This window comes from Coptis chinensis, chromosome 2, assembly GCF_015680905.1.
Source record: "Coptis chinensis isolate HL-2020 chromosome 2, ASM1568090v1, whole genome shotgun sequence".
In the NCBI taxonomy this organism is placed as follows: domain Eukaryota; kingdom Viridiplantae; phylum Streptophyta; class Magnoliopsida; order Ranunculales; family Ranunculaceae; genus Coptis; species Coptis chinensis.
Window position 1 is genome coordinate 13,066,477 of NC_141457.1, and position 144,179 is coordinate 13,210,655.

Consider the following 144,179-nt stretch of genomic DNA (forward strand, 5'->3'; position numbering starts at 1 on the left):
TATAATAATATTAGTAATAATAATATATATATACATATATATTTTAGATGTCACACTTAACGACAAATTTTACCATAAACTAATGTTTTACAAAAAGGTCAGAAAACGGTCATGAAAACGCACCAAAAACAGTCAGAAAACGGTCATGAAATCGCATCTAAAAACGGTCAGAAAACTACTCAATTTTATTCTATAAATAAGTTCAACACATTCTTCACATTTCACTCCTTTCAACTTCTCCCCTCTCCACTTCTTATTCTAAAAATCGTTTTTAGATCGCTCCAAGTTTCAAGATTCATGGATGCACTAGAAAAGTTTGAGCAGCAGCCGATTGAATATGCTACTCAAGTCTTCATGCTCGGTTGTTTTATTATAGTAATGTTGTTAATATGTCATATAGTTCTATCTAATATTTAGGTTTGTATTTTATTTCCCGTATCATTATGATGTGTCTCCACACCTCTGTACGTTCTTACATCTTATTGTAATATTATATTTACATCTTCCTTTGCCTTCTACTTACGATATTTATTTACGTCAACAAAAAAAAAAAAAAAGGGCACTCCTTGTCACATGCCCCATTCTTCTCATCCACACTACATCAACGTTTGCGCCATATTTTAGAAGATACACGTGGTCTAACTACCCTGTGACACCTCGATCTGTATTTTCTACATCTTCGGATTGGTGCCTATTTATAATAAGGATAGACACCTCTAAACACCAACTTCCCTTTTTCCGCTGAATTTTCTTCACTACTCCATCTTTAATGGCCCTCACTCGAATTTTCGTGCCCGAGCAAAATTTTATAGAAAATTTTCAAAACAGTCTTTTTCATCTATTTTTTGACACAGAAATTTTACGTCGAGGATGGTACCCTCTTTTACATCATAAGTGATAATAGTAAAATTGATAGTTTTACTAATGAATAAAGCGATGAAACTCTAAACGCAAGTAAAACTAAAACTCGACTATACTCGTGATTATCAAAGATTTCTATTCTCAATACTATTGAAGTAGAGTTGGAATAGAAGATTCGTTCCACTCCTAGTTCTTTAGCATTTAAGTTTCCTATGACTATCAATCCTACCAAATTCAATAAGAGAATTATGAATTATACTACGAAATGCTACGAAATACTAAGGTTTGAATCTAAAATAAGAATTAGGGAGGAATTGAATCCACCTTGAATCCAACTTAAGAACTAGCATAGATTGTTGTAATCCAATTCTTACGTAACGTAATAATTGGTCGTTCTAATCCCTAATTATACATGACATCTCTACCAATTCATAACTAGCATGTGAGGAAGTCCATCCATTCTCATGGCGAATCAACTCCCTTCAAGAGTGGAATAGACTCTTACAACAATTCTACACTACATAATCAAGTTTTCATCAAGGCTTCATCAAACTATCATTTCCAATTGAATTAAAACTAGACATCATATAAAGATTCTAACTTTACTAAATTCAACTAAACAATAATTGAAATATAAATTAACAACTAAGAATTCATTGAATAACAAGAATTGAAATTAGATCTAAACAATTTTAAATAACAAAATCAAATTTAATAAGAACTAACTATTTTATTTATCTAATCAATGATAAACAATTATTCAAATACTTAATCTAAAACAAGGAATGGAAACTAATTAATTAACTAATTCAAAACTAAAAAAACTAGATCTAGAAGCTATTCTTTAATGGCTACTTTCTAACCTAAACTAATTATTTCTTCAGAGCTAAGTCTTGTGTGTGGAAATGGAGGAGACCAGATCCACATTTTTATGCATGGGATGAGGGTCCATGTTTTGGGTCGGAAAATCGAGCCCAAAGCCCAATTTCTTCAGTCCACAGGCCCCTTTTCAGCTGGCTTTGACTTCAATAGGCTTTTTGCCCACTTCTGCTCCTCTGATTGGGTCAAGGTTTGGACCATTGGAAAGCTCTTTCCGAGTTGGTCAATTTGACATAATATACGCCCAATTCCAAGGCCTGAGTCTAAAGATACGATTTTTGGAAGTTTTGCTAACTTTTGTGTGTTGTTTCTGCCCGTCTTGGGCTTTAATCCCAGAACTTCTTAGCAACCAACCCTTTGCTCCTTTATATCGCCAAAGTGGCACATTTCTGCGCATAATTGACTTCAATGCCTGAAATACATAAAAGCACGTAATTAGTATTAACTCTTATTTATTACTCGCATAATTGGTCTAAAAGTATTATTGTTAAGGGGTTAAAACTACAGTTTTGGGCTCTTATCAAACCACCCCCAAACAACATTTTGCTTGTCCTCAAGCAAATATGAGAAATTAGCATAAGTGACCAAAAATGGAGTTCTAACTAATCTCGTTTAGAAAAATTGCAGATTGACCATATACAACAAGGCCTTAAACCACTAGGAATTCTCCAGTGGACGAGTTATAGCCTCGTGAGAGTTTTCTAGTGAAGGTACTCACAAACTTCATCTATACTACAACGACTCAAAAATAAAACTATTGTTTTCTTATCTATGTCTCAATTATCTATACATCTCACTAGCAATGAATACAGAATAATCAAGTCGAAACCTAAGCTAATATATGCATAATAATCAATCATCTACGAATAAACATATATACAATGTGTAATACTATAAGATGAACTAGTAGGTCCGTTTCTGAAAACTCGGAATAACGTCCTTAAGTAGGTCCTTACATAAATGTTAAGACAAAAACCACTCTGATTTTTCCGCTCAAGTTTCGCTACTCCAGTATGCAGTGGGCATATTTTACCTTACAATCTCAATGACACACAAGGAAGCCGGAGTCGATCAAACACATCTGCCACTTACTGTCACACTAACTTATTCCTAATTGGGCTAGAGGTCTTTATTAGGTGTTGCGGGGATTAGGAGATGGTTTAAGAAGGAAGGAAATGGATATTCAAAGAGGACAAGTCTGAGATAATAGAGTTTTCATATTATGTAACTAGAGAAAACCTTATTCTTTACTTTTGCTTCTACATTTTGTTTCCATCCTTAGCCATATTTTTTTTTTCTTTGGCTTTTGACTCCTTGATTCTATTTTTGGAGTTCTAACTCTTTATTTTCTTTTATTATTATTAATTTTTTTATTTGGATGGAAACTTACTTTTCTCATCTGAAGCGACTAACGAATTCTTGATTTCAAAGGTTCTTCTCTTTTCTATTCTTCATCTCTATTCTCAGACTTATTCAAAGAATTGGGTAGGTTGATTTGATTTGATTTTTTATTTTTTATTTTTTAGTTTTGTTTTGTAATAGGGTAAAGGATTTGTGGTTTATGAAAGGCTAAATAAAGGCTCAGAGGGGCGACTAGTAGAAAATAATTCATAGGTTTGAATTTCTAGCTATATCAATCCAAAGAGGGCCTAAATTCTCGCTTGAGATATGGTATAGTGATCAAACAAGTGGACGTGTGATTTTTCTATCCTGATTTTACTTCTCCCTTGTGTCATTTCTCACATATTTCACTCATATAAGGCTTTAGGCTATATTCTCAGAGGATTTGTAGAATAAGTACTCTAGCCTAGATTTCAGAAACTTACTGCCAACTATCATAGATACTCATGTAATATATTTATAGATAGATGCAAGGATTACTACCTACATATTAGCCTAAGTTTCTAAAAACTATTCTAATGCAAAAGCTACGTGAGATTTCTAGATTATCAAGGGCCTAGAAAAGGAAAATAATACCAATATTCCTAAGTGTACAGCATAAACCTTTTATTAATTTTTTTTAACTAGAAAACAAGTGCATATTGTACATATCTATATCCTAATAGATGCCTTAATTACACGTATTTCTATGCCCCCCCCCCTCCCCCCCAAACAAGAAGCATGTTTTGTCCTCAAAGTATTTAAGTAAATAGGGTAGAGAAATATCATGGAAACGCGTGAAATTCTGGAATATCTGCAAAACAAGGTTAAACATACTAATATAGAAAATAAAAACTGACGCAACTCTATAAGAGTTCCACCCGTTATGGGGTTAATAAGAAATTAATTGCTTGGGACATAAGCAGACACTAACTGAAACTAAAAACTTACCTTATCTCCCGCTTAATCGTCCTCCTCATCCTCTCCTTCTATAAAGAATTGAGGTTCATTTGCGTCCTGCCATGCCATGATAATTTGCCAGGTTTCACGCCATTTATCATCTACAATCACTAACCATTAGCGGTTCCCAGCCTACTTGTATGATCACCTCGCGAAACCACGCACCATAGGTGTCACTTTGGAACAAGTATTCAAAAGACTGCTCTGGTATGATACGAGGGGATGTCATTGCAAAACTATCATCTAGAACAGCTGCAAATGATCCTAGAACAACCCACAAAAAATCGGAATTTTTCGTGCCCACAGGAGTCAGGGCACGGGGTGCGCTCAACTGAAGCCTTGTATGGGCGCGGATCGCGCTCTAGAGAATTTGGATTTACCGTGTTTTGGGCGTGGGTCGCGTTCAACCTATGCCTGGGTAGGGCGCGGGTCGCGCTCAGGTGAATTTAGACTTATAGTGTTTTGGGCGCGGGTCGCGCTTAGGGCAAACTGGACTGGCAGTGCTATGGGCGCAAGTGGCGCTCCACTGAGGCGCAGACGCGCTCTGAGGTGCCGAAATGTTGAAGTGAGAAGGAAAAAGAAGGAAAACTTGGGAGAGAAAGGTAAGAGAAGAATATGAGAGATGTGAGTTTTGTGTGGAGAATGAATGAAGTTTATATAGGTTTGAGTTTCCAAAACGAATCGGGAAGTTTCCAAAAAGTTTTAAGGCAATTGCCGAAAACAAAAACTTCCAAAACCGGAAACAGAAACAACCCATATTCTTGATTCTAATACAAACCTAATATCTCTTAGACTGAATTTAGAATAGTAACTTCTAACTTTTATAGATTTCATCCTACCACCACATCTAAACATAGGCATGCCAATATCGGCAATATTCTCAACAATCACTCCAAAACAACTTCGAAAAATGAGGATTATATAAAAATCATGCTAGAATAAATAATACCACCCCCAAACAATTCGGGATGGTGGGATTAACAATAAAACAACACACAATTTGGAAAGAACTACATTATATTAAAATTGAAATTCAAACAACATTTAACTACCAAATTCAAATTTAACTACTGAATTTAACAACTTAACATCCAATCTACTAAAAAAAAATAATAAATAAATAAATAAATAAAAACAACATCAAAACAACAAACAACAAGAAATCTAGCACCGAGATGAGGAAGGGATAAGAATAGGAAGTTGAGTGATCAAGAATGGAAAAACCAAACACCCCACCCCCAAACAAATTTTATAGAACAGAGTTTAGAAAATTTGTTTTAAACGTGGGTCTTTTAAAGTCAGATTCTCCTAGACTTAATATGGGGTCATTTTAAGTCAGATTCCCTTAGACTGTGCACACCCCTAAACAAGCAAGAAACTAGGGTGGCACAAAATAGATGATGCGTGGTCAACTATAAACTAATAGCTGAAAGAGTTGGGGGTCTAGCCATAAAAACATGATACTAAATGCACCTCCAAACATAATGAAGTTGTATAATTGGAAGCAATCATGTAGAAGAATGAAAGAAAACTTATGAAACCCATCAAAGAACATATGCAAACCATCATGTTGTAGCTGCGTTAAAAAGTTTGAATGGCCCAAAAGATGAATTAGCGATACTTTAGGTGAGAAAGTAATGAAGTATTGATCCTGATGTCTTTCATGAGGCTCAGATGAGAAAAAATAAGACAAAGTAGGTTTCTCTCTACACTCGGTCAAAGCTTGGCTATCAACTACAGGAATAGTGTACTCATGGGATTATGTGCTAGGCAAACACTCTTCACCGTGAGGGTTGAAAAAATTATAGAGTGTCTCTGAGGCAATAGGCTCAAGTGCAAATTCGAGGTTCCTCTGAAATGGTGGGTGAATTGATGGTTTAGTTGTGATAGATGGTTGGTTTTTAGGAGGTGGTAACTCAGGTGGATGGTGGGTGATTGGTGGTTCATCAGTTGGTGGATCCTCACACGCTCTTAAGAAATCATTGAAGTCTTCATCTAGATTAGTTGAATCTATAAAGTTGTGGTTTGTGGCTTTATCTTTAAGAATTTCATCTATGTTTTCCATTGTTATTTCCTCAGTTGCCAAACTAAATTTAGATTCACATTGCTCTAAAGATGTTACTTCCTTTAATTCCTGCACATTACCTTGTTCATGCCTTAGATTAGAATTGTTGATTTATATTTCCTCACTCTCGTCCTCTAAAACAATATAAGTTTCCTCAATGGCATCATGGTCATCCGAAACAAGTCCTACAGAGTCGTCTTCAAGAATTTCGTCATCCAGGTTGTGTGTAGAGTTAATATAATGGTTAATGGGAGGGTCATGGGATGGTAATAGTTCATATTGTGTGTCGATCTCTAGCAAGGTTGAAAGTTCTGTGTTAGGTGAGATTAGCATCAATCTTGTCCGTTCTAGGTTCTAAAGTATTATTTTGTTTTGATCCATTATTTTATCAAATGTTGTTAGCGGAGGGGAAGCTTGGTGGTGTGGTTCTGGTTGGTACGGAGTTTGATAGTCATAGTTATTGGCATTTGAGTAACTCTGGTTGATTTCATACTGTGCTGGGTTAGGTTGACTCCATGTATAGTTTGGATGACTAGAAAACTCTTGATTGTATTGGTTACTATGAAAATTTGAAAATTGAGGCTCATAATTATTATTATATTCTATAGTAGGTCCAAACTCTTGGTATGATGGGCAATGAGAAGCCCAATGGTAAGGATTACCATAGCATGAACATGGTGAATGGTTTACATAATAATCACATGATTGTTCGTCTACATATTGATATGCCATATTGGGTTTAAAAATATATTCTAAGACAATTAATATGCAAACAAAACTCTAACTATAAATTTCTAGATAGGCATGTGCGTTGACGTTTACGAAAAAGAAGCCTGATTATACTAGAATTAAACTCCTCTGACAGAAGAGGCGAGGAGTGGAAGAAGGAGTACTTGAATGCCTCCTTGCTACTCATTTGAATAGCGTCTTGTATACGCGATCTCAGTGTTTGTATAATCATAGAAACACTGAATAACTTTGAAGAAATGGGAATTTGAAACAAACCTGTGGAAATCGGGCAGTTTCAGCAGAGGGCGCAGGTCGCGCTCAGAATAGGCCTAGGTAAGGCGCAGATAGCGCTCAGGTTCAAGCTGGAGTTCCAGGCGTTTGGGCGCAGGTCGTGCTCCAATTTAGCCTTGGTAGGGCGCGGGTCGCGCTCAAGGAAAACCTCGAGGTCTAGGTGCTTCAGCGCGGGGGGCGCTCGTGTTTTGCCTTGGCAAGGCGTGGGTCGCGCTCAGCCAAAAAGTAGAGTTCCAGGCGCTTTGGCGTGGGTCGCGCTCCATGTAATTCTTCGAGGAAAATTTTCAGTGCTGAAACAGACAACCACAGTGAGAATCAAACAAGGGTGGGTGTTATGGGACTTTGGAAAATTGACTATTCTAAAGAAAACAATACTGAAGGGAACTAAAATGGCAGCGTCGCCATTTGTTAATAGTAAAATTGATAGTTTTACTAATGAATAAAGCGATGAAACTCTAAACGCAAGTAAAACTAAAACTCGACTATACTCGTGATTATCAAAGATTTCTACTCTCGATACTATTGAAGTAGAGTTGGAATAGAAGATTCGTTCCACTCCTAGTTCTTTAGCACTCAAGTTTCCTACGACTATCAATCCTACCAAAGTCAATGAGAGAATTATGAATTATACTACGAAATGCTACGAAATACTAAGGTTTGAATCTAGAATAAGAATTAGGGAGGAATTGAATCCACCTTGAATTCAACTTAAGAATTAGCATAGATTGTTGTAATCCAATTCTTACGTTCTTACGGTAAGAATTGGTTGTTATGATCCCTAATTATACATGGCATCTCTACCAATTCATTACTAGCATGTGAGGAAGTCCACCCATTCTCATGGCGAATCAACTCCCTTCTAGAGTGGAATAGACTCTTACAGCGATTCTACACTACACAATCAAGTTTCATCAAGGCTTCATCAAACCCCTCTAATAGAGGTTTAGCCTTGATTCATCAAACTATCATTTCCAATTGAATTAAAACTAGACATCATATAAAGATTCTAACTTTACTAAATTCAACTAAACAATAATTGAAATCTAAATTAACAACTAAGAATTCATTGAATAACAAGAATTGAAATTAGATCTAAACAATTTTAAATAACAAAATCAAATTTAACAAGAACTAACTATTTTATTTATCTAATCAATGATAAACAATTATTCAAATACTTAATCTAAAACAAGGAATGGAAACTAATTAATTAACTAATTCAAAACTAAAAAAACTAGATCTAGAAGCTATTCTTTAATGGCTACTTTCTAACCTAAACTAATTATTTCTTCAGAGCTAAGTCTTGTGTGTGGAAATGGAGAAGACCAGATCCACATTTTCGTACATGGGCTGAGGGTCCATGTTTTGGGCCGGAAAATTGAGCCCAAAGCCCAATTTCTTTTGTTCACAGGCCCTTTTTCAGCTGGCTTTGACTTCAATAGGCTTTTCGTCCACTTTTACTCCTCTTATTGGGTCAACGTTTGGACCATTGGAAAGCTCTTTCCGAGATGGTCGTTTTGACATAAGGTACGCCCAATTCCGAGGCTTGAATCCAAAGATACGATTTTCAGAAGTTCTGCTGACTTTTGTGTGTTGTTTCTGCCTGTCTTGGGCTTTAATCCCAGAACTTCTTAGCAACCAACCCTTTACTCCTTTATATCGCCAAAGTGGCACATTTCTGCAAATAATTGACTTCAATATCTGAAATACATTAAATCACGTAATTAGCATTAACTCTTATTTATTACTCGCATAATTGGTATAAAAGTATTATTGTTAAGGGGTTAAAACTACAGTTTTGGGCTCTTATCAATAAGCAGGCATTTTTTCCAGAGAATTGGTCCTTTTGTTCTATAAACACGGTTAATTCCAAAATGGGCAATTCTTTGTACGTGCAAACGGATGCGCGCATGAATTGACTATGGAAATTATCACCAAGATACTTCAAATTCCCATTACAAACCAAGGGGTACACCTTCAGGATTCACCATTCGATAATATAAGGCATCTGATGTTTGCAACTATCTTTCATGGCGAATACAACTGAAAAAACCATGTTGCTTATCAGCGATCCTTGTAAAAGAACCAATTATATGTGATCCAATGGCTAGCTCATAATGTGCTCGACACATCTAAAACTTCTGAAATAACAAAACCCCTCCTCCATCTACTCTGGGTCTTGTAGACTAACTGCAATGATTTTTGCATTATTAAATTTCTCTGGAACGTTATCGCACGTGCCAGGAAAAAGGCAGCTCCTTTGCCAACTATTGTGACACTTATCATGATGCGTTGGGGTTTTTCTAGTACTTCTCCTAATACATCTCTCAGAACAGCTAATATTCTTACCATTCACTCAGTTTCTAGGAACGGTTTTTGGAATCTCGACGTTGCAAAGAACCATGTCAGTACAAAAACTGAAGAAGCTTGTTTCGCTGACAACTTCTTCACTGAAAATGCATTAAGTAATGTATTTAATCCTATGGAAGGCCTTCGTTTAATTCAACAAGGACTGATGACATTATACAAACGTCAGAACATTATCATCACCAGTCTCCTTGAATTTCACAACTTGCGGACAATACAGGAAGAGGAACAAGCACAATTCTTGCACAATCACAACCTGTTCTCGGCAAATCACACTCTCATAATGGAGAACCACACCTAGATTTACCAGACACAGAGTGAAATTATGCAACGAGTTGTTGCCAGGATTGACAGCATCGAAGATCTTATAAATGGATTCCTTTCACAAAAGGATCCTCGCCGTTACTTGGGCCCATGACACAATTTAAATTTTGCAATTTTATGTTCTTTGTCATTTTCTTTTTAGTTTTTAAATATAGTGCAATTTCCCTATAGTAATTTGTTTTTACTTAATCATTCTCATCATATTCTAATATTTGTTTATCTTTGTCTAACATGTAGCATCTTTCTTCACACATCTTCTACAATGACAGCTCCAAAGATGATTCCATAACAATCATTCCATTCGTTGTTGAATTCTCCTGCATATGGACATCTTTTCAGAGACTTCATCACTCAAGTCGGTTGGAACTCCCTTATTCTACACCCAGAGCAAACATACTCCCCAGTTTTAGAAATCTCACCCTAGCATTAGAATTAGGACTTGTTCTTAGAAACTTAATTTAATACGTATGCAATAGTTTTTACATCTTTTCATGAGCATTCATGCACTGACTATCATTAAATATACACAGCAGTAAGTTTATGGGACCCACGGTTAGACAACTTAGTTTCCATATCCTGTAAAAATCTAACTAAAAAGCCTCAAAATGTGTGATATGTGAGTAATGACACAAAGGAGTAGTTTTTCCAAATAGAGAAGTTCACACGTCTACTTACTTGATCACTACCCAAATCCTATGCGAGAATTTAGGCCTTCTTTGGATCGATATAGCCAAAAATTCACACCTGTAAAAAAACTTTACCGCTAGTCGCCCCACTCAACCTTTCATTAACCCTTTCTATTTCACCAAAAATTCATTACCCATCTATTAACCACAAATAAATAAGGCTACCTAGATGATGAGTATGAGAAATAGGATGAAGTGCGGGAAAATGAAGAGAAAAACTTGTCACAAATCAAAATCAGTTACCTGTCTCAGAAGAAAAGAAAAAGAAAAATAGAAATATATTTCCAAAAATCAAAAGAAATATCAAAGTTAGAATTCCCCCCAAAATCAAATCAAAAGGGAATACAAAAGCTTGAAAAAGCCAAGTATGGAAACCCATGTTAGAAGCAGGAAAGAAAATAAGGATTTCTCTAATATAAATATCTCGAAGACCTTATTCTCTTATACTTATCATTTTTTGAATTTTCTATTCCATTTTCTTCTACACTACCTCCTAATCCCCATAACACCTAATAAAAACCTCTAGCTCAATTAGGAGTAGGATAGTGTGATAATAAGTAGTAGTTGTGATTTCTCAACCTCAGCTCCTCTGATTGTCATTGAGTATGTGAGGAAACGTGTGCCCACTGCACACTGGAGATAGCAAAACTTGAGTGGAAAAATAAGAGAAAAATTGTGTTTCGACACATACCGGTGAGAACCTACTTAAAGACGCTATCAAAAGGATCCAGAAACGGCCCTGCTCGTACATTTCATTATAAATTTATTGCATGCATGCTCTTACATAGATGTTTTGATTATTGTATGTTTATTAACTTGAATTTTGAAAGAATTAAATTTTTGTTTCCCCCGCTAGTGAGATGTCTAGATATCTGAGATTAATTAAGGAAACAGGCCTTTGTTACTCAGTCGTTGTAATATAAATGAAGTTTGTGAGTATCTTCTCTGGAAAACTCTCACAAGGCTATAACTTGTCTACTAGGGAATTCCTAGTGGTTCAAGGCCTTGTTGCATACGGTCAATGCAACTGCACTCTGCGAAATGAAATTTAGCTTAGGACAACACATTTTTGACCACTTATCATTTTAATGTCTCTTTTTTGCTTGAGGACAAGCAAAGTGCTGTTTGAGGGTGGTGTGATAAGCACCCAAAATTGTAATATTAAACCCCGAGAGACATAGCATTTTGGTCGATTATATGTTTAATAATCATGTAATAATTATATTTTCGTACTTTTGTAGGTTTCCGCAGTTAACATGAATATAATGATAAAACATGCATCGAAGTATGGGAATACTAGAATATCTGAAGTCTTCCCACTCAGCCCAGTGAAGCCCAACAAAGCCTGACTAGAGCCGAAGTTTCCAAAATAACAAAACCAATGCTGAACTGGTCCACATATAAAGAAGCAACAAACTTCCGAAGCTCACATCTTATAAATCTGGATGCCGACGTTGGCTAGTGAACTGCCAGAGCGACAAAATCTACGCAAGGACAGAAAGTTGTAAAAACGCCAAAATCGGCGCCACCACTGGACACACCACATGGACCCACTCTGCGAGCCCAAAAGGCATGACGAGTCAGCATAGACAGGTGGCAAGTGATGGTCACAATTTTGTGCCACCTCGCAATATGGAAGACACGTAGCAATTCAAAGCAGGTGGTTTGAATTGAATTTGGCTAAAGACAAAACCTTAATAAGGAAAAGACAAGGCAAATTAAACTAGGTAAAGAGAAAACTTTGCTATTCAAAGTTTTGAACGTCTAAATTCAATAAAAGACAAAACCCAATTAATCTTTCACAAGGGTCTCTAGCCTATGTATATGAGGGGGGGGGGGGGGTCTTCATTATTCGGCCTTCAACATTTTATGCTTTAGCATATACATTAGCTAGTTAATTATCGTCTGTATTTTTCATTTCAGCACTTTTCATTCCAGCAGCTTAAATACTGTAAGTCATTTCTTTTCAAGTTTTAATTCTTGTCCTGCAATTATTTATTTAATGTATACAACAAGTTTAATTATTCCTTCAATGACCATTAGCTAATCCCCCCCCTCAGGGGGAGGGTTATGCTGCTCGTGTGAGAATCCGAATTAACTCGTTAATATTCTAGAATCACTGCTTAGGAATTAGGTGTAGATTAGACATCCGGTCCCAAAATGACTGAGACTGTACAAATTTGAGATATCGATGCTCGAATCAGTCTCACGAGACCCCCAAAATGTCTCGCGACGACTCTCGGTGTCGATGACTCTCTAATTTGTACAGCTGATGTAAAATCAAACCAAGAGCTAAAATGATATTCCAGAGATGAAATATTAGTTCAACTCCTTATGCTAGTGTGATGCGACTCAGAGATGTGCGTGTTTCGCTAGGGATCAATACTCGACGTTGTCTCGGATTTGTCTATGAACTCGAGACGAATTAGAGCTATAGTGATGTGGTAATATAAACTGTTAAAAAAATGATTCTTGCATGAGTATGATTAACCCTCTTCCTGTTTCTCTATCTTTGTTTATTTACATCAAAATTACTGTTAGTAATTTACATTATTTACATTACCGTTAATTTAATTAAACCAACTAAAAATCCTAAAATCCTACTCACTAAAAGTTGTAATTCCTGTTGTGAACCTTGTCGAGACCTAAGGTTTGGACGATCCCTTACTCTACCTATCCTACCAAACCCACGTGAGTAAGGTAACTTGACTAAACGGATGACTATACAGACTTTGGACTTTGGACTTCGGTCTTTGTACTGTGGACCTCGGACTTAAGTATAAAACCAAAATGTACAATTTAACATTTTATCAGCGTTGCTGCTCTAACTTCGAGGTGGACGATGAGAGAAGGGTAAGAGAACTATCAAGTCGATTTCTTTGCATCGTCCAATCGAACCAAGTTAGTTATTCTAGGGGGTTTTTTTTTTTTTTGCCCTTTTAATTTGCTAGCTTTAATTCAAGTTTTTTTCCCCATTATATTGAGCTTTTGCTTTTGACCGGATTCCGTTTCTAATCCTTCGTTCAATTGCAGTCAACACAAATTCCAACTCTCGCTCTTTCTTCATTTCTTCTTCAAATTTCAAGCAAGGTAGGTGAGAATTAGGGTAGTTTAAAAGCATAACACTGTGATTGTACCATGAGCCCTATTAAATGTTAATATGACTTTCAATTTTAGTAGTACTGTATGTTGGATTAGGAAATAAATTCTGTAACTTCAATTTTAATTAGACATCTTTGTTTATGTCGTGAATTTTTTAGTGTTGGTTGATTTATATTGTTTGCTTTAAGATTTTTCTCACACTTAATATATTTGCAAGTACTATACTTTACTCGTATTATAAGTGGTCAAATCATCGTAAGCTAATGGAGCCTTGTTGTGTCTTTGGAGAATTTTGTTTTAGATTTTACAAAAGACATGGAAATTTGTGAGTTAAATTCCACCAATTGACTACTTTGAGGGCCCTTTTTTGTATTTCAGCTGATAGAGCTTAGCACTCACTTCTTGAGTGTTTTAGCCTCGTGGAACTTGCTTTAGCAGCCAGCCGGCCACAGGTGATAACTTGAACCTCTTTTCAATTACCTCCTATCAAAATTTTCTTGTTGGCTACTCACTATTGAATAGTCTTTTAAATTGGTTGCAGTGTTACAGTGAGGTAGTGCTATTGCTATATATACATGTTGTGGTGTCTGTGTTTGCCCTCAAGGTGTTGTAGTGTGAGTCTGTCTGCCTGTTGTTACAATGTTGTGCCTCTTTTTCCCTATTAAATTATTGGAACTCCTTTCCCTGTTAAAATGTTGGAACTCAATCCTTTCTATATCACAATCTGCATGGTTGAGTTTGTCTCAGGTTTGAAATTTTTTTGTCTGAATTTACTTGTAGCAATGTCAAATTGAAGTGCTTCTCTTTTCCTCCTTACATCTTGTATTTTCTTCATATAATGATTAACTTGCATTGACATGTGTTTGAGGATATTTCTACCTATTGGCTTAATTAGTTATTTCTTATTGAATTTGTGAGGTAATATATAGTTTTGCTTGTCGTCTATCTTGGTGAGCAATTGTTTGCGTGGATGTTTGGAAATCTCAATTGCCTCCGACAGTCATGGCCTGCAATTTTTACTCATTTTGTTTAGGTACTATTGTTTTCTTTCTCCTATATAATTAAAGAGCTTTTACTGTTAGTATGGGCTTGGTGTTTTGTTTCTTTGTCATGGCTTGGTGTTTTGTTTCTTCATCATGGCTTGGTCTTTTTTTCAAGAGGGCATTTTTCACAATTCAATTAGCCATATTGCAGGATTTGCAGCAAGTCTTGGCAAGCATGAAGTGCGTGAAGTATATAAAAAGTTAGACTTGGATTAACGGTATCGTGAAGGCTGGATGATGAAGATGGGCGTGTTCAAGTCCATGTTCTTATTTTAGAAGTCAAACATAACTTATGCTTTCCTTGTAATGACTTGTATTTCCCAATTATTAAGTTGTTCGTGTTTACTTTTTCATTTGTTATGTTTGTTTTGTATTTGCACTTAGAATTCTATCTTTTGATAATTGTGTAATGAAAATTTTGTATAAAGTTTTGCGGATATGATTGGAGGTTGTGTAATTGGAAAGAATGTGTAGAAACAGGTTGATATTAAAAATAGTGAGCTATTTTTTTTTTAATAGAAAAAAGAGTTTTGCCACGGTCCAAAGCCGTGGCTAATATAGTATAACCCACAGTCAAAGTCTGTAGGAAAAACTTATCTTATCCCATGCATTATGACCCGTAGGAAAATTTGACTTTTTGCCACAGACTATTCCACGGTTTTTGTCGTGGCTATACCGACGGCAATAACTGACGTAAAGACCATAGCTATTAGTAGGCTTTACCGACAGTCATGACTGTAGGCATACCATTTCTGACGCACAAAAAGCCCACGGTTCAGCGACAGTCCAAGGCTTTTTCCCACGGTTTTGGACCGTGGGCAAAAACCTAATTTTTTGTAGTGGGGTCTCTTTCATTGATGTCCCACTGCATACTAAAATCCAAACTGACTGTTTGTCTTAATCTTTGATATTGGCTTGAACTAAAGATTCCCTACTGAAAATACACTTCAAATTTATTTACTCAGTTGTTCACATTTAGCCTTTTTTTTTTATCAATGAGTTGACATTAATGGGCTTGTTACTTTGAGGTTTCTTCTGTGATCAAAATACTTATTGGTGATTTGGTGTTTGATTACAAGAAGGAATCAAATGCATGCAAGGAGTGAGTCTTTGGATAGGTTGTCTAGCGCTAGCCACAAGGATTGAAGAGAACCAGCCTTACATCTGGTAATTTTATTTTTTTTCTCACATTAATTAGTAGAGTAGATAAAACGTTAATTGTTTAAGTGCTTTCCAATTATTGATGAAATGGAGTTGTAGGAATGAGATGGAATGGAATTGACTTGGTCCAAGCTAATCAGTAACCCAATTAGACTCATTAAATGATGAATCAGCTTATTACATATGTAATATATGAGTTTCCACTATCCAGTGGCTTGTTAAGAATAGAATCTACACTACCCCTATACATTGATGGTTGAGATAGATGGAACCTCCTATGATCTATAGTATGTATGCACTATTTATATGTGTTATGACCAAGAAATTTGATTGTTTGGTCCGTTTTGTGAAGAGACATGTATATACATATACTTCATTAGCTTTTAGACTCCCTCCCATAATGTGATAGTTCAAACAGGATTCGACCATAGAGTGTAGGATTATATTGATTAAGACACATTTACCTTGTGGTCCTTATGCAAGTTGAAAGTACAACTAGTTCAATAAATGTGGACTAGTTTTCCCGCTTTGAAGCCATCTGCTTGGTCAAATACTTATGCAACTTCTTGCTGGTATAAGGATTAGACAACTAAACTATTGCAAGCTGTCAAAACTTTCTATGAGTCTCTTGACTTTCGTATGCTCACTTTCGACTTTGTCTCACACCTATTTTTTTGCTTTTAACATACATTCTTTAACATATAGCGTATTACGCTAACTCCATTAGTAAGCACAGGTATGACACAGTTTAAAAAAGCAACTATGTCAATTAGTCGAATATTAACTATGTTGTTTTTTGTACAATGCCAGGAAGAATCTTTCAAATTGAGATTGTACAAGTATGAATTTTGTTGAACTTCCACCAAGATTCATCATGGGCGGCAGAAAATACATGTGGCTATATCTCACACGTCTTTTTGCTATTGAATTTAAATGTTTTTTCTTTTTTTGTCTATGTACAGAGAGATTGAGATGTTCAAGTGGAATTAGTGTTTGTAACGAAATATGTTTTGGAATATAACGAATTATATGAGTTTATGAAGTTATATCAAGCTTATGTATTTAGCTGCTTATGAGTGAGAAATTAGTGTAGAATGAGAATTTTGTTTTATAAAATAGAATGATTTTTATGACAGTTTTAAGAAAACTGATGTAAATAACAGTTCTGTTGTGACGGTTTACAATTCAATTTGCAACTGTTTCACCAAAATAGTCACGGAAACCATGTTTTTTAGTGACTGTTTTTTACTATTTGTCACAGTGTTAAGTGTTATTGGAAGGCTACTATTGAAGGAATATTTGTGACGGTTTTGGGAAAAAAAATTACCCCCACTCTGTCATGGTTTTGGAAAAAAAAAATAGTGACAAAAGACTTTTTGTCATTGTTTTTAACAGTGATATAAAGCCTTTTTTGTTGTAGTGAAAGTGTGTGTTTCTTGGATATGTTGATTTTAAAAAGGGTTATCGTTGTTATGATCCTATGGAGGGGAAGGTGTATATCTCTTTGGATGTTTCGTTTCGAGAATTGGAGGCGTATTTTGTGGGATCTTCACTTCAGGGGGAGAAACATAATGATGGTGAAGGAAAGTTCCCTATTATTGGGGATATGTTTTACGAACTAGAGGATTTGACGAGTAATTTGAACAGGCGTAGTAACCTAACTGATAATGAAAAGGAAAGTGAAGCAGAGCTGATGACAGGGGGAGATCAGGGTATTGAAGATGAACTTCATATGAATGGAGAGGATCAGACGACAGGGGGAGATCAAGTTGGAGTAGTAGAAGTTGCCCGTGACTCTAACATTCTAACACCATCTACCGAAGCATTGCCGCAGAATGTCGAACCTTAGGTATTACCTAATCCTAACACTATTAATGATATTCAACCTAGACGTTCAAAAAGGCCTACTAAAGGTATTCCAAAATCTACTTATGAACCAGATATCAATTCTAAAGCCAAATACCCAATTTCTGATTATGTGTCCACCCATAGATTGGCTAAGTCGTTTACATGCACTATTAATCAATTATCCTCTGTCTCTATTCCTAGTAATTTACAGGAAGCACTATCAGATCCACGATGGAAGAAAACCATAAATGAAGAGATGAATGCATTACTGAAGAATTCCACTTAGGAACTTGTTGATAAACCCCACAAATATCGTATTGTTGGGTGTCATTGGATCTTTACTGGAAAGATGAATTCGGATGGAAGTATTGATCGATAGGCATAAAGCCAAACTAGTGGCCAAAGGGTATACGCAGACGTATGGTGTGGATTACGAGGAGACCTTTGCCCCAGTGGCAAAGATAAACACTATTCATGTACTCATTTCTCTTGCAACCAATCAAGGTTGGCCATTACAACAGTTTGACGTGAAGAATGCATTTCTCAATGGAGACTTAGAAGAAGAAGTATACATGGAGTTACCACCGGGAGTTACAAATTCTAAAGGAGGAAAAGTATGCAAATTAAAGAAGGCATTGTACGGGTTAAAACAGTCGCCACGAGCTTGGTTTGGATGGTTTTCGAAGAGCTTGAAGGCATTTGGATATAGACAAAGTAATTCTGATCATACCTTGTTTATAAAACAGAAGTCAGACAAGCTTACCGCTCTTATTGTTTATGTTATGATATGCTTGTTACTAGAAATGACTCAGTAGATATGGAGGCACTAAAGAACTAGTTGTCACGGGAATTTGAGATGAAGGATTTGGGATAGTTAAAATACTCCCTAATTAGGCATTAAAGTTGCAAGATCAAGTCAAGGTATTTTCATGTCTCAACAAAAGTATATATTAGACCTTCTTGCAGAAACTGGGATGTTTGATTGCAAACCGGTAGATACACCGATTGAAACAAATCATTACTTGGGAATGTTTCCCGACCAAGTTCCATGTGACCAAAGGAAGGTACCAACGCTTAGTGGGAAGATTAATTTATCTCTCCCATACTTGACCGGATATTGCATATGCCATTAGCGTCGTAAGTCAATTCAAGCATAATCCAAGTGAAGAACATATGAAGGCGGTCTTTCAAATACTAAGGTACTTGAAGAAATCTCCGGGAAAAGGTCTCTTATTCCGAAAAGGTGGTGATATGGAAGTAATGGGATACACCGATGCAGATTGGGCAGGAGATATGACGAACAGGAGGTCAACCTCAGGCTATTTTACATTTGTATGTGGGAATTTGGTAACATTTAGAGCTAAGAAGCAAAAGGTTGTTGCTAGATCAAGTGCAGAATCTGAGTTTCGGGGTATGGCTCATGGAGTATGTGAACAACTATGGATATGGAATATATTGAAGGATGTTGAATTTAAACTCATGAAAGCAATGGATCTACACTGTGACAATAAAGTAGTGATTATGATTGCACACAATCTAATTCAACATGACCGTATGAAACACGTTGAAGTGGATTGGTTCTTTATCAGAGAAAATATTGACAAAGGGTGTATATGTTTTCCATTCGTGAAGTCAGAAGATTAACTTGCAGATATTCTTACGAAAGGAGTTTGTGGACGAATATTTAACGAAGTGATTGACAAGCTAGGCATGATTGACATCTGAAGCCTTAGTATTGGTGGAAATATACTTCAAAAGAGTTTAGATAGAAGTTGAGGTTCGTTCATCCTAAATTGTTTAGAGTTTGAGTGAGGGAGATAGAAGAAGAAAGGTAGACTCTTGAATCTTAGAAAGGTTCTAAGCTAATGAACTTGAAAGCTTTGATTGTAGATTAAAATGACTTTAAAACATGAAAGGAAGATTGATTAAAATATTGAAATGAATATTGATTAAAACATTGAAATGAAGCAAGCAAACAAGATGAAGAATGAAACAAAGAACAAGTAACAAGTTGATTGAAATAAAAGAAATAAAATAACAAGTTGATTAAAATAAAGGAAATGAAATAACAAGAAATTAAAAACAAGACAAGAAAATAAACAAACCAAATGGTTTTGAGCCTAAGATAATTGATGAGTTCTCTCTCCTTTGTTTTTTGTTTATATAGCCCTACTTTTGCTATTTACAAATTTGCCCTCATCCATTCTAAATAAGACACCTCACCCCTTTCACTTTTGCTTTTTCTTTATAGGTGCCTTCTTGACCAAGATAGGTTTAGGGATAAGTCTTCATAATTTGAGATAAGGGCCTCCATCTTTGGTCCTCTGATTTGAGTCCTTTGACTGTTGACTTTGACTGGTTGACTTTGACTTTTTCAGCACTTTTCCACAACAGCTACTAATCTTCATAATAAGCATGATTAAGGCTCCTTTTGGTGCTAAGACGCAGCTTTTATGGTAAGTGGTCTGAAATACTCATTAACCTAAAAAAAGCAGTAAAAACTATGAGTTGTATTTTCGTTAAGCATAAAAGGGATTGTAATGCAGCAATATACAGGTAATAAAACGCACATTTGGGAGCTGATCACCACCCCCAAATAGCATCCTGCTTATCCTCAAGCAAGGGTAAGAGAGAAAACTAAGATCACAAATGAGTAATTTATTATACGTTATATTAATCTCGTTTCACAGAGTGCAACTGCATTGACCATATGCAATAAGGCCTTAAACCACTAGGAATTCCCTAGTGGATGAGCTTTAAGCCTCGTGAGAGTTTTCCAGTGAAGCTACTCACAAACTTCTTCTATTTAGTACAAAGGGTCTTGTTTTCTTATTTATTCTCAGAAGTTCATACATCTCATTTAGCGGTGAATAAGGACAAGCTCCTTTGAACTCAGAATAACATTTGTACAGTAATTTAAGCATGTAAAGATAGTTGTATGTACAAAATATGAGCAATGAAATGCAAAAGCAGCGTTGTTTACGAGGCTTTTGGAGAGCTTCCTTAAGTTGGGTTCTCACAGGGGCGTGTTGCAATCACAACTCTCTGATAGATTCACTCAAGGTTCGTTCTCTCAAGTGCAGCAGGCACTTATATTCCTCGCATACTCAAATGGCATCAAAAGAAACCGGGGTCGATTGATCACGCTTGCCACTTACTATCACACCATCCTATTCCTAATCGAGATAGAGATCTTTTATTATGAGTTACGGGGCAAGGGTGATGGTTTAGAAAGAAAAAGGAAGAGAAAAACAAAATCTGATAAGATGAAAAACTGGGTCTTCATGATACTTGTAACCAGAGAAGAACCTCGTTTTGTTCTTTTGCTTCCGAATTGTGATACATTCTTTTAGCTCTTTGGCTTTGTGACTCCATATGATTTGGAATTTTGGGAGTTCTAACTTTGCTTTTGATTCTTTTTGTTTTTGATAAAGTCTCCTTTTGAATTTAAACTTTTGGGAGATTCGATTTTTGACTCCTTTGGATTTTTAGAGTTTTGGTTTTTGATAGGTCTTTCTTTTCTTTTCTTTTCTTTTTCTTTTTGAAGCACTAATTATTATGTTTTTGTACAAGGTCTTCTCTTCTCTTGTTTAGATAACCATCCAGTTCTCAACTCATCAGTTGGGTAAGTTTTTTATTGTGTGTTGTGATGGGTTAGGAATTTTTGGTGAATAATAAAAAGGCTTTTAGAAAAGGTGAAGGCTCAAGAGGGGTAACTAGAGGAAAACTATCTTTTTGGGTTTTTAACACTTATTTGGCTATATAGATCCAAAAAGGGCCTAAATTCCCTCATAGGATATGGCGTGGTGATCAAGCAAGTGAACGTGTGGTCTTTCTATCCGAACATCCTTTGTGTTATCACTCAATAATCATTCAGATGAGACTTTTGGCTAGATTCTCACACGATATGGAACTTAATTGTTCCAACCTTGGCTTCATTAACTCACTGCTATATACAAACAAATGCTGATGCATGCCGTTCATGAAAAGATGCAGAAACTATTGTTCGTATATTAGTCTAAGTACGAAGAACAAGTCCATACTTTATTGCTATAATGAGATTTCTAAATTTTTTATTCATCATAGAAAAAGGAAACAATACTTTTTAATACTAAACAGAAAAATATTTTTGGTCTTTTTTGAAAAAAAATTTAGAAAAGAAGAAATATACTATTATATATACTATAAGAAAAATGTCTAGTTTTTGCAAAATGTTGTTATACCAACTCTATGATAGAACTATGTTTGTCCTCAAAGTATGAAGATATAAGGAAAGATATTACCATAGAAACATGAGCAAAAATGACGATAGACCTGTATTATGTTCTTCATGATGAAAATACGCCACCCCCAAATAAATTTGGGGCATGGGTTGTTTGATATAGAATGAGAAATACATGGTTTATTATACTAGGGATATTTATTCTACTATAAAATCTTTTTGGGTTTTATATTTTTGAAAACATGCATGAAAGAAAAAAATGGAAAATTTTGGCATGATGTATCTATTTTACCTTCTACTCATAAACCAAATTCCATAAGAAAAACAAGATAAAACAAGCAGATAATATTAAACATAAAGTTAAACTTATACTATGTTATACACGTGAAAAAAAACATAAAAATAAATAGATCCAACTATACGGACACTAGGAATCCTAGTCAGAATTCGTGTGTGACTCGTCTCGTCGTCTAGAAGATCCTACTCCTTGCTGACGTCAAGGCCTGGCATGTCTATCACTACGTAGGAGCGCGTCTCTGCTGTTCTGTAGTGTTCTAGTGATACTGTGCTAAAAACGCCGCTGCTCCTGCTGGAAGGTCGGCTACTCCTCTCTAAGAGTATGTTGTTCCGCTCTGATGTTCCGCTGTTCCGCTATGATTGTTACCTTGAGTTTCCCTGAGTTGGTGGAGATATGAGTGCAGAATCCTGTGGCCTCCATGGAGGAAGTGAATTCCGTCCATGGGCTGAGTGAACTGTTGAGTAACATCTTCAGTGAAGTAATCCACCTTCTTAGTCGGGCGTGCTTGCTCAGTGGCTATGGCTTCAGGTGGAAGGCATGACTTCTAGATGCAGTAGGCATAGATAGGACCTGTGGTAGGGTCTTTGACCTCCGCTAGGGCGTCTGGTGCTTGGAACCCCCAATGTTGCATGATCTTGGTGCTTGGAACCAACCAGTGTTGTCGGGGAAGTTCTATTATAAGAGCCCAAAACCGTAGTTTTAACCTCTTAATAATATTACATTTAGACCAATTATGCTTATAATAAATAAGAGTTAGTACTGTTTACATACGTTTGTGTATTTCAGGTATTGGAGTTAAATATGTGAAGAAATATATCAGTTTTGTAAGAGAAAGGAGCAAAGATTGGTTGCTAAGAAATTCTATGGTTAAATCCCAAGTTTCAAGGAGAAAAAACTTTTTTAAAGCCCAATCAAAGCTGAAAAGTCAAATTCAATGCGGGCAAAAATAGAGCAGAAAAGTCAACAGAACTTCCGTAGGCCATATCTTTGGACTCAGATCTCGGAATTGGGTCTACTATATGTCAAAACAACCGGCTCAGAATGAGCTTTCTAATGGTTTAGACCTTGATCTAATCAAAGGAGTAAAAGTGGACAAAATTGCTATTTCAGTCATTTCCAGCAGAGAAACCCTCTTTGGACTTAAGTAATTAGGTTTTGGGTTTGATTTAATGGCCCAAAACATAGCTCCAAATCCCATGTACAAAATTGTAAACCTAACCCTCTCCCCGTAGATAATAAATTAGTTTTCTTCTTTAGTTTTAAAACCTAGTTATTGTTTTATTAGCCTAGCCACCATTAATTCAATCCAAGTTATTTTCAATACAAATGTTCTTTAATTATGTCTTCTTCTCCTTATTATTATGTCTATGATAGTCTAATGAATCATAGCTAAACTTCCATTAGAGGGGTTTGATTAAAGCTTTGATGAAGACTTGATGTGTTAGTATAGAATAATTGTAGTAAGATATTCTACTCTAGAAGGTAGTTAATTCACCATGAGAATGGGTTTCAATTGCCTCACATGCTAATTATTAGTTGGTAGAGATGCCATGAATAATTAGGGATAAAAAAAACTTAATCTTTATATGAAAACATTAAGATTAGGGTTGCAACAACTCTGTACTAGCATATTAGGGATACATCAAGGTGGAATCAAATCCCCCTAATCTCTTCTTCTCATTCACATCTTCTCGTTAAATTGCCATAGTATAATTTAGAATATCTTAATTAGTTATTTTTGTCATATTAGTATAATTAAACTATTGCTCTTATTGATATTGTAGAATTGTTTAAGTTAGTGAATCTATTACATTCTAAACAACTAGGAGTGGAACGAAATCTTTAATCAAAGTTTATTACACGATAATTGATAGTAGAATCTTTTTTTATTAAACATTGAAAATAACTAGCTTTCTTATTCCTAGCATAAATCATTATTCGTTAGGATAGAAAAACTTTATTTTATTATTATCAAATGATGTCGCTGCCATCTTAGTTGTTTTAGAATTAAATTCCCTTAGTTTTTCACGTCTACAATATCCCAATTCACCCACCCACCCTTTGGTTCGAATCTGACCGTGTGTGCTATTTCTTGAAAAAACAAGATTTTTGCTCCTGGAAGTCGACTTTCGACACAGTACTCGGAGCTCGCCTGCACCCTTGTGTACTCTATTTCTAAGCGCGCACGCCCTCTTATTACTAGAAATAAATTTTTTGAAACAATACCTTGAGCGCACCCGCGCCCTTGTTTACTCTATATTTAAGCGCGCTTGCGCCCCTTTTGAAGAAAGCCTGACTAACAGGTTAGTTACAGGTTCTCTTTTTGTTCAAGTTATTTTTTTTTATTCAGTGTTCCGAACTTCTTCAATACACTTAGATTGCGTATTAAAGATACTATTCGTACACGTAGCAAGGACGCCTTTAGGTACTCCTTTTTCCATTCCTCGCCGCTTCTGTCAGAGGAGTTTTAATTCTAGTATATCAGGTTGTTGTTTGACTGCTGTTAGTGTTTCTTTCATATTGGACTTAACCTTGCATGAGATTAAGGTCTGGTAAGAGAAAACCATCTAACGTGCTCTATCGTAAACGTCAATACACATGCCTATTTAGAATACCACACACTACACCTGCATCAATAGCTGAAGAAGCAGAGACTCCTCTATCTGATTTTTATAAAGCCCTAAACGATGGCCCTAAGTCTTGTATCGTTCTTGCAGACCCAGTGGGGGATTTTTGAATTCCCCCGAATATTTTTAATTTGTTACCAGTTTTTCATGGTTTAGACCATGAAAAGCCTTACCAGCATCTGCGTAGGATAGAACAAGTTCTCACTACATTCCATCATCCTAATGTAGGTTCTGAGAAAATTAAACTGAGGGTATTTCCTTTCACCCTAGCCGATAAGACGGCATCTTGGTTAACTGGCCAAACGCCTAATTCTGTGGACTCATGGGCCAAACTTGTTCAATTGTTTATGGAACAGTTTTACCCACCTCTGAATACTGATGAAATGATTCAAAAGATTCATTTCTTTCACCAGAACTCTCATGAATCCTTTTCAAAGGCTTGGAACCAGTACACTAATCTTCTTATCGAGTGTCCACATCATAACCTTGCGAAAGACATGCTTGTGCGTGCCTTTTTCAAAGGGCTTTTACATCATCATAAAGAGGTTCTTGATATAATGATTGGGGGTAGTTTCCTTAGTAAAGGAGCCTCAGAGGCTAATAAGTTTTTAGAAGATCAATCCAAGTGTAATAATAACTGGGGGGGTAACGACATCCCCCACTCTGCTAATTCTTCTTCCACAGCTAAGGCTACCAGTATGTTTGAGGTTAAATCTGTTCCCAAGCTTAGAACTCTAATCGAATCTTTCACAAAAAAGGTAGAAGTCATTTCTATTCAACAAAAGCCTACTCCTATCATGAACGTCAACTCTATTCCATGTAATTTCTGTTTGAATCCTGAGCATACCGACTCCTATTGTCCCCTCGTCTATGAACAACCACCCGCACAGTCGGATAATGTTTGCTCCATAAAAAGCCAACCTAACACACCTTGGAGACAAAACCCCAACTTCGGTTGGCAAAATAATCAACAAGTTACACCTCCGAGGTTTAATAATCAAAATGTTAAGCCAGCAAACAACTACAACCCAGTTCCACCAAGACAAGGACCAGGTAATTATAATAATTACAATAATAATAATAATAATAATAATAATAATAATAGAGGTATCATCCCGGTTAATAACAACTATCACAATCCACCCGTAAATAATCAACGTGAGATAGTTCCTGTCATACCACCTGTGACCACTACACATCCACAACCGGATTGTTTCGATGCCTACATGCAAGCTCAACAACAGATTCAACAATCCTTACAACAGTTAACTCAAGAGAAAGCCCAACCTAAAGGTGTGTTTCCAGGTCAAGCTATACCTAATCCTAAAACGCCAAACACAGCCTTTGAAATAACCGGTAATACTAGTAATGAAAATTTAAACGTAGGTGAGTTACATGGCATCACCACTCTCCGTTCTGGCAAAGTAGTTGATAACGCTATAACTATGCCCGTTGTTTCACCACCAATGGTCAATGAAAATTTACTAGATACCGAAATAGAAACTGAAGATCCTACCCCTATAAAGGTACTAATTAAACCACAACCCAAGAGGAAATCGACCAAGGTTAAAACTCCTATTGACCCATATGCTAAATATAGAGAGAAACCACCGTTTTCCTATAGACTAGCCATGTTAAACAAGGATACAAATTTTGTCGAGATTAGGGAAGTTGTTAAAAATCTAACAATAAACCTACCTTTTCTTGAAGCAATTAAAAAATTACCACAACATGCTTAGTTTCTAAAAGAGTTGTGCACTACTAGGTGGAAAACAAACATTCCAAAAGACACCTTTTTAACTAAATAGTTTCCCACTCTATCTGAACATAATGGAATCGTTAAGTACAAAGACCTTGGTCGTCCTACTGTACAATGCACCTTAGGGGATACCCACACAACAACTGCTCTATTAGACCTGGGGGTGAGTGTTAACTTACTCCTTTATTATCTATATAAACAAATAGGTCTACAAGAGATGCAACCAACCAAAATGATGTTGCAATTTGCTGACCGTTCTATTAAGCATCCTAAGGGTGTTGTTGAAAATGTGCTTGTTAAAGTTCAAGATTTTTACTATCTAGTCGACTTCATTATCCTTGACACAGAAGTCGCTAACGACTTTGTTCCTATCATTTTAGGGCGCCCTTTCTTGGCAACTGCCAACGTGCTCATAAACTACCGCGATGGTTCGATATTCATGTCCTTTGGCCATTTTTCTGTTAAGGTAAATATTTTCAAAATGATGCAACAGTTACCCGATACGACTATCGATGGAGAAGTTAGTATGATCAAGACATTAGCTCAAGATTATTTCAACAACACGTTTCCTGTTAATTAGATGCACCAATTCCTTTCCTTCGGACATTCCGACTTTGACGATGACTCCCTGGATGTAGATGAAAACGAGGAAGATTTCCTTCTACTCTTTTGCAACTCTTCTTTGCCACCTCGCGATTCTCCCCTTATTAACATCCATTCACCCAACTCACATCCTAATATCACTCATTCACCTTCCATCACCAATATTCCCCACCTTCCACATTTTCAAAGCAACCTTGAGTTTGCACTTGACCCTCTTGCTTCTCCTGTGCTTCATGATTTTCTGAACCTTCATAGTAAGGAAATATTACCCAAGGACAAGCCACCCAACCCTTTCATTTTCAGATGTGTGATTATACCAACCCACGCCACCAATGAGGTTTGTGCTAAACCCACATTCTCATTTTTTCCATTCCTTCCTTCTAAAACTTATCCATATATATCCCACATATCTTCCACAGCCATCTATTTTTTCACGACCATTCACTTGGCCAACCTTTCATTGGAGAAAAAAGAAGAAATTGCATGCTAGGTTAGGTTCTAGATCCATCATTATTCACTCTCATTCTGCTACGCCACGTCATAGGAAATCTTGGTGCCTAATTCTGTTTGGGTTTGCAGTCCGTGTTAATTATTTATGGATAGACCCGTAACTCTTTAGATTGTTGATATATGGTAAACTACATTTTAATACATGTTTTAAATAAAGTCTCGAGTATCTGACTATAAATGACTCATTTTATACTTCGATGTACTCCATTCCAATCTTATATTATGGGAGTGCACCATTAAGGTAACCGGGCCTTCCCTTTGGAGTGTGTGGTTGTAAGTACCGGATTCTAAGTCCATGTTTAACGTAATCCATGCTTTCCACTCTTGCATGTTTTTTCGGTTTTTTAGTCATGTTTCTCTGTGGAGTGATTTATGTCTTTATTGTTTTATTATTTTCCTTTATATTAAACCTTATTCATAAAAAAAATAATAAAAAATAAAAAAAATAATAATAATATTAAAACCCTATAAATAGTAATCTAGCAAGTTTCGGGAATCTGACTTTAAAAGACCCACGTTTTTAAACAAATTTTCTAAACCATATTTTCAAAAATTTATTTGGGAGTGGGGTGTTGGTCTTTCCATTCTTGATCGCTCAACTTCCTATTCTTGTTGGTTATGCCGTTTAGTCGTACTTTGATTCGGGTTGACACTATCTATGAATTTAGATTTCTTTTGATCATATAACTTATGTCATTTACGCGTTTTGAGACGTTTTCCATCTTCTTATATGTCAACCACGGTTAGATTTGAGTTTTTTTTTATAGATCATTGGATTGTACTTTCTCTGCTGATTATTTTCATAGCTCATTCGCAAAAATCAGACCGTTAACGAATCAAGAATTTTAGTTTTAAGTTATACGAGGCATAGGACAAGATGGGCATTACTGTTTTGTTTTGGGCTTGGGCCCAAATGATTTAAACCCTATGCAGTCACAAACTTGAGCGCGCCCACACCTTAACCTCCACACAACCCAGTTCAAATTTCGATCGAGTGATTCATTCACTATCCTCCACCTTATATGCACCACAATTTCCAAATCCAAAACTCAATGGCTCCTCAAACCCCAAAGATTTTTCCGGAACAAGTTCTTAATCAAATAAAATTTTCACCCTTTTTCAGCACCGAAATGTGTATTAGGAAATGGGAATGGTTGTGGCATTCTACGAATGATTTTTATCACACTTATTTGGTGTTTGATTTTTATAAGAAGAGGGAGATTGATGGTAGTAGGATTTTTGTAAAGGTGAATGGTAGTCAGAAGGAATTGACGACAGTAATGTTGTCTGAAATTACTGGCATTGAGCAAAGAGACATCATAGTCACAATGCAGGAATCTCAGTTTGGTGGAATCGGTCCTTTGATGACGGAGACTGTATTAGAAGGACTTTACAACCCTGGTTCACATTGTGTTCATTAGACATCTTTGAGAAGAAACTAGCTGGTTGTGGCTCAGTAGGTTGGTAGGAATGTTATTGCCACCATGAGAATAAGTGACATCAATTTGAGTTGTCTACACATTCTCTAGACCCTTCAGGAAAAGAGGTATAGGTTTTGCATCCTTGACTTTTTGTTAAATGAGATTAGAGCAATTGGTAAATTAACCACAACCTTTCCTACATTGACTATGAAGGTTATGTTGTACTGGGGATGTGTTCTGAAGACTGGTAAGGTTAATTTGAAGTTGCATGAAAATGCACGTATTTATCGGGAATGTATTCAGAAGGATTGGAATTTGCCTGAGGTTTTAGGTGCTAAGAGGGTATCGGATGAGGAAGATGAGGAAGACACAACATGTTTTGATGCAGACGCTTTGGAAAGGGCTACTACGGATATAGCCCTCGTCTCATTACTTCATTGTGGCATGCGAACTCTCCACAACGAGTATGAGATGATTCATATAGGCCAACATTCTCTACATGACCTCTGTGAGGCTATTCAGACTAGGCAAGGTATTATTATCTGTAGCCAAGCAAACTTCCAGGCTAACATGGAGACTCTCGTCCAGAGTAATAATGAGCTTTGGGAAGCCATGGATGTTTTTATGGACCAACAGCGCACGTTTCAAGTAGAAGTTCTACGACGCCTGCCACCTCATGATGGTTCTTCTTCTGCTGACTCTTGAAGGCATAAGCGTCGTCGACGCAGGACGGATGACTCTGGCCCTTCCTTATCTCGTGGCTAGTTTTTTTAGTTGTATTATTGTTTTTAAGAATTTTTTTCCTGTTTAGTATTAATTTTTATTCCCAGTTGTAGTTAAGTAGTTAATATTGAATTATGTATTTGATTATTATTTATGTTTAAAGTTGGTTTAATTTTCGGCGTATGCTATGTTTTTTTTATGAATCCCACCCTTCCGACTTGTTTGGGGGTGGCATTATTTGTTTAGCAATGTCGTTATCATATCCGCATTTTCCATTTGAAAATATTATTACACTTGCTTGACAACTATCGTTTGTATGTGCATCATGCCAATAGTGTCGCTAGAATTAGCTACCCTTGGTTTGTGCAACCTCAATGATTAGAAATTGGATGATTGCTATTTTTAATTCCAGCTGAAAAGCTATGGGTTTGATTTTTGACTCTGCATCTCGTCTGTTTCTATTTTAGATTTAGAAAATTTTCTTTTTCCATCATCTTACCTTAACAATTTAGGGAACTTGTGGAACTTGGTTTAAGAAACTAGTGCTCTATAAATACATGGAATACCAAATACTTCACACTACACCATTATTTTTCATCACACAAGCACCTCTCAATTTCACCTCGCCATTCATAACACAAACAGTACTCGGAGCATGCATGCCTAAGGTCCTAGATTGTAGAATTTTCCTTTGTCAGAATTGAGCGTGCCCGCCCCCTTCCATAGGCCATTCTGAGCGCGCCTGCTCCCTGACCTCAACACACCTCTAGTTTTGTTTTCTGGGGTTTTCCGCACTCACTTCCAAGAATTCAGTAGTGTATTGGTTTGCTATGAAATCTCCTCAAATCATACCAAAACAGTCCTTTGAAGAATTGCTCGAGAGTGACACTTACGGATACTGGTTTCGCGACAGGAATGTGCAGTCAAGATAGCAGACTCTATTGGTAAGTGTCGATGACTCTTATTCTCCTAAACTTACTGCTTATTTCTATGATCATTATAAGTTCTTTTATCGATCGGATGGGGAACAAGTGCTCTCTGTCACCATTGATGATGAAACAATGGATTTCAACAAGTTTTTGGTAGCCTTTGCTGTTGGGATAGCTATGCCTGCTCCCCGAAACTCATGGGGCTATATGTCTGATAATATATACCTATATAACTATGAGTATTTCGGTGAGACTTATGGAGTGGGGATTTTTTGTGTAGAGGACCAAGGGAATCTTAACGTAGCCCTTGGTAGCATGTCCCTTAACGTAGCCACTATCATGTTCTTTATCATGTTGAATATCTTAGGGGAGTGGCGGTTTTCTTCTGCGAATAACGCCGCTGGTGACGTCTTCCTTGATTTAGCTAAGGGACGTATGCTATATGACATTCCCCAGACCTTAGTGTCCAGTTTAGCATGAGCCCATAGTATCAAGCATAAGTACCTTCTTATGCCTGTCTTGGTTTGCCACATCATGGTATCTTTCTTTCTTGATTTCACATTCTACTACACGGATTGGGTTGGGTTTGATATTATGCAACCCACCAATTGCATTATATGATCTTTTTATGTTATGACTTGGTCAGGGTGGAGGCTACAACCTCATTGGGTTGCCCCTTACACCCCATCAGACCGAGTAACGCTTAACAGGTTAGCACGGGTTGATGATAAATGGCGTGAGGCCTGACAAATTATCATGGCTTGGCAGGATGCAAAGGAACCTCACTTCTTTATAGAAGAGAAGGACAACGCTTAAATACTGGATATGAAGTACGTTTTACTTTTTGTTAGTGTCTGCTTATGTCCGAAGCAATTTAATTTTTTTTTGTTATTCCCATAACGGGTGAAACTCATATAGAGTTGCGTCTGTTTTTCTTGACCTATATTAGTATGTTCTGAATTTGTTTTGCAGGTGTTCTAAAATTTTCACGTATTTCCATGGTATTTTCTATCCTTTTTATTTCTATACTTTGAGGACAAAGCATGTTTTTGTTTGGGGGTGGCATAGAAACACACATAATTTAAGACACCTATTAAGATATATATGTATAATATGCACTTTGCTTTCTAGTAAAAAAAATAAAAATAATAATAATAAATATTTATACTATGCACTTAGGAATATTGGTATTGTTTCTTTTTCTGTGATGATAGTAGTCTAGAAGTTTCACTTTAGCTTTTAAATTAGAATAGTTTTTAAAAACTTTAGGTTAATATGTAGGTAATAGTCATTGCATCTTTCCATAAATATATTGCATGAGCATCTATGTTTGTATTGACAGTAAGTTTCTGAAATCTAGGCTAGTATACTTATTCTACAAATCCTATGAGAATATAGCCTAAAAGCCTTATGAGTAAAATATCTGAGTAATGACACAAAAGAGAAGTAAATTCTGAATAGAGAAATCACACGTCCACTTGCTTGATCACTATACCATATCCTAAGCGAGAATTTAGGCCTTTTTTGAATCGATATAGCTAGAAATTCAAACCTATATGAAATTATATATTTTTCGCTAGTCGCCCCTCTGAGCCTTTCTTTAGCCTTTTCATAAACTACAAATCCTTTACCCTTCTATAAAAACAAAATAAAAATAAAATCAGCCTACCCATTTTTGAATGAGTCTGAGAAGTAGGATGAAATGGAAAGAAAAGATAAAGACCTGTGGAACACCAAGAATTTGTTAGTTGCTTCAAATAAGAAAAGAAAAGAAAGTTTCCATCTAAAGAAAACAATAATAATAATAAATAAATAAAATAAAAATTTAGAACTCCAAAAATAGAATCAAAGGAGCCAAAAGAAAAAAGAAAAAAGAAATGTCTAAGGATGGAAACAAAGTAAGAACAAGGTTTTCTCTAGTTACATATTTTGAAGATTCTATTATCTCAGACTTGTCCTTATGAATATCCATTTTCCTTTTTAAAATCATCACCTAATCCCTGCAACACCTAATAAAGACCTCTAGCTCAATTAGGATTAGGTTAGTGTAATAGCAAGTGGCAGATGTGTTTGATCGACTTCGACTTCGTTGTACGTCATTGAGTTTGTAAGGAAAAGTATGCCCACTGCACATTGGAGTGAGTGAAACTTGAGTGGAAAAATCAGAGTGTTTTTGTCTTGACATATTTGTGAGGACCTACTTAAGGACGCTATTCCAAAGTTTCAGAAACGGACCTATTATTGCATTTTATAGCATAGTTCATTATATATATATTTATCCGTAGATGATTGATTATTATGCACGTATTAGCTTAGGTTTCGAATTTATTATTCTGTATTCATTGCTAGTGAGATGTATAGATATCTGAGAATAAATAAGAAAACAGTAATTTTATTTCTTAGTCGTTGTAGTATAGATAAAGTTTGTGAGTACCTTCTCTGGAAAACTCTCACAAGGCTATAGCTCGTCCACTAGGGAATTTCTAGTGATTGAATTAATGGTGGCTAGGCTAATAAAACAATAACTAGGTTTTAAAACTAAAGAAGAAAACTAATTTATTATCTAAGGGGAGAGAGCTAATTAAAACTAAACTAATGAGGGTTAGTGTTAAAGTTTTGCCTTAACCCTCCAGAGGGTTAGGTTTACAATTTCGTGCATGGATTTTGGAGCTATGTTTTGGGCCATTAAATCAAGCCCAAAACCTAATTACTTAAGTCGAAAAAGGGTTTCTCTGCTGGAAATTACTGTAACAGCATTTTCGTCCACTTTTACTCCTCTGATTGGATCAAAATCTATACCATTAGAAAGCTCTTTCCGAGATGGTCATTTTGACATATAGTAGGTCCAATTCTAAAGTCTGAGTCCAAAGATACGGCCTTCAGAAGTTCTGTTGACTTTTCTACTCTATTTTGCTCGCGTTGACTTTGACTTTTCAGCTTTGATTGGGCTTTAAAAAGGCTTTTTCTCCTTAAAACTTGGGCTTTAACCATAGAACTTCTTAGCAACCAATCTTTGCTCCTTTCTCTTACAAAAGTGACAAATTTCTTCACATATTTAACTCCAATACCTGAAATATACAAACATACGTAAACAGTACTAACTCTTATTTATTATAATCATAATTGGTCTAAATGTAATATTATTAAGGGGTTAAAACTACAGTTTTGGGCTCTTATCACTTCAGGTGGAAGCCATGACTTTTGGTCGTAATGGGTTTAGATAGGACCTGTGGTAGTGTCCTTGACCTCCACTAGGGCGTCTGGTGCTTGGAACCCCCAGTGCTGCATGATCTTGGTGACCAACATTGTTAGAGGGGCACATCTTCTTCGGTTTGCAGAGTTGCTCGAACATAAAGGCGACGATGCAGAAGCTGTTCTTCTGCTCTTAAAGAATCTATAAAATGTGGAACATCGCCTTATCTATATCCAAATAGAAGGCTTGGCCAAGTGATAAGAGCCCAAAACTGTAGTTTTGACCCCTTAACAATAATACTTTTAGACCAATTATGCGAGTAATAAATAAGAGTTAATGCTAATTATGTGCTTTTATGTATTTCAGACATTGAAAGTCAATTATGTGCAGAAATGTGCCACTTTGGCGATATAAAGGAGCAAGGGTTGGTTGCTAAGAAATTCTGTGATTAAAGGCCAAGATTCAACGAGAAAAAGCCTTTGCAAAGCCCAAATGTAGTTGAAAAGTCGAGTCAACGCGGCGTAAAACAAAGACACAAAAAAGTCAACAGAACTTCCGAAGACCGTATCTTTGGACTCAAGCCTCGTAATTGGGCGTACCTTATGTCAAAACGACCGACTCGGAAAGAGCTTTCCAATGGTCCAAACTTTTACCCAATCAGAGTAGCATAAGTGGATGAAAAACCCGTTGAAGTCAAAGCCAGCTGAAAAGAGCCCTGTGGACTAAAGAAATTGGGCTCTGGGCTCGATTTTCCAGCCCAAAACATGGACCCTCAGCCCATGCACAAAAATGTGGATCTGGTCTCCTCCATTTACACACACAAGACTTAGCTCTTAAGAGTCAGTTAGGTTAGGATAGAAAGTAGCCATTAAAGCTTAGTTCTAGATCTAGTTTTTCAATTAATTAATTAGTTGTTATTCTTGTTTTAATTTCCGTATTGAATGATTGTTATCTAGTTGTTAGATCAATAAAATATTTAGTTCTTGATAATCTAATTTCGTTTTCCATTAATTATTAGCTTCAATTCTTAGATTTACTTATTTGTCATTATTAGTTTAAATCAATTATTGCATGAGTAGTTTCCATTTGAGTTTAAATAAGAAAGTTCCAATCTTTTTATGATGTCTAGTTTTAATTCATATGGAAATGATAGTTTGATGAATCAAGGCTAAACCTCCATTAGAGGGGTTTGATGAAACCTTGATGAAAACTTGATTGTGTAATGTAGAATCGTTATAAGAGTCTATTCCACTCTAGAAGGTCGTTAATTCGCCATGAGAATGGGTTGGACTTCCTCACATGCTAGTTATGAATTGGTAGAGATACCATGTATAATTAGGGATTAGAACAACCAATTCTTACCGCAAGAACATAAGAATTGGATTACAACAATCTATGCTAGTTTATTAAGTTGGATTTAAGGTGGATTCAATTCCCCCCTAATTCTTATTCTAGATTCAAACTTTAGTATTCTGTAGCATTTCGTAGTTAAATCATTATAGTTAGTATCTTGTTCTTAGAATTCACATCGTAGTATAATCCCTTCGTAAAACTCTCATTGACTTTGGTAGGATTGATAGTCGTAGAAAACTTGAATGCTAAAGAACTAGGAGTGGAACGAATCTTCTATTCCAACTTTACTTCAATTGTATCAAGAGTAGAAATCTTTGATAAGAACTGTTACGATAAAGTTTTAGTTTTACTTTCGTTTGATATTCATTATTTATTCGGAGTAGAAATATATTCAATTTTATCCTATTATCACCGAGCCTAGCAGGTTGTAGGTTGTCCATTGAGATACTACTAGTTGGTTCCTTCATAGTGAACTCTGATAAGCGCAGTAAGACTTGGGGTTTTTAACTCCCTCGAGAAGCGTCTCTATCATCATCACATCAACGGTTTTACTGTTTGCGGACTGTTCCGTCTAAACATAGACTTTCAGAGGAATCCCAAGAACACCACTCACCACCTCCTTGGTGAGCTTCAGTGAGCGGCCATCCTTAACAACCGTAATGTGGTCATCCTCCCCTATAATCATGCAATTATAAAATAAAAGAGTAAGAGAGGGAGAATATATAGCATCTTCCAACAAAACCAAGGGTTTCCATCCTCTTCTTCTAATCTCAACCCTGAAGTGCACTTCAAATAGATTGGAATAGAAGAGGTATTGAAAATTTTGCTCTGGCATGATTTTGAGAATTCGCTCCATTTAGAGTAGGGATTTGAAAATTTTGGGTTTTGAGTTGGAATGGGGGTTAAATATGGGGAAGGTTATGAAAAAATTGTATGGTGGTGTGTTGGGGTGAGGTCGCGACCACGAGTAGAGTAGGGGGCGATCGCGTGGGGTTAAGGGTTTGATGGCACATGCCTCTTTTAAGAAATTAAAATTTTGGCCCAAGCCCAAATGAATCGAAAATGAGCTTCGTTACTCGTTCGAGCTTGACCCATGAAATACCAAAACGAGCAACATCAAAAATTCAATGTAATGGTATAGGATGCATGCACATACAACGGTAGATGACAAACATATGATGGAAAGAATTGTAGAAAAATATGTACAGATAACAGAAAGAAAATTTTAATTAATTTTTTTTTTTTGGGTTTTGAATAAGCTGACGTAAATTTCAAAAAGGTGGGTTGTTTAAAGTCAGATCCCCAAGACTTGGAAGTTTTTGAACACTCGAGTCAATCCCAACCAGACGGCTGGATTACTCTCCTCAGTTGTGCTCGATGAGCAGGTGGCTGGCACATAAAAACCATAAAAACTTAATTGTTATAAGGTTGAAGACCGGGGTAAGTTGGTGTTTGATAATTCAAGCACCAGCTTTCTCTCTTAGTTTGTGTCTTACGTGTGTATGAACTATTACCTAAACTAGGAATGATTTTCGGTATATGTGTCCATATCTTAAGCTGCAGTTCTCTATGAAGTGCTTACACACAATTATAGAAACTGATCCATCTAGTCTTGTTAGGTGGAGGGTTTTTGTTTGTTACAGAAGACATTTTTGAAAAGTTTTTCCGAAATGAGAGAGATTAGTAGGGGAAAAGATTTAAACGACAGGGGAAAGATTTTTAAGAAATGAAATTTTTGAAAATTTTGGAAATTTTTTTGAGTCTTTTAACGTCAAATTCTAGAGACAAAATAGAGGGGTGGAGTCAAAAAGATAGAATTAAACAGAGAATAGTATCACTTTGGGTTATTCTATTTGTTTAATTCTCATTTGGAGATGCCTCGTCTTTTTTCTTTTTCTTTTTTTTTTAAGGTTTGCTTTCTCATTCAAAATATATCTCTATCCATATAGAGGTTTTGCCAAGAAGATAAAATTATATGTTAATCCGGTATCATTTTGGTTACTCCGGATGTATAACTTTCATTTTTTTATATCTTTTGGTTTTGAAAACTATGGAGAGATGTTTTAAGAAACTCATACTCAATAGCTGTGATTCTAGATGTTACTACTTTAAAACAAATCATAACAGATATTCTTAGGCAACTTTCTTGTCGGCTCTGTGGCGAACCCAATTTAAACAGACAAAGCTTCAGCTGCGCGAGTTGGGGGATTTACTGCATAAGACATGGATGTCCTGACCCGGGCGAATAGCTCGGTGATATAGGAGACCCTTAGTAAGCAAATTTGATCTCAAACCACCCCTACATTGCGTAATTCTAGGGGTTGATCTGTGTAAAATCCATTGCCCGTTTTGAAAAAAATCACTTAACTATTTATGTATCGAGAATATATCATTAATAGCACAAAGAAATCAAACATTTTTTTAAAAAGAAGTGTAAAATAAAAAAAAAAATAAAAGTTGTATTCTCGCTCCACAAGTTCCCACTTACTCCAACGATGAGTAAAAAGTGTTTTACAAAGAATATGCGAGATATACTGTGGACTAAGGCTCCGGCACTTACAACCACACCCTCCAAGTGGAGAGGTCCGGTTACCTTATTGATGTATCCCCCTAAAGTAAAAGATGGAATAGAAAGGAAAGGAATACATCAGAAAAAAAAAAAAAAAAAATCAACCCTCGTAGATCGATAGGATCTTGGAAAAGGATTTCTTTGACATCCGTAGACCGTAACTCATGAAAATGCTTGAGGCGCTGACCATTAACTTTAATTATATTGTTGTCATTATGATTTTTTTAAGTAATAGTCCCATAAGGGATGACTTCAGTTATATTAAAAGGACCAGTCCATCGAGTATTCTGTTTTCCTGGAAACAAATGCAATCGAGAGTTATAAAGAAAAACTTTTCATGAATCCTTTTCATGTTGGTTTTGTAATCTTTTGAATTTGTCATAAGCATTATTTCGAATCTCTTTGAGCTCGTTTATCTGCAGTTTACGCTTTTCACCTGCCGCATCGAGATTATAATTAAGGGTTTTTATTGCCCACAAGGCATGATGCTATAGTTCAACTGGTAGATGACAAGGTTTTCCAAAGACAAACCTATAGGGGTACATCCCTATAAGTGTTTTAAAAGTGATTCTGTATGCCCATAGTGCATCGTTCAGATGGAGAGACCAGTCTTTCCTATTTGGATTAACTATTTTATCTAAGATTCGTTTAATCTCTCGATTAGAAACTTCAACTTGAGCACTTGTTTGAAGATGGTATGGAGTTGTAACCTTGTGGGTCACTCCATATTTTTTCATGATATGCTCAAAAACTCTATTGCAAAAATGTGATCCACCATCACTGGTGATGGCTTTTGGGACACCAAACCTTGAAAAAATGTTTTCTTTTATGAACTCATTGACTGTTTTGCTATCATTGTTACGACATGGTATGGTCTCAATCCATTTAGATACATAGTCTACGGCTACTAGGATGTAAATGAAACCATTAGAAGTTAGGAAGGGTCCCATGAAATCGATGCCCCAGACGTCGAAAATCTCCACTATGAGAATGGGATTTAAGGGTATCATTTTACGTGCAGAAATACAACCGAGATGTTGGCAACGAGCACATGCTTTGCAATGAAGAAATGCATCACGAAAGAGTGTTGACCAGCATAATCCACATTGTAAGACCTTAGTAGCAGTTTTATTGGCATTAAAATGCCATCCACAAGCCTGCTCATAACAGAAGGAAAGAATGGCATATTGTTCCCATTCTAGAATGCAACGTCAGATGATCTGATCTGGGTAGTACTTGAAAAGATACGGTTCATCCCATTTTAGATTTGTTACTTAGAAAGATAAATGAATATTGGTGAGAAGCAACTGTGCATGTACAGTTAGAAACATTTTGTAACTTCCTATTTTATTAATCAATCAATTACCTTTAAGCAAAAAAATATATATATATATATATATATATATATATATATATATATATATATCGTCATCCCAATGATAGTACTTTACTTGAGCCAGGAACTTCTTCCTCTGATTTCTATTCCACAATGGTGGAGTCTCTTTAGTCACCAGATAATTCACAATATAAACATACCAAGGTGCAGAGAGGATCGCGTAAAGGTGCTCATCAAGAAAAGAATCTAAACTGGGCTCAGAATCACCATCACTAACCTAGACAGGTGGTCAGCCACTAAGTTTTCAACTCCTTTTTTATCTTTTATCTCCAAGGTAAATTCTTGCAGGAGGAGAATACATCGAATCAACCTCTACTTAGCATCCTTCTTCACGAGAAGGTACCTAAGTGCTGCATGATCAGTGTAGATTAAGGTTTTTGAACCTATTAAATATGGACGAAATTTGTCTAAAGCATAGACAATGGCTAAGAATTCCTTTTCAGTGGTCGTATAATTCCATTGAGCCTCATTTATAGTTTTACTCGCATAGTAAACAACTGTAGGTCCATTATCATGTTTTTAACCTAGAACAACACTAATTGCGTAGTCGCTGGTGTCACATATGAGCTCAAATAGTTTTGACCAATCAAAAGGTTGGAGGCGGCTTTCAACTTTTCAAAAGCCTGCATGCATTCCTAGTTAAACTCAAAGGGTGCATCTTTTATAAGAAGATTAGTTAAAGGCTTATCAATTTTTAAGAAATCTTGGATGAATCTTCTATAGAATCCAGCATGGCCTAGAAAGGCTCGTATGTCACGGATGTTCCGTGGAATAGGTAGAGTAGAAATTTTGTCTATTTTAGTTTTATCTACTTCTATACCATTTTTAGACATGATGTGACCTAACACTATTCCTTTTTGTACCATGAAGTGACATTTCTCCCAATTAAGGACTAGATTCTTTTCCTGACAACGCACCAATACTTTGGATAGGTTGGGTAAGCAATCATCAAAAGAATCTCCATAGAGGGAAAAATCATCCATAAACACTTCCATGAATCTCTTCACCATATCACTGAAAATGTGTAGCATGCAACGTTGAAAAGTGGCAGGTGCATTGCAGAGACCGAAGGGCATACGTGCATAGGCATATGTTCCAAAAGGGCAAGTGAAGGTAGTCTTTTCTTGATCTGATTCATCAATTAAAATCTGAAAGTACCTTAAATACCCATCAAGAAGTAGTAATAAGCATGCCCTGCTAAACTTTCAAGCATCTGATTTACAAATGGCAAGGGAAAATAATCTTTCCTGGTGACGGTATTCATATTCCAATAATCAATACAAATCATCCACATGATAGGAACACGTGTTGGTATTAACTCTCCTTCCTCGTTACGGACCATAGTAATCCAAGATTTCTTTGGCACCACATGAATAGGGTTGACCCATTCACTATTAGATATGGGGTAAATAATTCCAGCATCCAGTAATCTCAGGATCTCTGCCCTTACTACCTCTTTCATAGTTGGATTTAACCGACGCTGTGGTTCTCTAGAGGTCTTTGCATTCTCTTCCAGGTGAATCCGGAGGGTGCAAATCTTTAGATCAATTCCCTTTATATCATTAAAAGATCAACCAATGGCAGAATAGTGTTTTTGAATCACTCTTATCAAGCGCTCCTCTTCCTCTTTTGACAACTGGGATAAAATGATGATAGGATGTGTACCATCTGTATCAAGATAGATATATTTTAGGTCAGGAGGGAGAGGTTTAAGAGCAGGAGTAGGTGTTGTGGGTAACAATGTCTCTACAGGATCCTGTTCTTATATTGAAAACACCTGGGCTGGTGATGTCTCTTTCTGTTCAAGTAACTCATCATCTGAAGTGCATAAGGGAACTGATTCCAAAGCTACCGAGGTATCTTCTTTATAATGATCCATATCGAACTTTGAATCTCTTAAGGATAAGAACTAATGCACCTCATTTTCTAGGAAAGTCTGGTCACAGTACTCTTGCACTACACTGTCTATCATACTAGCTTCATCATCCAACTCTTCTTCCATCTGCTATTGCATCATCTTGAAAACATTGACTTATACTGAGAGATTCATGAAAGACATGGTCATAGATCCATTATGGCAATTTCTGAGGGTGTTGGCAGTTGCTCAGAATGGGTGCCCTAGAATAATGGGTATGGCATCATGAGCAATTTCGGTGTCGAGGATGACAAAATCAACAGGGTAGTAAAAATTCTTAACATTAACAAGCACATTTTCGACCACTTTTTTTGTGTATTTGATGGATCAGTTAGTTAATTGCAATGTCATGGTGGTGGGTGTAAGCTCGTGGAAACCAAGTTGTTTAAAGAGGTAGTATGGAAGGAGGTTAACACTTGCTCTAAGATCGAGCAAGGCAGTTGTAGTGTACTTATATCCTATAGTGCAAGGGATGGTAGGACGACCACGATCTTTGTATTTTACGATTCTGTTGGTCTCTGTGAGGGATGGAAATTGCTCTGTAAGGAAGGCATCTTTTGGAATGTTAGTTTTTCTTTTGTTGATGCACATATCCTTAAGAAATGTGGCATTCTTGGGTAAATGTTTGATGGCATCAAGAAATGGCAGATTTATGGTTAGGCTTTTAAATGTTTCTCTAATTTCATCAAAATTTTCATCCTCCTTCAGTGTCATTAGGCAAGATGGAAAATGTGCCTTTGGTTTGTATTGTTTAACTGGGTTAGGTGGAGGAATTGATGGCCATGGTGTAGGGACTGGAACATTGCTAGGGATGTGTGGAGGTATTTGGTTTGCAATTTCTGGTTATGGTATTGGAATGGTTACCTCTACATGTGTAGGGTCTTCTGGTAAGACTACTTTGTTGTCAACAGTTTTGCCAGATCGCAATGTTGTGACTGCCTTAATCTCTTTGGTTGGAAGGTTTTGAACTTTTTGGCCTGGAAATGAACTTTTATGGTTTCGCTCTTGGGCTAACAAGTTCAGAGATTGTTGCATGGATGCTAGGATTTGGGTTTGTTGTTGCATGACAAATAGCATTATTTCGGTGAGCTTATCTGTTTGGACATTAGTTGATGGTGTAACAGGGACTAGGTCTCTTTGGTTGTTGATACGTTGGTTTTGATAGTTCTAGTTAAACTGGGATGGAACCAATGCTCTGTTCTGATTGTTATAGGTACCTTGTCCTTGTCCTTGTCTGAAGGTATTTGTTGGTTTGTTGAAACCTGGTGGTGTTTAGTTTTATGGAATGTTTGTCCATGCGAAGTTTGGATGTTGTCTCCATGGTGCATTTGGTACATTGAAAGAACATACTTCTTCTAGCTGAAGTGATGATAAGTTTGTGATCAAGGGACAAGTGGCATCTATATGATTTAAGCTTAAACAGAAATTGCATGGTAAGATATTTATGTTCATGACAGTATGAGGGGTGGTTTGGTCTTTTTGTTTGGTTATGAGGGCATCTATCTTTCTTATGAGGGTTTCTATTAGGGTTTTGATTTTTGGATCTGATTTCACATCAAAAATACCACTAGCCTTAGTTGTACTGGGTTGGGCTGTTCTGGAATTGTTTATGTCTCCCCAATGGGTACTCTTTTCAGCTTGGTTTTCAAGAAAGGTTCAAGCTTCAGTTGCACCTCTATCCAAAAATTACCATTACTCATGATGTCGATGGTTACTTTGTGTTCTGAGAGAAGGCCTTTGAAGAAACATTGGACAAGAGTAGATTTTTCTAGTTTATGGTGAGGACATGAATGGAGTAAGTCAGAGAATCTATCCCATGCTTCAGAAAATGTCTCACTCGGACTCTGTCTGAAGAATTGTATCGCTTGCTTCTTATCTTTTCTGTTTTCTTCGGCGGAAAGTACTTCATGAAGGAGAACACAACCTTTTCCCATGTATCGAAAGAGTCGGCCTTCTGTGAGAGAAGCCAAGCGTGACTCTTGCCAGCTAGAGTGAAAGGAAACACTTGTAGCTTAACCTGATCGTCGGTGACGCCTAGATGATGAAAGGTATTACAGACTTCATGCATCCGGCATAGATGCTCGAACGGTAACTTGTGTTCTAACCCATGGAAGATGGGCAGAAGATTGAACACGTTCAGTGGAATCCTAAAATCACTCATAAGTGGTGTGAGTCGTATACAAGATAGAGGTCCATCTTGCAATGGTGTGTAGAAGTTGGAGAGAGGCTCTTCAACTTGCACCACTTCGTCAGCCATCTTAAGAGATGAAGGAGTAGAAACAGGAGATTGTCTAGGTCAACGAACTCTCCTATGTGAGTAAGTTTTATTCTTGCTAATACTAGAAGTGCCTAAACACAGTATCATACACTTTTAGCAAGACTCCAAAACTATCCTAATATGCGCAAACGGTGCAATGTATGCTCAAGAAATTGAAACTCGTTTTTGCAAGTATGGTAGTTTTGAAAACTTTGCTCAGGTTCAGAGGAACAGTTGGGTGCGTAACTAGGATGGCTCTACTATACGTTTCAAAAGAGTAGCTAGTCACTTCACCAAGTGTTGTGCTACCAAGAATCTCACTCACGATGAATCTAGGGGAGGGGAGTGAGGAAGGTAGTTGGTCTACTAGAATCTGGTAACTAATTACTCTAAATCCTTGTGGATATATTTTTGTCATTTTATGGAGGATCGTGACTACTTGGGCTCTAGTTGATTGATTTTAATTTTTTTTTTTTTTTTTTTTTTTTTTTTTTTTTTTTTTTTCTAGGGCTTTCAAGAATCAAGCAACGTCCAATTTACCTCCCAATGGTTGTTATGGCTCAGGTTCAGCCTTATGCGCGAATGTAAATTGCAGTGCGGAAAGTAAATTTCAAACAATCACGTAAGAATGCCTAAACACGCAAGTATCCTCTTACTTGGGATTCAAAGAGGCTTAGAATTTACCTCTCAAGTCATGCTTACATGCTACTTGAGGACAAGGTAACGTTAGTTGGCGCTTGATCTGAAAATCAGGCCCAACCTTTCGAGCTTTACCCTTTTTTAAGTTACAAATGAAGGCCCACTTAAAAAGCCCACAAGTTAGATTTTTGACAATTTATACAACTTTGCCTTCAATGGCTTAAACTTAAAACTAAACTAAGATTATACTAATCTAATTAACTAGTTTTAGATTAATCTCCTAGATTAACTAGAGTCAATTAGACTTAGAGTGTTGATTACCAAGTTGATTCAAAGTGTGTGAGCTATGATCCACAACTTGCCTCACACACTTGAAGTTCCCAAGACAATTAAAACTCTAATCCCTTGGTAAGTATTAAACTTAAATCAAGTTTAACTCAAGTTTATCATAAGAAATCAATCAAAAACCAAGTTTTCTTTTTTTTTGTTTTTCTTTTTATCACTAACTATTACAAACAAGTTCCACTGTTTTCTCCTACTCTATTATAAAATCCAGGCTCGGAGTACAACTGTGTGTCACAAATGAATTGGACCTTGAAAAAATCTCACGCACTTCTGTGGAGGTGACCGGCCACAAGCCTTTCAGCCAAGGCCACAAGTAGCATCGGGCTCCGGTGAACAACAGTCATCTTTCGCTTGTTTAATCAGCTACTCTCTACCTTTGTTGTCCCACAGCCTATTTTGTAAAAAAGTATCTCAGTACAGAGAAACAATAAAAAAAAAAAATAGAAATAGAGAGGTGAGAATGATGCTCCCTTCTTAGATTCTCAACCAATCACTTTCACTCCTTCAATCCGTGACGACGGCGCCATTTGTAACTTTAGTATAGGTGGAAGTATACTTCAAAAGAATTTAGATATAAGTTGAGGTTCATCCTAAATTGTTTAGAGTTTGAGTGAGGGAGATAGAAGAAGAAAGGTAGACTCTTGAATCTTAGAAAGGTTCTAAGCTAATGAACTTGAAAGCTTTGACTGTAAATTAAAATGACTTTAAAATATGAAAGGAAGATTGATTAATATATTGAAATGAAGATTGATTAAAACATTGAAATGAAACAAGCAAACAAGATGAAGATTGAAACAAAGAACACATAACAAGTTGATTGAAATAAAAGAAATGAAATAACAAGTTGATTGAAATAAAGGAAATGAAATAACAAGAAATTAAAAACATGAAATTAAAAACAAGACAAGAAAATAAACAAACCAAATGGTTTGGATCCTAAGATAATGGATGAGTTCTCTCTCCCTTGCTTTTTGTTTATATGCCCCTACTTTTGCCATTTACAGATTTGCCCTCATCCATTCTAAACAAGACACCTCACCCCTTTCACTTTTGCTTTTGTTTTTGCTTTTGCTTTTGCTTTATGTGTGCCTTCTTGACCAAGATAGGTTTAGGGATAAGTCTTCATAATTTGAGATAAGAGCCTCTATCTTTGGTCATCTGATTTGAGTCCTTTGACTGTTGACTTTGACCGGTTGACTTTGACTTTTTCAGCATTTTTCCACAGCAGCTACTGATCTTTATAATAAGCGTGATTAAGGCTCCTTTTAGTGCTAAGACGCAGCTTTTATGATAAGTGGTCTGAAATACTGATAAGCACGTAAATGTTACATTATTTACGCCCAATTTTATATCAGTTAGTCCATTTATTTTATTCGTTTGATTAAGTTAGCGTATTTTCAGTGATTTTGCAGGAATTAGAGTAACTTGATTAATAATGTCGATATTGGAAAGAATCGAGATATCAGTGCGTGATTTTAGTTGGTACCCGAAATAGCATTGGAGATTTGGGTAATTATTTGGATGGGCCGAAATAAAAGAATGAAAAGCAAAAGGGCCATGAACTTAAGTGGGCACGTAACCAGGGGGAATTGAGTTTAAGCCCATGTGCTGAAGGCCGGACCATGTGCACCCATGTTCATCTAATTAGACCAGCCCATAACCAAACATCAAAGCCCACACAACTAACTAATGGCCACACCATTTCCTGTCCATCCGAGAAGCACCATAGCAACCCTTAGTTTCCTTCTCCATCCAATTCTCACGAATAGGAAACCCATCCTTCTTTTCCGGCGATAATAACCAAACATCCAAGCTAACCAAACTACGCATTCTACCATCCATTTCTATTCCCACACCACCTGATCACCACCTTCTATTCTCCATCTCCAATTTGCACGAATAGAAAAACTCATCCCTTAAATTCCGATTTATTCGATCGAACACTGACAGTTTTCTAATTTGGAAAGAGTCCAAATTTCTCACACACCTTTGGAGCTGGAATCCAGAAACTTCTAATTGGAATGAGACTCTTTGGTGGATGCCCTAAACTGGATGATATAAAAATAGAAAAGACAGAGAATGAGGGAGCACTCCAGAACACAACAGCCTCCATAACCGAAACAGAAAACAGGAAGTAAGAAAGAGAGGATCGATTGGAGTCGTGCAGAAGCCGAACTTGCTTTCGACATGAGTTTTCCTACACTTCAATTTAATTTTATTTCAATCATTATGTGTAACTAAACTCTATCTAGGACTCTGATGAAACTTTAGATTACTGCTTGTATATTGGGATTAATTTTGATGATTTCCAGTTGGTTTAATATCGTTCTATTTTTCTAAGTTCGCAATTTGATAGCAAGAATTTATCTTTCATATAGTATGTCTCGCATGCGATATAGTTTGATATTCGTCGTTATTGATTAAGCCTGTTTTAACTGTTTGTATCAAGTTTAGATATTACTCGTACCGTAAAAAGACGAGTAATCTTTTGAGTTTGATCATTATTGCTAAACTTTTAGAAGATACATGTTTAGTTAAGAGTTATCACGATCATATCATCGAGAAAGCAATTGATTCTCATCAATAATGCTACTCGTATAAAATCTAGAATATTGAAATTGATTCTATAAATACAAACTGGGGTCTAAGGTGGATTCAACAGTCTTAGAATTCTCTCCATTGAACTTCGCAATTTAATTTATTGTTTTTGTAGTAAATAATTAATTTTAGTTAATAGTAATTCAAACATCTCTAAAACAACCTTGTTCGAATTAGGATAAATAATAAGTTAGTACTCAGTTGTCCTAAGTAGCAGTCCCTGTGGGATCGACCTCGTTCTTACACACCTATTACAATAGACCTCGTGTGCTTGCGAGTATTATTATAAGTAAAATAGGATTTAATTAGCTTGTTTATTTAGGCCGGTTAAATTTCTATCAAATACTCCTTAGAGCAAGTCCAATGGGGGGGCTATATGGGCTAGTAAAGGAAAATATAGCACCTCAACCACAAAAATGTCATTCCAATGGGGCTGCTAAAAGGGTCTTAAATTTGGAAGGAGTCAAAAACCCAGCCAAAGTTAAGACCTTCGCTAGCAGCTGCCATAATAAGTTTCGGGAGACGGAAGACATAGTTTCTGCCATCTATTGGTTATTTATGTACAGACGGCAGAAACTATGTCATCAGTCTCCCATTTTAATTAAATGGAAGGATGGCAGACACTGTGCCGTCCGTACCTTCCAGACACTCAACACGATTTAAACTTAGCCAAATTCAACCAATTTTTCACTCACATGCATTTACTTGTTATAAAAGCCTCAACCATCCACTCTTCAACCACCAACCTCATTTCTTGTGTCAACTTTATAGACCACAAATTTCTCAACTTTGCCTTCACTCACACTTTTTGCATTACTATTCTCAACTTTACAACCTTTCTTCTCACATTCATTCTCAACTTTGCAACTTTTCTTCTCATATTCAAAATGGCTTCTTCTTCTTGCTATGTTGAATCAAGCTCCTCATCCGAAGATGAGAACAAGATGAATGACGATGAGAACATGTTCGTACCTATTTTCTCATTGTTGCAAGACATGCATGAAGCTACTCGTGATCATCGAGGCTCGGTCAGAAAGTACATTTATCGTTGGTAAGCACCCAAAACTGTAATATGAAATCCCATTGAAATATAAATTTGGTTAATTATGTGTTTAATAATCATGAAATAAATATATTTTCGCACTTTTGCAAGTATTCGCAGTAAACATGAAAATATTGGTTAAACCTGCGATAAAGCACGGGGAACGACGTATATATGAATTCTTCCAAATCATCCATGTAAAGCCCAACAAATCCGCACAGAAGCATCAAACTTCCGAAGCTCCTACCTCTTGAACCAGGACTCCGAGTGCGACAAGTGAGCTACTCAGACAATCAGGGCGATGAACTCTACGCATAGGCGGGAAGTTGTAAAACTGCCAAAAGATCGGACCGCCACTAGACTGTACGAGGACCCACTATGTGGGCCTGCAAGATTTGATGAGTCATCAATCATGGAGCATGTCAAGACAAAAATGCCAAATTATTGGTGCAAAGTTGACACCTTGCATGTAATTAATTAGATTAGGTGTTAATAGTGAAAAAAAGGCAAGGTGTCACTTTGTTTTAATGTGGTGGATAAAAATGAAGTAAATGTGGTTTGGTGTTTCACGTGGGAGGAAATGAGATTTCTCTCAAATGGAGAAGAAAACAAAACAAGGGGGGGACAATCCATTTACTCCCTTGACTTCTTTTCCTTTACCATGTATTGTTTTAGTTCCTTAGCCTTAGTTTTTATTTTAGTTTTTAGTTTTGAAAAAAATAGCTTGTAATAGTTTTAATGGAAGAAACCTTGTGTTCCTCTTGAAAACTTCTCACTTCTTCATGCAAGTGAGTTTATAAATAGATAATTTCTTCTTTTTTCTCTCTCTCTTTTTACATTCCACACTTGTTTTAGTTTTAGCCCAAGGATCATGAGCTAAACCTTCCCTTTGTGGGGAGTTAATAATACTCATGTGAGGGAAATTTTTTGTTATTTTGGTTTAGTAAGTTGTTTAGGAAAAACAACTAGACCAACATCCTATCCCAAAATGATAGTTAGTGTAGAGTCTAGTTAGGGATCAAGTGATGAGCTTAGAGATAAGTCATTGCTTTGGTTCCACATGCTAGCATGTATGAGCTTAAAGATGAGTCATATATGTTAGAGATCAAGTTTTCTTTTAGTAGGACTTGTCTATGAGTTCTAGGAAGATAAAAATACACTTACAAAAATCAAATAACAAAAGTTATCTTCACATGAGGAGAATTAACTCTCCATTTTTGTTTTAGTAAAATTTTATTGTGTCTTAGTTGCATGATTAAGTAACTTAATGTTTTTTAATTTTTGTGTAGTAAAGAAACCAAGTATGTAGTATTAATATAATCATAGCTAAACTTACTCACTAGTTCCCTAAAAGAGTAAAAACTAAGTTGTAAGTGGTCCTAGAAATTTAGGTTGATTTGAATCCCTACTCCAATTTTATATGAACACGAAGATCGTGAGCAAGGAAAAATATCTTTGAATTCGCACTTTGGCCAAAGAAGAGATTCAAATCTCTAATATAGTAAAAAGGTGAATATCAAAATGGCGTCGCTGCCGTCCTAAGGACCAAAGGATCTTCCCTTACAAGTTGGAATTGCTCCAAGGGGAACCTCCCCCCATCTCTTAACCTTCCATTATTTTGTTTTTGTTTGTTTTTGTTCGTTTCTTGTTTTTTTTTTCTCGTTTCACTACTGATCCGTGTACTATTTTTTGTTTCGCTTACAGAATCCAAAAGTTAGGACCTGGAGCCTAATCTACACCTTGACATAAGACTTATGTGAAAATTTTAGCCTGTTTCGAACGATTATTGCGCGTGCGCGATACTTGAGTCGCGTCCGCTAGCCAAACCTCGCGCGCGCTGGTTGATTTTCTCCGTTCTTGTTCAATTTTTAATAGACGCAACTCCTGGACATATACAGTACAAAACCGGGCCTAAGTTTCTGAACCTGCAACAGCTACTTAAAAATTCCCTTTAGAGATTGGGTACACATGGGTTGGACCAAGCAGTTATTTATTTTCTAAGGTGGACTAGCGGGACGCTACAAGTTCCAAATTTTTACTGTTTTTGCATGAATGTCATGTACGTAGTTATTATGTGCTAGTTTATGGATTATTATTTACGTATTAGCCTAGAAATATGCATGAATCATGTTCATATACCTGTAAATATTTATATACGATTAACTGGGCATGAATTGCATCTTAATATATATATATACATATAAATGGTACTGTTTTGCATAGTTATCTGTCTTTCTACGTATATGTGTCTATCATTGCATATTTAGTATTTTTCTATGTATAAGTACACGTCTTGTATAATACTTCGATTTTGTCAAGAAAGAGAATAACATTCCAACGAGGGTTAAAATCTAAGTTGGGTAAGTTGTTTCTAAACCCTACGGGGTGAAGCTACTCTCTATATGACACTCGCAATCTCAATGAGTATTGCAGAAATCGATTTATTATACAATGCAAGAGTCGTATTTAAGTTTATGTATAATACGTTGCATGTTTAGTTTTAGCATTGTCGTATTTATATGCGTACGTATACTATATTTGCATGCTACTGTCTTTAGATACGTATGAGTGATTCAAATTTGCCAGTTACTGTTGATATACGTCTACGTAATATCGATCTACAAATTAGCGTACATATACGTATTACTGATGTATATTTGCCTATACATATGAAAGTATTTATCGATGATACAACCTTGCCTATTCATATAGTTATACGTATGAGTAGAGTATCTTCACATGCTACTGCATCTAGTATTATATGAGTAGATCGTATTTGTATGCTTGTAATTTCACCCTTGCATAAATCTTAAAAAAAATAAAAATAAAAATAAAATAAAATAAATATAATTAAGACCGACTTTGCATAAATTTTAATTCCATAAATCTTAATCATATTCTAACGGTGTCTAGGAAACTTGAAAGATTGAGGTTACTTAATTAGAACCGTGCTTACATAGAAAGCCTCCCTCATATCTCTCTTGTAACCTGGCCGTTGGTTTATACACACGTATTCCTCGCTTCACTGCTACATTAGCAGCAGCTTAGGCCTACGTTGTTCAACTCCAAAATCTTTAAGAGAATCATAAAATTCAAGTAATAATAAGTTCTTTCTGTCAATTAGATCTAATTTTATGCTTGCATGAGATTAAAGTCTAGTTCCACTAAAGAATTTGAACATACCTATCATCGAAAAAAATACGATAAGCAACTGCGTAAGTTCTCACCTAAAAATTGTTCTTCTTCTGTTAATTACCTTCATCAAGTTCCTTCGTCGCCATTAAATTCTGCAATTATGGCCGACGATCCTCCACCAGCTGAGAAGCCCCTGTTGGACTTCTATACTACATTACAGGAAGGACCTTCTTCCTGCAACAAACTTGAGGACATTGTCGGTGATTTTCGTATCCCACCAAACGTTTTTAGTTTGTTACTTGTGTATCATGGTTTGGATCACGAAAAACCGTACAATCATCTTCGTAGGCTTCAACAAGTGGCCACAACATTTCACCATCCAGCTGTCTCTAAGGAACAACTCTTGCTTCGGCTATTTCCATTCACTTTAGCAGAAAAAGCGTCAATTTGGCTTGCAGGACAACAGCCACAATCCATAGACACATGGAATAAACTTGTTCAAGTTTTCATGCTTCAATTTTATACTCAGAAGAAAACAACTGAAATGTTTCAGAAAATTCAATTCTTTAGTCAAAATCCTCATGAATCCTTTACGGAAGCATGGAGTCGCTTTACTGATCTTCTTTTAGAATGTCCTCATCACCAACTAGACAAAGCCGTCCTTGTTCGTTCCTTCTTTAATGGACTTTCTGATCATCAAAAAGAAACTCTTGATATAATGAACGGCAGTTGCTTCATGGACAAAGAAGCTACTGAAGCATACTTTTCTTGAAAAACAAGCGAAAAAAGGTACACACTGGGGTAACACTCAGTCGTCTAGATCATCAAAGGATACTGTAACAAAGGCTACATCTATTTTTGAGGTAAAACCTGATCCCGAATTAAAAAATTTGATAGAATCCCTAACTAAAAAAATAGATTCCCTTGCAGTTCAAGTAAATGATCAACTCCCAAAACAGGTCATGAACGTTGACACATCCCCATGTGTTCTTTGTCTCAGTCCTGACCATCCTGATGCTTATTATCCCTTGTTATATGCCTCCCCTTCTCAACCATCAGAAGAGGCATGTGCATTCAACATTCCTAATGCACCTTGGAGATAGCATCTGAATTTCGCTTGGCGCCGGAATAACCAACAGCTGGGGGCTCCTCCAGGTTCGCTAATCCACCTATTCGACCAACCAACAACTTTATTCCATACCGCCAAGGAAATAATCAACAATACCAACAAAGTCAGAATCAATTTCAAAATACTTCGGATGCTAACTATCAAGCCAACCACAGCCTTGTTCCAGCCAATCCAAATCCCAACTATAATCAACAACTTCTCAGTAATAATCGTGATCTAGTACCTATTGCACAACCTGCGCCACTCGTTACGGATAGGACAAGTGAGACTCTCTTAGCTTACATGAACCAACAATCTCAAATTTTAACGTCTATCCAATAATCACTTCAACAATTAGCGCAAGAAAAGAGTCAGAAAGGCGTGTTTCCTGGACAAGCAGTTCCAAACCCTAAGCCAGCAAACACTGCCTTTGAACTCACCAATGCACCTGGTACAAGTACTCCCAACCAAGGTGCGGTGCACGCAATCACTACTCTTCGATCTGGAAAAATTGTAGACAATCAAATACGTATGCCAGATGATCAACCAAAGGAATCTGACGGTTCATATGAATCTATTTCCAATAATGAACCTACGGAGGATTCACTAAATACAACAAAGTCAACATCTCAAAATTTAGGAAACAAGCAAGCGGACTCCTTTGCCAAATTCCGCCCTAAGGCACCGTTTCCTACACGCTTGGCAAAGAATGAACCTGATGAGAATTTTGCTGAAATTCGATAGACTTTTCAGAATTTGACAATCAACTTACCTTTTCTCGATGCCTTAAAGCTATTGCCAAAACATGCAAAATTTCTGAAAGATATGTGCACCACAAAAAGGAGAACTAATGTTCCTCAACAAGTGTTCCTCACCGAACAGTTTCCATCCATCACCGAACACAATGGTATAGTCAAATACAAGGACCCTGGTAGACCAATGGTTCCATGCACCTTAGATGACAAATATACGGCTACTGCGCTACTAGACCTAGGAGCTAGTGTGAACTTACTTCCATATTACTTATTTAAACAACTAGGTCTTCATGAGCTGAAACCAACCACCATGACTCTACAGTTAGCCGATCGTTCCATTAAGTATCCAAAAGGAATTGTGGAAAACGTCCTTGTAAAAGTCCAAGACTTTTTCTATCCTGTAGACTTTGTTATTTTAGATACAGAAGTTGCTTGTGATTCCATTCCTATCATCTTAAGACGTCCGTTCCTAGCAACTGATAATGCTCTTATTAATTGTAGGGATGGTTCCATGACCATGTCCTTTGGAAATCTTTTGATCGAGGTAAATGTGTTCAAGATGATGAAACAAATTCCAGAACCTGACATTGATGGTGAGGTGAACAGGGTTGATAGCATTGTGCAAGAGTATTTAACAAACACTTTTCCTGAAGATGAAGTATACCAATTTCTTTTCTTTAGCGATTCTAAATTTGAGGACGATGATTATACACAAGAAGTAAACGAGTTATTAGAGTCAATACCATTATTTGACCCTACGACCATGATGTCCAGCGATTTGGAGGAACATCAATCTGTTTACTCTATGGAAAATGATTTTCCTCAAGAATTTTTAATACCCACTCCACCCGCCCCTAACTTAAAACCTCTTCCTTTGGAATTAAAATACGTACATCTTGATCCAGATGGTAGTCATCCAATTATTATATCATCTCAATTGACTGATAATCAAGAATCACATTTAATAGATGTCATTCAACAACACCGTTCTGCTATTGGATGGTCCCTCGATGACATTAAGGGCATTGACCCTAATGTATGCACCCATCGCATACATCTTGAAGAAAATGCTAAGACGTCGTGTGAACCACAGCGTCGTCTAAACCCAACCATGAAAGATGTGGTACGGGAGGAAGTTTTAAGATTACTCGATGCAGGTATTATTTACCCTATATCCGATAGTTTTTAGGTAAGTCAAGTACACGTTGTTCCAAAGAAATCTGGCATTACAGTTGTGCGCAATGATAAAGATGAATGCATCTCCGCTCGTATTCCAATGAAATGGCGAATATGCATTAACTATCGTAAACTTATTGCAGTAACTCGTAAGGATCACTTTCCACTGCCCTTCATCGATCAGATGCTTGAACGGTTAGCCGGTCAAGCGTATTACTGTTTTCTTGATGGTTATTCAGGATATTTTCAGATATTCATAGATCCTGCTGATCAAGAAAAGACTACGTTCATCTGTCCTTTTGGTACATTTGCATATAAACGAATGCATTTCGGCCTTTGCAATGCACCTGGTACTTTCCAACGCTGCATGCTTCACATTTTCAGTGATATAGTTAAATGTTTTATGGAAGTATTCATGGACGACTTCTCAATATATGCAGATTCTTTCGATAGCTGTCTATCAAATCTTGAAAAGGTCTTTATACGTTGTGAAGAGAAAAACCTTTTCTTAATTGGGAAAAATATCATTTCATGGTTAAAAAAGGAATAGTTTTAGGATATATCGTTTCAAAAGATGGAATCGAAGTCGACAAAGCTAAGATAGAAAAAATTGCTTCACTTCCTATACCAAAAACAGTTCGCGATATTCGCACATTTTTAGGACACGCGGGTTTCTATAAGAGATTTAATCAAGATTTCTCAAAGGTTGCTCGACCTTTAACCAATCTCTTGCTTAAAGATGTCGTTTTTTACTTCAGTTTCAATTGCAAACAAGCTTTTGAGATTTTAAAATCCACCTTAACTACCGCTCCTATAATTCAACCACCTGATTGGTCTAAACCTTTTGAATTAATGTGTGACGCGAGTGACTATGCTATTGGAGCTGTACTAGGGCAACGCCAAGAAGATAAGCCAATTGTCATTTACTACGCGAGTAAAACTCTTAATGAAGCTCAACGTAACTATACGACCACTGAGAAAGAGTTTATCGCCGTTGTATATGCCTTGGATAAGTTTCGTTCTTACCTAGTGGATTCTTCCACAATTGTCTACACTGACCATGCGGCACTTCGTTACCTATTAGCGAAAAAAGATGCAAAACAGAGATTGATCCGTTGGATTCTCCTCTTGTAAGAATTTACTCTAGAAATTAGAGATAAAAAAGGTTGCAAAAATGTGGTTGCAGACCATTTATCAAGACTTGTCAGTGATATGGATACTGATACCGAACCTATCTGTGATTCCTTTTCGGATGAACACTTATATTCTATTTTTTTGTCCCCTTGGTACGCTGACATAGTAAATTACTTAGTTACCGAGGAAGTCCCTTCATCTTGGTCTCGTAATGACCGAAAAAAGTTCTTATCCACTGTGAAATTTTATTTCTGGGATGATCCCTACCTCTTCAAGTATTGTTCCGACCAACTAATCCGTCGTTACATTCCAGACTGGGAACACACTGACGTGTTATCCTTCTGCCATGAACAATCTTGTGGTGGTCATTTTAGTGGACAGCGGCCAAGGTTCTACAATGTGGATTTTATTGGCCAACACTGTTTAGAGATGCACATGAGCATTGCAAAGCATGCAACCGCTGCCAACAGCTTGGACGCATTACTCAACGCAATATGATGCCCTTAAATCCCATTTTAATTGTGGAAATCTTTGATGTATGGGGCATCGACTTCATGGGTCCCTTTCCAAATTCTCATGGTTTCCTTTACATACTGGTAGCAGTTAACTACGTGTCAAAATGGATTGAGGCATTGGCATGTCGTGCTAATGATCATAAAACTGTCGTTTTTTTCGTAAAAGAAAATATTTTCTCTTGATTTGGCATTCCAAAAGCTATTATTAGTGATGGGGGAAAACATTTCTGTAATAAATTTTTTGAATCATTAGTAAAGAAATATGGAGTCACGCACAAAGTGGCAACTCCGTATCATCCTCAAACCAGTGGCCAAGTAGAAGTCTCTAATAGAGAGATCAAATCCATTTTGGAAAAACTGTTAATCCATCTAGAAAAGACTGGTCTCTACGATTATCTGATGCCTTGTGGGCATACAGAACAGCTTTTAAGACACCTATAGGGATGTCTCCTTATCGCCTCGTTTTTGGAAAACCTTATCACCTACCGGTTAAACTTGAGCATCGTGCTCTATGGGCCATCAAAAGCCTCAATTATAATACTAATACGGCAAGCGCAAAGAGAAAATTGCAGCTAAATGAGCTCGAGGAAATTCGGAGTGATGCCTATGATCTCTCGAAATCTTATAAAGCCAACATGAAAAGAGTGCATGACAAACACATATTGAGAAAAGATTTCAAAGTTGGTCAAAAAGTTTTGTTGTACAACTCAAGATTACACATTTTTCCAGAAAAATTAAAAACTCGATGGTTTGGTCCTTTCATTGTCTCTGCTGTCACCCCTTATGGGGCTATATCTTTGAAAAACGTAAATGATGACAGCAAATTTCAAGTAAATGGCCAATGCGTTAAACATTATCATGAGTTGCGCTTTCCAGATATCGAAGAGACTCTTCTCAAAGATCCAGTCTACACAGACTAATAGATTCACTGGTGTACTTCTTTCCATGTGATATAAACAGGGAAAGTATGCCATTAGGGTAGCCGGGCCCTATTCTATTTTCTTTTCTAAAAATCCCTAGAGTGTGTGGTTGCAAGCGCTAGAACCTTAGTCCACAAAAACTCTACTTCATAACTGAGTATAAATGTCTTCTGTTAATCGAGCAAACGTGCCTTCTGGTAAACAATGGATACCAAAAATTTCAACTCCTTCTTTCTCTTCCCTTTTTCTATTCTCTTCCTCACGAACTTTAGCTCATCATTTGGTGTAAATCTCACCCATCTTGAATAGGTAAAGGTCGTAGTACTTTTGCTCGAAAGCGACGGGCGAAAAGGATGGGATGGTGTATGAATTGTCAAACACTTTTCTGTCCAGGTCTTGATCTACTATCCGATATGAGCCGGTATAAGGTATATTATTGTCTGACACCAGCTCAGCAAGATTCATCTTGAGGATCTGATGTTAAAAGACTCACATTCGTCTTCAGGATCTGACGTTAAAAGACTCACATTCGTCTTGAAGATCTGACGTTAAAAGACTCACATTCGTCTTGAAGATCTGACGTTAAAAGACTCAACTTGTTTATACTCGTGTCTTTTATTTTCACCTTTGCACTAAGTGTTGTGTACAAAGAGAGTCATGATATGCAACATCAGATGGTCCCTGGTTAAGACGGGCAATGGATTTCACCGTGCCAACCCCGATAGTTTTCTATTTGATTACGTTAGGGTTTGAGGCTATACCATATGTACTAAGGGTAATATTATTATTAGAACATTGCACATTGGTCGGGATGGTACCGCCCCTAAACCCTAGGCCCCCAAAACATAAAGGTTAAGCCACGACAACCGGCTGGATTGGGTTAAGCCCGTTTCCAGCCGACATGGCGGCCTCATATTATAGTAATGATTTTCTTCTTGAAATACGGTGTTGTTAACACGTTCATCTCCCCTTGTACATTTGTATATATAATTTGTAAATAAATAAACTTCCTTTAAAAAAAAAAAAGGTTTGAATGTGATTTTGTCATTTCCCAGTGGATGTCATTTTTAATGCCGATCGTTTTGATATCTCATTCGTTCAATTTGGAGTTAAAACTAATAGAAATTCCACGTTCGAAATTTCGATACATTTCGGGACATAAGGGGAATTTCTAGAAATCATTTGGGCTTGGGCCAAAAATTGGACCTTACCAAAAATCACGGATCTGGTCACAAAACCCAACCCGCGGGCCAAACCACGCATCATCCCCTCACTTTTCTTCCCCCCTAGATTACGGATCTTGGTCCCCCACACAAACAACTCGCGCACGCGACTACACAGCCTTTATTTGGACCCGTGCACGCGGGCTAAACACCCCCAATTCGAACCTCCTCACTCCAGCACCATCTCCTCCATCACTCAAACCAATTTCCACCCTCAGAAAAACAGCTAGACCTCTCTATGGCAGCACGTCGCCGAATAACAGTTGAGAGGAATTTTCAAAATCTATTCGATTTGGGCATGTTTCATCCCTTTTTCGACGAAGAAATTGCAAATAGGGAGTGGGAGTATCTGTTGCACAAAGTGTTGGCTAATTACTCGGAAGATTTAGTTTTAAAGTTTTACAACAATGGAGGTTTTCGGGGGAATGAGTTTTGGATTACGGCGGATTGGTTGGAACGTGAACTCACGTTGGAATTGATATCGACAACGACAAATATTCCAATCAACTCTGATAGTGCAACACTGCTAATTTCGGAGTATCCGAATACAATGGAGTTGATGTTTAATACGCTTCTCGAGGGCGAATACAATGCTACCTCGAATCTGCGCGTGTACCAAAGACTTTTCGCTTCGACGCGTAACCAACTAGCCGTTACTCAGTGGCTGGCTTACAACGTCATTGGAACCTCAAAAACGTCTGATGTGAACAAGACATTCTTACACCTGCTATGGATCCTCCAGGAGAAGAAGGATACCTTCTGTATTGTCCATTTCTTGGGCCATGCTCTTACGTCTGCGTCAACCAGGTCAGCTCCTCTTGCTGTACTTGTTACTCAGCTTATGCTTAACTTAGGATTCCAGTCTGCTACTCCTTTCATTCCAACAAGGTCTTTCGAGAATTTTGGAATTTTCGAGACTTGTGTTCTGGACCACTGGGACCCAGTAGCTAAAGATGATATTGAGCGTGATAACGTACCTCCTCCTCCTCCTTCACCACTAACTGTTTTAATGAGGATATCATGCACCGAATCAGCACTCATGGAAGCTTTGAGACACATGAACAATAGCATGCACATGATGTTTCTTCGTCAGGAAGAGATGTTTACTTCCCAAAATGACTTCCAGCAAGAAATGCATAATCGCCAAGGCCGTTTCCAGAGAATGATGATGGCAAATCAGCAGCAATTCCAAGATCAACTGCTAGAGTCTTTGGGCCACATTCCAGACCAGTCAGCTCAGCCAGGAGTTCGTCGTAGCCGACGAAGTAGAAACCCTGGTTCATCCTCTGCTAACCCTGAGGATTCCTAGTAGTTGTTTATTTTCCTTGGTTTAGAAATGACTGTCATTTATTTCCCTTATGCATTGTATTTTTATTTTTCTAGTGATAAAAAAAATTATATATCGTTTGATTTCTCATAATTTTGTATCTCCAGACGGTTTGAATGAGAAATTGTTTATGATATAAAATTATTGTACTTCGTAATATTTTAGTTGTTCCTTCATGCACTGGGCCTACTCTCAAAGCCCAACGGTCAAAACCCAATGGACTGATCCAAACAATCAGATGCCCAACGGTCAGATTTCTAATTATAAATCCAACTCTCCTCTTCCACTTTCACTCATCCTTTTCTCTCACTTTTCACAAATTCTCATTTTCTTTAACATAATGAATCAACTTGAGCGATGGGAAAAGGAGCAACGTGAATGGGCTGTAACAATATTCGTGATAACCGTGTTTATCATTGTTCTACTGTCGCTCATGCATAACATGCTCCAGAATATGTAGATCTATGTAACCGACATCTTTCTTTCCCTTTGTCGCTTTGTATATTACTATGGTGTGTTAAATAATTCTCCACCATTTGTACGGATTACGTATTAAATAGAGAAGTCCGTATTAAATATTTGTGTGTATTAGTTGTATTTTTACCTATTAACAAAAAAAAAAAAAAAAACAACAACAACAATAACTAAGAAAACCATAACAAAGAAATTACCATCTAATTCTATCTCTACTCATGGTGTTCAGAGAAGATCACGCACGCTACACGATACACATAACACTTGTCACACACGGAACTCGATTATTCTATCCATATTTTATTACTGAGGCATGATCATAAATTCTGAAATTATGGGTAGGTCTAACTGCCATGTGAAACCTTCCCCCATACTTTCTATCATTTTAACATCTCATTAATTGTTTGTGGAAATCTGGCATGAAAAGAGTTACTATGGATACCCATTGTTGCTGTTCATAAAGGTCGGTGTCACAACAACACATGAGTCACTTGTGTTTTCATATATTAATTTTGGATTTATCTAAACTTGGAATCCTGATTGGTACAGACTCATAGATTGCCTATAAATCTCTTCTTTTCAGCCATTCTCTTTCAAGCATTCTTCACTATACTTTCCTCCGTAATACTTCCAAATGGATCAACCAAGAAAAATAATGCTTGAGAAAGACTACTTGAATTTTTTTGAAGATGGCCGGTTTTCTCCTTATTTTGACACTGAAATTGTACGTCGAGGATGGACGCCTCTTCTATATCATTTAGCAGCTAGTTATTCCCAAGAATTGGTTATGATGTTCTACCAATTTAGCGGAACTGAAAATGGAAAATGTTATTTCAATGCCTATGGACGACGATTGGAATTGACTAGGGAAATTATCTCTGACATACTTCAAATCCCAATGAATACCCAGGAGTTCCAGAGTCATCATTTGATTCCGTCAAAACTTTACTACGAGCTACTGTATCCCATGGCGAAGTCGGAAATATACATCACGTTGTTCTTCAACACTCTTTGAAACAGAATCAATGAGTTGTGCTCCACTGGTTGGGACACAATGTGGTAGGTACATCATACCAATCAGAAGTCACAAAGTCTCAACTTCACCTACTTCGGGTTTTGTAGACTCAAAGGAATGATTTTTGTCTAATCCAACACCTCTGGAACGCGATCACCAAGAAAACAAAAAGGTCAGCACCTCTACCTACTTTAGTCACGCAGATTATGATGCGTTGGGGTTATCCAATAATTTCTCCAGAGACACCCCTTCAAAGAGCAAATATTAGTGTGCTCCAAACAGACTACTCTGTTGGTTTTTGGACTCCTGACACTCTGACAGATGAACAGAACGACCCAAGCTCAAACTCTGAACTTTTCTTTGATGAAAATGTCATGATAAACATTTTTAATCCCATGGAAGGCATTCAATTTCTTTATCATGGCATGCAGGAACTATACGCTCATCATAATATCATCATTACAACTCTTAAGGAATTCCAAGAACGTCAAGCAATGCATGATGTTGAACAGGAGGAAATCTTGGAAAATCATTCTCAGTCCTTGCAAAATCACGCTCTCCTAATGGAGAATCAAACTACACTCTCTGCAAGCCAAGGGGACATTCAGATGCAGCTCAAACAACAAATTGAAGAACTAAACATTGTGGTGCACGATATGCGTCTCCAGTAGCATCATAATAATCCATGATTTTCTTATTGAATAAAAATGGAATAATAATACTAAGTGAATAAATAAATAATTGTATATATTATTACATTTTTTGTCGTATTATTAATTTTGTTCTTATATTTGTGTCTACTTTCGTAAGAAATGCTTGCTAAAATTATTTACGTTGTGACTAACTAATTTTAACATATGATTTTCAATGTCATTACAGGAGGATTTATTTTCTTCCATACTCATTTATCCATCCAGTTGCCTTTCTCATTGCCCATTTCTTTACTTCATCCACCATGGCTTCTTCATCAAACATTGCATCTTCATCAAACATGACACCTCTAAAACTCATTCCTGAGCAATCCTTTCATTCTATAATGGATTCCAATACTTATGGCCATCTCTTCCGTGACTACATCACTAACATTGGGTGGTCTTCCCTAGTTCTTCAACCTGACCAAACTTATTCTCCGAGTTTGGCCGCATACTTTTATGCTAATATGGAGGACACACCAGCTTTCAATCATGCACATGGCTTCTACGTAGATGGGTTCACAATCCTAGTTGGTGACACACATCATATTTTTTTCTGAACAACAGCTTGCCCTAACTTTGGATCTTCCATATCACGAACCGGCCGTATCATGGCACTACATCTATCATAATTCTTACCATTCCTTTCAATGGCAAGTGTTTCGCAAAACTTACAGTGATGGTCTTGAGATTAAACGAGAAGGAGACGGCCATGTACCATGGTGCGACATCACCATTCCTTAGCAAGCATGACCATGAACATGGGGACTGCGATGTTGTTTGTACTCCTGAACATCATGGGAGATTGGCATTTTTCTACTGCCAATGAGGCTGCCTACGTAGTATTTAGTGCACTAGCTCAAGGTCATACATTATTTAACATCTTAGGTTGTGTTATTTCCAACCTGAAACGAGCTCGCACTTTTCAGGATCAGTATATTCTTTTACCTGTAACTGCTAGCCGAATCATGAAAACACATTTCCCACAGTTTGCAGCTACTTTTCATGACTGGGTCAAGGTAGATTCTGTGTGCCCAGCAAACAAAATTATTCGCTCATTAAGGTTTAGGCAATGGAAACGTCCCGCTCGGTACCTGAGGCATGTTCGTTGTTACCCGAAGGATAAAAATATAAAGAAACATTTAAACAAATCCGGAGACAAAGAATGGGCAGAAATTTGGCAGACTATTATCTTTTGGCGCGATGCTAAGGAAATGCATTTCCTTATTGAGGACGCTAGACCTACACATCCTGCTGGATGGTAAATTTGAGCTTGTCATTGTACATATATCTAGCTAAAAATTATGTTTCGTGTGCTATTGTCTTTCATTATTCTGTGTGTTATATTTCATGTGTTATTGAACATTTTATTGTTTCTTTCTGAATAATATATTATGTTATCCAACCTTTCTGTTCCAGCAATCTATCCCTAATTTGCTCACGGTTCTCAGGTAATTTCTCTCTTTTTTATTAATACTTCAAGGACTAAGCATCATTCTGTTTGGGGGTGCTTTTAACCGGTAGCAAAAATTAGGCAAATTGTAGCCTGTATATAGTTTTTATTTTCTTGTTAATAATTTTACTTAGTGACAAAGTCTGGTTTCCTTTTCAATGATGAAAATTGTCTAGAAATCTCACATTAGTATCCGAATTAGGATTTGTTTTAAGAAACTTAAGATAATAATGTTATGCAATAGTTTATACATCTTTTCATGAACATTCATGCACCGAGTATCATTGATTGTACATAGCAAGAAAGTTTAAGGAACCAACGGTTAGTTACTTAAACTATAAATCCTGTGAGAATCTAACAAAAAGCCTTGACATGAGTGATTTGTGTGTGATGACACGAGGGAGTAGTTTTTCCGATTAGAGAAAAAATCACGCCTACTTACTTGATCACCACCAACCCTAGGCGAGAATTTAGGCCTTCTTTGGATCGACATAGCTAAAAATTCTTACCTGTTACAAATTTTACCGCTAGTCACTCCACTGAACCTTTAATCAAACCTTTCACTTTCACCAAAAATTCCTTACCCATCTATTAAACCAAATAAAAGAACCTACCTAAGTGAGGAGTATGAGAAATAGGATGAAATGTGGAAAAATAAAGAGAAAGACTTGTCCCAAATAAAAGTCAGTTACTTGCTTCAAGAAAGAAAAATAGAATCATGTTCTTAAGCAATAAAAATAAATAAATAAATAAAATTAAAAAAAAATCAGTATCCAGAGGCTTAAGAACAAGGTTGGAAAACTCAGTTAGAAGAAGGAAAGAAAACAAGGAATTCTCTAATATAAATATCTTAAAGACCTTATTCTCTCATACTCGTAAATTTTGATTATCCATTTCCATTTTCTTGTACACTATCACCTAAGCCCCACAATACCTAATAAAGACCTCTAGCTCAATTAGGAGTAGGGTGGTGTGATAATAAGTAGTAGACGTGATTGATCGAAATTGGCTCCTCTGACTATCATTGAGATGTGAGGAAACGTGTGCCCACTGCACACTGGAGTTAACAAAACCTGAGTGGTAAAATTTTGAGTGGAATTATGTTTCGACACATACCTATGAGAACCCATTTAGGTACACTCTCCAAAGGATCCAGAAATGGCAATGCTAGTACATTTCAATGCAAAGTTCACTGTATGCATTATCATATGTAGATGTTTTAATTATTGGATGCATATTAACTTTAGTTTCAAAGAAATCAATCCTCGTTCCCTGCTAAGGAGATGTATAGATATCTGAGATTAATTTAGGAAACGAGTTTTTGTCACTGAGTCGTTGTAGTATAAATGAAGTTTGTGAGTATCTTCTTTGGAAAACTCTCACGAGGCTATAACTCGTCCACTAGGGAATTCCTAGTGGTTTAAGGCCTTGTTGTATATGGTCAATGCAACCGCACTGTGCGAAACGAGAGTTAGTTAGGACTACACATTTTGGCCACTTATCTGTTTTAATGTCTCTTCTTTGCTTAAGGACAATCAAGGTGCTGTTTGGGGGTAGTGTGATAAGCACCCAAAACTGTAATATGAAACCCCATTGAGACATATAAATTTGGTTAATTATGTGTTTAATAATCATGAAATAAATATATTTTCGTACTTTTGCAGGTATTCACAGTAAACATGAAAATATTGGTTAAACCTGCATTAAAGCTCGGGGAACGGCGTATATATGAATTCTTCCAAATCAGCCATGTAAAGCCCAACAAATCCGCACATAAGCATCAAACTTTTGAAGCTCCTACCTCTTGAACCAGGACTCCGAATGCGACAAGTGAACTGCTTTCGCACAATCGTATGATGAACTTTACGCGATAAAGGGAAGTTGTAAAATTGCCAAAAGACCGGACCGCCACTGGACTGCACGTGGACCCACTATGTGGGCCCGTAAGATTTGATGAGTCATCAATCATGGAGCATGCCAAGACAAAAATGCCAAATTATTAGTGCAAAGTTGACACCTTGCATGTAATTAATTAGATTAGGTGTTAATAGTGAAAAAAAAGGCAAGGTGTCACTTTGTTTTAATGTGGTGGATAAAAATGAAGTAAATGTGGTTTGGTGTTTCACGTGGGAGAAAATGAGATTTCTCTCAAATGGAAAAGAAAACAAAACAAGGGGGGACAATCCATTTACTCCCTTGACTTCTTTTCCTTTACCATGTATTATTTTAGTTCCTTAGCCTTAATTTTTATTTTAGTTTTTAGTTTTGAAAAAAATAGCTTGTAATAGTTTTAATGGAGGAAACCTTGTGTTCCTCTTGAAAAATTCTCACTTCTTAATGCAAGTGAGTTTATAAATAGATAGTTTCTTCTTTTTGCTCTCTCTCTTTTTACATTCCACACTTGTTTTAGTTTTAGCCTAAGGATCATGAGCTAAACCTTCCCTTTGTGGGGAGTTAATAATACTCATGTGAGGGAAAATTTTTGTTATTTTGGTTTAGTAAGTTGTTTAGGAAGAACAACTAGACCTACATCCTATCCCAAAATGATAGTTAGTGTAGAGTCTAGTTAGGGATCAAGTGATGAGCTTAGAGATAAATTATTACTTTGGTTCCACATGCTAGCATGTATGAGCTTAGAGATGAGTCATATATGTTAGAGATCAAGTTTTCTTTTAGTAGGACTTGTCTATGAGTTCTAGGAAGATAAAAATACACTTACAAAAATCAAATAACAAAAGTTGTCTTCATATGAGGAGAATTAACTCTCCATTTTTGTTTTAGTAAAATTTTATTGTGTTTTAGTTGCATGATTATGTAAATTAATGTTTTTTAATTTTTGTGTAGTAAAGAAACCAAGTATGTAGTATTAATATAATCATAGCTAAACTTACTCACTAGTTCCCTAAAAGAGTAAAAACCAAGTTGTAAGTGGTCCTAGAAATTTAGGTTGGTTCGAATCCCTACTCCAATTTTATATGAACACGAAGATCGTTAGTAAGGAAAAATATCTTTGAATTCGCACTTTCGCCAAAGAAGAGATTCAAATCTCTAACGTAGCAAAAGGCAAATATCAATCGTGATCGAATCGACGCTCACAATAGGATTATGAGGGATTATTTCGTGTAATACCCGAAGTATCCCCTTGATATTCCGTAGGAGGTTTAGGATGCACCGCCATCTCTTCCATAGTATCCCCTTGATATCTTTCGTAGGAGGTTTAGGATGCACCGCCATCTCTTCCATAGTATCCCCTTGATATCTTCTGTAGGAGGCATTTTTGTGATGCCATGTTGGCCGTCTTCAAGGAAGAATATTTGAGGGCTCCAAACGAAGAAGACATTCAACATCTACTTGCACAAGGTGAAAATTGTGGCTTCCCAGGTATGCTTGGAAGTTTGGATTGTATGCATTGGCAATGGGAAATGTGTCCTACGACATGGCAAGGTACACATGTAGGACATAAGAAAAAACCTACAATCATTTTGGAAGCCATTGCCGATCAAGACTTGTGAATTTGGCACGCTTTTTTTGGTATGGCATGTTCAAACAACGATGTCAACGTGCTTTAACGTTCTCACCTCTTTGACAATCTTATGCATGGCGATGCTACTTGTTGCAATTACACCGTGAATGGTTGCCAATACAAAATGGGTTACTATCTAGCCGATGGGATTTATCCTAAATGGGCTACACTTCTACAAACAATCCCTCACCCAACAACTCAAATATAGGGATTCTTTGCTAAGATGCAAGAAGCATGTCACAAAGATGTGGAACATGCATTTGGTGTCTTACAAGCTAGATGGGGGATAATCAAGAGGCCGACGTAAATGTGGGGTAGGGATGACACTAATCGGATAATGAAGACATTTATAATTTTACATAATATGATTGTCGAGGATGAACGAGAGTTTGATATCGAAGATTGGCAAATTGACATGGATTGGGAGCCACCAGTCACATTACATGTTGTCGGGAATCAAAATGAGGAAATTGCAAGAAGACTCAACACACTTCATCACATTTAAAGCAGAGAAACTAATTTTTAACTAAGAGTTTACCTCATCAATCACCTTTGGAAATTTCATACGGATCAAAGAATGTAGTATGAATATTTCTATGTTTGTAGTTTGAGTATTATCTATGTTTGTTCTATAGTTTGAGTATTATCTATGTTTGATTTTATGTTGTTTCAAGACAATTCAAATTAAAATTAAAATTACAATATTGGAAATGAACTAACAACAACAATGGAAATGAAATAACTAAAACAATATTGAAATTAATCTAAGTAGTAGAAGCACCACCCCCACTAGAAGCACCACTTGGAGTTCCAAACGTTCCACTCTCTCTCCTTTGGTGAATTATCTCCATTTTCATCGTCTTGAAGTATTCGACAACTTCAGGCTCAAGAGTAGAAGTATCTTGTGCTAATATTTTGTTGTCTTCTTTCCACTTCTTGAGCTCCATCATCTTCACCCTATCGGCGGCGGCATTCGTCATTTGTGCCAAATACTTCTCCATCATCTTGTAATTCTCTCCTCCTTTCTTCATTCTTTCTTTCTCACCCCTTGTTCCCGGTGGTCATTTTTTCTTGGTTCCACTTCCACTTGCATTTCCACTTCCACTTCCACCTCCACCTCCACTTCCATCCCCAACTTGTGTAGGAAATGGATCAATTGGAACACCACCAAGAGTTGCTGACAGCGTTGTGGGTGTTAAAGGCACAACTTCGTCATCTACATCAAGAATGATGTTGGTTCGTCTCCTCAATGTAGTTGTGGACCGACTCTCTAATTCTTCATTCCATTTTAGGCTATCCTTGAGGAGGGCCCAACAATACTCAAATTGAAAGTGTGTGTTATGAGCCAACATATATGTTGTTTTTGCCTCGGCCAACCGATCTTGGATCGTTGTGCCACTTCTTGCGGTCCTCTCCGAAGAGGAGATAATTCCCGCCTACCAGTTCCAAGCTTTTTGGATGTGTCCAAATCGAGAAGACACCGAATCCTTACTTCTCTTGTTGTTTTCACCAACTCTCTCTCAAAATTTCTCTAATATTCTCTCCCAAAAGTGTGTGACTCGTTGCCCCGCACCAACAATTGGATCTTCATTAACATATATCCACGCTTTGCAAGGAGCCTCGTCTTCTTGATTTGAAAAATTGGCGGACCTTGTAGATTTCTTTCCTTTTGATGTGGTTGCATGTTCATTTGGATCCACTATTGTACTTGGAGTAGTGATTGTTGTAGTTGGAGTAGATAGAAATTGTATGAGAATTGGGAGCAAATGGTGAGAAAGTTGTGTTAAGTAGTTGCTATAAATTTGCAATTTCATAAAAACTAGCCGTTGGGATGTCTGGACTAGACAGACGGCTGAGTTTATGCCGTCCGTTGCAATTTAACGTACAGACGGCAGAAACTCTGCCGTCCGTATCCTGAATTTAACAACTGCTAAAAGTTCCCATTGGACTGGTTTTTCAAATTTGGGCTGCCAAATTTGGCTGGGGCTGCTAAAGGGCCTATGTGGCACCTTTAAGGGGGAGTGTTGAATATAGAATATACTTAATATAGGATTCTCTAAATATATAGTATATGTAATTTATTACCTAGCGTCCAAGTAATTGTAACTATATAAGGAGAAGGTCTTCGTCCATTGTAATCATCAAAATATAATAAAATTAGTCTTTCTCGAATCTCTTATTCTTTGTATTAGTTTCTACACAATTGAGATATTGATCTCAAGAGGTGGCAAAATTTGTTTCAATACCCAATTCAAGAAAGAACTTATGGTGTTAAAGATATGGAGAGGACAATGTTGGAATTGCATGGAATGTTTTCAAATATAGCTGGGTTGGTTGATATGTTAGCTTAATTGGCGTCCGAAATATTTATAGATCAAACGTTAGTTTAAGTGACATCTGATATGTTTATTAACTACCTAATAACCGGAGGGGGAATTCCCCACTCCCCCGTGTGTTTGTTAACTGGTAAACCTCTAGTGGGAAAATATAAGATTTGCCAATGTTTTTCCACTATCTCTAGTGAGAAAATTTCAATTTGCCAGTGTTTGTTTGCAAAAGTTTATATAGTGGAAAAATATGAGATTTGTTAGTTTTGCTCATGTTTGTTTACATGGTTTTTCTCCAGTGACAAATGATATTTCAACTTTTTGGAGATATTTTTTTTGGTTTTCAAACTCAATAAAGTATAACAAAAACAAAAAATAAAATACAAAATAAATAAAATTAAAGGCAATACAACTCAACTTTAATAATATCCATAGGATGTCTTCTCAAACAACCATAAAATAAAGTTAAAGTGCAATAAACCATAACAACTATTGTTATCCAAACACATATAAAATGTTATTGTGCCTTGGAAAAATTCTATTTCTGTACTTTCCCATACTCTGATTCCATGTTATTGCTTGATCCCAAACATCGTTGCTAGCTATGATCTTTTGTCCTTCAGAAGTCCATTCAAACCCCTCTTGCATAGTTACATTAGCAATATCGCATCTTATCCATCGTGATGTCTTCATTCGCTGAGTTACATGGCTAATAGTCAAGGCGATACCAAATGTAAATGTGTTTCGGAGTGTTTCTCTTGCACGCTCTTTTGATATTAAAACAAATCCATTCTCATTCTTATGACCTAGAAATAGCTCGTTATGGAATGTATCGATAAGAACACTGTCTATTTCATTTGTTCATTTGCATGCCATATCTAATTAATAAGCATACAAGTTGAGTTAATATACATAAAACAATTCCTAGTTAACAAAGTGCATCAGGATAATTAATAAACCAAAGATAATTGATACTCGATACACATATATACGCTCAAAGTTTGGGTGATTCACCAGAATTTGACTAATTTGTTTTAATGGCCACCCAGCAAAATGAATACTAATGTCTGGCCTGAAAAGTAAACCTCCTTAAATCAACAAAACATGATCACTTCAATTACGTTTAAAAAAAACACCATAAGGTTCTCTATATAAATCATGATCATCCATTTAATTTTGAAGGCCAAATATGGATTCAGACAACATGCACACACCACACAATCACACACCACACCAGCACACACAATCACACATCACACACACTCACACAATCACACATCACACACACTCACACAACACACACACACACACATGCTTACTCATCACACCAGCAGCAACGCAACCCAGCACTAGCAGCAGCGGAGCACAACATAGCACATCACAGCACCAGCAGCAACGTAGCACATCACAACACCAGCAGCAGCAGCAGCGCAACAGCTAAACTACAACACCCACCCAACCAGCTGACACACACACACACACACACCACCACCACCACCACCACCACTCCACCGCACCACCTGACTACACACACACACACACTAGAGACCATACAACTACATCAGCACACACCACTACACACACACACTACAGTCCACCACTACCACACACACATACACACCACCTACACCAGCCCACTACATACGCACACAGAGACTCAACAAGCACACACATAACCTACTGCACCAACAACAACAAACACATAAAATCACAGACATACACAATAAAATATCCAAAAGTAACAACAATGCCACTTAACAATAATATATCAGTCCACCACTTAACAACAATGCCACAAAAACATATAGTTCAAACATAGAAACCAAAAAACAAGGTCGTATCATAGCCCTGCTTGTTCTAGCCTCCTAAACAACCATGCACCCTTGACATCCTCTTTAAGGCCCAAGAAGACCTTAATAAACCTATCATTCTCGACCAGCAAGTCAAGCGACCTTAAGAAAAACTCATGATTCATATTAAGAAGAGATTGCAAAACATCCTTCAACAAATCTATTTGGTCTACTTTTTCTTCTTGTGGTTCTGGTTTGAGGGTCTTGGCAATTTCCGCCACCGCTTCAGTTAACACCTTAAATGAAGAAGGTTCGAGTATATCCTCAAAGAATCAAGACTTCCTAGTCTTCTTAGCAATAGGTGTAGTGCTTCTAGGAGCACTCTTAGTTTGAGAAGTCTCCCAACCAACATTTGAGGTATCACCAGCAACTAAGGAATCACCAACATTAGAATCATCACCCATATCTCCCTAGGTTTGCCTAGAATTATCTAAATAAGTAGTTGAAACAAAAAACTAGTTAGACGCACAAAATTCAACTCTATTTACATTTAATCAACTAACCTCTATCCACCATGTCATCATCGAACCCACTATTGCCTCCTTCTCCAGTTGCATAGTCATTCCCAAAAATGAGACAACATTCATCAAAGGAAACAATTTCTGCCTGAGACGTTTTGCCTCTGGATGAGCCTACATCCCACAATATACCAATTAATATGACATCCAAAACAAATCCTAATAGAAAAATGAGAGTATTTTATTACCTGAACTGCATGCCTATCTTGGATTTTGAAGAGCCATCTGTGTTATAATAGCTTGTAGCTTTGTTCCCACTCCTAAGATTGCCTGCAAGCAGTTCAGGGGTGAGATTGAACTTCAGCACTAGTTAGGAAAGCTACTACCATAATACATAAAATTGCTTACAAGTAGAGGAAACACGGCTATCCACAACAACGTCTGCCATCCTGGAAATAACAATATGATCCAATGAAAAGACTGCATCTTAAATTGAATTTGAATTGAGAATATAAATAACCAGAAAAATGTTTGATTAAAGGCGTGAGCTCACCATCAACACATTCGAAGCAAAAATACCACAACCGGCCATAGCAAAGGATTTGTTGACATCATGGAGCGATTCACGAAATTAAAATCGTAATTAGAAATCCATTATCAAAACCAACACAACTAGAAAAGTTTCTGATAGAACCACAACCAGTAATGTCATACCTAATTCCAACAACTATCTTGAAATCATCTTCTAATGACCTTTTGATATATTTTTGAAAGTTGAACTTACTTCCAGGGGATAAATGAACCTATAAGAAAAAAAAGTTAGCACAATACAAAACAAAAATGAAGGAATTTGACGATTTGTTGTAGACAAAAACTCACACTAATGAATCCATGATGCATAGCCAGGTAGTCGGACTTGCGTACAGATCTGAAAAACAAAACTGTCGAAAGAAGGCACCCTGGAAAAAGTCAGCCAATTTCATAGCTAAAACTAGTAGTAGTCTAAAACTTGGTCAAAACATAAGTAATGAGAATCAAACTTTGCATTTCTTTGAAGCCACCAAAACAGTTCACTTCAGTTGATGCCAATTGCAAAACTCATCAAATCAAGTAAAACCAAAGGATTCTAATACACGAAAAGTTCAATTGGTTCAGTTTCAAGTTTTTAATTGACTAAAAATCTACAAGAAATAAATGGCCAGTGGAAAGAAAAAAATAAAAAATAAATAAATCGTCGTGTGAAAAAGAAAGCATGGAACTAAATGGACGACAATGTGGCAGTCGTTATAAAATATAGGCAGTAAAGTTTACCGGTGGTATGCTAGCTTGAAGAGAAAGCTCAGCCACTGCTAAAGCTATCAGGGGCGTAAGTTCAGAGGGCTTGATAACTACTATACAACCACAAGCTAGAGCAGGAGTGACCTGAAACAACATAAATAGAGAGCTTATGATCTTCAAAAAGGCATAAAGGCATCAAGCAAAAACAAAAAAGGTATCCATATTCAAAATCTCAAACTATATGCAAAATGGGTTAAACTAGAGAATATACCTTCACTACAACAGAAGGGCTCTTTTGCAGCGCACCCTTTTGCCACGCTAAAAATTTGTTGCTAAAACACATCTATTGCAACGCCAGCTGGCGCTGCTAAATGTCTTCCGTTCCATAAGGCCTGACTTACTTGCATTCACATATTGCAACGCCTAGACCGTGACAAATGCTTCCTTTTATTATTTTTAAGAAACAATAACAAATATTTTTTTTAGGAATTTTAGCATTGGCAACGCAGTTGTCGCTGCGACAATACATGGAATTATTTGCAACGCCGTATTCATTGCTATAAGCTTTAGTCGATTTAATATTTACGCTTTCTCAATATTTGCTATATATTTGTTAAGGGCGATTGTGGCGTTGCAATTGGACTCTTTCAATTTTCACAGTCTTCTTCGGGGCTTTCTTTTTGGGTTTTGGCCCGAACAAAATAACAAAATACTGAAAATAGAAATAACAAATGTAATAACAAAAAAAAAAAAAAAAAATCACTTCTTCTCTCCAACCGCTTTCGCTCCCTTTTAGTTTCTTCAAAGAAATATTGCTATTGCTAGGTGGCTTCAATCTTCCACCCCGAATTAAGGTAGTCTTCTTCTACATTTAAGATAATTCATATAAGCTTTCCATATTTTGCAATATGGAAAGCTTATAAGATAATTCATACCTGTTTTGTTGATGTTCATGGTAACAAGATGTTGAACTCTATCAAAGGTTCACTAAACTGCTTGTATGTGGTCTTTGCCTTTATCTCTGCTCTTCTTCTTGGTGCTCTCAAAGGTACTTCTTCTCTTCTTACTCCCAACTTGTATCCGCTATTTCGATATTTTATGATGGTGGGGATTGTTTTTCTTCTTCTGTCATACTATAAAGCTGTTTGTTTGATGACGGGGTTTTGGATTTGCAGGTGTAATATTTGGTCCTATTGCAGCTCTAGTACTCATAATTGGGAATGTTGGAGTGATTTTGGGCCTTTTTCCTTATCATGTTGCTTGGACTGTTTATACCCTTGTCAAGTATGTAAATTCCTCAACCTTTGTTTCCTTCAAATTGAATGTCTTTAAGCTATTTTCCATGGAACTTCATATCTGAATTGTATTGTTTGGGTGTAATAATAATTTCTTTTCTTACTTGATACTGATCAGCTGATTGTTTCTGTCATCTAGGACTAATCGGTTCGATGTGCCACTTAAAATCACTCTCCTATTGGCTTTGCCAGTGTTTTTTGGCATATGGTTGGGCCTCGGCATCGCCTGTAGCGTTCTTTTAGGTGCTGGATACGGGTTCTTCACGCCTTGGGTGTCAACATTTGAGGCCTTCAGACAGGACACTGAATCAGGAAAGTTTTGGCACTTTGCATTGTGGTACGGTTCAATTCTCATTTGTGTCATTCTTTTCATTCTTGGCTCCGTAATTGAGGTTCATAAAACTAACTTGGGGTCTCTTACTATTTTATAAAAATTGGTAGGATGGGACATGGGATACAGATCAAAACAAAGCATCTTGTAGTTCGAGATTTCGCAGATTTCTGCAACCATTCTTATCCACTCTATTTAAAGGACTTACGCAAAGATTCGGATGAAACTTCGAACTCTTAGGTATGCTTTATCATTTCTCATCTTGAAATTCATAAGTCAAACAAGCTCCATTTCGTGATTAATGAAGTTTATCGATGGGCTCAAGCCCTTATTTTCAAGGTTTTTTAAGAGGGATTGTTTTCTCTTAGTCTTACATCCGGAGTTAAGTGCAAAATTCCAATTAACGAAGTGTTCTGTTTTTGGTTGGTTTTTCATTTGAAGCTAATCCATGAATTGCTTGAGCACCATTTTTCTTAATGATACTATATATCGCTGCCGGAATGGTGAAGAATATCTTGTGCGCATTAAAATCAAAGAGTTGTTTATACTTTATACCATGACCTTGTTTCTTTTTTTGTAGGTTTGTGCACATACCGCATGTATTGCCGATGGGGCTGATAGGACTCCTTGTAGAGATTCCACTTTACACCATAATTGCCATAGTGAAGAGTCCATACCTGCTTTTCATAGGATGGTACAGATTGCTACATGATCTCATAAGCCGTGAAGGCCCGTTTCTTGAAACAGCTTGTATCCCAATCAAGGGTTTAACAATCCTTCAGGCCACTTGTTGTGGTTGGAAGCATCTTATTTGCTATCTTCTCAAGCATCTTTGTTGTTGTTTGTATGGAGCAGTTGTTGTATATCGAGTCCAGTTCACCTTTCTTTCCTACATTAAGACTTGAATCTTCTTGGCTGCCAACTTATGTTTAGTCTCTTACTCTTCTTGCAGGAAAGATCTTTCCGAAGAGGTGCAGGCTTATGTCGTTGCCATGGTTGCAGAATTTGATGAGTACACGAATGATGGGCTATATCCGAGAAAGGGTCTATACTACCAAAGTAATTTTCTTTTAAAGTATTCCTTCTTTTCATTTTTGAAGTAGTCGATCAAGTGGTTGCTTTTTCTTTCTTGATCCTCCATTTAACATAATTCATATAAACTTTGTTTTCGGTTCTAGGATTGGGATTGGTGTTTTGATTTTAAGGTAATCTCCCACAACCAGAAAAAGCGTTAGTTTTGATTTAGCAGTCAGCTTAACTTAGCTTATGAACGTGCTACTTCTAGTAAATTTTAATGGAATCGAGTATCTTCAAGTTGAACATGCTTGTTGTTCCAACCGAAGTTCGACCTCCTTTTCAAAATGATTACCGTCGAGATGAAACGCTTGCGATTTGACAAAGGAAATATTGTCGCGAGTGTTGGATCCGGTGCGCAAGGAGAGGTTTCATTTTTGTCATGGAATCATAAGGTCCACCATATATTAGCATCCACTTCTAATAATGGTACCACAGGTGTGAGAAAGGGAAGACATTATCATTTCGTATATTGATAATTGTGTGTCAGTTTTTTTTTTTCTTTGAATTCTTACTAATGCATGTTTTCATAAATATGAATAATGGCTGAGACATAATAGTGTACTATATCAAATAGTTCATTCCCTCATCACTGTTCATTCTTTTCCAAGTCAAATGCCACACATCTCGCTTTTCCAATCTCCCTCTTCTCTTTATTCTCCAAAAACTGGTGATGGTGGGAGAAGTTTCCAATAATTTTCTCATACATGTGAATTAGGATTGGCTAGAAATGCAGAGATGGTGAAATTTGACTTGCACTTGAAGAACATATATGATGAAAACCACAATTCTTAATCTAGTCTAGCATTTGAATTGCAGGGTCAATGCTTGCATTAAGTGGGATATCTCCGATGATATCTGCGTTGTCTATGGACGATAGCAAATCTACATCTCCTATTTACTTGCTTCCTCGATTTCCAAATGAGATTGTTGAAGATCGAGATTGGAGGGTACCGATTGAGGCTCCAAAACAGATGTGGCTATTACATGTGGGTAATGCCTTCGAAAGCGAGGGGATGTGAAAGGGAATCTAGAAATTCAAGTGCATGCCTTTGCTTGCTCCTACCAATGGTTCAATTTTTGCAAAATGTTTGGTAATTTCTTTTACTATCACACTATTTCTCTGTTTTTTATCACCACAGATATGATCCTTTTTTTTTTCTTATTTAGCTGAATATTGACTTTTACTACAAATGGTAATTTGTAAATCGCTGCATGTAACATAAAGAAAGGATTTTAATTTTTTCATGATTTTGTAGGATATGACCGAGAAGTGGTACATTGGACCCTTCTTTTATGAATGCAAGAGAAGGTGAAGAGGATTCACTGCCTCATCTAGTGGAGGTACTCTTTGTGTTCCCGTGTATGTTTTGTGATTAAACCGTGTGTATGTTCCTGTGGACTCATTGCCTCATCTTCTCTGTTCACCATGTTTATCGTATCACCGAAAAAAAATGTTTGTCATTAAAACTTCTAATAGGATCACCCAACAAACCATATCTTCACCACATGGAATCACTCCAATATTTTCTACCTCAAACAAATAAGATGTGTACTTTTCTTTAGAGCCTTCTAATAATACGTAAGGTAATTTTCTTTTAATTTTCAAAAGAACACGAGTTACACTAGAAATTAGAAACATTTGAACTGAGTTCTGTGGTTTCTTATGTTAGTAGAATATGTAGTAATCTGTTTAATTGAATGATCTTTTGAGCGATTAAGAAAAAGATCCCACAATTCAGGTTGTAAAAAGTTCTCACTAAATCTTATGACAATGTAGGTGTCTGTGAACTTTGACAAAGAAGGAAATTGTAAATATTGTTCCGTTGAGCCCTTGAACCTTTGGACTACACCTTCCGACTTTCCCCGTGATCAACCCAATGGTCTCAAGTAGAAAAAAAACAAGTACATTTATGCTGCCACATCTTCCGGTTCCTGCCAAACCTTGCCACATTTTCCTTTTGATCTTTGTTGCAAAGCTCAATGTGGACAAACAAGTCGGTTTCGACTTGGTCGTGGTTGGAAATCGAAGATTTATCGGTGAGCCCATCTTCATTTCTAAAGGTGACAAAGAGGATGACGGATACCTCCTTGTAGTAGAGGTAAGAATGAACACATCGAGTAGGTACTTACTCATGCTAAATGACAAAGAAGGCTGAATTTGGGGAACTGATCTTCCTTATAGAACAATAGAAATTCCCTATGTTAACCCCCTCGTTGCCATGTTATGTTGGGTGCATTTTGTATTTCAACATGTCCTTTGGGTTTCAAGGTAGTTACATATTATGGCAACACAGCTAACCACATTAAAGAAAAGAGTATATGGTAACTTTTTTTGTCGTACTCCGTTAATCACAAAAGTTGTGGAACTATCTACTCTGTCTCGCTTTTAACGGATGTTAATCTATGTTTTTGATTTTTCAGTATGCAGTTTCAAGTACAAAGATGTTACCTTGTGATTTTAGATCCAAGACGGATAGGAGAAGCTGATGCAGTCATAGCAAGGCTTGAAGTTCCCAAAAACTTAAATTTTCCTCTTGCTTTTCATGGTTTTGGGTCGAGAGAATTAGTTGTATTGTTTCAGTATTTGATTGCATTATTTTTACTTCGTTAAACAGGTTTGTGTCGATAATTCATTTTATACATAATGACCCAATCATTACCACAGTTTTCAAGAGGTGAGTGGAAGCAAAGCAATTATCAAATACAAATTATGTGTTATATATTGAAATTGCCATTGAAGCGGCTAAAGCTTATGATCGTGCGACTTTCAATTCAAGATGCATGGAAGCAAATCATTTCTCGATGCCTCTTCAAGACAGGAAAATTTGAATATCTGTGTCACCAGTTCACCACCATTGAGTCATGACAGAGAAACATCGATATACTTTCGGAGAGAGTACCATCACGAACTCAAGTTGAGAAACAAACAACAAAAAGAGGCGGAATGTGTCGCCAGCTTGAGTTGTTCAACTGTTTTTTCGGATGATTTGTTTGAGAAGATTTTGGATGGCAAGGGCTATTTATTATCGGCACTATATGCTCTAGTTCAAGTTCATTTATTTTCTGTTTACACATGGGGTGGCCTAAGTAAGATGTTTTGGGTGTACATGTGGAGTTAATAATGAATGAATAAAAATGCATTTCTTTTGCCATTTCATTGTTGTTTTACTGCCAAATAAAGTGTGCTTTTCTGGAATTTATATCATTCGCAACAATTTTGGTGTAGCTTAAAGATTTGATTCTACCGTAACGTAGACACTTTTTGCCACACTTGGTGTGTCGCTAAATTTATGGACGTCTGTTGCCACGCCAAATGTATAGCTAAAAATTCAAACTTTCCGTAACGGAAATAGTGTAGCAAAAGGTTGCCTTTTGCGATGCCTAGTTGTGCAGCTAAAGGTATCACTTTTGCAACGCCATCCTAGTTGTTACAAGCTCTCTTTTGCGGCCAAGCTACCGCAAATAGTTTGAAATAAATTTGCAATTAATTTAATTTTCATAAATGAAGTAGCAACGAATTAGTGTATTAGCAGCCATATAGGCGTCGCAACAAACTAGGAACATTTGCCACGCCACTTTTGGCGTTGCATTTGAGTATTTGAGACGCACTTTTTAGCCACGCCTTTGCAATGCCATCTGGTGCGTTGCGACAGATCTTTTGCCACGCTCAAAGGCACCATTAGCGATGGGGTATGGCGCTGCTAAAACCATGCTCTGTTGTAGTGCTTGCAAGTGAACATTGCTAAAGGGAAGTTCCATGGTGTAATCGCTCCAACGACACCAACAGGCTATAGAAGAAGAATGATGCAAGACCTTTAATAAAGTAATAATAGATCCATATAGATAAGCTTCGAATTTAGTTAGAAAGCTTAAAAAATCCAGTTTAAAGGATGCAGGTGTACTGCATTCTTGCCTCCCTCTCTACAGAATTCAAAATATGAGTGAAAATTAAGATTGTCACCAACAGTTTTTTGCATCTTCAGATCCTTGATTGAATGTCAAATAAGAGAATATCTAGTAAAAGGTATTTGAATGCTACTACCTTACTACTAAAATTTCCGTAAGAGCTACATTCCATGGTAAAGAGAATTATAGCAACGCAATACATAAATTATGAACAGTTTATGACTCAGAAGTCTGGAAGCTGAAATCATGTTAACCAATGAATGTAATCATCGACACTTTTACTTGAGAAACCTATCAAACCATTGGCTTGCTTATTTTACCATTAACGGTGTCATTTGATGTCCAATTCCAGGCTGGGCTATCAACTGACAACAAAAGAAAATGCACATTTGTCAGCTGAAGGACGGAGATCATGTACAATCAAAAGAAACGATGATGTACCAATTAGTGCATGTAACTAAACCTTGTAAATACTCTAAAAAAACAAATGTAGACAAAAATATATATATAGATTGATGACAAAATATAATTCATGAGAAAATAAAATTAGAAACCCCTCAACTTGAACAAATAATTTTGCAAGGATATATACTCCATTACTGTATCAAAGCAATATTAATTGTGTACTATGACCAGCAAGCAACATGTCAAGGTGGCTTTCTAGTGTTGATTGATGCATTTAAAACAAATGCCTAGTGCAAGGAAAATGGGAAATACAAAAGAAATAGGATTTCGCAATACAGAAAAAGGACCAAGACATTCTAAGTATACTTCCAACTTGCAGTGAATGTTGGGACATTTAGTTCACATGCAGACATAGCCTCAATTTTTACAGATAAAGCAGGGGGTGCTACGGCCATAGAAGGAGCATGGACTTGGACACTAGGTTCTAGTCGTAAAACCTTTCAAAAGATAATACAAGGCAAACCTCAAAATTTTCTGAACAATTAGTCGCCCGTAAAGCTCCCCGAGCTTTTGAAATGGGTGTATTCAGACCTTCAAGAGGACAACGAGGATCTTCTGCACCTGTGCATTTCAAAAAAATATATATAATAATAAGAATACAGGTTATGATGTTGCAGCTACAATCTATTGGGGCTAAAGTTCCCATGGTTATCAACCATCCGAAATTTGATATGAGAGCAAAATCATGTTTTTATGGTTAAAATTTGATATGAGGACAGATTAATTATATAGCTAAATGTATGTTGATGACTGGAGCTTGATACAAAAAGAAAAACAAACAAGAGAAAGTCATACCATTCAAAATTAGAAGAGGGCGTGGTGCAATGGCTGGGATTGTGTCAGGTGAATCGAACTTGGATGCTAGACCAGGAGCTATCCTATCCCAAACCTGCTCAAAAGTAGGGCACGTCATTTTCATCACAGTTACATGGTGAAAAATGACAAAGCTGGAAAATGTTGAGATAGGTTGCACAAGGTACAAAATATAACTGCCCTTCAAGCCAGGAAGCATATACCGCATCATAAACGAAATGCCCATCTCCAAAGAGAAATAAGAACTTCTAATGGATAGGAAGACCTCAAATGAAGGAGGATGGAATAAAGAGAGGAATGTACTTCTAGGTAGCAAATACAGATTTTTAATGCTACTAACCTTTTCCACCACTTCTTTATCCAGGTTGTTCTTCCCAATCTCGACCGCAGTTTAGAAATTTTGTGCTAAGAAATTTCATAACAAGAATATTGGATATTCTAGTAAAAAGAAGAATTGGGAAAGTGAGCTGCGTATTTTTTACCTATATCAACTCAAAAGTGGATGACATGCAGTGTCCTCAGAATATTTTTTTAATATTCATTCGCAAGATAATATCACAAGTACTTCTGATATATGTCTTTAAAAAAAATATAGATAGAGATAAAATTTTGGAAAACAGCCTTAGTTATCATTCGACATTTTTCAATCTTGCAATTAGCCAGAGAATCAAGTATTATGCAATTTTTATGGCATCAAATAACAGAACATCACAGAGAAGAGAGAAGAAAAGAAAAAAAAAAAAAAAAAGGTATGCTGAAGTACATGAAAACTTGGTCATGCCAAATCGACAAGCCAGGTAAACATGTATTTGTTAATATTTTTCTTTCTCTGCTTGTGATACTAGTGAGCTCACCTGTAAAGACAAGCTTTATACTGTCCACTCGAGCGTGCCATTTGTCATTATCTATGGCCCATCTAAATCCCTACAATCATTTGACATATCTGTTAGCTTCTTCTGATACATAGTGCGATTTTTAGCAATCATTTCCTATTCACATGAGACGTCAAAACTATCGCTTGTGGCACCCTGAACACCAATTATTGGGACAACCACTGCATACCGAGTATCCACAAAAGCAACAAACCATGCATGCATTCCTGTGGCAAAAGAATTATCATATGACTTGGTGCAAATTACTGAAACATTGAAAGTTAAATTTCCATTAGTACAAGTCTTATTTAACTAACCTCCAAGGGATTCACCAGTAATCCCGATCTTAGAATGGCCTATATCCTCTCTTTTTCGTAAGAAGGTAATCAACCAGGTTTTATCGATCCCATACCGCCACAACTATTTCTTTAATAGAGAGCTCTTCATAAACCACAATAGTAGGACATCGGCCAATATGATCCGACATGTAATTTGCACCTCCAAAAATGACATAACTATAACAAGTACAGGTAAGGCATCACAAATTTAAACAAGACATGCATATTACCGTATCAAAAATGAAAGGCATTGTATCACCAATTTTCCAGGATTGTATAAAGCCTTTGCACTTGAATTAAAAACAAGTATGTATATCCAAAAAAAGGAAGAGGAATTAGACTTGATCAAGTATAAAGTTAACAAAATGCAAAGTGGCCATTTCCATCTCAATAATGGACGCATCCGAAATTCGAAACATGTGTCTTTAGTTCAAAAATTAAGCGGACACTCCATTACTCCGTTGGAAAATGCCATTGTACGAAAACATCAATAGAAAACATATAATCGATACATCGGAAAAACATCCAAGACATATTATGCATATAAACAGTTTTTTGTCAAAACAGGAAAATGAAAGGATATACATACATCTCGGTATGTGGTTATATGTGCATCTCGTTCACCATGATAGCGAGAATCAATTGCAATAGCAATATATCCCCTAGAAGCGTATGCCTTGAAACAATGAGAAAATATCACAATGTTGCACATATGTAGAACGTAAGTGACTAGAAGATTTCTAAGGACAAATACAGTGTTACTACCTCGAGCAATGGCCGCAGCCATTCCTTGCATTTGTGTGTGCTATGCAAAAAAACTATAGATGGCCTCTTTTGTTGCTTGCTTTCTTTCATGCTCAGAATTAATACTGGGAGGTGTCCTTGCTCACTGGCCTATTTAAGAAAACGGACAATAAATGTTATGACACAGTCCAGAGAATTTGTTACTTGCATAGTTTTAAAAACAGAACAAGAAACACTGTTGTGGTTAACACTTACAAACAAGAAAAAAAAAATGCCACTTCAACCATAGAGTAGAAATAGCCCGCTCTGGTAGCATATTAAATATGGGCATCCAACTTAAAACCAATTGGTGATAAGTGGAGAGCCCCCAAGATTTCTATATTTGATTGTGAGGCTTGAAAGACCCAATATGGGATTATAATCTCAACACAGGATAGCTTACCCCGTTAGTCCCATTATGTAGAATTATAGATGTAAACCTAAAAAAGTATGGCAATCCGTGATCCATCTAACAAGAAAAGTTGTTCCTAGTCCGAATATATCATGTACTCAGAGTGTGGGATACTCGACACTACCTGATACCCAAATAATTATTTCCAAACTTCCCACAAAAAACAGAATGTGAAAGCATTAGTACCAAACTCAATACACTGTCTTTATGCACTAACAACATTCTTTGTCACAAAAATCATTTTCTTTCTATCATTCCTACCTAAAATTCCTTCATATGCAACGAGAGGGAGAGTTTGGAATTACCTCAGTCGTGATATAAAGGTTCTCCTCCTTCAACTGATCCTTCAAATTTTCAATATTCTCCCTTGGGCAAGATTCCATTGCCTGGTAATATCCATTACGTACATATGAAAACATAACCTCATAAGGCCATAAACAACATTAACATGACACACGTAAACAAAACGAAATAACTCCAAAATTTAAATAAAACGGTCTAACCTCACTAAAGAGTGGACGAGGAGATTCCTAGAACATTGGGTCAGTCACAGGTTTTCCATACTCCACGGACACTGAAAATGTGAGACAATGTTCAACAACCTTAAACAAACTACAGTTCAAGGATGTATCAAGATTTTAAAGTGCAAGAAACGAAAACATATTAAAAGATATTGTAAATGAATGTGTCTACCTTGATCAGAACGTCTACTACGAAGAGCATGAAGAAAATCCGATCGAAGCTTTTCAGCTGCTGCTTCATTTCTACTTGTTTGACTCTCCATGTTAACACGTACTCGTCTTTCTCTCTGCTTATTCTTCACAACTCATATTTATAACACGTGGCTCACGAGTAGCGTAGATGAAGAATTTGATCAGTTCAAAGAGAGAAACAATTACAGGTGGTTTAGTTAAGATCTCTAATTAATCTTTCTTATTAATAAAGGAATAGAGATTACGAAGATGAAAGGCAGAAAAGGTGAGACGGGGGAATCAATAAAATCGAAACTGATTCTCTTTTGATCCAAATCAGCGGGTTTTATCGTTGAGAATCCAGCAAAAGTATCTAAGCAGACAAAAATCCAAAATGAGAATCAAAAAATGAAAACGAAAACACTACAAAAGGTGTGGGAATGAGGAAATGGAAATTCAATATTACTTACTATGTGGGTACAAATTAACAATCAAACTTATCTTATGTTGGTCTACCTTTATATTGACTGCTCAATTTCACATGTGTATATTCTAGTACCAGTTTTTCTAGTTTTACTTATCAGTGCGTGAATATTCAAATTCAAAGCCAAAATACGGAGCATTACCTGCCATGCATGATGCTTTCCAAACATGTCAAGCTCAAAATTTACCAGAAATACACAAGAAATATACTACTGTAAGCTTCTGATAAAAGAAATCATCACTAACTACAGTAAGGAAGGAAGTCAAGGTTGTATCTGAAAAACCAAATGAACCTTACCAGTGGGATAAAAATCTAAAATTGGCGATGAAGAATCAGTCATCAATTCCCTGTAACACAAGGGAAGTGCATGCACACTAGAAACACAACTCTAATCACATATTGTGTTGACAACCAAGTACCAATAGCAAAAAGGATAGTCTTAAATGCAAACCTTGCAACAAAGCAATACACCCATTAAGCGATCAAATGGCTTGAACGGTGTCCTGTGTGTGAAATGAATTTCACAATGCTCAATATTAAGAAAATCGAGGAAGCAAATGGCGATAATGATATGGATAAAACCTAGAGAAAATAGAAATATGTGAAATTGATGCTGCAAATATGAAGGGCATTTTAGAAAAAACCACCATAGTTTGTACCACTTTAGAACAAAACCCCCGTGATTTGGCAACTCACACTTAACTACACATTCCATCCCGCTCCTCTAGCCAAACATTGAAATTCTCACTTACGCCAATTTTACCCTTGTCTTCTTCATCCCAATTTCTAATTCCTTCTTATGTAAACATACACCTCTTCTTTCTATCACCATCAGCCCACCTCCTTTTCCTAATTAGACCCAGTACCATACGTAGTTTTGTTCTAAAGTGGTACACCCATTAACAATACAATCATTCAACAATATATTTGAGAAAGTCAGAGAAATGAGAATTAGTTTTGCACAGATCAAAGCCAATCAAAGTTTCTCTTACCATTGTCAGGAGCATACCCCTTCGTAATAGTAGTGCATAACCCAGCACATTCCTTCAATATATTTTAAGACCTACCAGAAATAGAAAAACATGACATAAGAACAGATAAATCTGTTTAAATAGAAGTTTGTATTTAACAGGGAAAAAGTGGGCCGAACAGATAAATCTGTTTAACAAGGAAGATGCCAGCAAACCTTAGTTACAGTATTCGCAAATGTACTACTAATACAAGCATTTAAAAACCAATATAACATAGGAACCTTAAGAAATGCAAACTGCAGGCATCCATTCACTTTCGGTCGAAACAGAAACGAATCGTACTACTAAGAACAACGCCTTTGAATCATTGGAGGGAGTTGCCTTTAACTGATCAACCATCAAAGCTAAAAGTGGACTCATAACCAAATTTATTCCCTCCAAAACAAGAGCCGTAATCGATAACACAACGACTTCCCAAAGCACCCGGGGGATGGTCAATGATCAAGACTGGGCAATCAAACTTGAGAGGTTCCAAATGATCATGCTCGATAAAGTCATAATGTCCAAGAGCATCAATGACAAAGCAGTGAGTACTTCCGTTGTCTCAACTTCCACAAGGCAATGTAATAGCACCAAAGAGCCATAAAAAACAATATAAGGATGGAGTAAAAGATGAGTTTCTCGCCATGAATAGAAACAAGCGTAAATCGTAGAAGTAAGAAAAAAAAGTACTTACATCTATAATATCACCACCAAACCCGCTTAACGTGGGTGAATCCAAAGAAAACAAAACATCTGCCATCCTTCTCCCTCCTCCTTTATTTGGGCTTGGGACCAGCAATGCAAACTTATCATAACTTTGCACAGGCGGAGTTACAAAGTGGGTTGGTAGAACATAACTCAATTATTGCTTTCCTAAGAACCATATTACGTAGTGATAAAAAAATATACATCACAACCACGAAACCCAAAAGGAAATAACAAAAAGCCAGTAGTTTACTTAGTACTTGGCACTGTTAAAAGCCAATAAAAACATTTAAGTACATGAGCAATGTTTCAAGAAGGTGACCCAATGATTACAACATTAGCAGTTCTTTGGGCCAGATAACACTCCCTTGAGCGACCTCGCCAAGCTTTGATCTCCAATCATCATGAGGCAATGGTAGTACAGCACCTCCGTCATAAACCACATTCACATGAACTTTGAAGTTCCCCTCTTCCAATATCCTATTACCAAACTCGGTATTAGGATCTATATCTTGCACGATACCTCTCGCCACGACTCTAAATGGCCAACCACCACGCAGATCACATTCTTTACCAATATATTCATTGACAACCTACAAATTTAAATTGTGTTATCAATCTTTCCTTATAAGAGATGTTTTTTCAAAAAATAACTCGAATAATTACCGGGGAAGCGTGACTAGAACGTGGCGATTCAACATCTGCCATAGGCATTCTTCCTTGGCTCATAAATTCTCTCAACAAAGCTGAATTCTCCAACACTGTATTCTGAAGCACATTTACCCTCTTCACAAGGTCCGTGTTCATCTCTTTCAAAGCTAAATTCTGTTGTGCCACAACTTTCATCTTCTTCACCGATGTTTTGCGGACCCCTTCACCCAAGCCTCGAAAACAACCCCTACTATCTGGCCCAAGAACCTGTACTTAATGGACAATCGATTTAGTACCCTTAAAATCATGTCGAACAACAATTAATTACAATAACTATGATTCAATATGAGACCTTTGTGAGGGCATCATTCACCGACGTCTCTCGTGACTCCGGGTGCAAAGCAGTGTAGTCATTAAGCTTTTCCTAGTAAATCGGATAAACAAAAATATCTCAAATTACTATCTTAAAAATAATTTAGTATCTCAATTCTTATTAAGTCAGTACACTAATAACTAGCTCCGGATCTTGGTGTTCCCCATTCTTTCTTTTATGATTGTGCATATATTGGTCCAATCTAGTGATAGATGACACAGAGACCCCTTTCTCCTTTGCCATTTCAACTTTAGCTACAGCTGCAGACTTCCTCCCAAGACATGAAGAGTTTTTTTGTTGCTTACGATTTTCTGTGTTCCTCAAACTAGAAGCCTGCACATGTTAAAGTTAGTAATAGTGCACTTTAATTTATATCAAAACACATATACCTAATCACCATGAAATAAAACAGAAAACCCATTAACCTTGAATTTCTCGGAATTGCAATTATCCACAAATTGTCGCCAATCTTGCAGAGGAATTCCCATTTTGGGATGTTCCCTCACAAAGGAAGGAGGTTGATCTTTGACGTATTTTTTGAACAACTCATGCTTGTACTCCTTCCACGCTTTCTGAAATTTGCTTATTGTCCAATCCGTGTCAATAGTATCGATGTTTTCAAATATATACATTCTTCCTAAAGTTTTAATAGCTTTGGGTATGATGCTCTCATGCGAACGAACTGGTTTCCAGCTATCATAGCGAATTGGGATGTCACGGCGAGCAATGTGACCAAGCTTGGTGATGAAATGGTCAACCTCTTCTTTGGGCTCATCTGGTTGACCCCACTCATTAAGCTTAATGATTACCTTCTCATAGCCTTCGGGCGGCCTCCTCAAACACCTATCGAAGGACCTCTTGTTTCCTTAGAAGAGGAAGTTGATGCACTAGAAATGTGTGTCTCACCTGCATATATCAACCAAATTTGTTAGTAAGATCAAAACAATGGTATGGAAAACTGAAAACTAAAAGTCATCTCCATTACCTAAGTCATCACCAAGGCTGTCACTTAGTGAATGTGAGCTGCTATGTGTTTGTCCCTCGTCCATGTGCAAAGAGCTGTAATACAATACAACAAGTATGCATGTCTATGGTGCAAAGATCAAGATCAGTTAATTTTTTATTTAAATTTCTATTTAACTAGCAAGAGAAAGCATTCCATAAAAGGCCTATTATGCACACATGAAAAATACAGCCGGAAAAGAAAAAGATTCAAGTACGCATATACCCCCTGCTTCAAACAAAAAGTTGCACTTAATCAAAGAACTGCCAAAATTTTAATACCATAAAACTCACACCACTAAGTCAACACAAAATATAAATGGACTATGTTCTAGATCTCTTTCTTTTTCTGCTACTCTCAACAACTTCAAACATGTCGTCTGGGTCGTTGAATATCAGTTCATCCACCATAGAAATGTCGAGGTTGTTAGGCCCTATATCTGAATCATTCATCACTTTTTCCTCTGAGAGACACGGTCCACCTTCATCAAAATACACTTTTCTTGGAACCTCCAGCACTACATGCCATTCAAGATTCTTGGGATCTTGGGAATAGAAAACCTTAGTAGCCTTCTCTGCAAGAATAAATGGTTCATCACATATATGGTCCGAACTGAGTTGATTGGATAAGTTGACCAACCTCAACTTTGCTTCCTTATCCACTTTCACACCAAGTTGTGTGCACTTAGCCCAATCACACTTGAACAAAACAGTCTTGTAGTCTTCACGATAATTTAGTTGAACAATGTTTGTTAGAACGCCATAGTAATCTGCATCTTCATCAATTGGATTTTTGTCCTTAGAACTAGAATGGAAAGTTGTAGGGCAACTTGTGGTAACACCGCTATTTTGGTTCCTTTTATTTTTCTGATAGTCTTTGGTGATGAAGAGAAACTCATTGACACAATACTTATGGTACTTTGTAGCAAAGCGTGTAGGTTCCTTAACTAAATCCTTGAAGTGATCATCAGTGGATTCGAGGAACTCCTGCTGTTTTGTCAACCATGTGATGAAATCATCAAAACACAATGCCACCCTAGTGTGCCCAGTCCTCCTCCTTGCACTTGTTCTATTGTCCTCAATGAAGCTAGTGTACTTCCTAAATGATTTTTGAAGTAATAAAGTCAGTTAGGATTATGTATATAATTTAGATTGTGTTAAGTTTCTAACAACTTTAATACGACGTGATATACTTACGCAGCCTCTGTCATAACTGGGATGACTTCTTAGTACCCATTGGCGTGCTTTTTCATACTCCACACCTTCCAATAAATACTTTGCACTTGGGCCAAGTGGCCCACCCTCATTGGCAAAGTGTGGTTGTCGCCTACACTATCCAAAAATCTGGTAAAACATCGTTCATTTTCAGCCATCCTATCAAGTTTATCTAAAAGACCACCTCCTCCTTTATATCCAAAGACAATACATTAGTGTCTCCTCCTTCAAGTAACGCTCTGCGAGCATACACCCTTCCGGCGCCGCTTTGTTGGTAACATAATCCTTGAAATATTTCATGTACCTTAAAAAAGTATTTTAGAAGCAATAGAATCTTAAAAATGAGAAAATAAATAAATAAAATAAGTAACAAAAATCAGGCTACGTACCTTTCAAAACAATACATCCACCTAAAGAAAACAAGCCCACAAAGGCGAGCCTCATGAGCTAAGTGAATAGGAAGATGCATCATAGTAACAAACAATGATGGTGGGCAGATTCTCTCCAGCGCGCACAATGCCTTGACCATACCCCTTTCCAGTACATCAAGTGTTTCAATCTCTACTTTCTTCGAACACAAACCACTAAAGAAAGTACAAATGGTAGTAATAATTATTCGAGCTTATTTTCTGTTGCCATCTCTATAAGCATGCTGTATTAATACCAGCAGCAAATGTTGCATTAGAATATGATAGTCACGTGACTTCATTTGTCTCAAATCCATTGAATCTCCTTTGACAATATTAGACCAATTACCACTAAACGTAACAGGTACATTAAGATTGCGCAAGGTTTGGATGAACAAGTTCTTCTCCTCTTTTTGAAGCCAAAAGATACCTTGAGGCATAACCTGTTTCCCACCAAGCTTAGTCACCCAATATTTCTTCTTTCTCTTCATGCGCTTTAAATCTTTGCGTGGATTGACATCATCTTTAGTTTTCCCTTTCGTATTCAACATCAAAGCAAGAAGAATTTCACATACATTTTTTTCAATATGCATGACATCAAGGTTATGACGGACGAGAATGTGTTTCCAATACTTGAGCTTAAAGAAGATAGATCGCTTTGAAAACCACAAATTTCCTTTATTCCCTTCCTTATTCTTGTCGAGCTTCCTAAATTGATGATTTTTCAAACTCTTAGTCATTCTCTTAACTTCAACTCCAATCAACCTTATTGGTTGCTCACCTTCTTCCTTTGTCTTATCATAGGTGCTTTCTCTTGTATCATTTCTAGCCTTGGATCTCAATGGAAGCCACCGTCTACTTCTCATATACACATGCTTACTTCCATGGTGAAGTCTTATAGAAGCAGTTTTCGGACCACAAGGAGGGCAAGCGAATTTTCCCTTAGTTCTACAGCTAGAGATATTCCCATAAGCTGGAAAATCATGGATCGTCCACAATAAAATGGCACGCATATGGAACTCTTCACCTTTGAATGCATCTTTAACCATCACCCCATCACACCACAATTCTTGGAGTTCTTTAACCAATGGCTGCAAATAAACGTCAATATCATTACCTGGTTGCTTTGGACCCTCAATGAGAGTTGAAAGCATAGTGAATTGAGACTTCATGCATAGCCAAGGCGGGAGGTTATAGTTCACAAGCATAACAGGCCATGAACTGTGTGTTTAAGCCCAAAGTTGCCATAAGGAGTAAAACCATCAGTGGCTAGTCCCAAGCAAACATTCCATGGCTCTACAGAGAAGTCTGGATATTTTAAATTGACTTGCTTCCACACTGCCGAGTCAACAGGATGCCTCATCGTGCCAGGCTTTGATTCTCCAGTAGAATGCCACCGCATCTCCTTTGCCACCCAAGGCACACTATACAATCGCTTCAACCTTTCCGTAAGTGGAAAGTATCGCAAGACCTTAGCAGGCACCCTGGTTCGCTTCCTCAAAATCCTCAATGGTTGGAGTTTTGTATCTAGAAACTCCACAAGTAGGACAGGTAACCTTAAATTCATTCTTTTCCCAATACAAGATGTAGTCATTTCTACATGCATCAATCTTCTTGCATTTCAGTTTCAAGTCTTTAATCATCTTATCTGCCATGTAGTTATTCTCTGGTATCTTGTTACCAGCAGGCAACACCATGCAAAGTAGTTGAAGCAATATGGTAAAACTCTTATCACTCCACCCATTTGTGTACTTCAGGTTAAGGAGTTTCATGACAAATCTAAGAACACTGAAGTTACATCCAGGATAAAATTCAATCATTGCTTCACGCAAGTTAGCGTTAAAAGCAACACCGTCTACGACTTCTTCCCCCTCTGTACAACCTCCTGGATCATCTTCAAGAAAAGTGTCCAAGTTGTCAAGACTAAACTCTTGAGCAATGGTGTGGAAAGCAGCATTCATGTCAACCACATGCACGTTCTCTTGAAATCCCAGCCCTCTTTCATTGTGTTGTTCTTCCACTTCTTTCTCACCGTGCAAGAACCACATTTTATATGTCTTGTCAAACCCATAGCTAAAATAGTGTAGGGCAACATTATCGTGACTCATTGCTGCGCCTTGGTTTCGACACTTTTGACAAGAACATGGTATGACATTCTTGTTAACGTGGTGTTCCGAGGCAAATGTTACAAACTCTGTAACACCTCTTATAAAACGCGGATGCCGGAAATCGTCTAGATCAATCCAACTCTTATCTATCAAGCACATTGACTCCATAATGTACTTCTAAGAGATAAGAAAAAATGAATGAAACTCAAAACAAGAAAAATAGCTAAATAGTTATGTAGAGGCATACACTAACTAGGCAAAGGAGTTACAATGCTAACTCTAGGCATACACTGACTTCAAGCTAACTCTACGCATACACTAACCTAATATTCATTACCAAAGTTAGATGAAACTAGCGTCGAACACATATATTCATGCATCTTATATAATCAGTAATACATACACAAACATATTGGTGTTGTAATAAGAAAGACATCAATCCTACAATGCTAGTAGGACATTTCTATTTGAAAAATCAGTTCGTTTTTCAAAGAGTAAAAAAGGTAGAATAGTTGAACTTAGTTAACTAGATTGCTCTCAAACTACCTTAGAATTTTTTTTACAGAACCAAACACAATGTGGAAATTTTATTTTGATACATCATCCTCATTTGACTAACACATTTGATTAAAGCATTACTCAAATAATAATAAGATGAGTTGCTTTAAACCAAATCAAAGTCAGTAGCCTTTGATTTGAAGGTATGATACTAGTATGCTACATATGATACTAGTCTCCATACACCTCTTCTGTTCGAATATTTTTTCGGCATTGAAGGTATATAATACTAGTCTGCTACAATTACTTCTACAATAATAAAGCTATAAAAACACGACATTTCTAATTCCACAAAATGCATTACCACTAGTATAAAGCCCACTTAACTATCGTGTTTCATCAAACCATGTTGAAAATAAAAACACTTTACTCACATTAGGAACTGAAAAATAGACTATGGGGAAAAAGAAAAATGCATTCTTACAGTTGCTTATATATCAAATGGAGCTTTCAGAATATCTATAGAATACTAAACTTTCACCGACACTAAAATATAGAATACACACTTACAGAAAGCAAAGAAAAATAGCCAAGGAACCTGTTTGTCATCCAAAGCAATTTAAACAAAAAGATCAGACATTATGTAAGAAGCCCTTTGTCGAAACACAAATCAAATTGGACAAACTTACCATAAATTATGGCGACAGACGAATATTCTCAGAGCTGAAATTAATCAAACACAAGTTTTAATAAAACAGCTAGAAAAGAAATCATGTTACACTTATCGAACACAAGTTTTAAATAAATAACTTAAGTTTCCATCTTTTAAAAGTCGGTGTTCAAACGAGTGGTAGTGGAAGTGGAGGAGGAGATGCGTGGTGGCAGAGAGATGAGGTGGTGGTTTTGTAGTGAAGGAAAGTGAAGATTTTTTAAGGATTAAACATGCAAAAACTACCCTCCACCTTCTCTCCACTGGGGGCAGGTGCACGATGACAACATCACCACCACAAGCCAACTATGACGTCAGCACTACTACAACAGATGGACCAGTGATGAGTTTCATGAGCAAAAGATTAAGGGCACTAAAAAAAAGTACAACAAAATACTCCAAATCGAAGAAGCTTCTTCACAAGGCAAACCTATTAACAAAGATCAAGAAGAAGTCTTAAAAACTAAACCTTTGATACTCACTTTAATAGATGAGTATGAAAAACTACGTCAGCCCTTGTACACTGTTGTTCAAGAAGAAGTCTTTTTGAACAACAAGCCCAAGGAAGAAAAAGAAGATGATGACGTGGTGGAGAAGAAGGTAGAAGATCTTTTGAAGCTACTTTACTGTAGTCATTTATTTGATGTGAAACAACAAAGTGATTTTACTTCTAACGTGGTTGTTATTTAACTTAAAACAAACAAACAAAAAAACGAAGTGAGAATGAGGCGGAGATTCAAACCAATCAACTAAATATTCAAGCATTGAAATTACCTGTTCAAGTTGAGAAGGGCGGTGTCTGTGGTGCCAATGAAATTCAAGAGTTTCACGAGGTAATGGTGTAATCAGCAGGGCTATTGCAGAAGGCGAATAGTAGAAGAAGGAGAAGCTGAAAACTCAGAAGTTTTAGAGTCGGCTTAATTTATTTTAATTTTAGGGTGGTTTAATTTTTCATGAAATTTTAGCGTGGGAAGTGAAATCTTTGCCGCCTGATAATTGAATAGATATGCCGACGGTTAAATAGTACTGCCATGTTTAGGTGTCCGTTGGAAACAAACAATGGTTAAAGCCCGTCGAACTAGCCGATAGCTAAAAACTCTCGTGCAACCATCAGAAAGAATAAAACAATTGGAATACCCCCGAGAAAATATGGGACGGATGGCCAACTAATACCCGACGGATAAAAGGCGTTGGTAACTTCCTATGGTTATAAACCGTCGGGTAATCTTTCTGGAGTCTGTCGGGTAAAGTTGTTTTTTTGGTAGTGCCAATTCCTACGAGGACCTCTAATAAGAGCGGGGGGAGCCCTACGCCTAGGTCTATACCTCCCCATATACCTTCTCCTATACCACCATGTCATCATCATATGTGCACTTATAACTATAAGTAGAAATGCCACTAACCTACGCTGACGTTCGGTAATCATTCTACAATATCTTAAAAAGAAAAAAAAAATAATGAAGTATACAAATTCATGTACTCAATTAACGAAACAAATAAATTGATACAAACATACATGCATGAACAACAATCCATACACCTAATGTATTCAACCAACAAAGCAATAACAATCAACCATTGTAAAAATAATTATACCCATAAATCAAAACAAAACCAACATTAGTTAATTAAACTAGTAAACTCCATCCAATTATCATTAACGAAACAACATCCAAATCGCAGTACGATTAATAATCCATAATCACATTCGTAATAAAAAACTGAATTTAAAACTTTAACCAATTTTATAGACTTTAATAAAATGTAGCAAGATACAAATCAAGCAAGAGTGGCACTGAACTCCATGAACTTTGAGCAATCGATATAGGTTTAAATTGTTGCTAGCTTGCATGCATTATATATACTGTGGGAATATGATCACAACTAACCGATTTTTTTTACTCGCTTATAAAAAACGACGATCAAAACGTCGCTTATAACACTAATTTTTTAAATTCATTTTACTTTTCTCGATGATAGAAACGTCACTAAAAACACATAAAATTCAAATATTTTATATTTTTAATGACGATAACAACGTCACTTATATAAGCAAAGTTTCAAAATACTGATATCTCTAGTAACAATAAAAATGTCGCTAATAAGATCTTTGTTTTTTTAAATTTTTGGACTTATAGCGATGATTAAAACGTCGCTAATAACACTAAAATTTCCAAAAAATTTGGACCTTTATCGACGTTAAAAACGTTGATAGTAATGTCTTATTATCGACGATTTTAAAAATGTTGCAAACATTTCATCTTTTGCGACGTTACTGCATTGAGAATACCAAAATGAGTTAGCGACGAAATTAGAGAAATAGCGGCAATAATAATCATCGGTAAATATATGTTATTTGGCTACATTAAAATATCGTGGCTCCATATCATTGCTAATTATATCATTAGCGACGTTGACTTGACACTCCAAAAAGCGTCACCAAATTGCATTAGCGATGTTTCTGCGATTTTCAGTGACATTTGTTTTTGTCGCCAAAGACCCGCCCTGTTTCTTGTAGTGATACTTCGATTGATGTAGAGTTAGTCTTAAAAATTTTGGTTCTCAAAAAGAAGTTATTACCCGCGGGATATCTGACATAGTTATTATGACTTATTGGGATGAATTTAAGTGTGAGAAACCATATGAAAAGCAACACTATATATATAGTCAGGCATCAATATTTGACAAGTGAAATATGACAGATAGTTTGAGGGGATTCACATAAGCAGTGTTTGTTGTGCATATATGCTCTGGAAGTTGACTCGCTGGAAGAAGACGCTTTCAAAGTTAATGGATGTTTGGTAAGATTTAGTGTATAAGACATCACCATCTTGTTTGGATGTTTGGGATTGAAGCAAAAGGGGAGAAAATTAAGCTAAATACCCAAACATTAAAGAAACATGATATGACCCACCCCTTTCAATTCATTCGTAGAAAACTCACTCGACTCTAAGAAAGAAAATAACTACTAGCTAAAACATCAACTGTCTAACGACCCTAACCTCAAGCCCATTATTTATAACTATCCTAGAAAGCAATAAATCAATAGTAGTATGCTACATGACATTTTAAAAACAAAAAACTACTAAAAATATGGACGCCTCCTTCATGTACGTGTTTGGGATTTGGCCTATTGATGTCCGCATCACTATGTTTAATAGACAACCATATATTTTCAATGCCATCAATGATGTATTATGTTGGGGGAAAAAAAGATAGAGGTGATTGTGAGGGACTAATATACACAACCAACGTATATTATACACGTGTTCAGCACAACTCGTCACTATATCAAGACCTGCTAGGTTGCTCATACCAAGACCCGCCAGGTCGCTCATACCATGACCGCAACCAGGTCGTTTATACCAAGACCACAACCAGGTCTTGTAACACTCAAAGATGGAAAAGCAAATGTTACAACAATTATATAACAACATTCACGCACTTTATTACATCTGCATTAAAGCTCATTCAAGACCACATTAAGTGGATGGGCTATAAAATCAAGAGGAGACATGATCTAAAGGGAGGAGAATTCTATTCTTCTTCTCCACTCTCCATTTTCCCCCTAGGCTCTCCAGAAGAGACAACACCAAATCATTCATCCCAAATCGTGAACTACGTCTGACTTGATTCTGGCTCCCCCCGAGAGAGCTAGATATCGTGGCAGCTTAAATGCTGAACGAACTTCGGTCAAATCCATATCAAACCTCCTTCTTCCCAAATTATTCGATAATTGTAAGGTCTGACCAAATCTTACCTTTACATTGGCGCCGTTTGTGGATCGAATTTCTTGGAAATTCATATACTCTATTCTCAATCTTTCTAAAGATTTCAATTTCCAAGCTCACGAAGCATGTAATCGAAGTGGAAATCTATTGGAGCTCATAAGATTGCAACGTCAATCAATCGAAAGCGGCAATTGGAGGAAATTAATCTGTCAAATCGATGAATGGCGACCAGGTCGCTGCTAACCAATAAGATAAGTACCCCTTTCAAAACTTCTCAACAGTTAATTTTTGGAATAGTTAATTTTGTAAACAACAAGTAATTCAATCTGGTTGAAATCGAGGAGTCAGTTAATCGAGGTGTTTTCACTTTTTGAGATCGTCATTAGATAATTTGTTCACTGGAACATAATTAAGAACATGCGAACTGGTCTATGTGTTTGAAAATTGATTAGTTCTGGTAACATTCCACACTATGCGACCTCAAACCTTGGACCATATGCCAGTAAAGATTGTTGTTGGTTCACATTTAAGCCGATTAGTGGTTCAAGAACCCAAAAGGTTGCCTTGCTACAAAACAGTCCTTGTGCATGACATTCTACTAAGCCACTCATAGCTGGCGATCATTCTAATATGACAAATCTTGAAATCGACGAAAAAGTCATTTTTCAGCCGTTTCATTGTTCATTAATCTTCCTTTGACATGAACGTTAACGTTACACTATACTTTGTATTTATTTAGCTCAAATAAATATAAAATCATTTCCATTAATTACTAACAACCCCATGAGCGTTACAATATACTCTATATTTCCAATTCTTGATATCCAGTACAAGTTGGAGAACAGGTACCATAAAAAGAGAGCGACCATATCAGTGACATGCATGCCAAAATCAGCATAGTACCTCCTAAGTACCACCTTGCAGGTAGTCCAAAGCTGACATCTTCACCAGCTAGCATTGATCATATTCTGATTTCTGACAAGGGCTACTACTCATCCGAATTTGAGTCTTTTTTTAGCTTGAAGTTTTCAGAGCAGTTTACGTGCAACACATTTACCGTATTAAGTTTCAATACAACTAATCTCATTTTCTATAGCTCGCTCCTTGTCAAGTCGTTTTACAGTACGAACTAGGGGCTAGCTACACTCTGAACTGGGGCTCGCAACAACTATATGCGCAAGTACAATCCAGCTACGATTTGAGCTCAATGCTCAATTTATCTCCAAATTACCATTTCTTTTGTTCCAATTCCTTTTGGATATCAATTCGATCTAGTGCAGGTCATTCAAGCTCCAAACTGGGGGCTAGTCACAGCCATCTCCGAACTGGGGCTAGTCAGTACCATCTAAATAGGTTCAATTCAGTTATTATACTCTATGCATCTCTAGAATTACTACCGCATCTATGGTATTAGCTCACATTTTTTACAGGTCAATCAAGCTCCAAAACTGGGGCTAACTATAGTCACGCAAATTCAAGGCTAGCTATCAACTGCAATCTCTAAATCAGGACGCTCACTAGAGCAGGCAGACTTACTCTGGTCACGACGCCCACCTGGGTATAACGCTCACTTGAACTAAAATGCTCTCCAAAGCTTAAACGTTCTCCACATTTAAACGCTCACTCGAGCTCGGGGCTACGTACATATCCCACAGGCTACATAGCCTTAACACTTCTCGCTAGTTGGAGACCTATATTTCTAGGGTCAACTAAGTGTAGAACACTCTCTAAGAGCAAAACATTCAAACGAACTCAAACGATGTCCAAAGCTTAAATGTTCTGAATGACTAAACGCTCACTCGAGCTTAGGGCTACATAGCCTTAACACTTCTCGCTAGTTGGAGACCTATATTTCTAGGGTCAACTAAGTGTAGAACGATCTCTAAGACCAAAATATTCAAATGAACTCAAATGTTGTCCAAAGCTCAAATGTTCTGAATGACTAAAATACTCACTCGAGCTCAAGGCTACATAGCTCACAGGCTACTTAGCATTAACACTTCTCGCTAGTTGGAGACCTATACTTCTAGGGTCAACTCAGTGAAGAACACTCTCTAAGAGCAAAACATTCAAACGAACTCAAACGTTCTCCATAGCTCAAACGTTCTGAATGACTATACGCTCACTCGAGCTCAGAGGCTACATAGCCCATCAATATAATTCTCACTAATTGAGGGCCTACACTTCTAGGATTAATCTAGTACTTGCCAAAGCAGCATCATTCTCATCTTCAATCATCACATAACCGGTGTGCTTCCCACGTGTGGAGTTAGTCTCTCATCAAATCGTCCTACGAATGACCTAATGAGAGGGGGATGTGTGAGGGACTAATATACATAACCAACGTATATTATACACATGTCCAGCACAACTCGTCACTATATCAAGACCTGCCAGGTTGCTCATACCAAGACCCACCAGGTCGCTCATACCATGACCGCAACCAGGTCGCTTATACCAAGACCACAACCAGGTCTTGTAACGCTCAAAGATGGAAAGGCAGACATTACAACAATTATGTAACAACAACCATGCACTTTATTACATCTGCATTAAAGCTCATTCAAGACCACATTAAGTGGATGGGCTATAAAATCAAGAGGAGACATGATCTAAGGGAGGAAAATTCTATCCTTCTTCTCCACTCTCCATCTTCCCCCTAGGCTCTCTAAAAGAGACAACACCAAATCATTCATCCCAAATCGTGAACTACGTCTGACTTGATTCTGGCTAACCCCCCCCCCCCCCTCCGAGAGAGCTAGATGCGTAGGCAGTTCGTCCGGAACGAACTTAGTCAAATCCATATCAAACCGCCTTCTTCTCCAATTATCCGATAATTGTAAGGTCTTACCAAATCTTACCTTTACAGTGATCATGATGCTGTGATACTCATGACGCTTATCATACTCTACATGATGTTGAAACTTTATGTATACTAAACTAATTATGTCTTTGTGGAAAATTGGAAGAGTGTATTACCCACCAAAAGAATCCATATATGCATGCTCATTATTCTCAAAATAATTATTATCTATGAACAAATAAAAATAAGATGGAAGATTTTTCAAGAAAAAAATTGGAGATCAAATTAAGTGTGTGTGTGTGAGAGAGAGAGAGAGAATTATTAGTTATTGTATTTGGTAGTTTTCCCCTTTAATTTCCGTTATAATTTCTCATGGTTTTTACTACACTTGTTGCATAAGGATGTGTAGAGTGTGTGCGTGCATCTAACAATCTACACAGGACATCCCTATAATTAAGGATATCTCTGGGATGTTTGTATTCATTTTTTTTTTATTGTTCTTATAATAAAAATGAGTGCTTTCAAAAATTGATATATGTAATTATTTTGTTCAATAAATTGTGAAATTAAAACATATGTTTAAGGTCGTTAGCTATACTTTCAAATCATTAAAATGTTAAATACCACGAAAACTACATATTACATTACGCAAAGAAATAGAATTTTATAAAGCAAGTACAACTGAAATTAAAGTTTGAAGTTTTTATATGTTTTATATCTAAAAGCACGACAACATTCGATCCGATTTTTCCTAAAAAAGAACCACTTGTTTAGGTTCTAAATGGTCTAATTCTTTTTAGTACCCACTTCTTAATGGTTCTTAAATAAAAATAGAAAACAAAATTGTAAAGTGACTGGATTATCTTGATTAAGTACCCGTTTCAGTAATCCAGTCATTTTACAAAAACTATGATTTTTATTTTTATTTTGTGATTATGCCTTAGTTCTTATTTTGTTAAATGGGTACCCATTGATATCCATGATAATACTCAATCAATGGATACAAATAATATTATAGATAATAGACTACAAAGTGCAAAACTTTAAAATGAAATTAAATAAGATTATAAAAAAAAGGGTCCTATTATTGCAGACCCCAAATTGTGTTGGGCAGACCCCGGCCCAACTCAGCCCAAACTTGGGGTCTGTAATTATGTTGGGCATAAAATAGAGTTAAATACACCCCCTACATCCAAAGCCTATTTTCAAATGAAACCGGAAAAACCCATGAAAGCCGGTCTTCTTCTCTTGCTTCTCTCTTCCTGGTTTTTCTTTACCAAGCTATAGTTTCCCACACCATACGGTATCGATCTATCTTGTTTTACTATTTTTTTTTTTTTTTTCCGTTTTTTCGCATGAAAAACCAGTAAAAGCGTAAACTATAGCGTAAACACGATGGTAGTAGCGTAGCTTTACTGATTTTCATATATATACTAATCAATATAATTTAACCATTGTACATGATAAAAAAATGTTCTCAGAAGTCTTTGCAGTCTTCCCTCTGTTGCAATAGTGTGATATGTCTCAGCTCTTGAGCAACTTCTTTCATTGTTGGTCTTTCCTCTGGATCCTACTCTACACATCTTAGAGCAAGCTCTAAACACGCTTTCAGCTGTTCTTTGTTTTCTAATTGAAAGATGTTGGTTTCTAGATATAATTCAGTGAGCATCTGTGTTAATGGAACAGGGTGAGTCATGACTGTAACAATCAGCTCGTGTATGTTGTGAGCTCCATTTCCAGTTATAATCTCAAAAAAATACAGCTCCAATGCCTAAAACATCACTCTTCTCTATATACCTCCCTGTAGCTATGCATTCAGGCCCAGTAAATCCAAAAGTACCCACGACTTGTGCATCTACATGCCTTTCTCCGTAAGGAATCGATACAGAGAGACTAAAATCAGACAATTTTGCACCAAAATGTTGGTCCAAGAAAATGTTATCCGATGATATGTGTCTATGGATGATGGTTTTGGAGTTGGCCAAGTGGAGATAGGTCACTGCATCGGCGATATCCATGGCAATCCTCAATCGAGTTTCCAATGGTAATGGTGGAAGGTGCTTTGGGGATGAGTATATGTGATCAGAGAGTGCTCCATTGGGCAGATATTCGAAAATCAAGATGGGAGCCTTAGTCTCCAAGCAGCAGCCAAAAATAGTGAGAACCTTAGCATGTTTGTTAAGCAATGACCCGACCGCGATTTCATTTATAACTTGTTCGGTGAATAGGTAGTCATGGTCTTGAAATTCTTTAATTAGGACTAATCGATGATCAAGGATTCCTTTGTAAAGGGTGTAGTTGTAAGTGTGGCGAAGAACATATTGGTGTCGATGGTAGTTATTGGTTGCTAGGTTGAGGTCCTTTGCAGAGAAAATACAAAGTGGGGTAGTTTTGGCATCACAGAGAGCGACCAACTCTTGTAACAGAAGAGCACCGTTAGCTAGAAGAAATGCTTCTTCTTCGTTTTTGGGTTCTAGTTGATTCTTTTTTGGTGATCTTAATAAGCGTGACCACCACATCAGTTTTTTATGGTAACCACCACCACATACTGATACTCCACATTTGTTATCCGGTATCGCAACAGTAGCAGTTAATAGTGATGTGGACAACAGATTGATTCCATAAACCTGATTCATAGTCTTAATCTTTTTACAGGGTCACTAATTCACCAATGGCAAGCTTTTGTAAACGTCTCATGAAGAAAGTACGTAGTACACTTTTTTGTTATTGTCCACATTATATCCATGTTGGAGGATAATTAAAGTGTTTATTAGTTGTATTAACATTATGTCCTTACTATTGTTCTTCAGAGAAAAGGAGTGGTGAGAATGGGCGTGGCGTGGGGAGGACTGGGGAGCATAGTAATTGATGGATGCTTAGGTTAGAGCTCTGTGTATGTTGTTTCATCAGGTTGGTTAGCTGGCTGCTTGTTTCTTCCAGTAGCCCATATAGTAAAGATTTCTATCAATAATAAATGCAATCACCTTTCAACAAACGAGCAAATAAATAGATAAAAAATACACTTTGATAATCTCCAAGGGCTTTCCATTTCCTCAGTTTTGAGGTCGACTTAAAAACATGCTGCAAACCGCTGGTACCTCAAAGTTAAATTCTGCAAAAAGGTTGTTCACAAGCGCAAGTGTCATTCGCCTGGCCTGGGGATACATATGATCGAATGAAGTCTGACCTCCGTGATCCGCTACTTTGGTAAACTTAAAGAGGCGGGAATGCAGGATAAAGATTGACCTACAATTAGATGTAAAGAATTACAATTAAAAATGGAAAAAATTGTTCTCAATTAAAACAAACACATTTATATGAGAAGGCTATGAGAAGGCAAAGAAAAAGGTGTGGAGTCTTTGAAGGAAAGGGCAATAAGAGGTTGCAACAAGTTATTATTGATGTAGTTGGGCGTATGCTCAGGTCCAGGTCCAAAATCTAGTAATAGTCTAATAGATGATTTGGATTAGACATAGGGTGGTTTTAGGGCATCTCCAATGGGGGTGTAAACCGTATAAAGTGGAAATTTTACACCCTAATACTCTTTCCAATGGGGGTGTTATACCGTAGGTAATAGAGAATTAGTTAATAGAAAAAGTGAGGAATTCCCTCTCCCGGTATCAACTAATAAAAAGCACGGGCGACACTCGAACTGACGTCTGAGTAAAAACAAATTCGGACGTCACTTGGAGTGTCGTCCCTATCTATTTCTAAAGTCACAATTTAAAAAATTTAAACTCAGACATCACTTGAAATGACGTCCCACTTTAATTTAAAACGTCCGAGTTTAAAATTGAACTTTTTTACACTTTTCCATTGAGAACAATAGAGAATGAATATTTATAGACTCTACAATAATTTAGTAAAATCCTAATAGCACCAAAGTGGCGCTTATGTGGAGGTGTAATTTTACCCCCCCCCCCCCCCCTTTGGAAATGACCTTACAGGGTGGTTTTACCGTTTTAGCATGATAAGCAAATCATGGGGAATGTGTTCGAAGGTTGTTAAATTATTTTGATAAAAGTGAAAAGGAAAGAAGAGTTGCAAATACTGCGTCACTCTGTCTAAAAACTCAACCGAAATCAGGACATGGCGGGAAAGAATGTTAAGACTTGGTCAAACAAAACCAAACAAACCCGGCCTAGAAAAGTTGATTAGAATTTCAAGCCAAACCCTTCATTCTCCTCCGAAGTTTACGGAGAGAATTCTTCGGGCATATTTATACGCTCCATTGTCTCACAATTCCACCCATTTTGTTCACACGAGGTTATCTCTCTTTCTCTCTTCAATAACAGATTTTTTTTTTCTCTCAATTCTTGACATTCTTTCTGTTTATGGTTCTTGTGCATTTGTCTTTCTCAGCTGAGGTTGTTTTATGTTTATCACGATTACATCATAAGCATGCATGCATGGGAATTTTCCCCATGCATGTTCATATTTCATGAAATTTTAATCTAAAAAATGGGTTTCCAATTTTCCATACATTAAGCTAATGTATGTTTTCTTTGATTGTTATTTTTAGATAATCTTTGGGATATAATTGTGATCTTGATGATATTGAGGTGATTGAAAATGCAGGAAAATTGGTGGAAGTGAGTGCGCTCTCCTACCCTTAATTTGCCTGTATACCAGAATATAGTTTGCGAAAAAGGAACAAAAGGAAATCATGACTGAGCTCGAGCGACCGACAAGAATTGGTAATATGTGAATGAATATTTGGATTATAATTATTGTTCATATTTTCCCTTTAAGCTTTGTTTGTTTAATTCATTGTTAAAAATGTATGCTTTGTTGGTGTTATGTTCCATGACTATAAAAGATAGTTGTAATGCGGTTTACATGACCTTTGAAATTGAAAATAGATTGAAGGTAGGGAAAGATTCAATGATGGTATTTATACGATTGAAAGAACATAATCCGAATCAAAGACAGTACGTGTATCTTTTGTGGTTAAATTATTTTTAAGTACGACCTATAAACTCAAACATTTTGTTTTTGTTGTGAACCATTTGCTTAAAACCGTTGTTTGTTATGATCAAATTAAATTTCTTATATGTTTTTTAGAACCTTTTCCTTTCGTTTCCTTGAAATTTGATCAACACTGTTAATAATTCTCATTTTGTTAATCAGCTTTGGCGGTCTTGTAAAGCACGGCATTATTTTCTTACTTTGATATTTGTGCTTAGAGTGCTCTCCATTTGCAGGTCTTGAAAGATCTGACGTTGAAAACTCTGAGGATGAGAGAAAGACTAGGATGGGATCTCTTAAAAAGAGAGCTATCAGTGCCTCCACAAAGTTTAGAACTTCTTTGACAAAAAGGGGTAGGAGAAGCAGTAGGGTTATGTCCGTTGTTCCTATTGAGGATGTACGCAATGCGGAAGAGTTACAGGCAGTTGATGCATTTCGTCAAGCACTTATCTTGGAAGAATTACTACCCTCAAAACATGATGATTATCATATGATGCTCAGGTACGTTCACTCTCTGTCCCTGAATTTTTTCTGTTACCATTAGATGCTGAAATGTTTTCTGGCTTTGCGTAGCATTTGGGCCCTTATCTCACTTCATGTAAATAAGGAAAGGCCTTATATCGTTTGCATGTAAATATAGTTGTTCTCAACAACATTCCTTAAGTCTTGAGATTTGCAGCTATTTTGTAATCTTGTTATTATGTGGACAAATGCACGTACATAGCTAGAACTGCAGAGAAAGTGATAGTTGCAGGAGCATTGGTATCGCAGTCGGTTGACTATTTTGTTGAGTTTATCCGAAATGTAAATGTATATATGCTATAAAACCATGCTTTCTTCTTACTGTGTTCAACACATTAGTTAAGTCAATTGCTGTTTGTTGGAACAGATTTTTAAAGGCCAGGAAATTTGATATTGAGAAAACGAAGCAAATGTGGACTGACATGATTCAGTGGCGGAAGGAATTCGGTGCTGACACAATAATGGAGGTATTGATGTCAAGATTTGGCCATTTAATAAGAGGTTTTTGTCGTTGGATATCATGTTCAACGTGTCTAATTTGCCTTTGTGTTACTGATCTTATCCTCTTTCGTTAAGGATTTTGAATTCACAGAAGTGACTGAAGTTCGAAAGCACTATCCGCAAGGACATCATGGAGTAGATAAGGATGGACGACCTGTTTACTTTGAACAACTTGGTAAAATTGATGTTAACAAGGTGATGCAAGCTACTACGATGGATCGCTACTTAAAATACCATGTGCAGGAGTTTGAGAAAACCTTTGTCGTCAAGTTCCCTGCTTGTTCTATTGCAGCAAATAAGCACATTGATCAAAGCACAACTATCCTAGATGTGCAGGGAGTGGTATGTAAAAGAAATACTGGACAATTACTAGATAATTTGACACACTTTTAAGGATATGTAATCTTAGTCAGATTGAGATGTAAACATCGTGAATCTGTAATTCTGACTGAGCTGTCGACAAACAACACACATCAAATACTTTACAGGCTTGGCTTAAAGAAAAAGGAATGATAATTTTGTTGTCTTTCAAATGGGACCTGCTGCCCTGCTCTACTAACCAAATGATTCTTTAGGGACTCAAAAATTTTAACAAAGCCGCAAGGGACCTTCTTACTCGCTTTCAGAAGATTGATGGGGATAATTATCCCGAGGTATTATTTCCCTCCTGAAATTGATTTCCTTTCAGTTTCATGGTTGGTTTCCAGACTGTTTAAACGTATTTTAATATCAATTGGTTGTGGTTTGTCACTGTAGACATTGTGCCGCATGTTCATCATTAATGCGGGACCTGGATTTCGACTACTATGGAGCACAGTGAAGTCTTTCCTTGACCCAAAAACCACAGAAAAAATCCATGTAAGAAGTGTTCTCTTTATCCTTTGAAAAGATGGTTCTGATAGAGGAGAGATTGATTAATGTGTTTTTTTACGTCAGGTGCTTGGAAACAAGTACCAGAGCAAATTGCTTGAAGTTATTGATGCTAGGTAAGTCTTTTTATGATTAAACCTTGTTCATGTTCCTTTTTCAGTCAGAAATTAAAAATGTTTAATCAATTAACGAACGTGTGCTTTTGTGTTCTACAAGACTTCTTGAGTAATGCAACTCTCTTTTAAAGAAATATCCTTTTCCTGTCCTTACTTCAGTGAGTTGCCTGAGTTCCTGGGCGGTACTTGTACTTGTGCCGATAAAGGTGGCTGTTTGCTCTCAGACAAAGGACCATGGAACAATGCAGATATAATGAAGGTTATTAGTTTTATATTCTATCAGTTTCCTCATTGTTTTCGACCTTCCTCGTTAGCATCGATCTTACACTTATTGGCAATCATACAGCGCGTTCATAATGGTGATGCCAAATGCACGAGAAGTGGGTTTTCTTCATTAACTGAGGAGAAGATGATTTCTGAGGATGAGATCGCTTACCCAAAGGTGCTTTCTTTTCCGCTATTTGCCGTGGTTACATTCTTTTAGAATTAAATGCTGTTTATTTGAGGTCCTGAGTTTACAATGCCCTTTCACTTATTGGTTTCTGCCTACGTAACTCACTTTTTGCAACTATTATTGTCAAGGGAGGTGATTCTTTCACAAAGCGGTCAGTGCCTGATGCAGATGAAAAACGATGCAACTCTCCTGACGGGCCAAGAGATTTTATGGAGAACCTACGTCTCTCTCCTGTTCATGAAGAAGTAGGTACTCCAAATCTATTTCATCAGTTCAAAAATTTTTGTATGCATATGTGAAGCTGTGGACAGAGTGTTCTTGTCTACGTTTTGAGGGGTTAAGGCTGACCCAAACCAGTTTCATTAACCAACTCAAAGATTACAAACCTTCCTAAGAGTGTGAGCATTAGAGGGAGAGACCATACACAAAATTCGTACAAAGCTCCTTAATACTTATATCAACTTTAAGTAGGGGTTGATGATTTAACTTTATATTCAAGAGAAGGATACTGAATGTGCATTTAGGGTCTTAGAACTAGCAATGGTTGCAGGTGCCGACTAGCAAAGTTGGTAAAACCTTTGGGTGATGATACCAAAGGTTTGGGGCTCGAACCCCGCCAGCATCAAAGAGTTACTGATCTCATTTAAAACAGGCTTACCAATCAAAAAACAAAAAAAAAAAACTAGCAATGGTTTTTTATTGGGATTTTTTATGTGCACCCTGGCTGTAGTTTCATGTGCTGCGCAATGCAATATTATATCCCTGCGCCTCCTCCTAATATTCAGAAAGTACGCTTATCTAATAGCTCGAGCTTTTGAAGCAAAGGGTGACTTCACATCGTATTAAAGCTTTTCTGATTAGTGGTCATGGGGTCAAACCTTTCCCCCACAGGGTGAAGTTATGCCCTCCGTAGGTGTAATTGCACTTGGTGCGCCCACCTCTAACAAATTTTTAGAGCTTTGGTTATGCGGAGTCAATCGAGTCTTTTCAGCACATCCTTGCTAGGGGCGTTAGGTGGAATTATTATGCCAGCCCGCAAGGTGTACCAATCCAGAAGATTTTCATGAACTAGGCTTTCATAATCCAGAAGTAAAGTTCAAGGTTTTGGTGTAAATGGCAAGAAATGAAAAACGAACTTATATGACACCCTCAAGCTCTCATGCTTGTAATGCAGATATCGAGATAGTTCTTTTACTAATAGCTTTTTATTAGGAAATTTAATGCTTCTCTGACACACACATATACACGATTTTATTTTATTTTATTTTTGTTGTTCTTTCTTTCGAGTATGAATAACGTATTTTGCAAATTACAAGCAGGTTGGCCGAGAAGACCCCTATGGCGGCTATGATTATGATGAATTCATCCCAGTGGTTGATAAACCGGTGGATGCAACGTGGAACAAAGTGCAACAAGCTCAAAACCTCGCCCATTATAGAGGTACATTGTAACCTCTAAAAGGACTCGAGAACATCATTATTTACCAATACGTAATTGTTTTGCACATCATATAGAAGTGAATTCATAGGATAAATTAGTCTCATTAAAATGCTAACTTGAACTTTACTTAATTTCATTAAGTCAATGTCTATAGTAATTGTTTATCTAGTATCATCCATGAACTGATTATCAGTTTGTGTTATAGTTAGAGTTAGCTGCATATGTAATTAGCTAATTTTGTACGAAGAGGATCCTCTGATAGGAACTGAGAAATAGTGCGCACTGCGTCTATTTATTTGTTTACTCGTTTGTTCTTTTTCTAAATGATGTTGAATTTGAAGATATTCTCTTAATTGGAAGGTATCTCTTAATTACAAGTGAAACTCTAACGGTAGTTTGAAAGATTTGCAAATATCTGATTCCAAAACACTGAAAGCACAACTTTTTTTTTATGAAGGTGTAAACTCTTTCCCTGTTCAAGGTGCTTGTAAAACTTCTGAAGGAATAAGCTCCCAGATTCTTGGCGGGGTTATGACCTTTGTTATGGGCATTGTCACTATGATTCGAATAACTCGCAATATGCCAAAGAAGCTCAATGACACCATGCATTATTCGAGTGCCATGTACTACACGGACACAATGATGAAAAGCCAGGGACATTATCAGTTGCCTGGACCTGCAGCCTTCTCCAGTGCAGAGTACTTTTCCATGATGAAGCGCATGGCTGATTTGGAAGAGAAGGTTACTGTTCTCAGCAATAAACCTGCGACAATTCCAGCTGAGAAGGAGGAAATGCTAAACGCTGCTGTCAATCGTATCGATGCCCTGGAGCAGGAGCTGTCCTCGACCAAGAAGGTACAAAAATCAGTGACTCTTAGCTATCTAAATGTCTTATGTTCGCTATAATATTGGTCAAAGAAGAAACCATATGTCTTGTCAAGGAGTTAGTTTATAGATGTTATGTGTATAATAATATAATACCATAAATAATATCAGTAAAACTGATGTGTTTGTGCACTGAGTCCACTGACTACTACTGTGTGTAGGCTCTGGAGGATGCACTTGTTCGACAGAATGAGCTTTTAGCCTACGTTGAGATGAAGAAGAAAAAGAAGAAGAAGATGGTATGCTACTAATGCCTTAACTTGTTATATGTCAAATCGTTCAATCAATTCAATTAATCCTTAATTTCTGATATATCCAATTGCAGCTATTTTGGTGAAGAAAAAGTTGCTAGACTCGGCGCAAAAATAGAGTACGTGAAAATTTAAAATTTGTTGTAAGTGGTGGTGATGCCTTTTGATTTGCTTAAAGCCATTAAAAGGATCTGTGAATATCTGTACCCACATACTAAGTTTGTGATTAAATACAAAGTTCTCAACTCTTTTACACTCGATCAAACTCTGCACTGACTTTGATTATCGATATTATTGATATTAAGTGTTATTTAAAGAAAAAGGTCCCAATGATTGTTTCTGACCTCATTTTTCTGTTCACAAGTTGGATCTAAGTTATTCACAGGCACAGCGTTTTAGTTATTAGGAATATAACATCAGATCACTAAAGAGATTAACCATTTTCTCAAATTTTCAGTTAAATTTTAGTACTTATTCATAAAAGATCAGCTTGTTAAGAAAAAAATTGCGTCCAGATTACTGCATTTAGCCATTTTCAAGACCTTGAGAAATTGAAACGAAGTATTAAAATCATAAAGAGGGAAAGACAGTAACCAAATATAATTTCGTTTGCACATATTTTTCATTCCTCTTATATAGACACAATGTCAAAGTCAGCATACACGCCGTATGTTATAAACACTATGGAAGGAAATAGTGGGACGATGCAACAGATCCCTCTTTTACCAGCAAAACAACTTCTTCTTCTGCAACAGAAATACAGAAGTTGATATCAGTGATCAAAATCATTAGTGGCAGTTTAAACACTATTCTTGTAGGAGTGAAGAGAATAATTCATCTCAACTTACTCTGAACTTAGCTTGTTCTTGGCTGTCTATGTATGCCAGTAGATCCTCTTGCCTCATCAAAGCCTCGTGCAATGCCTGACAAGAAGAGCACAGTCAACATGCCATTGAAACAGATAACGAAATAGAACAGATAAATTAAGATATGCATGGAAATTTACAAGTTCTTTTTAGACAGCCCGAACCTGGTTCGTCAGGCATAAAGAGAAGGACAAGTACATTATGATGCAAGCAGAAAAGGGAATACGCACACACACAAATATTAGGAAAAAAAACAGCTTCATCATCAATTACTGATGTGGAATGGTACAAGTGTACAATACACTGAACTTGAGGCTGTGTGTGCACAACTAAATGCCTGCTTACAGACAAGAAAATGGCCAAAAGAAGTAGCATGTTGAAGTTTATCATATATGCTTATATGGCTGACGATCTCAGATCAACTTGAGTGAAATAAAATGGAATAGCCTAGCAAAGTATATGTCATATTAAGTGCGCCACTAAATCACTGCTTATAGCCAGGAATTTTAAATGGAAGGCTCTGGCTTATTATTCTTTAGGTTATTAAAGCGAGTAGCAAATTGTTCAGGATGCTGACACTCCCTTGCTAGGTAACCTGAGATTGTTATCATTCAGATGTCACAGAAAACAACAAGAGTTGGATCATACCTTTTTGGTTGCAATTAGTTCTGCTTCTAGTGCATCCACGCGGCAAACGGCAGCATTTAACAACTCCTCTTTCTCAAATGGCATCTCAGATGGCTTAGCTTGAAGTGTCACAACTTTTTCCTCCAGCTCACAGAGCTTCTTTAGTACAGATGAGAGAAGATCCGCCTGAGCAAATCCAGGAGTCGGGGATGGGGGCCGGAACTCTTCCTTCGGCAATGCATTGGATGTAAGCTCGGGGATGTTACCACCATGATTGGTCAATGTATCACGATACTTCCTTATTTGAGGTACTATGGAATTGAAGAAGGCAAAGAGAGTCATGAAGAAAGTCATCAGCATAGCAATAATTCGAGCCTGGGCACCTTCTGGAGCCCTTTTCGTATCAGGCATAGGAACCACTGCAGAAAATAGCTCGAAAGATGTCACACATAAAACCAGTAAGTTTCATTATATAAATTTCAAATAACAAAAGAAAGGCAGCTTGGCATTCTACTTTTACAACATGTAATAGTTACCAAGTAAAATTGCTAGCCAATAAACAACTCACGACCTTTGGCGTAGTGGTCATCTAGTTAAAAGACTCAAACAGCAATACTATCCATTACATTCCAAAAGGAGGAAAATGGAGAACCACTAAAGTGACTCAGTTGAGAAGAATCAGATTAAAATTTCGGTATGCATGTTACAGATTGTTCCCCCCCCCCATGTGTTGCACTAACTATGATAGTAGCCATAATAAATGAAACTCCCATAATCACTTAATGTGCTAGCTTCTAACATTTCCTCTCCTGCAAAAATGGACACGGGCGATTCAGGAGGAGCTGGTTGACTTCTGGAAAATCATTTTCACCAAATATGGCACTAGAGAACCCAAGGGGCAATCTATCTAGGATGGGGTCATCAACAGGCATAATTTTTGGAGACAAATAATAGCTCTAGAGAATTGTATTGGAAAGAAAAACTAAAAACCAAATTATCCTCAGCAGAAAACATCTATTTAGTTCAATACAGCTCTAGATATACCGTGTTCCAAATATCTTTAGTGCCTCCTCTTTTCTCCCTCTCAGTCTAATCGCGTAAGTGCACCTCGTTTCACACTTTTATCAGATTCTTGAGCTACCGAACAAGTAAGTCTCTTAGAACATCCAACATCATAGGGTTAGAATGGATTAATGCAGTATGGAGTCTCTTTAAACTTCGCATTCATTTCATCTCTATTCACCGATATATGAAAACTTACTTAAACTATGTACTTCAAAAAAATTATTTGTTAGGCTATATCGACCTCCACATTTTCAAAGGTGTGGCATAGCAAGTCAGTAGAACTCCAAGGCGCCTTAAGCAGTTATCCAGAAAAAACAAAAAATTAAAAAACATATACAAACATTACTGATGGGCCAAGTCCAACTTAAAGTTATATCTGTCCAATATTTATTTATTTTTTCTGATCAATCACAAAATTTGGTAAGATTTCCCAAAGTGAGTGGCCTTAACCATGGTGTGGCAACAGACTAATAATAGGTAATCTCGAAAGCTGATCCCGTCCCAGTAAGGGAAGATGCCAGCTGTCTCCTCCTTCTATATATATCCTAGCTTAAAGACCTACTGAGTGATCTGGTTTCTCAATAGGTAAGCTCGTATTTCAGAAGCCTCAATTCAGGTATGCTCTTCACTTGAATGCCAGTCTCCCTGTCCATTGGAAAGGTAAGTTCATAATTCCAAAAGAAGTAACTCAGATCCAATTTTCCTTTTCATATTTAAGAAGCAGCAACTCCTGTCAGAAGATCCTTGTTCTTCATATCACATTCCGAGCTGTTTCACGACTTTCTATGCCATGCCATACCTAAGGCAGTACGACTGGGCGGAAGGAACACAATAAGCAGTCTACACAAAGGCCTGGCTGTAGGGTTGAAACATGGACGCAACAGCACAGATCTATATATGATGGAAATCAACAAACAATCAATTCGATTTTTTATGCAAATAGTTTTTAATCAATCTCTCCTGATCTTATCACACCCATCATTCTTAACATTCTCGCTAACGCCAAGTAAGCAATCATGTTTTTTGCCTCTCATGATTTCCACTAAGGTAATGTAACAGAAGTTATTTGTTTTCAAGAAAGCATTATAAGCATTAGGTTTTAAGTTTTAATGTTACAGGGAATGACTCTCCAGGACAAATCGGGGGAAATAGTAACTCTCAGAACCAATTTTTTTTTAATCACTCACAAGGACCGGGTAGATGAAAGGTCACCCTTGAAGCAAAATTAAAAACGACTCGGGTAGATAAAAGGTCAAGTATAAAATGGCCCGGCCCAACCGAAATGACCCGGTGTATATAGTATTCATTGTTCATACCTATTTAGGGTATGAACAATCATTTTTCATACCTTAACATAATGTGTGGTCAGTAAGAAGTATGAACAATCATTGTTCACACCTATTGGAGTTAGTTTATACATCAATATGAACAATGAACAATCACTGTTTGTATGAAAAATCGGAAAATATTTATTTCAAATCCGGGCTATTTGTCCTTACGGGTTATTTTCACTCGAAAATTGTCCTTGAGAGTGATTAAAAAAAAATGTTGGTTCTGAGAGTGATTTTCACCCGAAAATGAGCCTTGGGACCAACTTCTTGTTAATGTTATAATGCAGTAAGCATAGATAAAATTCTCTAATAGGCGAAGCCATTATGCCAACCATCAAAGAATGACTAAATGCTTCTCCACTAATTTAATAGATTTATCCACATACACCAGAATAAAATACTGAGAATAGCAAAAGAAAAAAAAAAAGTTGGTGAATATATCAGTCTCTGTAGAAAACCTTAAAGTTAAGATTGCAAACCTTTAAAGGCAAAGGATCTCTGATGGGACATTTCCTTCTTCCATTCTGCATCTACTGCTTTGTCAACCATGGGAACATATTCATCATACTCTGGAAACCCAACAGAGTAGCTTCCTTTACCAGCAACTTTAGCCTGCATACCCAGAAAAGCGTACTGTAAGGTTTTGCACTTTTGCTAAAGAGATGCTATGACTTTAAAAGTATAAACAGCTCTTGAAAAAGCCAACTTCAGATCTTTAAAAGACGCGTACACGCAAAAATCATCCGGCAATACATCTAAAACATCCTTTGAGAAATCAATTATTTTTCAGTAATTTTTTATTTAAGTTTCAAACTAATCAAGATATAACTCTTCCCTGAACAATTAAACACAGACATTATACTACAATGTTATGATATACATAATCAGTCTCAAATCAAACTTTCTGCTGACTTTCGCAAACTAAAGATACATACAATGTCTGCTTTCAACAACCGAATCTGTGATAAGGAACACATTCCTATAGAATCCTATGACACATGAAACTGTTAGATTGCTCAAGAATACCCTTCACAAAACACTTCAAACAAAACCAGATATTCTGTCATAACTGCTAAAGTTCTATTGTTCAAATGGTTAGAGACAAGGCATACAGAAACAACTTTCAAACAGTTGGACAACTATCCCTGTTCAGTTCATGGCTCAGACAGTCTTCTTCGAATTAACAATCGCTTGATTTGAGGATTGCAAGCAATGAGCTTATGTGTGGAGGGAAAGGGGGGAAAAAAACAAAGGCTGTGAGTAAGGACATTTGGGAAGGAGATAAAACATTGCGAATTTGAGTTATCATATTTTGATTTACCAATCAAAAAAATATATTTGGAATTGTTACTTTATATTTTCTAACAATCTTTTTCAAGTAATATTGCTATGTTACGATTCTTGACAGGATCTTTCAAGTAAAATTACCGATTTCAAATTTACTAACAGAACTAGTACCTAAACACGTGCAGTAAGGGCATGTTGGAACAAGCCGAGATGTGACAAATTTGCTCACAAAGACTAAATTGGTGACAAGTGTTGTTATTGTAGTCTTGTAAGCAAGGGACTGACTTCCGAGGGTGTACTTTTGTGGGAAATGCTTATATGCTGGAAATTTCTGGTTCCAAATTGATGAGACTTTTATGCCAATGCAATTTAAGTGATCAATGATTTGGTGATCAATTCACCCTATTCACAAAAATTATAAATGGGGACATACTTCTTCGCGAACCGGTGTCAAGAGAGGATGTGCATAAGCCCTCATTGCTTTGGGAGAGGCAATATCTTCAGCTTCTGACCCTGACTCAGCAGTCGATGTATCTCCACCTTTTATCTGATTCAGGAAAGAAATTAAACAAATCCTCCACAAAGAATGGTATAGTGTATACATTGCAAGAAAAAACAAGATCAGACTGCAGGTTCCACAATGCACAATAAACTAAAGCTCTTACTGCTGGGTAATGTGGCTTAGCGTAAGCAATTATCTTCCCATCACTATTGGTAACTGTTACAATTTGTCTAACGCATTGTGCATCACCATTTGAAACCATCTGCAACAATGTAATGTCCAAGCAATTAATTAATGAATCCACATAAAATAAGGAGCTCTAGAAAACAAAAATTCTACATCCCGAACCTTCTTTATCATAGGGTCCTTCCACGGACCCTTATCAGACCTGAGACAACCCCCCTGATCAGCACAAGTACAAGTACCACCTAGAAATTCCGGCAACTCACTGGGAAAAAAACGCAATATATAGGAGTTTTTAGAAAAGGTTGTTTTGATCAAAGTCACAAAACATAGGTCATAGAAAACTTGGAGCAATTAAAAATAATATAATTCAAAAATAAACATACAGAATTTAAAGTAAATGAATTAAATAAAAAATAATGAAAACCCCCAAGTACCTGGCATCTATTATCTCGAGCAACTTGCTTTGGTATTTGTTTCCAAGAACCTGAGCAAAAGTTGAAGGCAATTCACACTATCAATACTCTTTCATTGTCCTCATAAAAGCCAATTCAAAATAATAAGCACTGAAAAAAACAAAAATAAATCATTCTAGTGTATACATGAATCTTGGATGTAGTTTTGGGATCAAGGAAAGACTTCACAGTGCTCCACAAAAGCCTAAAACCAGGACCAGCATTGATGATTAACATTCGGCAAAGAGTCTGCAGCATGTGGTAAACAAGTCAGAAGATAAAATAACGGCACATAAGATGTATATATTTTACATCCTACAAGAGCAAATACCTCCGGGTAATTGTCACTGTCAATTTTATTCAGCCGAATAATGAGTTCTCGAGCAGCCTTGCTGAAATTCTTTAAGCTCTAAAAGAGTAAAGGAAAGGAATAGAAGGAAAGAATCAGTTACTATGGTTTTACCAATGCATAAAAAATCACATCAAGGAACTAAAGAAAGCAAGTTGACTTACCACTCCTTGAACATCTAAAATTGTTGTAGTGGAATCAATGTGTCTTTTCGCAGCAATAGTGCAAGCTGGGAACTTTAGAGCAAAGCACCTCTCAAACTCTTGTACATGGTATTTCACATACCGATCCATAGTTGTTACTTGCATGAGTTTGTTGGGATCAACTTTTCCCAATCTTTCAAAGTAAACAGGTCTTCCCTCTTTATCAACACCATGATGACCCTGAGGGTAATGCTTTAAGACTTCATCCACCTCTTGGAATTCAAAATCCTGATGAATGAACCAACACAATAAACATGTCAATCCAACAACATAAATGGGGCACTTGCGAGATCCTCCATCGTTGTATAAAAAAAAATATTACCTCCAAAATAGTGTCAGCACCAAACTCCTTTCTCCACTGAATCATTTCAGCCCACATGTGCTTTGCTTTCTCAACGTCCATCTTTCTTGCTTTTAAGAATCTGCAATTTAAATAATCCATTAGCATGCAAACAAACAAACAAAAAACTTTTCTTTACATACAGAACCCATAAGAGAATTGATATTCACAAATTTAATTGAGTAATTATCATCAAACTTTTCTTTACCAGACAAGCATATGTTCATTAGAAGGGAGGCAAAATGTCAACCTTGAGAACTTTAAGTTAAAAAAAGTATTGTCTCCATTATAACCTCAAACTTGACATAACATAAACATTCTAAAATACTAATGTATGCAGACATGAAGAAATAAAAAAATTATTCCTTTTAACAAAAGGTATGATAGAGAGAGAGAGAGAGAGAGAGATAGTACCTCAACATCATGTGATAATTGTCATGTCTTGCAGGTAACAATTCATCCAAAATCAATGCTTGACGAAATGAATCTACAGCCTGCAGCTCCTCGACGTCCCGAACATCCTCAATTGAAACAGAACTAACTCGAGGGTCGCTTTTCCTTCGACTGCTCTTTTTCTTAAGAGAATGTCTAAATTTGGTGGAGGCATTGATTGCTTTCTTCTTCAAAGATCCAATTCTTGTCCTCCTTTCGTCTTCTGAATTTTCAAAATCTGACTTCCTTTCTCTTCGTTCTTCATGGCTCCTTTCTCTTCGTTCGTCATGGCTAGAGAACCCCTCAAAACCTGCAACATAATACACATCAGACATGAACTATTCAACATCAAAACCTGCATGCGACTCTTCCAAATAAATCAATAAAAAATGGTCAAACCACAGCCTTCACGAGAGAGTGGAGTGTTGAACAGATTAATTGATTGAGCTTGTTAATATTTGTGAATAGGTGTCTGATGATACTAGGACAATAAAAATGAAAAGGAAAGAAGACAAAATTCCTAACAAATAAAAGTAATAAATAAACAGGAACACTCTAACAAACTAAAAAACACTAGAATATCTTCCCAACCAACAAACATAGGTTCTGATAAAAACATTATGGAACTCATAGAATTATCACTTTAGGGTTTTCACCAAAACTACTCATGCCAACAATATCCCCAGTATCATTCTACAAAACGTTAAAGCAGGAAATAAACTTCCAATTGTAGAAAAATAAAATGAAACTCAACCATAAACCCAATTTACCCCCAAAAACAACATAACTAAACAATCCAGCTATAAGAAATGAACAATATACTCAAATTAAGAATAGAAAAAACAACTTCAATCTATCTATATGAAAATTTTACTTACAAGGTCTAGCAAATCGATCCAGGGGTCCCGACATCTGACAACAACTGAAACCAATGAACAACAACAACTAGTAAATTCCCAATAATCAACAATTCCAGTCCAAACAAATTCACCAAAGTCGATTAAGCTTTACCTTTCTCAGATAATTTACTTACGATCTGAAAAATTTTATGTTTGAGAAAAAGAGAGACTGAATTTGTGGAAATAGAAATTGAAAAATAAGTTATAATAAATATCGCCGATTCGAGAGAAAAAAAAAAAGACAACGAGCAATTGAAAAGGAGAGAAAAGAAGAGTTGAACACTAAAAGACAACAAGTACGTTTTTAATTGTGGGTCCTATCTAGACTTTATATATATAATAAGTACTACTACGTCATCCACGTGGCGGTTTTTGCGGGGTTCTTTTGCCGGCTTTTATTAACCTAACGGTAATATTTTTGTGTGATGAACCCTTCAACAGTTCAACTATGTGTTTTTTTAGGGTGGAGCAAACTTCAATGCTGCTAAACGATAGTGGCAATCATTTTTTGTCGGCAGACTACTAGCGCAGTAGTGTGAGGGTATAACCCTGTGTATCTTCTTGTACATACAAGGACATCCAATTATTCAGAAACCTTGTAAACCATCGATTTGTCTTGTCTTGACATTGGTAAACAAAATTTATTAACCATCGATTTTGTGGAACACTATAGGAAAAGAGAGTGATTTGTAAGGTTGCTAGTTGTAAAAGTTTTCATTCAACTAGAACTAAAGAGAATAATGGACAAAACACGAGTGAGAAAAATAAAATGGTTAGATATAACAAGAGTTTATAGCTCAATTGGTTGTGTACTTTATTTTTTATGAGAGAGATTGCAAATTCGAATCTCACAAAGTGTTGGTTGGGATTTTTTTTACTATGTAATTATATTGGGTCTTTGAACTAGGTGGGTCTTTATTCTAGTAACAAAGGTGCTACTATGATAAGTGGGCCAAAATTTTTTTGACCTAATAACAAAAGTGCTATTATGATAAGTGGATCAAAAAACAAAAACAAATCTTATTAGACCGTTTAACCCTCTAAATATTTAAAATAATAATAATAATTATAACAAAAAGTGTTCGAATTATTTATACTTGTTTTAAGGAAATAATGGACGAAATATTGATGGTCATTTGATTTTTTACTCTAATCTATCTCTCCCTCACAATTACACTGATTTGCTTGCGTGAACACCGCAAATGCTACTGTTACTTAAGATAAGCTGGCTCGTGGGTAGTTGATGGTTGGCTCAAAATGTCGGAGACAAACTACGTGTCTAGGTCAAACCAATTTTTCAATTTTACCTACTAGAGTGTTGTTGGTCATTAATTGTCATGAATCTGGTGTCTGTCCTTGAACGAACCTTCTAAACTAAAGTCAGTGACAGGTAAATTTCACCCACTGGAATTAAGAATTACTCATTATTATCTTGCAATTTTGCACATGCTTTGCTTATTGCAGGACTGACATTAAAAAATCGGAAAGAGAAATTTAATTCCACAATTCTTTGACAATTGGACAGTCGCCAAAGTATGATTAGTTTTGAGAAACATAATGATTACTCGCCGTTCGGCGTGGAATATTGCATTTTGTCTTCTTCCTTTCACTGTGCACCATTATGGGTTCATGACAATGACCATAATTCACACGTCCACAAACCATGGTACAGAATTCCTCTGAATATCGGAAAGTTTTGCAGTAATGCCGATTTATGAAGAATCACTATATATTTTTGATAGTCGATTTTATAATAATTTCTTCTGTTGGAACTGTGACTGCTGCCACTGGCAAACCACAGATGCAACCTGGGCAGCAACACGGTTTAAGAGATAGCACGCGGTTAACAATTTGGAGCTTGGACTTTTTTCAACTGACTTTTTCAGTTTTTCGGCACTTAAGTTTGGCGCGGACTTGGGTTGCGCGGTTAACAGTTTAGTAAGTGGGCTTGAACAGCTGAAATTGTACTGCCCTTTAAATATCGATGTTTCATGTTGATGTTGAAATTCAGGTGTTACTATTGAAAATGCTCTAATGTCATTGATGGCTATCAACATATCATGCGATTCGCTCTAAAAAATTATTGATTATTGTTGTTTTGTGGACAAATTTTACTTGGTATGATGCCCTGGCTAAACTATGGTATATGTCTTGTGTGGGTAGTTGTTTTATTTTTGTTGTGAATAAATAACTGCAGAAACAATGTTATTCACAACAAATAGATCAATCCTATACAAGGATCGATCATTCTCAATAGACAAGACTTCAACACCCTCTAAGCAATATCCCAACACTTCTCACTATCAAATAACAAACATATAAAGTAAAATAATTAATGTAAAAAAAAAACAAGACGAGATATATCGTGGTTCGAAGAATTTACCTACGTCCACACTCTTGTAAGTTCCAAGCTTTACTAGATGTCCGGATTAACAGATTACAAGTCTCTCAATTCACTCACAAAAAATGAACACTCAACTCACAAAGAATTGCTCACTTATAATCTCTCTCTTTCTCGATTTTGGAAAAGTTAAGTTTCTACAGAAAAAATCTATATTTATACTATTTCAGAAAACTTCCTAAATAAGTCAAATTTGTGCTGAAATACGGTGGGGCGCGACATACGCTCTCGGCAAGGCAAAGTCGAGTGCAAGGTGCGCTGAAAAGCCTGGAGTTCGACCAAGACATGAGCGCGACCCGCGCCCTTGTCCAAGCAAAAAGGAGCACAGGGTGCGCTCAAGCCTAAATAGAGAAAACTTCGTCTTTTTCTCTACATTCTCCACCTCAATGAGGTTTTAACACATAAAACCGAAATAACCCATCCAAAGAAAAAGAAGACTTCGCAATAATCGCCTGGCGGCCATGCCCACAAAGGGCTCTTTCAAACATGTAGGATTTGGAGCAAGTACAAACAGTGTTGGAACTTAACTCCAATGACAACTTCGTAAGCATATCAGCAGAATTGTCATGGGTGTCCACTTTCTCAAGTGCTACATCACCATTCTCAACGACATCCCATATAAAGTGATAACGGACATCAATATATTTGGTCCAAGCATGATGAACTTGGTTCTTCACCAAATGAATAGTACTCTGACTATCACAATACAAAGTAACACTGTTCTGCTCAATACTCATATCATCTAGAAGATCTCGAAGCTATAGTGTCTCTTTTCACCTCGCCATCGCTATATATTTCTCGCCTCGATAGTAAATAGAGCAAAATCAGAAATGTAGCATAGACTTCCAACTAACTGATGCACCATGCATCATAAACACATAACCAATAGTCGATCGTCATCTATCTAGATCACCTGCATAATCAGAATCCACAAACCTATTGACATAACAAGTGCTTCCACCATAAACTAATCCCACATCCAAAGTACGTACCCTTCAAATACCTTAGTACCCATTTCATTGCCTCCCAATGCTGCTTCCTAGAATTTGCCATATACCTGCTTATAACACTAACTGCCTGTGAAATGTCTGGGCGTGTGCACACCATAACATACATCAAATTGCCCACGACACTTGCGTAAAGAACATTTGTCATGTGCTTTTGTTCCTCCACCGAACTAGGAGAGAACTTAGCTGAAAGCCTAAAATGCCCAGCTAAAGGTGTAGAAACCGACTTTGCATTCTCCATACCAAATCGAGAAATTACTTTTTGAATGTATTTCTTCTGAGAGACAACTATCCATCGCTTCTTCCTATCTCTGTCAATCTCCATGCCCAGTATCTTCTTGGCTCCACCTAAGTCTTTCATCTCAAACTCAGAGCTAAGTTGAGATTTCAGCTTGTCTATCTCCACCATGCTTTTGGAAGCAATAAACATGTCATCCACATAAAGCAGGAGATAGATGAAGTCATTATCACGAATCCTTCTAAAGTAGACACAGCAGTCATACTTACTTCGGGTGTACTCATGTTGCATCATAAACGTGTCAAAGCGTTTGTACCATTACCTAAGCGATTGCTTTAACCCGTACAATGACCGATTCAATTTGCATATACATGATTTTCTTTCTCAACAATGATAAACACTTCAGATTGTCTCATATAGATCTCTTCCTCCAAGTCAAAGTGAGCAACTAAACTCAATAATGCACAAATGGAAGTATGTTTGACCACCAGGAAAAATACCTCATTGTAGTCGACTCCTTCCTTTTGTGAGAAACTCTTTGTTACTACTCTTGCCTTGTACCCAGTACTGTCGGACTCAGGAAGAACCTCTTTCTTCCTGAACACCCATTTATTGACGATAGTCCTTTTGCCCTTTGGCAATAAAACTAGGTCCCATGTGTGATTTTTATCAAGAGACTTTATCTCTTCTTGCATAGCAACCAACCAATCTCTGTAATGAGCATCTCTAACAGCTTTCTTAAAACTATCTGGCTCATCATCTTCGATATTCAGTGTATATGCCACTAAATCCACCTGACCATAGTGTTTCACTGGCTTCTCGTGCCCATACTTGTGCACTTCTTTAACTTGTCTCTTTGGCCTAGGGTCAGCCAATACAAGTTGCGGATGCTCTTGCTCTTCTTCCTAGTGTTGTGTGGTTTTATGATTTGGTACCTCATCATGAACTAATCACCATCTCATCTAACGCATCGAATAACTCAAGCTCGATTGACTTGAACTTCTATGGGCTCACCATTCGCTCGACTCTTTTCGACTTCTCATCGAAGATAACACGGAAGTCTCATCAAATGTAACATCTCTACTGACAAAGAACTTATGGTCTTCTAGACACCACAATCTGTATTCCTTTACCCTATTTGCGAAGCCTAAGAATATGGCTTTCTTAGCTCTAGGATCTAGCTTGCTCTCCCTCACATGGTAGTAAGCAGTCGATCCAAACACTCGCAAAATACTATAATCAGTTGTGTTACCTGACCACACCTCATAAGGCGTCTTGCAATCTATAGCTGGAACTGGTGACCTATTATATAGGTAACACGCCATGGACACTGCATCTGCCCAATACTCTTTGCTTAAACTGGCATTAGACAACAAACATCTCGCTCTTTCAAGTAAGGTTTTATTCATCTTTTCTGCCATTCCATTCTGGCGAGTGCCCTGATTGTCGATTAATGCCGCGGCAATTCCCCATTCGCGCCTGAAACTCTTGGAAAGGCCCATAGGTATACTCAGTACCATTGTCAGACCGTAGTGTCTTTATGTAACGCCCGTATTTAAAATACATATTTTTCTATTTATTAATTAATTAAATTATTTATTTAAAAATCGGCTGGATTGGATTTGGGATACGCGGGCCTGATTTCTGGGCCCGAGTCTGTGTTGGGCTTGGGTTTCAAACCCGAGTATATATTCGTATTGTTCTGGAGAATAGGGTTCTGAGAAAAATAATATAATAAAAATGGAGGCAAAGATAAAAGCTGGATTGCTGGAGGGTGGAGCGCGACGATTCGGACTACGAGGGATTCGTCGAGCTGCTAACTAAGGTGAGTAGTTAGTTTTCTACTTCATCGGTATACAGTAACAATTTTACTGTTCATCATTATTCGTCATGTCGCGTTATTTATTAAATTGGATAATTATTAGTATATTGTTTTAGTTATTATTGAAAACTATTCGAATTACTAGAACTCGGAATAAGTCGCCAATGGCGGCAGAGAAGTCGTCTCTGTATATGGGTTGGAACTGTTGGTAGATTATTGAACACTGTTTACATATTAAATCTCGTTGGTTGTTGTGGGTTATTGGAGGTTGGTTTGATGCTGTCGAAGCGGGAGCGTGGAGTTCGCTAATGGCGGCCAGAGAAAAATCGCCTGTGTATGTTTTGAACTGTTAGTTTGTGTTATCTTTGTTGGTTGATGTTGGGGATTAAATATTTGATGTCGGTTTGGTTGGTGGAGTGCTGTTGGGGGCGGTTTGAAGCTCGGAGAATCCATTAATGGCGGCTCGACCAAACCTCCTCCAGTAAAATAGTTTGAACTGTGATTTGGTTGCTTATTGTTGGTTGTGGATGTTTGATTTAGTGTTGTAGAGTGGTGGGGGCTGTTGAAAGCTTGAAGAACCATTAATGGAGGCCGAAATTCTTTCCAGATCTAGTGTTGGTGAAGGTTGGATGTTAGGATTTGAGGTTTTTAACTTAATTAAAGTGGTAGGGGTTTTCGCAGGGATTAAAACCGCTTGGTTGAATTGGGTGGTCGAGTGGAGGTCGACGGTGGTCGATTTTGGTGGTGGTGGAGGTTGCTAGAGGAAGAAGAAGTCTGAAGAAGACAACCTGTTCCATCTGTTGGGCCGGGCCGAAATGTTTAAGTTCCTTGGGCCAATTTTGATTTTTTGTTTGGGCCGTAACTTAGTTGGTTTTGGGCCAGTTCTATTTGTTTAGTTTGGGCCAGTTTAATTTAAAGTTTTTGGGCAGGTTTCAGTTCAATTTTTGGGCCGAACCACTTAACTGTTTTGGGCCAGTTTCTAATATTGTTTGGGGCCAGTCCATAGGACTTAATAGAGATCCAAATGGGTCTTTCAACATTTAAACTTTTGGGTTCTAAGGTTTGGGCTTGGCCAGTTGGGTCCAAACCATTACCTTAGTCATGAGCCCATGAGCCATGCACATTGCCCTTAGCCATAAACCATGGCTATGACCATGAACCTGTTGAACATAAAAACGACAGTTTGACTTTGACAATGACAGTTTGACTTCAACCATGATGTGTTGACTTTGACCTTTGACCGTTGACCATTGACTTTGACCTTTGACCGTTGACTGTGGAATGTTGACTTTTTTTTCCAATTTTTCACATATTTAAGAATATGGACAAATGTAGTAATAAAATATTGTTGATATTGTATAACCTTGTTTGTCATTATCTAATTAAGTTTTGACGTGAGTAGTGCAATATAATATTGGCACGTAACTAGAGGGGAATTCTGATAATAAGAATTTGATATATATGTTTTTATGAGTATTAAATTATATACGTACTTAGATTTATGGACTTTAGTATTGGGATTTGATTGTGGATTTGAAACTGCTTTAATTGTGCTTTCGCTTTATGTTGTAAATTGTATGGACAAATCAAATGCTAAAATGATGTGGAAGCTTGTATAAATTTGGTTGTCGTTATCTAAAAATGATTTGACGTTGATATTGTGACATTATATAATATGTGGGATATATATATTGAATGCAATAGTTTTGGAGACATAGATTTATATAAACACTCTATTATTATATATGTGAGATGCTACTATGAGATAGTATAGTATTGGTGAATATTTTCCCACGGGAGTGTGCCGTAGTGCAATAATATATTGGCACGTGAAAGAATGAACATGGTTATGAGATATATTGAGATCTTTCTAAATATTGTGGCTTAGTGCAATAAGGTAATTGACCTACACGGGATATAGTGGAATGATTCTGAGATATAAATGTATAACATTTGATTAAATTACGTAACGAAAATCCTAGAACCTAGCTACCACAACTCATGTGATTTGCCCTGTGTGGGCGTGTGCAATTTGATTGGCCCTTCTGGCGTTTCAGTGAATCTGAATGGCCTTCGGGCGTAAGTAATGTGATTGGCCCTTCTGGCGTTTCAGTGAATCTGAATGGCCCTTCTAGCGTAGCCGAATAGTGGCTTGATTATTCCATTCGCAAAATAGAACGAGACGCGCGATATTTTATGCCAAATAGTGGCAGTACTTACATAATGGCTTCCGTGTGAGGGTTACCTCCGTGCGGCATCCCGCCGGGGTAGTTACGCACGGAGTGGTTCATTATGTAAGGGAGGCATGGGATGTACATGTTCGGCGTTGGGAAGCGATTGTGGTAGCCGGGAAACTAGGTAAGACATAGATCTGACGTGATTTTAGGGACACACAAAGAAAGCCTTAATTAATATAATTATGGTAATGTGTTGGTTAATAATATATCTTGAAATATATGATTGGATAGAGTTTTGCAGAAGGGTGGGTCAAACTAATTACTTGGGCAGAGACGACCCACTCTGTAATTGAGCATGAAATGCGGTACGGATATAATATGGTTGGTTGGTTATTTGTTTAGTTAGAACCTAAGACGCCTCGATGGAGGAACTACATGCCTTATTTATTATGAGTATAGTTTGTTGTGTGGTTAGTGGGAAGTTAAGGCGCCTCAGTGGAGGAACTACCTGCCTTAGTTATTGAACTTAAGGATGTTGTATTAGTTGTTGGAAGTTAAGGCGCCTCGGTGGAGGAACTAACGGCCTTATGGATTTTGTATATATATGTATAATTATATGTTGTATTTTAGGGCTACTCACACCAAAGATTTTTATAATCTTGACCCGATTTGCATGTTTGCTTATCGGGTGTGTTCGATAAATGAACATAGTTGATAAGTCTTGACGGGTTTTAGTGTTGAAGAAGATTGGTTGCTTTGCTTGTGGTTTTGCGTTAAGCGTCGCATTTCAAGATAGGCTTTGTTTTCCTTTGAGGTGATATAGATTTTCAACAGATAAGGTTATTTGCATTTTCATTTGTTAATTTTTGTAATGAAGAGGACTTTTGTTTAAGTTAAAATTTTTATTGGTTTTTAATTATCCGCATATTTAAACTGTTTATGGGCTTTTGGGAGTGGAGAGTGCGTCACACCTCGGAGATCGAAGAGTCGGGAACAAATAATGTTTTTACGAATTCTGTCGAAATTCGGGGTGTAACACTTTACCTTCCTATCTGTGCGATTCTCAACCATTGCCTTCCACTTCTTAAATGTCTCAAACACTTCATCTTTCATTTTCATCATATATACCCACACATAGCGGGTATGATCATCTATGAATAAGACATAATAACGGTTACCTTTTTTAGAAGCCACTCTGGAGGGTCCCCAAACATCTGTATGCACATAGTCAAGGATGCCGGCCTGTTGTCATGTGTTTGCTTGACTTGAACTTGACTCTGCACTGCTTTCCATAGACGCAATGCTCATAGAACCCCATACTTGGCTTCTCCAAATCCTTCAAGAACCCTCGCTTGCACAACTCAGACAAACCCTTTTCACTCATATGCCCTAGTCACATATGCCATATCTTAGTGCATTCAGAATCATCACTACATGTAACTACTGTTACATCGCCTATCACCGTACTACCCATCAAAGTATACAAGGTTTCATGTCTTTGACCCTTCATAACAGTTAAAGAGCCACTGATAATCTTTAGGACTCCACCTTCGGCCACAAACTTGTGGCCTTTGGAATCCAAGGTACCAAGAGAAATAAGGTTTTTCTTTAGCTCAGGAACATGCCTCACATCAGTTAAAGTCCTCACTACACCATCATGCATCTTGATCCATATAGTTCCAATTCCTACTGTCTTACAAGCAACGTCATTACCCATCAAAACGGAACCACCATCAATGCTCTCATAAGAAGTAAACCACTTTCTATTCGGGCACATATGGTAGGAACATCCGGAATCAAGAATCCACCTTTCGGCCATATAGTCTTGTGTGGACACACAAAGCCTCAACTCGTCCCCTTCAGAGCCTAAAGCATAACTTGCCTCAATTTTTGCCTTACCTTTCTTCTTATCAGCCATCTCTCTTGTTCTCTTTTTTCGAGTGAGGACAATTACTTGCATAATGTCCCTTTTCATCGCAATTATAGCACTTCACATGTGTCAAAGACTTCTTTGACTTGGACCTAGACTTCTCATTGTTTGTAGAAGCCTTTTCATACGACCTTCCTCTTGCCATTAGCCCCTGACCTGCATCAATGTTATTCTCTACACGTGTCTTCTTCATCAACTCATAAGAAAGAAGAGCACTGATCTGAACTTCATCAAGATCAACGTCTTCTCTGTTCATAAATGTAGGCATTAGATGCTCATAGCTTTCTGGCAAGGAGAATATTAAACATGCCACTTAATCCTCGATCATCATCCATCTTCATGCCGACATTCAAATAATCCGCTAGGCGCCGACGGAACTCACTAATGTGCTCTTGCATCATTGAACCATCCACCATCATGTACCGATAAAGACGCTTCTTAAGGTACATCTTGTTCGTCATGCTCTTGGTCATATACATAGACTCTAGTCTGAGCCAAATACCGCAAATATATTTTCTCCCATCACACTATACATGACCTCATTAGCAAGACATAACCAGATTGATGAACAAGCCTGAAGATCGAACTCTTCCCAATCATCATTACTCATACTCGCCGCCTTTGATTTAATCCCTTTTAAAGCCTTGTGCAAACCTTGTTGGATGAGGATGTCCTTTACTTGGACTTGCCAAATCCCAAAGTTATTCTTCCCATTAAATTTCTCTACTTCAAACATTGCGTTTGACATCTTGGGAGCCATCTTTCAGGTTACACATAATAACCCAAAAAACAATTTCACTTTGGAAGTTAATCGAACACCTTGTCTACACAAATTTCGAGCACTAAACTCAAAATCCTAGGTCGTATACCTACACTCCGATACCAATTGTTGTGAATAAATAACTACGGAAACAACGTTATCCACAATAAATAGATCAATCCTACACAAGGATCGATCCTTCTCAATAGACAAGACTTCAACACCCTCCAAGCAATATCCCAACACTTCTCAATATCAAATAACAAGCATATAAAGTAAAACAATTAATGTAAAAGAAGAACAAACCACAAGACGAGATATATCGTGGTTCGGCAATTTGCCTACGTCCACACTGCGAGTTCCAAGATTTACTAGATGTCCGGAATAACAAATTACAAGTCTCTCAATTCACTCACAAAGAATGAATACTCAACTCACAAAGAATTGCTCACTTATAATCTCTCTCTTTCTTGGTTTTGGAAAAGTTAGGTTTTTACAGAAAAACCTATATTTATACTAATACTTTCGAAATAAGTCAAATTTGTGCTGAAATACGGTGGGGCGCGACCCACGCTCTCGGCAAGGCAAAGTCGAGCACAGGGTGCGCTGAAGAGCCTGGAGTTCGACCAAGACATGAGCGCGACCCGCGCCCTTGTCCAAACAAAAGGCAAAGTCGAGCGCAGGGTGCTTTGAAGAGCCTGGAGTTCGACCAAGACATGAGTGCGACCCGCGCCCTTGTCCAAACAAAAAGGAGCGCAGGGTGCGCTCAAGCCTAAATAGAGAAAACTTCGTCTTTTTCTCTACAGTTTTTCTGTTTCTTTGTAGCAGGGCGATGCAGGATTCTCCACCGGAGGGAAGGGAAGGCTTCACACTACTTTTTCTTTTTTGATTTTTTTGGGAGTATAAAATTATAAATTATGAACAGTAATGACTATAACATTTTTTTTTAGGGCAAAGTTGTGTGGGGGGTGCCTATAACCAGGTCAGGCAACCCCTAGATCCGCCCCTATTTTTGCAGGTTCTTCTGTTTTACTCTTTTACTTTTCCTTCACGAGTCCAAAACCTTTTGTTTTTAAGTTAAAACGTCCAGCTAGCTAGTTCAAAGTTCCTTCCAAATATTGGGTTTCCAAGTCCATCCCCCAATTACTTATTACTTCTTGGTTTGTAATTGCTATATTGACGGATGATTCTTCAATTTTTTTTTTTTTTTTTACTGATTTGGTGATTTAAGCCATACAAGAAGTCAGACCAAATAGTATTATCTGATTAATATCCCCTTAGTAATTGCGCATATACAAGTAATTCAACTAAACTTGACACTAATACGGAGTGAACCTTCATGCATTTTAACAGTTTAATCCACATCTCGAGTATCAATTAATCTGTACCAATTATTATACACTAGCAAGATGCACGTGCTCTGCACGCGATGTCAAATAATAGAGTAAAAAACATAATTATTTGTAATTCACTAATTCTTTATTATTTAAAAACATAATTGTTTGTAAGAACCAACAGAGAGCATAAGACTATTGCGAGAGAAAAGCATATACACTAATAGAGCAAAAACAATTGCCATTTTAATGCAAAATATTTGCTTTGCCTAGCATATGTCATGCTCAAAAAATAAACATATATAGTCTTTCTTTAGTTTTGTGATGAAGTTGAGGGAACAATTAGTGAACTGGTAACAGTCGCACTTATGCTAATTCCATTAGATCAACCTTAAGTCTCAAATGACGCAATAATAATCACAAATGTATTGCTCGACTTCAACGGTCAGCTTTCCTGACCGGGGAGCTTCACACTATAAAGACGTACACAACTCTATCAACGACAGAGTAAGAACACATATATGTTACCTCAACCAATACATGTATAATACTATAATGTAATTCTTACACTTACGTATGTGTCGCCAGTCCCATGTGATGTACATTATACACTCCATACCTGGCACGGTCTTTTTCTCTTTGTTGGTCCATTTGTTTGTTTGTTCTTATTAACCACCTGCAAGGTATAAGCCAATTAGACTTCCATGTGAATAATTTGACTTACTAAGTGTGCAAATTAATTTTCAAGGCTATTACATTTGTCCTTCCCTCTTACGTGACTCCAAACTTATAAAAAGATCTTTTCTTTTGCTAGAGAATTTTCAAAAACAATACTTCTGAGTAGCGTACTATGACCTCAAACTACATAGCTACTCGTCTCAACACCAATTGGGTTATGTCCATCATACAAATGTCCAATTCAATATAAGCACAATATTACAATATGAACTTTGGCCTGAGGCATACATTTGTCATTAGAATTTAAATAACAGTTAAATCATATGTGTAAAGCAACATACCTAAAGAAGTGCAATGAAATGTCTGATCTAGATCAAAAGTATAGCACAATGTCACCATCTACTTCAGAAGCCAATGGAGTTCGTAAGAAATTGGCTAGAAAAGAACCAATGAAACTGAGATAAACAAACTGGTGGTCTTTCTACAATCTGATGATTTTAACTTGTCCCATTTGCCAAAACCCAAAGACCCAATTGGTTCACTTGCAGCAAAGTCCATCATCTCATCAACTCTCTGCAAGTATTTCAAAACACATTCAGACATGCCAATATCAAAGTTCAACTAACACAGGGAGAGAGGATGAAATGATAAAGTGAAACGCTTCTTCCTTACCACATAGAAGTAGGTATAGACATGAGAGAAAACAAATTCCTTTAACAGACAACATATAGCTTGAAAAGTTACTATAATGAGGGGTGCCTTGCCGCCAACTTTCTTCTTTTTTTAGAACCAAGTGGAACCAGCTAGTAAGACCTCCTACATGCTTGATGTTACATGCCCTATGAATATACAAACAAAAAGGTATTACATGAAATCCTAAACCCTTTGGCAAGGTATCATAACCTGCTGTTTAGTAGCCAGTGGGTTTAAATGACATCTAAAATAACAAACAAAAGTATCAATACACAACCATTCAAGTAGGTTGTGTACAAAGAACTACACTAAAGAACAGTTATGTTAATAGGGATCATTGGAGTGCAATTGAACGACCAATTCCCAAGACACAAAAGAAATATCATCAGCGATGTGGTATGCATGCAAATCACTCGATATTTTTAAAAATAAAACTTGGGATTAGGCAAGACTTCTATTTAGCTAAACATTAAGATGAGTTGATGAGGTACACAACATGTGATGCATATCATATGTCAATGCCAAGTGAACCAATGAATAGTTGTCGAACCAATGAATGCATGAGCACAAATCACACATGTTTCAATAAACCAATGGGTTGTGTACAAAGAACTACACCAAAGAACAGTTATGCTAACAGGGATCATTGAAGTGTAATTAAACGACCAATTCCCAAGACACAAAAGAAATATCATCAGCGATGTGGTATGCAAGCAAATCACTCGATGTTTTTAAAAATAAAACTTGGGATTAGGCAAGACTTCTATTTAGCTGAACATTAAGATGAGTTGATGAGGTACACAACATGTGATGCATATCATATGTCAATGCCAAGTGAACCAATGAATAGTTGTCGAACCAATGAATGCAAGAGCATAAATAACGCATGTTTCAATAAACCAATGGGTTGTGTACAAAGAACTACACCAAAGAACAGTTATGTTAACAAGGATCATTGAAGTGTAATTGAATGACCAATTCCCAAGACACAAAAGAAATATCATCAGCGATGTGGTATGCATGCAAATCACTCGATGTTTTAAAAATAAAACTTGGGATTAGGCAAGACTTCTATTTAGCTGAACATTAAGATGAGTTGATGAGGTACACAACATGTGATGCATATCATATGTCAATGCCAAGTGAACCAATGAATAGTTGTCGAACCAATGAATGCATGAGCATAAATCATGCATGTTTCAATAAACCAATCTTGATCCCAACATAACTGGTATCACGACTTCTTTGGGTAAACGACTTCTTTTTCTTTCCTTTTTAATGATTTATCCATCAGATTTATGAAGTACAAAACGAAACTTAAGTTTACTAAATCAAACAAAAACAAAGCATTGTCTGACAGATCGAGATAGCAATGACCTTCAGCTAGGTTTGAAGTTTGCTCTTCCATTTTCTTTTATTCTTCGGATACCCTTTCAAGGTTTATGTAATCATATAGAAATTTCAACAAAGACCATTAACATACTTTATACAATTTAAAAGGGGAAATAGTAAAAGAGAGTTCAACAATGAGAGAGACCCTGAAAATTTGTCAGTGAGGCGTACCTTATCAAATTGCATTTGAAGTTGAACCCTCCTCAAAAACCAAAATTATTTTTCCGATTAATGGCCACTTTACGGTGGAACTAATGATTGCAAGAAAAATAATGTTAAAGTTAGTTAAAATTTATATTACCAGATTCAAAAGCTTGCTTTTGGTTCAGTAAATCTAAAATATCAGGGGAGAGAGTAATGTACAAAGAGGAAGAGATAAACTTTATCTCCTAAATGTACAGATCCAGTTATCTGACATGGACTGGATTCCCTCTTTCAGTGGCGCCCTACTTCCCACTTTGAAGTTCCACAGCTCCCTTGCTACGTACATTCCCCTGAAAAAGAAAAAGAATAAATATACACCACAATGGGTAGATGCAAATAGGCATCAGCTTCAGGAACACACATAGAAGCCGCCTCACTCTCACAATTCAACATACAATCGACTTAATGTGCAAATAAAAGAGAATCAAGTAAAAGAGCTAAGTTTGAACAGCAGAGGGTCACAACACACTTTTATATATGAATGTCGTCAGAAGATGGAGATTCATTCTGTAATGTTATTTTTGTCTCAGGTTCTTCCTTGCGACCCATGTGTAATAAAGTTAGAAGTTTTTTTTTTTAAGCATTTAGAGGTTAGGCAGACCTCGACCTGTATTAAAAGAAAAAATTCATGTTCTCAAGTACAGTTTCCCTTGTGCATCCTCCTTTACTATTTTGGATAGTTCATAGTCTACAGGAGGTAGGAAATACAAAATTGAATCCTCATGTTCCTTGCTTAGCTTAAAGAAGTAGTCAGCAACTCGATTTGCTTCCCTGAACACATGCTTGAAGTCTACCCATTCAAAATGTACCTTCAAACGGTCAATAGCAGCCACTATGTTAAGGCAGTACCAAGGCGGCTCCTATGTACCAGTAATAGCTCCTACTGCTCCCTTCGAGTCTGAGCATACACTAATTCGTCTCGCTCCTATCTAGATTGCTCCTTTCATACCAGCCTCAACTGCCAGCAACTCCTGGGTGATAACCGATCTTTTAGTCGAGCTCCCTGTAAACGCTAGTTTGACGGCACCAAACTCATCTCAAATAACACCACCATAACCATTAGTGTCTTCTGAGACTAACCCATCCGTGTTGACTAGTAAATCCCCTGGTTGCGGCTTGGACCATTTGCACCATACTGGGGCTCGAGCTGTGTATTGAACTTGGATACCGATCCTGTCCAGTAGGACCTTGGCAGCCACTGTGTCAGGCACTTCAGCCAACATAATTTGAAGATACGTCTTCATCTCCTTCTTGATCTTTGCACATACCTGCGCCTCTGAGTGACTCTTCTGCTGAAATTTCCTCAAGTTCCTCTCTATCCAGATGGCATATATTGTGGCAGAGGTTACTTCTCTAGTAATCTCAGATTCGAGCGAGGCATTACAACAAATCCTAAGGAGGCTATACCACTCGGCAGTCGATGCTTTCACCTGCGTGTTCAAACCCAGCCATCCTTTAACACTAGACCAAACCTCTTTTGTATACGGGCAATCGAAAAAGAGGTGTTTGGAATGCTCCCTAGAAGCATTGCAAAAGCCGCATATCGAGTGGTGGATAATTTTCTTCTTAACCAGTCGGTCCTGGGTGGGTAAGCAATTCGAAAATAACTGCCATCCAGTATACGAGTGTTTCGGTATAAAGTTAGAAGTTAAGTCCTCTTGATGAGTACTCTTCTTTGGACAGTTGGACAGTATACAATTTTTTTTTTATTATTATTTTGGTACCAAACTAACACCATTTATTATTGAACGACTAAACGGTAAGGTATTTACATAGACCTTGCAAGTCACTAACACAGTTGGGCAGTATACATGATCCTTGGTTCCCGAACTTACATCTACGGTAGGTGTTTCCACATATTCTTAATTATTGGAGGAGAAATACGATATTGATCACTAATACAACATAATAAAAGGAAGTATGTAGGTAGACTCTTATCAGATACCTGTCAATACATTAGTGTACTTGCATATATTTGAATTCTACATATGAAAAATTACGAAAAAGTAGGTACATGAATTAAAAAAAAAAAGAAAATTAGTAGAAAACATAACTTCATGCATTCAAACAGAAGTTTCAAAAATCCACAAAATCATACCATTAGTAAAGTTTCTTTGGAACCATCAATCCATCACTGCCCCAGGAAACATTGGTGGGAATCCAGTCATGAGAAACATCAAACATTTGGTCCAAGCCACATATTTTGCAACCCCGACATTCTGTGAACTACCCCATTAACATCTTTTCCTCCACCTAACATTCCCATTTGTTGCTGCATTGAATTCTCGTCAAACAAAATTCATGCAAATGCTGTGAATTCTCGGGAAACTCTCTAATTGATCGATTCCTATCTATAGCCAAAACCATGACCCTTGATTTCCCATTATCTAAAATCTCCTCCAACTCACACCACTCTTGTCATCACTCATCACCCATTGATCTCAAAGCCATTTTAACAGCTAATATAACACCAGACTCACCTCCAAGTTCAAGTAAAGCCTTTTTCCCTTGTCGTGTAGTGGAATAATCATTTTCCAGCTTTCTCAAATCTGTGGCAGATGGTACTCTTTCTAATAAACAAACAACAACCATTGATCTAAAGTCCTTGTTGTAAAAATCTTACAACATCGAGTACTACATTATTAGAGGAATGTTACAACTCTATTCAAAAGGGAAACTAGAATAACTGACAAAAGAAAAGGATCACTCAAACAATGAAAAGAAGAAGGTTGCTTCCGTAACAATTGACCACTTTCTCCTCTATAATGTTTATAAGCCCCCCATTGCATTGCATAGGTTGTAGTTTATTGAGCCAAGTTCAGTTGGCCTCATTCTCCACCCACTACAAGAAACAGGGTCTTTGGCGACAAAAGTTTTAGCGACGACAGTATATCGTAGCCAATGGTCACTTTTGGCGACGTTTTTAATCGTTGCCCATACTATTCTAACTTGCTTTTGAAAAATATTTTTGTCGACGTTTTTAGCGTAGCCAAAAGTGGCAATCATTATTTGTAGAACGAAAATAGAATTTTGGCGACGAAGTCAACGACGTAAATTGATTTTTCTATTTAGCTCGTTTTTTAGCGTTGGTGATTGTATTTCATTACCGGCGTTTTTTGAACCATTGCTACTAATGGGATTTCAACCACGAAAATATACGTAAGCTAATTCACTTTATAATTTAGTTTATATCTAATTAGTTTAGTGACAATTTTTTTATATATGGCGCTATATTTTTCGGTCGAGCCCGCTATATTTTTTAGTCATTTTTAAGCCCCATTGTTTTAAGAAAACACAAAGAAAAAATTAAATAGAAAACCTAAGTCTCCAAAATAGAAAATAACCAAGTTTAAAACCCGACTTTCCTCCCCTTCTCCCACACTCATCTTTCTCAATATCTGAATCGCGGCAACCATACTGAATCAATACACCAACCTTTGGCTTGAGGTGGCTAAAGGTGATCGAGGTTATTTCAATCCCAACTACGGAACCCACCTTACCTTAATATTGGTTATCTGATAAAACATTGTTTCGCAGGTTCTTACACAAAGATAGGAGTTCTCAGATTAGCCTTGCGCTAACAAAAGGTGGAGAGCATTAACTTCCCTGTACATTGGCAGCGTAAATCAAACTTCATTATCAATTGGTACACTTTACACTCTCGTTCATCTTCTAGAAACCTTAAATTAACCTATGAACTGTTTTATGAAGAGAGGCTTGACTAGTTTTGTATTGTTGTGTTAGTTTGACATCCTTTCCTTACTGTTTGATAAAATGCTTTATAGAAATTTATATTCACTAGTTGCGGGTCAAAACTCAAGGAACACATTTTTTAAGAACTTGAAGTCTTTTTTCACCTGAGGGGATTATATGTTAGTCTTTGATCCTAGAGTATTGAATTGGCATGGTAAAGATTTATGAAACAAAAGGTTAGTATCTCCTAGGTGTAGGTCTAATAATCTGTTGAGCCCATTCTCTTAGGCGTAGGCTTCCCTTCTGGCCTAGTAGGAATTCTTCTTGCTACTCCATCAAGATGGTCGGTTACCGCTGTCTTGCTTGATTCATGTAGGATGGGTTGGTTAAGGCGAAACAGGTTATAAAGAATCCATTCAATTAGATGCGGTTCATTGGCGTTGCCCCCTTTCCACTCCTTTACCTCTTTAACTGGGGCGAGGCGGTTGAACTCAAAGTTTCTTTGAACGAGAGCTCTTTTGTCTCCGATTCCTTTCAGCCGAACTACCTTTCCACTGAAGGAATGGCGGAACCGGGACTTCTTCATCTGAAGCGTACTTCCATCCGCTTCGGGAAGTGCGGTTGAAGTAGAGTCGGTAAGCCCAGTTGTTGATGAATTATACTTGTCCCCCGATCAATGAAAGGGGCTAAGCGCCGGTCGAAGTCGTCGTCTTCCCCGTGGCGGTCGGAAGATGAGGTCGCCCTTTTCCTCTTTATTGACCGATCCGCTGGACAAGTGGCTGATAGATCATGGTCTATCTCGTAGTCTCACGTGGCCTCTCGAGAGTCCGAGAAAGCGCCGCTTCTTTCATTCCCATCCTCGGGTAGGTCAATCTTACCCGTCGCCCATTGATTGAATGAATTCCAGATTGCCCGCCTAGGAATCCATTGTTTTTTTCCGTTGGGCTTGGGGCGCTAATGCTTCTCCCCACTGAGCTCTGCACCCGCTTCGTTCCCACAGGACCGATTGGCGTAGGGAAGGAAAGTGGGCCAGTCGGTTCGGTGAAGACTTTTCCCCTCGAAAAGGATAACCCCCATTCCATGCTCTAAGCGATAGTCGAGTGGCTTTTTCGGCTCCCCGCACCTCTTTAAATTCCTGTGTTGGTGGGTCCCTTTAGCAGCTTTTCCAACTCCCTATCTTCTGTTATCGTATCTCGAGAAAAGAGACATGGCATGGAAGGGAGGATCGGTTTCGGTGAAGACTCATCCGAGTATGCCTCATATGTCTTTGGCAAAGTCGAGTTCTTTTCTTCTTCATCGAAACTGCTCAACCTCAAGGTTGGGAAAAAATCCCTCTACCCCAACCGAATGAATGGCGGATTTAATCTCTAAAGATAAGGTCTTCTTCCACGCTTTATACCATTTATGGGCTTCCATTTCACCGGCTCGGTTAAAGTACTATGACCCGACTCTGTTTATCTATCCCTTTCCGGCTTCGGTGTTGGAGGATTGCTAACCCAACTCTTTGAATCTCTGACTAAGCCTATTCCCCGAGTACCGCTTGCTAACTACACGGCTAACGGAACTTGGTAACCGTTTCCTGCTCTATCTCACCACCCCTATCCCTACAGGGTTTGATCTCGCACGATGGAATGTATCATTTTTCGGTCAGAATCTCGACAGTAATGTCTCTGTTAGATAAAACTTAACGTAGAGAATCAATCATATGTTTCTCGTGCAAACCTTTACATCAACAAACCACAAAGTTTGCATGCATTTCGTCATTATGTTCTAGATGCACCATGTTTTGGAAGCGATGAATTTACTCCATGGATGCTTAAAGAGAAATTCAGAATGACAAAAGCTCCATCTATGATTAATCCTCTTACAAAGTCGGCAAACTTGTTAGAGGTAAAAGGATATATGTGCATAACTGAACTGTGTCTGGACAAGCAACTAGATATATGGACTTCAAACGATAGAGTGACAGACTACTGCCATTTCTCTGAGAAACGATAGACTTCAACCGATAAAGCAGGTGTGGAGTTCCTTTTCTTTCTCAGCCACTCGTTTCTTCAAGTCTGCGGCTTGGGATTTTCCCAGAGCGTCGAGATTGGACTTTAAAGTGTCGATCTCAGCATGTGCATCTTTGAGTTGCCCGCATACGTCATCATATTTGGACCGCAGACCTGGTCGGGTCGCGGATCCCTGGAATTCCACCACCATCTTTTCATTTTCGCTTAAAGCGTCGTTGAGCTCGAAATATCTTGAGAGCATCCAGAGTCATCTGCAAGATAAAGACTTGATAAGTACAAGACTTTAGATAGAGAAAGAAATAGGGGAGAAAACGAGTTTAGGCAGAGAAAGAAATAGAGAGTCATCTGCAAGGAACAGGGCAAAAGGAGTTACTCCGAATGTTTTAATTTGAATGAGATAAAGTGATCGTCACCAAGCATGTTACAACAGGGAAAGAACGTATTTCTATGGTGACTTGATTCCCGGTGGTGCCTTTGCACGAGCAGTTCAACTGTTTGCTGATTAGGAATAATCTCTCATCCTACAAGAACTAAAAGTATAATGGCAAAGAAAGATTATAAGGTTAATAACACCCCTGACAATGAGATTATGCAAGATCACATTTATCTCCTAAACTTTGCATCGATATTCATGCACAAAGAAAGATCAAATTCCCACGTCACGGTTGGCCAAGCTTCTCGACCTCTACCTTTCCCTGTCTCGATTTTGAAGCACAACATAAGCATTTGCTTGTGTACTTCTCCAAGAAAATAAACTTCACTACATGTTTGGAAAAAAAATTCAAAGTAATCTGTTTTAGGAAGGCATAATAAGCTTGTTAAAAATATAATATTGATGAATAACCTACAAACTGCCCCTTTTCTGTGCATCACGATCAGTTTTGATACACAAGTGAAAACTAACCATTCCCACGAAATTTGTAAGCAGACTTCACTCGTAATTCTTGGAGATCACAAACTTTCAACTCCCTGACAAAAGAAGGATGAGGCAACCTTTTCTTATGGATAAAACAAAATTTCAACCATACACTAAATCATCGAGTACAGCCATAGGCATTCCAAGGGCAAATGAAATTTTATCATATAATTGTTATACTAACATATAGTAGTTACACATGTAGTTCCTACGAATGAGTCACGAATAGCTTTTCAGAATTTAAAGCATATAAACTTGGACAACTTCAAGAGTTTATATTTCTAAATTATAAAGTTGCTTGTAAGGGTTGTATATCAACTACTTTAATTGTCAATTAAGTTCATTTTCATGTAATAGCACCCACTTTCTTCACCTATTATATTTCCTTTTTATTATCACTATAAAATAGAATTTAATATTATATGATAGCCACTTCATACTGTACAAGAGTGAAAATACGTGATTTGGTTAGGGATAGAAGAACATAATAGGTTTGGATCAAGTAGATTTCATTAGCTTGGTTGATACATAGTCTGATGGTTGCATCTCCTACTTGATTTAATTGATTTTTATGGTTTCATACCCCTCATAATTTTATGTTCTCAATTTTGGAAAGAACATTCTAGTTACTGGTCAAAGCCTACATTTTATAGAGTTGATTTTTTTTTTTTTCTTAAATTTTTTGCAAGTCTTATTTTTGCTTTCACCTTTTATTGCTTTCTTGATTGTTCTTAAATATTTTTACAAAGTTTTGTTTAGTTTGTCTTGCTCAATGATTACTATTGAAAGGGGTAAGCATGTTTTATGTTTGTGACATAATTTATATGTTGAAAGATAAATTATTTCTTGTAGTTTTGATTTTTGCATGTATGATTATATACTAGGATTCATTTTTAATTCTTTGGGGTATGATAAATTAATTAGTTAGATATATATGCTTAATGGATTTGTGAGTCTCTTTAGTTAATCTGAATTGTCAAGACATTACATAACTTAACAAGATTATATTGACCCATTTTCTTCTCAGTAGGCACCTAAGAATTAGTTTAAGTAATAGTCCGATTAGTAACAAGTTATTGCAAGTTTATCCGAGGTCCGGTAGCATCCTAGTATTTGTTATTCTTAAATGAGTTCAAGAATGGAGTTTGAATCCAATGCCTTGAAGTACATGTCGTAGCAGCCTCGTTTTGCTTCCTATATATTTGGCATGTAGTGAGAGGGGAAATAGCTTGTTTTAGTCCCACACCCCTTTTTAGAACCTTGTAACATACTAGAAAATCAATAGGTGAGAAATACCAACAAACACGACCTTTTACGTTTAATTTAGAATGTGATATGTTAAATAGGCTCACACATTTAAATCCTCGAGTCATAAGGAGACAAATATGGTTAATGTGGAAAATGTTGTGAAATGCATGGTGTTTCTTTGTTTATTTATTATTTATTAGTTAAATGATCATTGTCTTATGAATTTTTAATAGGAAGAAATATGGATAAGAGTTGGTTGAATATGCCACATAGGCCTATTCAATATGCCCAAGGTATTAGGGATTTTATTGCTCTTGCTAGCAATCATTTAGGCCGGGCAGTGCAGGTAGGGCCCGTTTGTCCATGCAAGAAATGCAATAATAGGATGTACCGACACTTCCAAGAAGTAAAAGATCATTTGTATGATAATGGTTTTGATAAAGATTATACTTCTTGGATATACCACGGAGAACCTTTAGACGTCGCAAGTGATGACGGCGATGATGATGATACCGATTTAGGTGGTGAAGGTGTAATGCGCTATGATGGTTTGATGACATGCTTGAAGATGTGAGACAATCAACACATAGAGACAATCAAAGCCGGGCATCCAACATGGGGAAGCTAGCAAGTAGTTACATACCCGATGCAACCGACGGGGTGCATTTATCGCCATCATAATACGAAAGTGATGGAAATACAATGTCATTTGATAGACTCTTAAACGAAGCGCCCAACCTCTCTATCCGGGTGTGAGAAATATAGCACGTTGGATTTTCTCATGAAGATGTTCCATTTGAAGATAATTAATCGTTGGAGCAACAAATCTTTTGACATGGTCCTTGCGTTGGTTAAGTCAAGACTACTACCTGCAGGTGAGAGGCTCCCAAAATCTCACTATGAGGCTAAGCAATTACTCATGGATCTGGGCCTAGGTTATATCTCAATACATGCATGCCAATATGATTGTGTGCTCTTCCTCGGGGACAGAGAACAAGGATCTTGAAAATTGCCCCGCTTTGCAATGCATCGAGGTATAAAATTAATGAAGGTAAGACTAAAAAAGTACCAGTGAAAGTATTACGGTATTTTCCACTTAAGCCAAGACTTCAACGGTTATTTATGTCGAGGATGACCGCTGAGGACATGAGATGGCACAAGGAGAAGCGAGTTGGGGAGGAGAATATACTTCGGCATCCTGCTGATTCTGAAGCTTGGAAAGAGTTTGACAAGGAACATGAGTGGTTTTCTAGTGATCCCCGCAATGTCCGTCTTGGCCTAGCAAGTGACGGGTTCAACCCTTTTTCTGACATGAGCGTGATCTATAGCATGTGGCCGCGATCGCTTATACCATATAATATGCCCCTTGAAATGTATGAAGGAGCCGTTCATTTTCATGTCTCTCCTTATCCCCTCGGGCCTAAAGCTCCCGGAAATGACATTGATGTGTATTTACACCATTAATAGAGGAACCGAAAGAGCCGTGGGTACATGGTGTGGATACATACGATGTCGTAACGAAACAAACATTTCGGTTGCACGCTGCATTACTATGGACTATAAATGACTTTCCTGCATTTGCTAATTTATCTGGTTGGTCTACAAAAGGCAAACTAGCATGTCCAACTTGCAACAAGGATACATGTTCTATGTACTTGAAAAATGGCGTGAAGTTATGTTATATGAACCATTGTAGGTTTTGCAGCCACGACATCCTTTGACAAAGCGTGCTAGGCGCTTATTCATGGAAACAATTGGAGCAGGTTGCCTCCTAACAAGTTGATCGGGAAGATGTGTTAAAGCGGTTAGAACATGTTGAGGAACAAAGGTATGGAAAGCATCCGAGGAATACAAGAAGAGGAAGCGCATCGAGACCGAGTTGAACTGGACAAAGCATAGCATATTTTTTCGATTACCCTATTGGCGCATTCCTTAAATTACCCCACAACATTGATGTTATGCACCGCAGAAGAATATTTGTGAAAGTGTTTTAGGGACATTGTTGAACCTAGATGGGAAGACAAAAGATTCAAGAAAAGCTTCGGTTGGATTTGGCGAATTGGGTATTAGACAAGAGTTGCATCTAATTCCAAGGGGTAATAAATTTGTTGTACCTCCCCGCATGTTATACATTGTCTCTTGCTGAAAGAAGGATTTTTTATGAGTGGTTGAAAACGGTGAAGTTTCCGGATGGTTATGCATCAAACATTTCTCGATGTGTAAATGTTACGGACCGCAGTACATGGACTGAAGAGTCATGATTGTCATGTACTTTTACAACGAAGTTCTCCCAGTTGCGCCGTGGTTTTTGGCTAGTGACGATCTTCCGCTCTAATTGAACTAGGATTCTTCTTTAGAGAGCTTTGCTGCAAAAAACGCGTTAAAAGTAGAATTACTCGAGAAATTGGAAAAGGACATTGCAGTGATACTTTGTAAGCTCGAATTGATTTTTCCACCAAAGATTCTTTGATGTCATGGTCCACTTGGCAGTCCACTTGCCTCGTGAGGCAATAGTTGGTGGACCTGTACAATAATACCGTGGATGTATCCAATTGAGAGGTGATGTTCATAAACTATATTCTACTCATTTTGGTGCTAAAATACTATCATACTTTTGATACCTCATCATCTAACTTTACTTATATAACACTTTATCGCAGATTTCTCAAAACTCTCAAACAATATGTTCGTAATAGGGCACACCCCGCAGGTTCCATTGCAGAAGCGTGCATTGACTCTGAATGTCTCACTTTTTTGTTCAATGTATCTCCAAGGAATTGAAACGCGGTTCAACCGTGAAGATCGTGAACTCACGACGGTGGTCAAGTGAAACAAACCAAGGGGTTGCATGTTTTCTCACATAATGTTAGACCATTGGGAGCTCCGAATTATATAACAATGAGTTCAAAGGATTTCAACAAGGCTCGATATTATGTGTTAAACAATTCAGAAGAAATATCATCATATTTAGAGTAAGTGTCTTTTCTGATTAGATGTGTCGTATGTAGATTGTGTTAAATCAATCACGAAAGATAATAATACTCATTTTGCAGTGAGCATATGGTTGAGCTACAAAAGCACAGCTCTCGTGATTTGGAAAAAAGGCAGGAACAACATTTTGCTGAATGGTTCCGGGCTCGCGTAAGTGTTAAATTAAGTTGACATGTAGTTAGGTTCACTCGATTACAAAAGATCTTAAATTATTATTAATTTTTTTTCCCATTTGATAGATGGAACAACTGTACTATGAGAAATCTCCCAAGGCAACCGATGATTTATATTCACTATCATGCGGTCCCATCATCGTGTGACTTCGATATAGTGGTTGCATTATCAATGGAATTAGGTTTCATACCAAGGATCGTGGAGAAAACTCTACGGACTCAAAATAGTGGTGTGGTTGTTAAAGGGGATGACCAATCAAATGATATCGACTTTTATGGTGTCCCCGCGGATGTTATAGAGTTAGAATATATATTTGGGAAAACGAAGTTTGGCTTTTCAAGTGTGATTGGTGGGATGTTAGTAACAAAAACAGGAATCCATGTAGATAGATATTTCATTAGTGTTAATGTGTCTAGGAAGTGGTATAAAGATGATCCGTTTGTGTTGGCCACACAAACAAGTCAAGTATTCTATGTGGCGCACACCAAATTGCGTGGTGATTGGCAAGTTGCACAGAAAGATAGTTCATAGGAACACGTTTGATGTTCTAGAGAAAGAGGAAGAAATCGAGTACATCGTATCTTTGAGACTTATCAACAAGAGGAGCAACTCATAGTTGATGAAATTCTAAGTGATGAAGTTATGCTTGTGCAAATGAATAGAGATGATGTGAACCTAGATGAGGCTGAAGAGGTTGATGCAAATGAGGTCTTTTAACAATATTGTGGGACGCTAACCGTGACGATACAATTATGACCAATGACTATGACATTGAAGAAGATGATACATTGATAGAATATTGTAATCTTGAAGAGGAGA

At 37.1% G+C, this 144,179-nt stretch overlaps 2 protein-coding genes, 2 long non-coding RNA genes and 3 pseudogenes across 11 annotated transcripts; 2 read left to right on the forward strand and 5 right to left on the reverse strand.

Moving 5' to 3' along the window:
- Positions 1-69,275: 69,275 nt before the first annotated feature.
- LOC147514964 (uncharacterized) lies at positions 69,276-71,658 on the reverse strand. 3 transcript variants are annotated; one of them, XR_015213319.1, is made up of 4 exons: positions 71,589-71,658; positions 71,429-71,510; positions 71,226-71,354; positions 69,276-69,678 (listed from the first exon to the last, which is right to left on the reverse strand). It is a non-coding gene; the product is annotated as an uncharacterized LOC147514964 (long non-coding RNA). The 3 variants fall into 3 exon arrangements; XR_015213317.1 differs by having other exon boundaries at positions 69,276-70,552; XR_015213318.1 differs by lacking the exon at positions 69,276-69,678 and adding an exon at positions 70,612-71,152.
- Positions 71,659-73,394: 1,736 nt separating this feature from the next.
- On the forward strand, positions 73,395-76,180 carry LOC147514965 (putative membrane protein At3g27390; annotated as a pseudogene).
- A 2,777-nt stretch (positions 76,181-78,957) lies between these two features.
- LOC147514966 (uncharacterized) lies at positions 78,958-84,377 on the reverse strand (annotated as a pseudogene). The gene is made up of 13 exons (XR_015209755.1): positions 83,444-84,377; positions 83,254-83,324; positions 83,056-83,136; positions 82,321-82,449; positions 82,141-82,231; positions 81,786-81,838; positions 81,535-81,637; positions 81,371-81,444; positions 81,200-81,269; positions 80,686-80,738; positions 80,328-80,421; positions 79,996-80,093; positions 78,958-79,432 (listed from the first exon to the last, which is right to left on the reverse strand). The product of XR_015209755.1 is annotated as an uncharacterized LOC147514966 (transcript).
- A 1,779-nt stretch (positions 84,378-86,156) lies between these two features.
- LOC147514967 (uncharacterized) lies at positions 86,157-86,778 on the reverse strand. Its single transcript, XR_015209757.1, has 3 exons — positions 86,648-86,778; positions 86,311-86,562; positions 86,157-86,237 (listed from the first exon to the last, which is right to left on the reverse strand). It is a non-coding gene; the product is annotated as an uncharacterized LOC147514967 (long non-coding RNA).
- A 13,529-nt stretch (positions 86,779-100,307) lies between these two features.
- Positions 100,308-109,470, forward strand: LOC147514968 (phosphatidylinositol/phosphatidylcholine transfer protein SFH12-like). Of its 5 annotated transcripts, none has more exons than XM_086585685.1 (17): positions 100,308-100,444; positions 101,797-101,845; positions 101,952-102,051; positions 103,720-103,838; positions 104,346-104,610; positions 104,999-105,098; positions 105,208-105,474; positions 105,708-105,785; positions 105,889-105,990; positions 106,069-106,118; positions 106,278-106,377; positions 106,465-106,560; positions 106,701-106,817; positions 107,892-108,012; positions 108,470-108,867; positions 109,059-109,136; positions 109,223-109,470. In XM_086585685.1, exons 4-17 carry the CDS (start codon positions 103,808-103,810, stop codon positions 109,232-109,234), a joined length of 1,815 nt encoding a protein of 604 aa, XP_086441811.1. In that variant the 5' UTR covers positions 100,308-100,444; positions 101,797-101,845; positions 101,952-102,051; positions 103,720-103,807; the 3' UTR covers positions 109,235-109,470. The 5 variants fall into 5 exon arrangements, with proteins under 5 accessions (XP_086441811.1, XP_086441830.1, XP_086441819.1 ...); XM_086585689.1 differs by lacking the exon at positions 100,308-100,444 and adding an exon at positions 101,535-101,672; XM_086585704.1 differs by lacking the exon at positions 109,223-109,470 and having other exon boundaries at positions 109,059-109,148.
- On the reverse strand, positions 100,619-101,790 carry LOC147514969 (non-functional pseudokinase ZRK2-like; annotated as a pseudogene).
- A 227-nt stretch (positions 109,471-109,697) lies between the features above and the next one.
- LOC147514970 (phosphatidylinositol/phosphatidylcholine transfer protein SFH8-like) lies at positions 109,698-117,987 on the reverse strand. The gene is made up of 15 exons (XM_086585679.1): positions 117,800-117,987; positions 117,667-117,710; positions 116,771-117,098; positions 116,339-116,438; positions 115,978-116,244; positions 115,796-115,873; positions 115,612-115,713; positions 115,447-115,496; positions 115,175-115,274; positions 114,990-115,088; positions 114,758-114,871; positions 113,517-113,649; positions 110,663-111,060; positions 109,997-110,071; positions 109,698-109,894 (listed from the first exon to the last, which is right to left on the reverse strand). Exons 2-15 carry the CDS (start codon positions 117,698-117,700, stop codon positions 109,871-109,873), a joined length of 1,902 nt encoding a protein of 633 aa, XP_086441805.1. The 5' UTR covers positions 117,701-117,710; positions 117,800-117,987; the 3' UTR covers positions 109,698-109,870.
- Between the last annotated feature and the right edge of the window lie 26,192 nt (positions 117,988-144,179).

Bases quoted from the DNA above. Each gene is read 5' to 3' on its own strand.
- LOC147514968 (XM_086585685.1), top strand. From the start codon at position 103,808: ATGACTGAGCTCGAGCGACCGACAAGAATTG. The intron at 103,839-104,345 runs GTAATATGTGAA...CTCCATTTGCAG, and splicing joins CGAGCGACCGACAAGAATTG to GTCTTGAAAGATCTGACGTT. The intron at 105,991-106,068 runs GTAAGAAGTGTT...TTTTTACGTCAG, and splicing joins AAACCACAGAAAAAATCCAT to GTGCTTGGAAACAAGTACCA.
- LOC147514970 (XM_086585679.1), bottom strand. From the start codon at position 117,700: ATGTCGGGACCCCTGGATCGATTTGCTAGACCTT. The intron at 115,497-115,611 runs GTATACACTAGA...ACTTTTGCTCAG, and splicing joins AAACTACATCCAAGATTCAT to GTTCTTGGAAACAAATACCA. The intron at 115,089-115,174 runs GTTCGGGATGTA...ACATTGTTGCAG, and splicing joins AGGACCCTATGATAAAGAAG to ATGGTTTCAAATGGTGATGC.